This window comes from Phodopus roborovskii, unplaced genomic scaffold (assembly GCF_943737965.1).
Source record: "Phodopus roborovskii unplaced genomic scaffold, PHOROB, whole genome shotgun sequence".
Classification (NCBI taxonomy): Eukaryota; Metazoa; Chordata; class Mammalia; order Rodentia; family Cricetidae; genus Phodopus; species Phodopus roborovskii.
The window spans coordinates 4,050,894-4,153,138 of record NW_026126469.1 but is presented as its reverse complement, the minus strand read 5'-3'; the positions used below and the strand labels follow the sequence as shown (position 1 = coordinate 4,153,138).

The following is a 102,245-nucleotide window of genomic DNA, read 5'->3' as shown; positions in this document are numbered from 1 at the left end:
GCCGCTTCTCCCGCGTCCGCCATTTTGTTGCTGTGGCTATTGGGAACGGGCTGGGAGGAACGGCCGGGGAGGCGCCACTCTTGCTGGAGAAGGCTACTTCGTGTGACGGCGAGGGTCGGTGCGGGATTCTTGAGCCTGCGGAGCCGGAAGGTTCCAGGACAGAAGTCGCTCTGGGCGCCGGGCAGCTGAGAAGCCCGAGGCGGCCTCTGCTACCGCTCCGCTTCGCCCACCTCGACCCCAGGGCTTTACCCAGTATTCCCCGGCCGGCTCTTTCCGTGAGGCGGCCCGGTGCAGGCGGGCGGAGGCAGAGGATGCTGCGGGATACGGAGACGAAAGGAAGGTCCTGACCCAGCCCTCCAATTGCTCCTCGAGGTCTTCCGAGAGGCCCTTCCTCGGCCCCAAAGCCGACAGCGGGTAAAGGCTTCACGAGCAGACGCCGCCCATCCCCGGACGCAACACCATGTCGTCCGCCAGGTTTGATTCTGCAGACCGCTCTGCCTGGTACATGGGACCAGTGTCTCGCCAGGAGGCTCAGACCCGTCTCCAGGGCCAGCGTCATGGCATGTTCCTAGTCCGGGACTCCTCTACCTGCCCCGGGGACTATGTACTGTCGGTGTCCGAGAACTCGCGTGTCTCGCACTACATCATCAACTCCCTGCCCAACCGCCGCTTTAAGATCGGGGACCAGGAGTTTGATCATTTGCCGGCCTTGCTGGAGTTCTACAAGATCCATTACCTGGATACTACCACCTTAATCGAACCAGCACCCAGGTACGCGAGCTCCTGCTGCCCTGCTCGGGCTCGGAACCGGACCCGATGCGGAGGGTCGGTCAGAGATTGAAATTTGGGGGTGGGGGAGGAGTTGAACTTCTTTCCCTCATTCTAAACCAGAAGACTTTCGGATTGGAAGGCCAGTGTCAGGATCTGGGTCATTGGATGAAAGGATGCATTTTTATTTAGATATTAAGCGGTAATTGTATTGTTCAAATGCACCCACCTACACACATACACAGTTTTGTCACTTTAGCTGACTGATAATAATTATTATTATTTATTTTAATTTTTTGGATTTTCGAGATAGGGTTTCACTGTGAAACAATCTTGGCTGCTCTGGAACTTACAGCCACTGCCTCCCGAATGCTGGGATTAAAGGCATGCGCCACCACAGCCTAGCTGCAGAATTCTTTTTAACGACATTAAAAAGTATATAGACTTACTTGAGATTTTGAACATAGCCATGGCTCTCTCTCCCTCGAAAATTCATGTAGCTTGCACACCATTTAAGGTTTTGGAACCCCTGCATCTCAACAGCTAACTGCGGGTTAAGAACTGGCTTGCAGCCTTTGGGAAAATCGTTAAAATGTACCGAAAACGTAGAAATTTCAGAATCTGGTGCCGAATTTTAAGTAGCCTCTTTTTTTTTTTTTTTTAAATTAGAAGTACAAAGGAAAGAGGCTAAGATTTTATTTGAGGAAATTTATACCATCTCTCCCTAGTGGGAAGTGTATTTGCCTTAATTCTACATTAATTCGGTTTTAGATTGTGGGGGTAACTAAATTGAGTGGTTGAACATATACTTTAAGAAACTGAAGTAGAACTTCATGAGAGAGATGCACACCCCTACTGTAATCCTAAGGAAAAGAGGAACTTTTGTTCCAAGTTTAATTGGGCTGTAGCAAGACTCTATCTTAAAGGATAAGAAAGATGCTGATCACAAGTGTTTCAAGTAAAGTGCATGTTTTATAATTTGCTTTAATTTCTCTGAATGAATATTGAATTATATCAAATGATACCAAATGTGAGTTGAAAAAGTAGACTTTAAAAGGTATTTCACTGCCTGATTTATTTCTAAGCTGTTTTCTAAAAAGGACTGGGGATTGATTTAGACTTTCAGGGTGAGCTGACTTCATAGAATTGCTAATGAGGTAATTTGCTCTTAACTTTGAAGATGAAAAGGTACTATACTTAATTAGGGACACCTACTAAAAGGTAAAGGGTTTCTTTTTTATGATAGAAGAAATAAAGCTGTGATGGTACAAGGAGTATAAAGGTAATTGCCAAAATCATTGTAGTTTTAAAATACGGTAGAGAAGGGGCTAGGCTGGATGGCTTAGTGAGTGAAAGTGTTTGCAACAAAAGCTTGATGATCTGAGTTTGATTCCACCACACCCACATAAATGTGGAAGGAGAGAACTGACTCCACAAAATTGTCCTTTCTTTAGCCTCAGTATGTGCACCATGGCAAGTGAGTATCTCACACACACACAGTAATTTTTTTTTTTTTTTTTTTAGAAAAAAGTAAAACAGAGCAACTGTAAATAGTAATCTGTGTTATAGAGATGAGGATACTAAGAACTCAGTGAAATATGAAGGTCCTAGTAGATGCTGGCAGGTGCTGTCAACTTTAATAATTTCAGTATAACTTGAGCAAACTTAGGAAGTATATATTTGATAATATATTTAAGTAACTTTCTTCTCTAATTTGTGAAAGTGTTACTGACCTTGGGCCTTTATTAGAACACGCTTGTAACCATGTAACAGGTGTTGGAGAAAGTATAAGTTAATTATTAGATTCCCCTCAAGGAGGAAAAGTATGTGCTGGGAGTGGCTTCCTGTTATCTACAAAATATAATCCTACTTCATGTGTCTTCTCAGGTGCCAATTTTCTGTATTACCAATGTAATTTCCTGAAAATTTTCTTAGCTCTGCTTGACACACATTCGAATCTTTTCTGTCATGCTTAGTTTCCAAATGAAAACAGTAACCAAGTCATTATTCCTAACATAACTGTCCCATTTACAATCACAAAGGCATATTGTATAGATTTTAGAATAGATGACAGTGTGTCTTGGGTTATACTTTTAGTACCTCAAAACTTAAATATGAAAACTATTGATATTCTCTTGATGTTATATTACATAATAAATTGAGGGAAAGCCATAAACACCTGTACAAACACATACTTAACAACATATGGTAGAAAAGTTGTGTCAGTTATATCTTTGTCACTACAACTGGTCACATGGCCTTAGCCACCTTCTTCCACTACCCATTTTGTGTTTCTCCACCCTCAGCAAGCACCTCAGCAGGTCTTGACTTTTCCTGGAGGAGTGACCTATACCTTCATTCCTGAAGGGTCTGTGCCCTTTGTCATTCTGCCTGGATTAGGCTGTTTTAGTTTCCCATTGACTTTAATCACAGGACATGGTAGCACCAAGAGACACCCTAAAGGATCTCCTGCACTTCAGACATAATCTGTCTTCCTCCATTGGGAAGAAGCAATCCAGTTTCCCCTTGGTAATCTGAAGCAGTCACCCCCTCTTAATATTGTTATGTCTTTCTTAACCTGTTGGCTGAAGGGCATCATAAGCCCATAGTGGCCAGGGGGAAGCCTGACCTTCCAATCCAATGGAATGTTTGTTGTGTCTCCTGACAGGAGTTCTTCCCCATCTTAAACCAAAACTTCTAGGCCAATAGAACTTAAGGTTGCAGGAGCAGGAAGCAGAAATGTTCCTGGTGGGTCACTGTGAGGAGATAATGAATGGAACCATTTCCTCTTCCACCCCTTGATTCCTGGACTAGTGGATCCTGGCTATGGAAGAAACTGTACCATATATTGTATATACTGCTTTAAGGAGAACCTGCTTCAGCTTTCCATGCTGCTGCCACCTAATTGTTGTTGTAACTGTGTTTTCAAAAGGCCATTCCATCTTTCTGTTAGCCCAGAGGCTTCAGGATGGTAGGAAACATCGTAAGACTAGTGGATTCCATGATTGTGGGCCCACTGTTGTCCTCTGGATGTGAAGTGAGTTCTTTGGTCAGAAGCACTACCATGTGGAATACCATGTTGGTGAATCAGGCATTCTGTTAGTTCACAGATGGTGGTTTTGACTAAATCATTATGTGTAGGAAAGGGAAATCCATAACCAGAATTAGTATCTACTTCAACTTACTACAACACTTTGTCCTTTCCACAGAAGATGGCCAGTATAGTCAATCTGTCACCAGGTCACTGACTGCTCACCCCAGGGAGTGGTGCTATATCTAGGGCTCAGTATTGGTCTCTGCTGCTGGCAACAGGAACTGTAGCCAGATCGGCCTTGTTGAGTGGAAGTCCATGTTGTTGAGCCCATGCATAACCCTCCACTCTTCCACCATGCTCACTTGGATTGTGGGCCCATTGGGCAGTGTCAGGGATGACTGGGGAAAAAAGATTGTTCACAGAACAGGTCATCTTCTTGATTATTGAATTCCTTCTCAGCTGAAGTGACCTTTTGAGAAGCATTTAGATGGGAAATATCTTCACATCCTTTGCCCATTTGGAGATATCTGTACACATTTTCCCCAAATATATCTTTCTCGCCAATTTTCCAGCCACATTCTTTCCAAGCCTCTGACCATCCAGCTGATCTGTAGGCTACAGCCCATGAATTGGTAAGCAGTCACACATTTGGCCATTTCTCCTTCCGAACAAAACGTATGACCATGTGTACTGCCTACTATGAAGATTTCCCTTTGCCGGTGCCTTTCAGGGTTGTCTCAGAAAGGGCTTGTAATGCTGCAGCTTTTCATTCTGGGTGGTACTTACATCAGTAAACAGGGCCCTAGTCTCCTCGTCCTTAGACAACTGATCATAGGGCATAGCCCAGCTATGGTGCATGCTGGGTAGCAGAGGACATTGTAACAGGAGTTGAAACCATAGGCATTTGAACAACTTCATCAAGTAACTTGCTTGTGTCTTCAGGACCTGCTTGGGACCGATCATGTATATACCACTTCCATTTGACAATGGACTGCTGCTGTGCACGTCCTTCTTCATGGCTTGATGGGTCCAATAATACCCAGATCATAATGAGCAGCTCAGGTCATATGGTAACTTGGCGGTCCATTGTAAAACGTTCAGTTTCCACTAAGGACCAATAGCAGGCCAAGAGCTGTCACTCAAAGGAAGAGCAGTTGTCTGTGGGTGATGGTAGAGCCTTGCTCCAGAATCTCAAAAGTCTCTTCTGTGATCACCTATGGGGCCTGCCAAAGGCTCCAAACAGCATCCCTATCTGCCACTGACACCTCAAGTACCATAGGGTCTGCTGGATCATATGGTTCAAGTGGTAGAGAAGCCTGCATAGCATCTGCACCCATTGAAAATTCTTCTGTCCCAGCCCCATTCAAAAGCTAGCAGCTTTCTGAGTCACTTGGTATATGGACCATAGTAACAGACCCAAGTGAGGAATGTGCTGTCTCCAGAATTCAAATGGACCACTAGACATAGTGTTTCTTTCTTGGTGGTGGGAGGGGCCAGGCGCAATAAGTTATCCTTTACTTTAGAAGGAATATCCCTGCATGCCCCACACTACTTGACTCCTAAGAATTTCACCGAGGTAGAGGCCCTTGAAATTTGGTTGGATTTATTTCTCATCTGATGTGCTTGTATTAACAAGAAGTCAACCTTCTCACTTGGTCCAGTCATTGTAGTGTTATCAATATAGTGAACCAATGTGGTATTTTGTTGAAGAGATCCCTTCAAATGAAATGATGACACAAGTTTGCAGAGTTAATATATCCTAATAGAGTAAAACTGTAAATGTTTGCCAATAGCCTTGTCGACTGAAACCAAATTGCTTCTGGTGGTCCTTGTGGGGAGGTACCAAGAAAAAGGTATTTGCTAGATCGGTAGCTGCATACCATATACCAAGAAATGTGTTAATCTACTCAAGTAAGGATACCACATCTGGTACAGCAGCTCACCCCAGGGAGCTGCTTGATTGAGTCACTACTTGATTGAGTTTTCAGTAATCAACTGTTATTCTTCACAATTCATCTGTCTTCTGCACTGGTCAGATAGAAGAGTTAAAGGGAGATGTGAAAACCACCATCTCTGGACCTTTCAAGTCCTTGGCAGTGGCACTAATTTCTACAATTCCTCCAGGGATGTGATATGGATTTAATTATCTATTTATTTATTTATCTATCTATCTATCTATTTATTTATTTATTTATTTATTGATTCAGTTTTCCCTGGCAGAGGCAACTCTGGATGTTTCCATATAATCTTTCCAACCATAATAGCCCTCAGTCCACAGGTCAGGGAGCCAGTGTGAGAATTCTTTCAACAACTTCTAAGTATATCTATCCCAGTTATACATTCTGAGACTGGGTTAATAACCACAGGATGAGTTCTGTGAGTCAGACTTTAGCCAAAACTCAGTTAATCGCCTGCTCTCCATAAGCCCCTATATTATTTAATTTACTTTAAAAAATTTTTTTTTATTATTTTCTTATTTTACATATCAATTCCAGTTCCCTCTCCCTCCCATCCTCCCATCCTCCCTGGTCCCCCCTCCCATCCCATTCCCCAACTACTCCACAGGGAGGGTGAGGCCTTCCAGGAGGGATCATGAAAATCTGTCAAATCATTTGGAGTAGGGTCTAGGCTGAGGGAATATCCCTCCATGGGGAATGTGCTCCCAAAGTCCTTTCGTGCACCAGGAATATATCCTGGTTTCACTGTCAGAGGTCCCATAGACTGCCCAGACCTTCTAATTGAGACCCATGTTCAGGCAGTCTGGATCAGTCCAATGCTGATCTCCCAGCTATCAGTCTGGGAGTCCATGATCTCCCCCTTGTTAAGGCCAGCTGTCTCTGTGGGTTTATGTATCCTGGTCTTGACCCCCTTATCACTCCTCCCTCTCTGCAACTGGACTCCAGGTGTTCAACTCAGTATTTAGCTGTGGGTGTCTACTTCTGTTTCCCACAGTTACTGGATGAAGGCTCTAGGATGGTATATCGATCTCATTATCAGGGAAGGGCATTTAATGTAGCCTCTCCATTGTTGCTCAGATTGTTAGTTGTGGTCATCCTTGTAGGTCTCTGGACATTTTACTAGAGTCAGTTTTCTCTTCAAACCTCTATTATGGTATCTCCTTTCTTGCTCTCGTCTATTCCTCCCCTGACTCAATCTTCCTGGTTCCACAAATTCTCCTCTGCTCTCCTTCTCTTTCTCATAACTCCCTCCACTCACTGCCCCCCCCAATATGCTCAAGGAGTTCTTGTCCCTTTCCCCTTCTGTGGGGGTCCTTGTATGAATCTCTTAGGTTCCTCCTTGTATCCTAGTATCTCTGGCAATGTGAATTGTAGGCTGTTGATTGATCCTTTGCTCTATCTCTAAAATCCATATATGAGTGAGTACATACCATGTTCTTCTTTTTTGTGACTGGGTTACCTCGCTTAGGATGCTTTCTTCAAGTTCCATCCATTTGCCTGCGAATTTCAAGATTCCTTGTTTTATTCCGCTGAGTAGTATTCCATTGTGTAAATGTGGCACATCTTTATCCATTTTTCAGTTGAGGGGCATCTAGGTTGCTTCCAAGTTCTTGCTATTACAAATAGTGCTGCTGTTAGGAGTAGCTTTTCCCCCACTGGTCTGGACCCACTGCCATGCCAGCCCCAAATAACACACAGAGATGTTGTATGAGATATAAATGCTGTTGGCCAGTTACTTGTTTCTTATTGGCTAGATCTGCCTTAAATATTAACCCATTTCTATTAATCTAAGTATTTCCACGTGGTCTCATCTTACCGGAGAGAAGGGCTGGCATTCTACTCTCAGCCCTCCATCTTGGATCCCCTCCCTACTACTACTGGAATCCTCTTTGTCTCCTAGTCCCACATATCTTGCTTTCCTATTGGCCAACAGTGCTTTATTAATTAACCAATAAGAGAAACATGTTTATAGAACTACATCTCCCATCATGCTGCTATGAACATAGTTGTACAGATGTTTTTTTTTGCATGGATGTGGATCATTTGGGTATATGCCTAAGAGTGGAATTGCCAGGTCCTGTGGTAGACTGATTCCCATTTTCCTGAGGAACTTCCATACTGATCTCCAAAATGGCTGTACAAGTTTGCACTTCCACCAGCAGTGGAGCAGTGTTCCCCTTTTTCCACATCCTCTCCAGCATAAGCTGTCATTGGTGTTTCTGATTTTAGCCATTCTGACAGGAGTAAGATGCTATCTCAGAGTTGTTCTGACTTTCATTTCCCTGATGGCTAAGGATGTTGAGTACTTTAAGTGTCTTTCAGCCATTTTTGGATTCCTCTATTGAGAATTCTCTATTCAGTTCTGTACCCCACTTTTTAATAGGGTTATTTGGTGTTTTGATGACTAGTTTCTTGAGTTCTTTGTATATTTTGGAGATCAGCCCTCTGTCAGATGTGGGGTTGGTGAAGATCTTTTCCCAGTCTGTGGGCTGCCATTTGGTCTTGTCGACTGTGTCCTTTGCCTTACAGAAGCTTCTCAGTTTGAGGAGGTCCCATTTATTAATTGTTGATCACAGTGTCTGTGCTACTGGTAGTAAGTTCAGGAAGTAGTCTCCTGTACCAATTCATTCAAGTATATTTCCCACTTTTCTAAGAGTTCAGTGTGGCTGGATTTATGTTGAGGTCTTTGATCCATTTGGACTTGAGTTTTGTGCATGGTGATAGGCATGAGTCTATCTGCAGTCTTCTATACACATCATCCAGTTATGCCAGCACCATTTGTTGAAGATGCTTTCCTTCTTCCATTGTATATTTTTAGCTGTTTTGTCAAAAATCACGTGTTCGTAGGTGTGTGGATTAATATCAGGATTTTCAGTTTGTTTCCATTGGCTTACCTGTCTATTTTTGTGCCAATACTAAGCTGTTTTCAGAACTATAGCTCTGTAATAGAGCTTGAAGTCAGGGATGATGATGCCTCCTGAATTTCTTTTGTTTTTCCATATAAAGTTTAGTATTATCCTTTCCAAATCAGTGAAGAATTGTGCTGGGATTTTGATGGAGATTGCATTGAATCTGTAGATTGCTTTTGGCAAGTTTGCCATTTTTACTATGCGGATGCTACCTATCCAAGAGCATGGGAGATCTTTCCATTTTCTGGTATCTTCTTTAATTTCATTCTTTAAAGACACAAAGTTCTTGCTATATAGGTCTTTCACTTGTTTGGTTAGCGTTACTCCAAGATACTTTATGTTGTTTGTAGTTATTGTAAAGGGTGATGTTTCTCTGATTTCTTTCTCAGCCCCTTTGTTGTCTGTATATAGTAGGGCTATTGCCTTTTTTTTTTTTTTTTTTTTTTTTTTTTTGAGTTACTCTTGTATCCTGACACTTTGCTAAAGGTGCTTATTGGCTGTAGGAGTTCCCTGGTAGAATTTTTCGGGTCACTTATGTAAACTATCGTATCAACTGCAAATAGTGAAAGTTTGTGTCCCCTTGATCTCCTTTTATTGTCTTACTGCTTTAGCTAGAATTTCAAGTACAATATTGAAGAGATATGGAGAGAGTGGACAGCCTTGTCTTGTTCCTGATCTTAGAGGAATTCATAAGCCCCTATTTTAAATGGAGGCCACAGAATTTCTTGGGATCTCCCAGAATCAGCATCAATTCAAAACCAGTGTACAGTAGACCCTGGGAAGTCTGATTTTTCTTTCTCCTAGTGTAGGTCCTTTTGGGGAAGGACTGGGGAATGGCTAACAGTAAAACTCTTAGGTATTTTATCAAAGTCCTTCAGGGGAACTTGGCTGCCCCTTCATCTGTTTGTTCTGGGTCTGCAAACTGGATCAAGTCTGGAAATTGGTTCATGGACTGAGATTCCCTTTTCCCATAATCCAATCTAATATTCATTTGTTTGAGGACCTTTTTCTGTTTATACAGATCAAATGAACATGCAGTAGACTTCCGTCTTAGGGTTTCTGTTGCTGTGAAGAGACATCACGATCATGGCAACTCTTATAAAGGAAAACATTTAATTGGGGCAGCCTCACAGGTTCAGAAGTTTAATCCATTGTCGACATGGTAAGACATATGGTGGCATGCAGGTAGACATGGTGCTGATGAAAGAGCTGAGAGTTATACATCTGGATATGTGGGCAGCAGGAAGAGACTGAGCCACTGGGCCTGGTTTGAGCTTCTGAGACCTCAAGTCCCACCACTAGTGACACACTTCCTCCAACAAAGCCACGCCTACTCCAGCAAAGCCATGTCCTCTAGTAGTGTCACTCCCTGGCCCCTATAGGCTTATAGCCATATTATAATACAGAAATGTGTTAAGTCCAGCTTTAAAAGTCTCCATAGTCTATGCAACTCCAAAGTCTCTTTTGAGATTTATGCAATCTCTTAACTGTAATCCCATATAGAATTAAAATAAAAAAGCAAATCACATACTTCCAATATATAATGACATAGGATACACATCACTGTTCCAAAATGGAGGAAAGGAAGAATAGTGAGGAAATACTGGGTCAAAGCAAGATTGAAAAGCAATTGGGCAAACTCTAAACTCTGCATCTCCATGTCTGATGTCAAATTGTAATGTAAATATCTGATATGCTGGATATCTGATATGCAAACCCTTTGTAAAAGGGTCATTTCATACCAGAGGTCATGACTGTTAAATGGGCATATGGAGGTGGTCAATTTTATCACTGCATTCATTGTTCACTATTCTGAGATGCTAGAAGTTGGTTAATTTTATCTTGGAGCTCACTCTTCTTATTTACCAGTTTATCCAGAGGTGCTGGGAGCAACCACTTGGTGTCACCATTTTCCTTATTTTCCCACAAGTTGTCAGAAGTTTTATATAGAGAGTCACTAAGTCCATTGCCTCTTACAATTGGTGAATCAGGGTAATCAGATGGATTTGTCTCCTTCAGTTTGTAATATAATCCACACCATGGGCTTTCAATGCTCCAAGCTTCTAGGAGAGGCTTCAGTAATGTAGGTGTCAGCAAATTGGAAAGCCTATTCCAGATACTTACAACATTCATTCTTATACTTCTGTTGTTTTAGAACCACTCCGGGTACCAAAGTCTGTATCAGTTAGGAATCTCTAAAGGAACAGAGCTTACAGAATGATTTTTGTGTGTGTGTGTGTGTGTGTGTGTGTGTGTGTGTGTATGTATATACATATATATAGTATATAATACATATTATATATATGGGATTTATTAGAATGGCTTACAGACCATGGTCCAATTAGTCCAACAGTGACTAACTGTGAATGGAAGGTCCAGTAATCCAGTAGTTGTTCAATCCAGGAAACTGGATGTCTCAGCTGGTGTGTCTTTGGTATACTTGAGAATCCCCAAGTATTAGGCTCTAATGCCAGTGAAGGAATGGACTTGCCAGCAAAAATAAGAATATGCAGGCAAAGAGCAAGCTTCCTTCTTTCATGTCCTTCATACAGGCTGCTACCAGAAGGTGTGGCCAGATTAAAGATGGATCTTCCCACCTCAAAGATCTGGATTAAAGAGGGAAAGTGGGTTTTCCCACTAAATGATTTCAAATCATTTGAAAACCATTTTCACAGGTGTACCCATCTGCTTGAGTTACAAATTTCAGATGTAGTGAACAACCAAGAAGAGCCAAGTTAACCTGCTTTAAAGATTAGAATATTATACCTATTTTCAACAATTTTATACATGTAAACAATGAGTCTTGATCATGTCCACCCCCAACCCTTCCCCCATTCCCTTGAGTTACTCCCAACCTTCCCTTTATGTGCAGGTGACTATAGCTGTGTTGGTCATGCCATGCCCAGAAGACAGCCTTTCCCAGCACCCCACTCCATTGTCCAGCTCTGGTATTCTACTGTGATCACTCTTCCATGGTGTTCCCTGAGCTTTATTGGGAAGGAGGTTGATTGTATGCCCTACTTGGGGCTGAGCACTCAGTAGACACTTATTCTCTGTACTTTGACCAGTTCTGAGTCTCACTGTTAGCTATTGCAGAGAGAAGCTTCTGGCCATCGTTGAGGGCAACACTAAGCTCTCTCTGTAACCATAAAATATTTAGACATTTTAGCAAGACAGAAAATAGTAGAGTCTCCCTAGGGCCTGTGACCTCCCTAACCATAAGTGTTTGACTATGTTTATAGTACCAAGCATAAATTCCCTCCTGGGAGCAAGCTTCAAATCCAACTGAAAAGTTTTTGATTATCCCCATAACCATTGTGCCATTTTTTTCACTAGTGGGCACATTCTTCCTAAAATATAGGTGTTGTAGCTTACAGAGCTTGCTGTAGCAGCTAGGAGGGAAATTTTCAGATCAGTTTCAGCATGATTTTTCTATTTACTACAATGAAAATGAACCTGCAGCAATATGATCATATCATCTAGCTATGGAAGGTAATAGTGAATAATGACAGTAGCCTATTTTGGTGAGGAGGGGTGCTACATAGGCCTCCTAGACCAGTAACTCACAAAGAACCCACCCCTGGCACTGTGATTTTCATTTAATAACTCATGTCTTCTGGGAGCTGCATTGTCCACTCATGAATGGTATATATATATTCAGGCTCCTTTAAAAAACTTTTTACTTTGTTTTGAGGCAGGGTCTCACTATATAGCCCTGCCTGGAGTCAAACTCACTGGGATCTGTTTGCCTCTTTCTTCAAAGTGCAGGGATTAATGGCATGTGCTACTATGTCAGCCAAAACTCCCTTCTAAAAATTATATATTAATTTTTAGAATAATCTAAAATAATATTTTTATTTTAATAAAATTAAATACTTAATAAAATCTAAATTATTTTACATGTATGGGTGTTTTGTCTGCATGTTTTGCTGGTGTATCATGTTCATGCAGTGCCTTGGGCATCCAGAAAGAAGAGGGTGTTAGATACCTGGACTGGAATTACAGACATGTTAGGAGCCACCATGTGGGAGCTGGAAACTTCTGAAGAGCAGCCAGTGCGCTTAGTCCAGAACCAACTCCAGTTCTTGGGGATCTGATGCTCTCCTCTGGCCTCTGCAAACACTGCATGCACATGGTTCATGGACGTGTATGCAGGCAAAACACACATGTACATAAAATAAAAATAAATGAATCTTTTGTTATTTTTAATTATGCCCATATTTATGTGGTCATGTGCTGTGGAACTGCAAACTGAAATAAACCCTTTCTTCCCCAAGTTGCTTTTGGTCATCGTGTTTTATCACAGCAAAAGAAATCCTAAGATACATGGGAACTGAAATTACAAATGGTTTTAGTTTCTGTGTGGGTGTGAGAGCAGCCAAGTGTTTTTAAGCTGACTCATTTTCCCATCCCCTAAGAATCTATGAGAGAGAGAGAGAGAGAGAGAGAGAGAGAGAGAGAGTCTGTCTGTCTGTCTGTCTGTCTGAGTGTGTCATGGTATGTGCAGAGGTCAGAGCACAATTTTAGGGAATTGGTTCTTTTCACCATGGGATCAGAGTCCAGTGGTGAGTTTTGGGCCATTTCACCTGACCGAAAGGAACTTTATTTTTTGTTTGTTGATGCAAAGAGTGAAGTGTTGTCAGTCTTGTGGCTTTATTGAGAAGAAAAGTTGGGACTGAATAATAGATATAAGAGCCTTAAACTTAGATAGGATTGTTCAGATAATCAGACAGAGCAGGGATATACATAGCAAGACAAACTATGCAAAGAGGTAGAGTGCTATTATTATTGTCCTGAATAAAATACCAATACAGAGAAGGGAAGAGGACTTAATGAATGCCACTGAGCGGAGACTGGATGTATATCTCTCTGTACATGTGTTTAGATAAGAGAGGCCATGGGTTAAATTTTTGGCCCAGCAGCAAAAAATGATAAAGAAAATGATAAATGGACATGCATTTCAATGGTGGAGCACTTGCTGCCTACCATGAAGGAGGTCCTGGGTTCAACCCTCAGCTTAGAATTGGAAGATGAATATTACAAAGAGGTTGTTACTTAGAGCAGGCATAATAGACACATGCCTGTAATCCCAGTTCTTTGAATGCTGAACCAGGAGAATCTTCCACTGACTTGAGGCCAGACTGGACTACAGAGCAAAGATCCTGCTTCAGGGGCTGGAGACATTTATCTGCTCAGGGGTTAAGTATACTGGCTGTTTGTTTTTCCAGAGGTCCTGGACGAGTTCAATTCCCAGCAAACCACATGGTAGGCTCACAGCCATCTGTAATGAGATCTGGTGCCCTCTTCTGGTGTGCAAGCATACATGGAGGAGGAAAATTATACATAATAAATAAATCTTAAAAAAAAAAAAAAAATCCTGTCTCAAGAAAGGGGAAAACAGTGGTTACTATTGTAGTTTAAGTGAGAAATGTACCCCACAGGCTCGTGTATTTGAATACTCAGTCTGCAGTTGTTAGTGAGATTGCCCTGTAAGTATTACATAACAGAAAAGTAACTAACAGTTACTTAGGGAGTAACCTGCTTAATAAAGGAAGTAGGTCAATAGGGTTGGGCTTTGATGGTTTGTAGCCCTGCCCTGCTTCCCGATTCCTGCTTCCTGTCTCCTTCGTGTGTGCCATTGAGGTTGAGAGATAATTTCTCACCTTGCTGTGGCCACCTGGTACTATACTACTCTGTCTCTCCTGCCATTATGGACTCTCAATGCTCTGAAGCATCTCACATAAACTATAACTTGCTCTTTATTTTTCTTTTATCTATTTTATGTGTATGAAGGTTTTGCATTGTGTATGCCTGGTATGCAGAGAGGCTTGGAACTGGACTTACAGTGGTGAGCTGCCATGTGAGTGCTGGGAATTAAAGTCAAATCCTGAAAGATCAGCTTCTCTCAACCATCTTTCCAACACCTAACTTTGTTTTCTCCCCTCTCTATCTTTCTCTCCTCTGTCCCCCCCACTCTCTCTATTTCTCCAGTCTCTTTCTCCCTCCCTCTCCTTTCTTCCCTTCCTTTCCCCCCTCCCCTTTCCCCTCTCTTCCCTTTCCCCTGTCTCTCTCTCCCTCTTTCTCTATCTCCCCTCTCCTTTCCCTGTTTGAGAGTTTCTCTGTGTAACAGTCCTGGTATGCTGGAACTAACTCTATCACAGAACAGAAAGTTATTTTTACAGACACAAGGAGTTCACTGGAGCACTTGCTCTGAAAACATGAGGACTTCATTCAAATCCCTAGAATTCATATAAAAATGTAGCTATGGTCAGGCATGGTGACACTGTTATCCCAGTACTTTGGAAACAGAGGCAGGGAGATAGATCTCTTAGGAATTTCAACCCGGTCTACATATCAAGTCCCAGGGCAGCCAAAACTTCATAACAAAATAGTAAGATCTTGTCAAAAAGAAAAGAAAAAGCATGGCTGTATGATGGCTGTAACCCTAGCATTTGGGTAACAGAGGACAAGTGGATCTTTGAGAGCTTGCTGTCCTGCTAGCCTATCCCAAAAAAATAGTGAGCTTCAAGTTCACTGAGAGACCCTGTTCCAAGGAGAAATATAATGTCTTGCTTGCTCTGGCCTGTTCATGTGCACACATGGATGCATGTACCCACACATTCACATGTGTTTACCACATATAATATGACATATATATATATATACAAATAAAATAAAAAGCAGTAATTTTTAAAATAGTGAATGCCGCTATGCCTAGCATTAAAAAATAAAAACCATTTATAGTCTGCAGATCTCGATGTCTGTCTAACCCGCTGTGTCACAGAAGTTTCCTCTCTTCTGGAAGGCCTTTAGCAGAGCTTCTGTTGTTTGGGATGCTTTTGGGGCATGAGAAGCATCTGAGTCTTTGGGGCTGTAGCCAACTAAGTCCATCTAAAGCAAAATCTTGGAAGGGCTATTTTTTTGTTTGTTTGTTTGTTTTGCTTTGGCATCACATCTGTAGGCATTGTATTTCTGTTTCTGTGACTAGATACCTGACAAGAAGCAACTTAGGGGAGGATAAGTTTATTATTTCAGCTCACAGTTTAAGAAGGTAGGAGACACAGTCAGCATGGCTGGGAAAGCATGGTACCAGAGTCATGAGGCAGAGAGATGATCACATAGCCTCACCGGTCAGGAAGCAGACAGTCAGTAGACAGGATGTGGAGCCAGACAGACTACCAAAGTTTAGGATGTGCTTCTGGCAACTCTGCCTCCTGTGGGGCTTCCCCTCCCTCTTATAGGTTCCAAAGCAGTGCTGTCACCTGGGGATCAAGTGTCGAAAACACAAGAGCCTATAGGGTACATGTCACATTTAAAACACAGAATAAGGCCTTATTCTGACTTTTCAAAATTCAGTATTTCTGTAGAGTGCTCCTGAATTTCATCTGCCCCTGCCCCAACACACAATAATTGTGCTTTATGCTTAGTTTTATTCCTGCTCTGTCTCTAAATCATGGTCTTTCAAAAACAAAAGGTTGGTTTTATTCATATTCTTGGTCTCATAATTGCTTAGTATATACTAGGGTTTGTGGCTGTCTGGTACATGGGTTTTACTGTTTTGGGTCCACATTGAAGGTGTAATGGTGCCCTCATGATCTGTGGTGTTTAACTGTTTGGAGTTATGTTGTTTTGTTCATTTATTTTTGAGACAGAATCTGTGTAGCCTTGACTGTCCTATGTAGACTATGTAGACCAGTCTGACCTTGAACTCACAGATACCTGCCTGTTTTTGCCTCTCATGCTTGTCTGTTTAACTGTTTAAATCCATACAAATGCTAACACCCTTGGATGCGAGCTGAAATAGAACTTACTGTGCTGTAAAGTAAAATCAGTATGGTATACACCAACCTTGGAATAGAAGCTCTGTGCTTCTTGAAATTGGGGAGAGGATATCCTTTTAGGGTGTATGTATATACCACACAAGAGAGTTTGTCTATCAGGAACTGTTATGAATGTCCCAAATGGGAGTGGTGATGGTCTTGTTGCTGAAGCCAGCTCCTAAGGAGGTGTAGACTCAGATTAAAACAGGTTCTTTTCAATCTGGTGTAGATTCTGTGCTTCAGAAAAAATGGGAAAGATAGTGGATGAGTAAGCAGGTGACCCCCCCCCAAAAAAAAATTTGGCACATTTGCATGTTTTTAGACTATTTCCTAGGTGAGGAGAGTCTTCTGTACTAGTTTTACATAGGCTGTTACTGAAGAGCTGGTATTATGCCCTTTTTTTTTTTTTTTTTTGTTTTGTTTTGTTTTTTGTTTTGTTTTGTTTGGTTTTTTTGAGACAGGGTTTCTCTGTATTACTTTGAATTCTGTCCTGGAACTTGCTCTGTAGACCAAGCTGACCTTGAACTCAGAGATCCTCCTGCCTCTGCCTCCTGAGTGCTGGGATTAAAAGTGTGTGTCCCCAGTGCCCAGCTGGTATTATGCTTTTAAAACCCTTTTGTTTTCCTTCATTAGTTCTGGGGACAGAATCCAGAGCTTTGTGCTCCCTGTGACTGAACTATACTCCCAGCTGGGATTCTCAAGTGAATTCTCCATGGCAAATGCATAGTTTTGGAACCCAGTGAGCTAGCTGATGGTTGTGACTTTTGCAGTACAAACTTTTATTAATGATTAGGTGGTAATTCTTGTTGACAATAGAATTTAGGGACCCATTAAAAACTTGGCATGCATGTAAGCTGTTTGCTTGGGTATGTGTGTGTGTGTTTATTGATCTGCACGTGGATGGGTGCAAGTCATGTATGTGCTTGCATGTGAGGGCCAAAGGTTGATAGTGAATGTCTTCCTCAGAAATTGCTCTTCAGGGGTTGAAGAGATGGCTGATTTAATTAATTTTTTAGGACACCTTGGTGAAGGTGACATATAAAAGAAAATATTTATTGGGGCACAAAGTTTCACAGGGTTAGAGTCCTTGACCATCATGTCGGGCAGCAGCTTATATTCCGATCCACTGGTACAAGCCAGAGGGAGAGGGAGGAAGGGAAACAGAGATATAACTGGAATGGCATGGGCCTTTTGAAACATCAAAGCCTTCCCCCAGTGACAGATCTTTCCCATTGAGACCATACCTCCTAATCCTTCCCAAAGGGTTCCACCAACTGGAGACCAACTATTCTAATATATGAGCCTATGGGAGCCATTCTCATTTAAATCACTACAATGGCTCAGCAGTTCAGAACACTGGCTGCTCATCCAGAGGCCCCAGGTTTGGTTCTCTTAAAACAGGCAACTCCAGTCTAGGGGGAATCTGATATCTTCTAGCTTATGTGGCACAACAAACAAATGGTGCATAGACAAACATGCAGACAAAACGCCCATACAAATGATGAAGTAGATTTGAAAAATCATTCTCCACCTTTTGTTTTAACTTACTTATTTTGCAAGTGTTGGGGGCACATTGCCACAGAATGCATGTGAAGTCAAAGGGTAGCTTTCAGGAGTGGGTTCTTATTTTCCACCTTGATTCAATCAAGATCTCTCTGTCTCTGCTGTTTCAGAGAGTACTCCAGGCTAGCTAGCCCTCGAGCTGCTAGGTGACTCTTGTCTTGGCTCTCATCTCATTAAAGGAGTGCTGAGGTTATTAGCTGCATGCCACCACACACAAGACCTGCAGGCTTTAACAGTCAACACCTTTACCCATTGGGTAATCCCCCCTTTTCCCCCCCCCCTTTTTTTTTTTTTTTTTGAAGTATTAACTTTTTTATTGTTTTGGTATAATTTTGGATGATATTTAACTGAATATTTTGGACAATACATACAGGCAATACTACTTATGTTCTGAAATAAGCAATATAGAAAGAATAAAAATTGCTTTAAAACCAAGTTTCCCAATTTGTAATTGTGAAATACCAGACCCCCCCCCCCTTCCTTTTTGAGACTGTCTCTTACCAAGCTTGTAGCTCACTGATATGCTAGAGTAGCTGGCCATGGATCTCCCTGCCTTTGCCTTCCCCATGCCTGACCTTTCACTTAGGCCAGTGTGAACTCAGGTGTTTGTGCTTGTGTCATAACCACGTCAATGGCCATCTCTCCACCCATGTTTCTTTCTTTTTATTGTTCCTTGTTTTGTTCTTCCAGTGAAACTTCCTTAAAACAGTAAAAACAAAAGAACAGGGAGGACTGTTTGGAAAGTAGTTCAACTTGAATTTTCAAAACTTGCATTAAAATGGAATTTTATCTGGTTTGGATTTTGGTTTTATTTGTTTGTTAGAGACATCAAAAATCCAGGGCTTTGTACATACATACTAGGCAAGCCCCCCAACACACACATACTTTTTTCTTTTTGAGGCAGTGTCTCATGCAACTCTGGATGAATGGCCTGGAACTTAGACATCTGTCTGTCTTGCCTTCCTAGGGCTGAGTTAAAGCTCCCCAGTCTTACTACACACTTGACACCTTTTTCTGTGTTTTTTAGTTTTGTTTATCAGCTAGAGGAGGAGGGTACAGACATTTATGTAGTCAGAGAATAACTTTATGGACTTGGTTCTCTACCATTTACATTGATTTTGGAGATCACAGGTCATGTACTGCTGAGCCAATTAACTGGCCATGGTTTTCCCTCCCTCCCCCCCTCCCTCTTTTCTTTTCTTTCTTGGTTGTTTTTGAGACAGGGTTTCTCTGTGTAGCTTTGGAGCCTATCCTGGCATTTGCTCTGTAGACTAGGCTGACCTTGAACTCACAGAGAGATGCCTGCCTCTGCCTCCTGAGTTCTAGGATTAAAAGGGTGTACCACCCTTTTAGTTTTTGTTTGTTGCGACTAGGGAACTACACAGGATGTGAGCCATCAATGAAAAATGTGAGGAAATATGTCTGTAGTGGTCATAACAAAAGAAGGCTGCATCAGAACTTACTTAAAAGTTAAATAAATTCAGATCAGTTATCTGAAAACAAAAACTCCAAAACCATTGTGGATGGTGGCACATGTGTCCATGTATATTTAGGATATTGTTATAGACTATGGAAAGTACAACCAGAATACACAATGACAAAACATTCTTAATTATGGAGACTACAATGAAGGAATATTTCATTATAGAGGAGAGTGGTTAATAGATTTTTTTGACAGATACCAGTATAGGATCAGATAAGACTTTTCTTCAGAATAATTGTGTTTCTCTCTTAAGGTATCCAAGCCCACCAATGGGTTCTGTCTCAGCACCCAGCTTGTCTGCTGCAGAAGAAAATGTGGAATATGTACGGACTCTGTATGATTTTCCTGGGAATGATGCTGAAGACCTGCCTTTTAAGAAGGGGGAGATTCTAGTGATAATAGAGAAGCCTGAAGAACAGTGGTGGAGTGCCCGGAACAAGGATGGCCGGGTTGGGATGATTCCTGTCCCTTATGTTGAAAAGCTTGTGAGGTCTTCACCACATGGAAAGCACGGAAATAGGAATTCTAATAGTTATGGCATCCCAGAACCTGCTCACGCATATGCTCAACCTCAGACCACAACTCCTCTACCTACAGTTGCCAGTCCTCCTGGGGCAGCGATCAACCCTTTGCCATCCACACAGAATGGACCTGTCTTTGCAAAAGCAATCCAGAAGAGAGTACCTTGTGCTTATGACAAGACTGCCTTGGCATTGGAGGTAAAAATCTACCAAGACTGGCCTTTGAACATGGGTTTTAATTTTTAAGTTAGCCATCCATTTAAAGTTACTTATGTTCTTGGGAATTAGACTTCGGATTTGAAAGGATGCACTATTAATGTCTTGTCCTTTCCAAGTCACCATTTTAGTCTTGGTTTCCAGCCTGCTTGCTCTCTTTTCTGATCCCAAAGCCTCGTAGGTAGTTGATTTTCTTTCTAGCAGGGAAAATGATAATTAGGAAGACCAATTACCTAATGAACAAAATTAGCATTCAGAGATACAATACTACTGTATAAATCTGTATCTCCAGCATTGTAATTAAGGAGCAATATAAATAAAATGTTTCAAAATTTAACTAGGCAGAGAAATGAATTTAAAATATATCAATCCTTGTCTCAGATTTTGTAAATCATAATAGTATAAAATAGAACTTGAACATTATCAGTGTCATTTTGTTTTTATTTTTTTGGGGGGGGGGACACAGTTTCTCAGTGTAGTCGTGGCTGTCCTGGAATTCTATGTGTAGACTGGAAATCCTGAAGGTCAGCATTAATGAGGCTATTGAAGAGGCTATTGCCTCAAAAATTTGAGGTTTTGTTTTCTTTGTTTGTTTGTTTGTTTTGTTTTGTTTTTGAGATGTGGTTTCTCTGTGTAGCTCTGGCTGTCCTGGAACTTACTCTGTAGACCAGGCTAGCCTTGAACTCACAGAGATTCACCTGCCTCTGACTCCTGAGTGCTGGGATCAAAGATGTATGCCACCACCACCTGTCTCAAGGAACATTGCTTAGCATTTCCTTTTTGCTTAAGTGAAAACACCACCATAAAAATTTATAGTGCTGGTATTAAAGGCATGTGCCACCATGCCCAGCTTGTTCTATTTTGTTTTAAGACAGTCTTATGTAGTTGAGACTGGCCTCCATCACACTATGTAGCTGAAACTAACTAGATCCTCCCATCACTGTTTTCCAAGTGCTAGATTACACGCATGCCACCACTCTTACCAAAAAAAAAAAAAAAAAAAAAAAAAGTGGATTTAGGGATCTTTTCTTTTCACATAAGTGTGAAGGTGTACATGTATGTGTGTACACAGGTGTGAAGAAAGCATTGTGTGCTGCTCTTAACCATCTTGTTTTTTGAGAAAAAGTCTCTCATTGGCTGGTACCCACCAGTTAGGCTAGCCTCTGCCTTGTTTGTGCTGGAGTACCCAGCTTTTTTTTTTTTTAAGATTTATTTGCAGTGTTCTGCCTGCAGGCCCAGAAGAGGGCAGCTGTTCTCATTACAGATGGTTGTGAGCCACCATGTGGTTGCTGGGAATTGAACTCAGGACCTTTGGAAGAACAGCCAGTGGTGCTCTTAACCTCTGAGCCATCTCTCCAGCCCCAGTACCCAGCTTTTTCATGTGGGTTCTGGATATCAAACTCAGACCCTCATGCTTGCAAGACAAATAAGCACTTTACCGGGTGAGCTATTGTCCTAGCCCTGGCTAGCCTGGAATTATGTAGACAAGGCTCTCCTCCAATGTTAGACAGTCCTCCTTCCTCTGAGCACTAACGCCATAGTGGGTCTAGGAGAGAAAGAATGAGCAATAGGCAGATCTGAAAAATAAAGTAGGTTTTAGAATGTATTTTGGTTTTTGTCTTTTTACTGAGATATAAAGTACATACAGTGAGGTAATTTCTGAGTATTATTTAATAATGTGGAATTATGTATCACAAACCTCCACTCTTTTAGCTCTGTCCTCTGTAAAATGCAAATAGCTCTGTTAACCATCCTCAGTACATTGTTATGAAACCAAATGACAGTGTATTTGTGAAGATGCTTTGTAAACCTTAAAGTGCTATGTAACTATCACAATGACTATAGTTGGATATGCTTATCTAGTATTATTGCATGTGTTAGGAAAACTAAGATTAAGTTAGTAGGCTATTTTTCTGTGTTTACCCAGAGGTGGGAATAGGAGAAAGTTGAGAGAAAGCCCAGGTGTCCTAAAGGAAAATGAAGTAATGGAATAGAACTAATTGCTTTGAAAACAGAAAGTAACCCACAGTGTCTCTAGTTGAGGCTGGCCTTCAGTTCTTTTTGTTGTTTTCAAGACAGGGTTTCTTTGTGTAGTCTTAGCTGTCCTGGAACTGGCTGTGCAGACAGGCTGGTCTTGAACTCACAGAGATCCACCTGTCTCTACTTCCCAAGTGCTGGGATTAAAGGCTTGCACCACCACTGCCTGGGGTAGCCTTCAGTTGTTTCTCCTATATCTGTATATTCATAACACATACAGCATGAGTACAGATAAAAATTAGCTATAGTGTTATTGGAGAGATGGTTCATCACTTAAAAGGACATACTGGTCTTGTAGGAGACTGGAATGAAGTTCTCAACATCCATACTGGGCAGCTCACAGTTGTTTGTAATTCCAGCTCCAGGGGGATCCAGTGTGTCTGGCTTCTTCAGGCACTTGCATGCACATCCATAGGGAAAATAAATGTACTTTTAAAATTAACCATAATTCATTTATATATAACTTTCTGCTAATTATTCCTGGGCCAATTAACTTTGAACCAGGCCAGGAATAATATAATATCTAAGTGAGTTACACTTGAAAATTTGTTTCAGGGCCAAAAGAAGAGTGAGGACCTGTAGCTTATATCAGGAACCAGGACTGAGGAGAGGGGTCCAGTTGTGTTTAGAGCAGGAAAGAAACCAGAGTAAGAGCCAGGCAAGATGGCACTTGCCTGAAATCCTAGCACTCAAGAGGCCAAGGTAGGAGGAATGGAGGTCTTGGAGTCTAATTGGCTGATGAGACTTCCACTACCACAAAACAAGTGTGCTTTTACTCTCCCTCCCTCCCTCCCTCCCTCCCTCCCTCCCTCCCTCCCTCTCTCTCTCCCTCCCGCCATCCCTTCCACCCTCCCATCTATGTCTCTCCTCTCTGTCTCTCTCTTCGTCTTTCTCCCTCTCACACACACATACACAGAGGCATACCTCTTATTTAGAAATGGGATCTCATTATGTAGCTCTGGCCGTCCTGGAACTTGCTACATACACTCGACAAACTCAAAGATAATCCACCCCCCTTTGCTACACAAGTGCTGAGATTAAAGGCATGTGCTATCTGTCACACCTGGCTCTGTTATTTTGTTATTTTAGTGTTTTATGTGTATGGTAATTTGCCCATATGTCTCTTTTATGTATGTCTTTACATATGTACATGCAGTGCCCTCAGAAGCCAGAAGGTGTTGAGTCCCCTGGAACTAGAGTTACAGGTGATTATGAGCCTCCATATGGATGCTAAAAACTAAACCCAGGCCCTCTAGAAGAGCAGCTCTTACCATCTCTCCATCCTCCATAAAACCCATCTTGACTGGTCCACACACCTCACCCATAAATACTTTGGGCTGTTAATACCTTCCATTGTGGTTTTGGGTGTGGTAACACATACTTGCAATGCCAATACTAGAGAGATAGAGATAGCTAAACTAGTCAATAGGAGACCTTGACTCAGAGAAACAAAGCAAAGTGAAATACCATCCTGTTTGTATTGTTTACATTGCCTTTTGAGATAGTTGTTATTTCAGAATAAGACTTGTTAGGATGAAAGCTTTCATGCACTTGTTTGTTGAAGTCTGATTCTGTTTTGTTTCTAGACAGGATTTCACTGTGCATTCCAGGCTAGCCTCACACTCTGATGACTGTCCTTCTATCTCAGCATTCTTGAATACGAAGATTGTGAGAATTCACTAACCATGCCTGGCTTGATCTTTGATTTTAAGAGACTGTTTTAGATGGTGTTTGCTGTATGGCTGCACTCCTTGGCATGTGCAGAGTAGGGTTGGAGGTGTTTGTAGAGGAATGACCTAGAGGTTTGTGAGTAAGAGAGCCAGACTTAATGATGTATTTTTTAAGATAACACACATACTTGACCCCTCAAACCACATTTCTCATGATGCTGACCCAGCTGTCACCAAACCTTCATCATCACAGGCCTTATGTGGTACTTCACTCGAAGAATGTGTTAGTGTAACCCAGAAGACCTTTCTTTACTGCCCCACTGAGGCTGTTCCCTATAAACTGTTGGCTGTGACGTAAGAAAGCAATGATTCTCTACTTTTGCTGTCTTCTAAAAACAATTCTCTTGGGAATGTTGCAACTAGGTTATTAGTGAAAGTATTAAAATTAAGTTGAGGAAGACTGAAAAAAGTAGGGCAAAATGTGCCAGTCATTGGAACTTCCTTATTCCCTTAGGTAGTATCAAGCAGTAGTACCTGAATTATTTTGCAATTTGTGTTGTTTTGTTTTCCCTGTAAAAATAATTATTGAGGGTGGGAATGAAGATCAGCTATCAGTTTGATTTCCAACACTACAAAGTTTAAATAAATAAGTTGACTTTTAAAAGATTCCCTGCAAATAGAGATAGTTTAAAAGTGTTAGCTATTTTCCTCTCGCTTCTAAAGAAGTGAGTTGATTTGTAAGAGAAGTGTAGATATGTGTCCTCACTCCTTAACAGCAGAGCTAGCCAGGTCTGTATACCAACTACCTGAGGAGCTGAATCAGGATGATAAAAAGGTTAAGGCCATCCTGGGCAACTCAGTGAGACCTTGTCCCATAAAGGTAAAAACAACAACAAAAAGTTGGGATATCACTGAGTGGTAGTTTCAGTCTCCAGTGTGAAAGATAGGAAAGGAAAGAAGATAGCAGAGCTCTCCATTGGTCTCAGTGGAGCCATAAAGGGCTGCTAGAAAAGCTCATCATGCCACAGGAAAAGTTCCCAAACTAGGGCAGCAATCTAGCCTGCCCTTTCCAAAGATCTTGTATGTGGGTCTCTGTGTATGAGTGTAGTATCCCAGAAGGCCAGAAGAGGGTGTCAGATCCCCTGGCACTGGAGTTTCAAGCAGTTGTGGGCTGCCTGATGTGTGTAAGCATGCTAAAAGAGCTCTAATTAGAAGATAATAGTTGGAGCAAGAGTGCTGTTATTACAGAATACTTATAATCGAAGTTCCTTATCTGAAAAGCAAGATGGGGAAGTAGTATGGGCCTATTTTACATCCTGGCTTTTATGGGAAATTACTTAAACTCTCTAAGCAACCTGGCTGAAGAGTTGGTATTTGTCCATTAGCTATACATTCATATAACCAACTGGGGTGGTGATGTGTGCACCAAGGAGCTTCCCAGTGTGAAGAAAGGGAGAATAGGGAAGGAAGTGTAGGTAGGTGGTCTGGAAAGGCTTCCTGGAGGAGGTAACCCTTAGTTGAGTCTTGAAGGATAAATACAGCTAGCTGATAAACCAGAGAAGGCAGAGGAAAGAGGCTGCACGAAGGGCCTTGAAACACTACTGAGCAACCACCAGTAGATGAACACAGAGAGTGTGTTGGGTAAAGGGTTGGCAAAAGACAGCAGGGGGAGCAGGTTTTCATGTGTTATAAAAGAGCTAATGAGATTAACATTTTTCTTGGCATTGCTTTAATTTGAAGTATGAAACAAGCAGGCATTGTGTCTCTTTAGTAATTTTAAATTTCACAGAAAATGTTTTATTCCCTCCTAAAGATACTCTCACTCACATTCTAGTATGTATTTATTACTACAAAGAAAGGGAAGAGCCAAGTGTGGTGTAGACCTGCAGTCCCAGCACTTGGAGGTAACAACAGGAGCATCAGGAGTTGGAGTTCAAGATCATCCTGGGTTACATGAGCAGACTCCATCTTAGAAAGTGGTAGGAGATGGTGGGCAGAGAATTTCCTACCATGTGAATATTTTCTTGTTTTGGGTATACCCACTTACAGGTGTTTGCTGTGTTGAGTTTGTATCTAAATGGATCTTCAATCACAGTTTCCTATATGATAGAGGTTAAGAAACAGGGTTGAAGCCAGGCAGTGGTACAGCACACACCCTTAATTCAAGCACTTGGGAGGCAGAGGCAGGTGGATCTCTGTGAGTTTGAGGCCAGCCTGGTCTACAAAAGGGAGCTAGCTCCAGAACAGTCAAAGCAATACAGAGAAATCCTATCTCGGGGAAAAAAGAAAAGAAACAGGGTTGAGGCTAGAGTAAAATGCTTGCTTTGTGATGGGGAAGGCCTGAGTCTGATCCCTAGAATCCACATAAAAGTTGGAGTGGAGTCTGTATAGTCCCAGTGATGGGAGACAGGCAAAGACAAATGGATTCCTGGAAGCTCACAGGCCAGCTAGTCTAGTCTAGTCAGTGAAGGTCCAAGCCCACAAGAGACCCTGTCTCAAGTCAAAGGAGAAAATAAAGAATGGCACCCAAGATTGTCCACACACAACACTTTGTTATTCGTGGTGCTCTACAAGAATCGGTCAGGAGAATACATACAGTCTGTAGATGAGAGTATCCATGTCATAAACTTCAAGTAATACCCAAAGAGACTCAGATTAGCCTTGGTAAAAAACCAAGGATAAATGAAGTTGGGATTATTGCTTAGTGCCTAATCTAGCCTTCTCCCAGGTATTTTGACCTTCTACACTGTCCAACTCCACTGACCTTCCAGTCTGACTTGGATGCTACTTAACATGTTCGCTCCTCAGCAGATTAACTCTTTGATGGTGACAGGAACTTGGGATACTATAGAATTTATGGAGCAGTTTTATAGGGTGAGTTAATTCTGGGCTGTTAGTTTTATTAGTTAACAAGTTCTTGCATTCTGACTATCATAAGAAACCATCCAGTATATCTGTCCCCTTCCTGTGCTTATATAGCCTTGTTTTCTTTTATTTAGAGACAGGTCCTTCTGGTATTGCCCAGACTGGTTCTGGAATCCTGGGTTTGGGCTGGAGAGATGGCTCAGGTTATGTGCTATTCCAGAGAACCAGGGTTCAATTCCCAGCAACAACGTGGCAGCTCACAATTATCTGTAACTTAAGTTCCAGGGGATCTGACACCCTCACAAAGACAAACATGCATGCAAAACACCAATGCACATAAAGTAAAAAAAAAGGAGAAAATCCTGGGTTCAAGTCATTAGAATTATAGGTGCATACCACACCCAGCTCTAGAGACTCTTTTTTACATATGCAGATGGCTCTACTATTCCTCTGAATATTTTAGTTTTGTCTTGTTAACACTGTTTTCTGAAACCTTGGTAACTCTGAGTAGGTGTCTAGCACCTTGGTCACTCTCCTGTTTCTGGCTAACCATCTTCAAAAAGATTGGTGTGTTTTGTTAACGTAGGACCTTTATGACCTTGAACTTTACAGTTGAGGATGACTCTGAACTTGTGATCCTCCTGCTTCCACATCCCAAGCTGGGATTACAGGCAGGGACTTTTGTCTTAGTTGGGGTTTCTGTTGCTAAGATGAAACACCTTGATGAAAAGCAATGTGGGTGTTTGTTTCACTTATACTTACACATCACTGTTGATCATGGGAAGCAGTCAGGGCAGAAACCCATGGGAGAAGCCTGAGGTGGAGGGGTACAAGAGCTGATGCAGAGACAATGGAAGAGTGCTGCTTACCTATTTCTCCACATGCTTTCTTACAGAATCCAGGCCCGTTAGCCCAGGCATGGTACCACCCACAATGGACTGGGCCTTCCTACATCAATCACTAATGAAGAGAATGCCCTACAGACTGGCCCACAGTCTGATCTTTTACATCTTTTAGAGACATTTTCTTAATTGAGGCTCCTCCTTCTCTGACAACTCTAGCTTTTGTCAAGTCAACATAAAAACTAGCCAGCACATCTGGTGTATGTGGTTCTAGGAATCAAACCCAGGGATTTGTGCATGCTAAACAAACACCTTGTACCATCTCATAAAAAAGATTTCAGGAAGAAACATTTAGATCTTTTTACTGAAGTCTTCTGTACAACTTCAACTTCTCCTGATACTTTTTGGTTTTTTGAGACAGGGTTTCTCTGTATTGCTTTGGAGCCTGTCCTGGAACTTGCCCTGTAAACCAGGCTGGCCTCGAACTCACAGAGATCCACCTGCCTCTGTCTCCCAAGTGCTGGGATTAGAGTCATGTGCCACCAATCCCTGGCATTCCCAATACCTTTTGTTTGCTACTTGTTTTTGGCATTTTGTTCAGGTTTGGTTTCAAACTCACCTATAGAATTTACATCTTCCCTATTTGACACAAACTGTGTGACTTGACCTTATTTATTATTTAGTTCATATCTGGAACTGGAGTTACAGATGGTTGTGAGCTGCCATGTGTGTGCTGAGAATTGAACCTGGGTCCTCTGTAACATCAGGCAGTGGTCTCAACCGCTGATCCATGCATGTCTCCAGCTCATGTTTTTTGTTATTGCTATTTTATTTATTTTTAAGACAGGATCTCATGTAGCCCAGCTGGCCTTGAATTCATTGTATGACCATGGTGTAGACCTGGAATTATTGATCCTTGTGCCTCCTCCTACCAAGTGATGGGATTAAAGGCATCCACTGAAATTCTAGGTTTATTGTGATCTTTTTATTCTCAGTGATCTTTGAGCTCACTGGCATTCTTAAGATAAAATAAAAATTGCTTTTGAATTCCTTTTGTTGACATCACCTCCTTAAAGATTTAATTATTTATTTTATGTGTATATGTATATGCTTGAGTGTGTGTATTTGAATCACATGTGTACAGATGTCCATAGAAGACAGAAAAGAGTATCGGATCTCTAGAGGTGGAGTTCCAGGCAGTTTTGAGCAGCCCAGTGATGTAAACCAAACTGGTCTTCTAAAGAGCAGCAAGCACATGGCTCTATATCACTGAGTCATCTTGGCAACCTCTCTCTGGTTTATTTTTATATAGGCTGAGTTTTCTTGTCCCTTAGCCACTCTCAAATAATCACTCAGAGACTTATTAATAATTACAAATGCTCATCCAATAGCTCAGGCTTATTACTAACTAGCTCTTACAACTTAACGCATTTTAATTAATCAGTGATGGCCTTACCTCTATCCCATTTTGTATGTTCTCCTTCTGGCTATTGACTCCTCTGACTCCACCCTTCCTTATCCCATCATTCTCAGTTTTGCTTTTCCCACCTAATTTTATCCAGTTCTACTATTGGCCAGTCAGCTTGTTTATTAAACTAGTCACAGTGACAAATCTTCACAGTGTACAAAAGGATTTTCTACAGTATTTTGAACCCCCAGTATTTAGGTTATATCTGTTCTCTGAGTCTTTTGAAGTAGCTTTCTCAAAGCCTGTTGTGTTGTGCAAGTTCCCTTCAGTGACTGGCTAGAATTCTCAGATTTCTATTTTGTTTTCTTCATTGGCTAGAATTAAATTCACATTAACAGTGTTGTGACTTCATTTTGTTTGTTTTAGACAGGATATTGATATATAGCCAAGAAACCTTGAATTCACTAAGGATGTGTTTGTGTGTGTCCCTCCCTTTCAGGTTTGCCTTATACTTGGAAGGATTCTCCTATCCCACAGTGTCACAGCACTGTACACTGTGTGTAGCTTACAACAGCAGCTTCGTTTCTGCTTTTGCTTGCTGAGGTGAAGCAGTATGCCAAGCATAATGAAGTGTCTGTGTCTTAGAACGGTCTCAGTGTCCCACAGAGAAACACAAAGCAGAAACAGCTCAGCAAGGCAATGCTTTTTGTTGACAGAGTGGACCAGAACCAACCCAGGCTGGCTGTAGTTTATTACCCACGTTGTGTTGATTCTCCATCATGTTCATCATGAAGCCCCTGACTCAGCCCTAGAGGTCCAAACAGGGTCACAACTTCCTAATATAAGGCTGCTTTCCCTCATCTCTGTCACATTCCAGTAATGGGAAGCTTTTCCCCTAAGGCTCATCAGTACCCACAGGCTGCCTTAAGAGCCTTGGGTGTTGATGCTTTGGCGGTATGTGACTGTCCAGGGCCCATGGAATCAGCCTTTGGGTTTCAAATTCATGAGGACTGACCAGACTCTCTTACTTGATTCTGGATTAGGTCTTGCTTTATTACCCAGGCTGGTTTTGAGCCCTACTCAATAGTAGCAGTCAGCACAGGTGCCCATCTTACACTTCTGTCTTGAGTGTTATGTCAGTTCTTGCAACTAATTTTTAGAAATTTTTTACTGGCAAAGATGCTTTTTTCCATGATTACAACACTATGTCAGAAGCAAGACTGTTCCCTGGATGTTGATATAAACCTGTAGTCACTATCTACTGGAGGCTGAAGCAGGAGGATTAACAGTTCAAGGCTAACCTGGGTTACATGGTAAATTCCAGGCCACTCTGGGCTACATAAATATTGTGACCCAGCTGTCAGAAGAATAGATGTGTCTGTAGATACAGGTTCTCACTCTGGAGCCCATGATGGTTTCAAGATAAGTAGTCCTTCTGTATTAGCATCTTGGGTGCTATAATTACAGAGATGGATCATGCCCATTAGTCCTCTAAAAGATGTCTTTAGAAAATTCTTCTGATGCTAAAACCAGGGAAAAGTTCTGTGGGGAAAGCACTTGCCTCCTTTTATTACATGTGTGTGCTTAAGAGCAACTGAAGAAACTGGTGCTCTACCTTATACTGTATGGACCGTAGAGATGAGGCCTGTATCTGCTGAACCATCTTGCCACCCAGGGTCCCAACAGGGTCTCACTGTGCAGCCCTGGGTATCCTGGAACTCATGGAGATCTGCCTGCCTCTGCTTCTCACATTTTTTTTTTTGATATTTTTTTTTCTATTAGCAAATGATATTGTTGTTGGCTGATAAATCAGAATGAACTATTCTCCAGAGAATTTTGTTTGCCTGGGGAGGTAGCTCCTCAGGCCATAAAGCACTTGCCACACTAGCACAAGGACGTGGGTTTGTTCCTCGGAGACCATGTAAAGAGCCAGGAATGGTGCATGCATTTGTAATCACACTGCTAGGGAGAAGGAAATACTTGGATACCTAGGGCTCACCTACCAGTTAGCCTGGCCTAACTGGTGACCCTATGTCCCAATGAGATAGCGTGTATATATATGTGTGTGTGTGTCTGTAATACATGACATAGACATATATGCCAAAAAGGGGGGGAATGGTTTGGTTTTTTGGGGTGTGTGTGTGTGTGTGTGTGTGTAGAAATAGGGTACAAATACTCTTAAATTGATTTGGTAATTTTCAAATAGTCTACTGCCTTGGCCTCTTGTGTGCTGGGGTGTGTGTGTGTAGAAATAGGGTACAAATACTCTTAAATTGATTTGGTAATTTTCAAATAGTCTACTGCCTTGGCCTCCTGTGTGCTGGTTTGTGTGTGAGTGTGTGAGTGTGTGCACATATGCACATGAGAAGAGGTAGGCACATTTCACCATGCACATGTGTCAGTCAGGGTATAAATCTGTAGTGTCAGTTCTTCCCTCATGGGTTCTGAAGATTGAATTCAGGTTCTCAGACTTGCATGGCCAGTACCTTACCCACCAAGCCATCTTGCTAGCCCCTCATGGCTTTGCTATTTTTCTTTAAAAAAAAAAAAAGTTTTGTTTTTAATTAATTTATTTTTATGTATTTATCATGTTTACAGTGTTCTGCCTGCATGTGTGCCTGCAGGCCAGAAAAGGGAACCAGATCTCATTACAGATGGTTGTGAGCCTCCATGTAATTTTTGGGAATTGAACTCAGGACCTCTGAAAGAGCAGCCAGTGCTCTTAACCTCTGAGCCGTCTCTCCAGCCCCTTGATACTTTTTTTAATGAATATATTTTCCTTCACATACTATGTTTTCTATTGAGTAAATACCTTCAAGAGTGTATACTGCTTTTGTGGAGAACCCATGTCAGGAGCTTGTCAGCTCCGGGGGATCTGACACCCTTGTACTCTTCAGGCACCCATATTCTTGTACACATACTCACACACATGCAATGAAAACAATAAAAATAAATATTTGTAACAGTAAAGGGCAATGTGTCTGTGGTGCTGGTAGAGTGCTTGGCTTGGCATGCAGAAGGCACTGTTTATAGTCACAGGAGGGACTAGGTCAGGTGCTGCTTCCAGGCTCTGTCTAGCTTGAAGTGGCTTGTTTTTCTGTTTTATTGACTCTATGTATGTAATGTACATAATTGTTGCTATGTTGTTATCTAACATACTCAACAAGCATTGGCCACATCGCAACTACAGAATGTTTACTGTCAAACCGCAGGAGAGATAGGGAAATTACTTAAGGATATGAAGCTGCCTTAATGAAATCTCGTGGAAAGAAGTATAAAGAGTTGTTTTTCAGTGTCTTGCATACTCTATTCTTGTCTTCCTGTTATCTTTATCCTGCTGTATCCATTAGAATGTTTTATTAGACACTGATTTCACATCTCCCTCCATCTATCATTCTGTTTGCTTTTATGGATTGTTTCAAAGGGGTTGTTTGGTTAGTTGACTGTGACTTTTTGAGACATGACTTGATGGAATCAAGGCTTTGAACTCACTGTGAAGCCAAGGCTAAACCTGATTCCTTGATCCTCCTTTCTTCAGTAGATTATAGACAGACAGATGAACACACACACACAACACACACACAACACACCACAACATGTAACTCTGTGTGTGATTTTTTTTTTTTCTCCCTTTATTTCTTTTAACATCTGCCATTTCGAAATGCATTTTTCTTATGTGTCATTTCCTCTCCTGCTCTTTGTGGTGCTGAAACTCAAACACTAGGACTTGGGCATGCTAGACAAGCATTGCACCAGCAAGATATATGATATACTCCTACCTCTGGCTCCCCTTTACCAGTTTTATAGGACCCCTGTTACCGACAAAGTTGAAAAATACTAGGTAAGGGCCAGCCACATGGCTCGGTGGGTAAAGATGCTTGCTGCCTATCTTGGGGACCTGAGTTATTCCTAGGACCCACCTAGTGGAAGGAACTGACATCTCATAAACATTTTTAATATTTTATGGATATGTGTGTTTTTCCTGCATGTATATATGTACACCACTTGAATGTTTGGTGCCAAAGGTAGGCATTGCCTCCCCTTGGAAGTGGAGTGATGGACAGTTGTGACCTGCCATGTGGGTGCTGGGAATTGAACTTGGATCCTCTGGAAAAGCAGCAGGTTTTGTTAATAATGGCTGAGCTATCTCTCCAGACCCATTGTATTTTGAGACCCTATCTTTATAGAAAATTACAATAGGCAGAAGAAATTGGGAGTATCATGAACAACATACAGTCTTGGCACACATGCGGTCTTGTACCAACTCAGTGTTCAGTTATTTTGTTGCAAGTAGTGGTAGTTTTTTTTTTTTTAAAGCTAACCTTCTAAAGATCATAAAAACAAATTGTCAGAATAGTGAAGGCTAATATGTCAATGGTAGCACACCTTGGTTATACTTTTTTGTAATAATTATATAAATACAATTTTGAAAATCCTGATCAAATATTTGTTGGGCCCTGAGAGTACTTCCAGAGCTCTCTAGGTCCCCAAAATGCTTTGAAAACCTCTTTTGTTTTATTTATTATTTTTGGGCTGCTAACTATGTAGTCCAGGCTGGCCTCAAACTCAGAGATCCGCCTGCCTCTTCCTCCTAAGTGCTGGGATCAAAGGCGTGCACCACCACTGCCTAGCAAAGACCTCTTTACCAATAAAATTCCCAGCTTTTCTTAGATGCCTGTCCTCCAGCAGTGGATAGAATTCATATACCCTGCATTTTTTTCTTTCATTACATTTATTTGTTTATTTTGTGTATGTATTTGTGTAGCTCAGAGCTAAGGAAACCTCAGGTTGTGACTTACACCTGTAAGCTAGGCACTCGGGACTGAAGGGCAGACCAGCCCTCTAGTGTCCCCCACATCCACCCACTGCATCATGGATACTTAGGGGCCATGGTGAGTGAGGTGATGTTGCTGATAGAAGCCCCATTCCTGTGAATTGAGGTGAACAGATTCCCTTTTCCTGTCTTCTCCTTCCTCCCCTTCATGTTTTTGTCATTGTTTTTTGAGGTCAGAGGTCAACCTCAGATGTTGTCTTTATGTCCACATGGTGGCTCACAGCATCTGTAATAAGATCTGGTGCCCTCTTTTGGCAAGCAGGTATATGTGCAGACAAAACACTGCATACATAGTAAATAAATCTTTCAAAAAAAAAAAAAATATATATATATATATATATATGTCAAAGCAATACAGTCTCTTCTTTTGAGACAGAATCTCAGTGAAACCAGACTGTTCTGGCCTTGACCTTCTATATGCTGGGATTGTGAGCACCAGGCTTGGCTACTTCCCACCCTTCTGTGTAGCTTGACATGCACATGTATGTTCACCTATTAGTAACCACTGGGGTGATGACTGCTTTGTGCTCAGAAACTGTTTCACAGATACTTGCCAGCTGAGAGGTGTCCTAGGTACACTGGTGGCATCTTGTGTCTTTGTAGTACTTGATTTTCAGGTCCAAACAGTGAAGAAAAAAGGTTAGTCTTAGTCTTTGGATAGGTAGCATTTGTGGGTTAATGTGAACTGTCTTTCTTTTGTTTGCACAATGATGCTAATTTTGTCTTCTCTATCCCTACAGGTTGGTGACATTGTAAAAGTCACAAGGATGAATATAAATGGCCAGTGGGAAGGCGAGGTGAATGGGCGCAAAGGGCTTTTCCCTTTCACACATGTTAAAATCTTTGACCCTCAAAACCCAGATGACAACGAGTGATTGCTATTGCTGTCCCTGCTGCTGCTTTGTTCTGCCTGCCATAGTCTCCTTTGAAGTGAGAAGCATTCTCTCACATGCAAGTCACACCTAGCTGCTGGCGGACGGCTTTCCATACATTGGCGGGCTCCTGCATACTTGGAATGCTTCCAGCAGCTTCGTCTTGACATTTGTATCATAGTCATGCTGTCAAAGAGTAGCTGATTTTAGAGTTCTTGTGGATTGTAGACTGGAATGCCGGTGGAACCGCACAGGTAGAGAACTGAACACAAAAAGGGCCTCCCTTCTCATCACTGCCTTGCTTGTCACATAGAACGTGTGAGCCTGCTGGCGTCCACATGGACAGGGTTAGCCTCCGCAAGCTCTTGCCATTGCTGGGCCACAGAGCAGTGGCTTTGCCATCAACTTGTTTTCCTTGGGACAACAGAGGAAGTAAACTCCAGACAGTTCTTTCCGAACTTCTGAAATCTGGCTTTTTTCCACTTGGTTTTGTTTAGTTTTGTTTTTGGAAAACTACTTCATTAGTGTGATCTGAACAGATTTTTAAATAGTAGGTTGAATTTTTGTGATAGTCTAAGGAACAGTCCCTGAGCTTCCAAACTGAAGCTGCTGTATGTAACTAATGGAATATGAAAAGACACCCTGAAGTGGAGGCCTTTATCTTTTGGTTGCCATGACCCTGTGTACCATGTGGCAAACAGTACACACAAACCACAGTCATGGTGTGCCATGCTGTATGCAGCTGGGAAACACCAGGGTGAGCCGTGGTCTGTGGAGTCTGGTCAGAAAAGGGTGGAGCACTTGGTCAGTTCTAGCTAGCTTATCAATGAGTGCACCCTTTAAGAACAGTGGATTTACCACAAAGTCTTATCAGCCCTTCCTAACCTGACCCAGCCTGTCCCAGGCAGCTTGAAAGTGGCAGTACTGTGTGTTTTGTTCCACTAAGGCTGTGGAACAGTACACAGTGCTCCTAAGCAAAGAAAATGCAGACTCTGGGACCCTTAACCTATATACCATGACCCAATATGCAAGTCAGTTGGTACAAATGTGTGTCTAATCCCTTATCCACATGTGGCAAACCTGAGTTCTAGATTTTTTCTGTAGTATGCTGTTTCGGCTGACCTTGATGAGGACACACCTCCACATACAACACCACAGAAGACCCAGAAATGTAGCAGTGATTTAGTGAGTAGCTCCAGCATCTACACAAAAGCTGCAACTGTGAGCCTGGCTGTGCAGGCTCTTAGGCTGTAAGAACTAGTGGAGTATATTCAGGAGACAAAACTAACACAACCATTTGTCCACTATATTTATTTCTCTTAAAGTGTGTGTGTGTGTGTGTGTGTGTGTGTGTGTGTGTGTGTAATGTGTATGTTTTGGACATGGTGGCACACACCTTTAATCCCAGCATTTAGAAAGGCAGAGGCAACCAGGTCTCAGAGTTCAAGGCTAGCCTGGTCTATGTAATGTGTTACAAAACAGCCAGGCCTATAGACAGAGACTGTTTTAGAAACACACCTTCACCCCCGCCCCTCAGTGTATGGGTATTTCCCTTCATGTATGAATGTGCATCACATAGGTGCAGTGTCTAAGGAGGCCAGAAGAGGGCATGGGATCCTCTGGACCTGGATTTATTATGTGGGTGCTAAGAATTGTGCCTGGGTCTTCTGTAAGAGCAGCAAGTGCTGTTAGCCACTGAGCCACGTTTTGAGCCCCATCTGTTTTTCTTTAAATCAGTGCTCCATCAGGCTGATAACATAATAAAGAATGTTCATGTGACATAATAGTCCTTTGGGGGTGGTATCATCCATCATGTTTCCATGTCTGTGGCTTTCCAGAAAAAAGTAGTAGAGGTCAGTTCTTTTTGTCTCTGAAAGCTGCCATTTTTGGCAAGGTCTGTTGAGGGAACCCCAAACCCTGCCTAGAACAATACTTGCCTTGTGGCTAGTGACCCAGTTCAGCCCTATGCCTTTGGATACCTGCACTGAATACATGCCTTGTTCACAGAGGACACAAACCCCAAGGACTCACACCCATTGTGGGACTTGAACCTCCTGCCTTATACATGGTAGATAAACCCTCTGCCACTGAGTTCTTTTAAATTTTGTGATGGGATCTCCACCAATTGCCATGCTAGCTTCAAATTTTCCATACCAGCCTCAGCTGAAATTACAAAGGTTTGAGTCACCACACCCAGCTCTTAAGGTCTTTTGAAACTGCTTTTAACTAAAGTAGCTTGATAACTTTTGATTATAGCAGTTTGCTTGGCACAGGCAGCCAATTTTGAGAAGAGGGTTTCCCTTCTCAAGTCTGTTGACCAGCAAGAAAGACTCCATGTAAATTCAGAATCAAAATGCCCCATAAACTTGGAGTTTGGTTTCTGAAATCAGCTAATTTGGCCCATGTAAATGTTTCTATAGCTCCCTCAGATCCAAAGCTGAAAATAAGACAAGTTCAGAACTCTCAGGATATGTGCCAAAAGTAGTAATTTCCTGACTTAAATTTGTGCACTGATAGAAAGTGGCATCTTGCCTAGGTCCCACTCCTCTGGGCAAACCCTCGGCCTCAGAAGGGAATGTGATCTGGGGTTTTCCTTCTGTGACCATCATTACATGGTCTGCTCTGCTGTATTGTAGAGAGTACTGGGGTGACAACCCACTCACTGTGGCTGTTGTGTCTGAGAAGGAGACAACTAGGTAGTCTCGTCATAGATAGCTAGGCTGCAGTCCTGTTTCCTGGACAGAACCTCCTGCAGGAAGCATCCTTGTCACTTCTACGCTGCTTTGATACCACCTGTTGCAGGGTTACCAGGGTGCACTGGCTTTGGTCACCCAGACGCAGAACCCCCTGCTCACCGGAAGAGACTCTGTGCCCTCCCTTGGAGATGCACATCTCTGGCACTGCGCCAGCCTTAGCCTTCCTCTCCAGCTGTTTACAGACAAGATGGGCCAGGACTGATGGCCACTGCTCTTGTAACTTTTGTTCAGAATAATGAGTGTTTTTAAGGGATGATGTGTTCTTGTTCCAGGTGTTTATAATTTAATCTTTTAATACTATGTTCATTAACCTCTTAAAATGAGTGAATCCTTGATTGTTGTAACACAGTACCTAAGACTAATGCTCTCTGTGGACTCCTCACCATGGGACCAGAGAACCACATCCCTGGGACTGCTGCCAGTCTGGACACTGAGCTGCTTGTATATTCTCGAGGAGCAGGAGGACAGTTCTCTAAACAGGAGGAACAGTGGCCTTGCTTCTAGACAGCCTTCACTGTGTGTTTTAAAACAACATAAAACTCTTTTGACATGTGTAACTTAAAGATCATAAGTGTCAGGCAATAATATTTTCTGTGTAAGCTTTTAAAATTATTTTTGGGGATCATAGCTTGTTTTATTTTGTGCTATAAAATTAACAGTATTAAATGACTTATATTCTTAGAATACATTGAGTGTCTTTTCTTAACAGATTAGTGCCTTTTTATTTTTGTATTCCATTTTACGTTACTGGTCCCAGCATCAAAACCCTTGTTTCCATGGCCTGTTTGTACATTGTCTCAATAAAACTTGCACCAGCTGGCAGTGGCAGCAGCCTCGGTGTTTCAGTGTCTGCTCAGTCAGTCCCCACCAAACTCTCCCAACCATTAAACTGTGGCGGAGCCCATGGTAGTCACATAGACTCGATCATGCTGCTCCCTCCTGTCTTACCCAAATGGCAGCTTCTTAGTCTGGGAAGTAACTGTTCTCAGAATCTAGTGAGTGCTGTGGGAACTCCACACGTGGACTTAGCCTTCCTAGCAGGGGGCCGGGAGTTGTGCAGAAGACTGCTCTGCTCTGTTGAGTATCTGCTGAGAACGAACTAACCTGAGGACCTCAGTGGTCAGGGAAAGCAAGCCATCCTGTCTGCTGCCATTCCTGTCTGTATATAGACCTCCTTGTGAGCTTTGAGGATCTTGGGGGCTGGGGGACTTTTGTGTGGATGTCTTGCTTGAAATCCTCACAGATTGTTGGATGGTAGTGGTGGTGCATGCCTTTAGTGCCAGCACTCTTGCTTCCCAGTAGGCAGGGGCAGGTGACTCTCTCAGGTGGAGGGTAGCCAGGGTCACCTTCCCCTGCTGTGACCCTGTAAGCACATTTCATCTTTTATGTACATTTTATTCTTGTGCCTGTTTGTTTGTGTATCAAGAAATTCAAACCCTTAGACTTTGAAAATCCTCCTGCCTACAGATGCTGGAATTGTGAGCATGTGTGGGCAGGTGCATTCCAAGTCTCCACCTTAGAAAGTAATGAGAACCACTGTTCTGCAGGCCTGCACCTGAGGTACCCAGACCTCCAGCATCTGACGTTCACCCTTTAGACCTCAGCACTTTTATCCCCCACCAGCAGCTCAGATGGAGACTGGCCCTAGTTCTGACTGATAAGACGTGAGTGCTGGAGGTCGAAGTATAGTGAGGTTTTAGAACTACTGTGCCAGTGGACACCCGTCTCTGGCCCTGGCTCCAGAAATCTCTGAGCCAGGGCTGTAGTCTGTCTAATGCCACCTGTGCTGAAGAGGAGCTAGGTCCCATAGAGTTGAGACTGGCCTTGCACCCCCTTCCCCCCCCCACACACACACATACACCACCACACACACCATTTATTTCAGAGACAAACTACCAGTGAACCTTTTGACCTGGGCACCAATAGCCCAGCAGCATGCATAGAGCTGCCCTCCCCAACTTGGTACTGGAAACTGCTTGCTCCAAACCCCTCTATTGCACCCTTGGGTCACCTGAACCTGAAAGCACAAGTATTGCTGGCCAGTTCTTAAGACGTGCACATGAGGGGACACTTAGTGCTTCACATCTCCTAGACTCCAGAGAGCTACAGCTATCGATGGCTGCCCCCTATATCCTAAGTGTGGGGACAGAGGACCTCACATCCTGAAAGGGACAACCTGACCTTGGTCTGGAGTGAGGGTGAGAGGACCCCAGAAAATGTTCAACCCTTCTGGATGCTCCCTATTACTCTCGTGGGTTGGGAGTGGGGAGCTGGCAGGGTCTGGTGGTTGTGTTCGGGCAGGTAGCCCCTATTATCTGCCCAAATAGTTGCTTATGTCTCCAAAGCAAACCAGTCCCCAAGGGATGCTGCAATCTCAGTCTGAAAGCAAGTTGTTGGGACTAGTTCACTTTCCTATTGTTTTCTGTCTGTTATGTCCCTCCCACCTTTTTATGAAGCAGAGTCGCTACATAGCTAGCTCTGGCTGACCCAGAACTCACTGTGTCTTAAAGGAGTGCACCATTGCGCCTGGCTTTATCTTTTTTTGTTTGTTTTTGGTTTTGGGGTTTTTTTTTTGTTGTTGTTTTTTTTTTTTTTTTTTTGAGATAGGGTTTCTCTGTGGCTTTGGAGGCTGTCCTGGAGCTAGCACTTGTAAACCAGGCTGGCCTCGAACTCACAGAGATCCGCCTGCCTCAGATGTGGGAGCTGCAGCAGACGATGTAGGTGTAGGGTGACATGCCTCTTCCCTCCAGCTCTCACAACACCACTACACCAGCACAAGGGACTAAGCCCATCAGTTCAAGTTCCAGCCCTGTTACCTACCAGCTGTGTACTCTTGAAGGAAGGGGTCTGTCTTAGGGTCCATTGCTGGAACAAAGCACCATGACCAAAAAGCAAGTTGGGGAAGAAGGGGTTTATCTGGCTCACACTTCCACATTGCTGTTCATCACTGAAGGAAGTCAGGATAGGAACTCAAGCAGGACAGGAACCTGGAGGCAGGAGCTGATGCAGAGGCCACGGAGGGGAGCTGTTTACTGACTTGGCTCAGCCTGCTTTCTTTTCTAGGCAGGAGCACCAGCCCAAGGGTGGCACCACCCACCATGGTCACTAATCTGATTGATCACTAATTGAGAAATGCCTTACAGTTGATCTCATGGAGGCGTTTCCTCACCTGAGGTCTTTCCTCTGATGATCTAGCTTGTGTCAAGTTGACCACACCAGCCAGCACAGGGTCCCTAACCTCTTTGAACTTCTGTTTCCTCATCCCCTGACTAGTTGTGAAGAATCAGACCTGCTGGTACAAGACTGTAATAGCAGCTACTCCAGAGGCTGTGGAAATGAAAGCTCTAGGCCTCCCTGAACTACAGAGTCTGTTCAAACCAGCCTGGGCAACTTACCTTGTCTCAGAATGAAAAATGCGAAAACAAACTAGGCAGTGGTGGTGCACGCCTTTGATCCCAGCAGCCTGTGAATTTGAGGCCAGTCTTGTTTACACAGGGAGTTACAGGATACAACTCAGTTTTGAGTTTAGTATGAACAGGCCCTGGGCTCCTCCCCCAGCACCTAGTGTAGGGTGCATGCCTGAAATCCCAGCTCTAGGGAGGTAGAGGTAAGAGGATCATCCTGGTTACAGCAAGTCAAGGGCCAGATTAAGCTAAATGAGACACTGTCTCAAAAAAAAAAAAAAAAAAATTTCCCCACAGATCTTTTGTTGATCATATATATACCTCCAATTCTCAATTCCCACTCCACAGCTATCCCAAATGCCTAACATATCCCCCTGCTCCCTTCATGCACTTTCTTGGTTTTGGTTTTGGTTTTCTTTGGAAGCTACTGAATCTGCTTAGGGATTTAGCTCAGTGGTAGAGCTCTTGCCTAGGAAGGACAAGGCCCTGGCTTTGGTCCTCAGCCCTGAGGCAGACAGGGGTGGGGGGGAGCAACCTGAGTCAATTAGTGCTGCCTGTTGGAATGTTGAACGATGTGTGCAGGATTTGAGCAGGCAGCTATAGCTTCAGTGAGTTCATGACTGTCCGGAACACAGTCCTTTGTAGCGCTCCCCCATCCTCCAGTCCATACATTCTTCCTGCCCCCTCTTCCGTGCTTCTCCCTGAGCCTTGAGGAAGTAGGGACTGACAGACCTATTCATGGCCGAGCATTCAATAGTCACATATTCTCAACATTTTGGCTAGTTATGAGTCCCTTCATTAATTGTTGGCCTCTACAGAGAGCAGCTTCTCTGGCCACTAATGTGTATAAACATAAATAATTAGAAGGCGGTTTGGCACGTCCATTTAGCAATATAGCAGTAGCAGGATCTCTTAGGGCCCATGACCTCCCTGGCCATGGACTTTTAACCAGTTTATAGTACAGGCCTGAGTTCTCTCCTGGGGAGCAGACCTTAAATCCAACAGTACAGTGTTTTGTTACCCCATGATTTTTGTGCCAGTATTTCATCAGTGGCTGTGGTACTATAGCACGAAGTGTATAACACTAGGTGAGGACACTGGTGGCTTTTATTCCCAGTGGACAGCATAGTACCTCTCATCTCTGTGAAAGCTAGCTAACTCTGTTCCAGCTTTCTCTGTGCCCTGCAATGACATTGTGTTGTGTTCTCAGCAACACAGGTTTACCATCTAGTTGTGGCGGGCAACCAAGAACAGTGGCAATAGCCTATTGTTTTTATTTATTATTTATTTTGGTTTTGGTTTTGTGTTTAGAAGTGCATATGAAGTCAAATCTTTGGTTGTTTCTTGCTAGGGTAAGGCTAGAGGTACAAATGTTCAGTGTGCCTGTGAGACCAGCTGGTTTGAGGTCAAGGGCATCATGTCCCAGCAAAAGCTGCCTGTGATGGGTCTCAGCATCCATGGTAGAAACCACATTGCCTGCCAGACAAAGAAGATTGTCCTGCGCCCTCTGCTTCTGTGCCCTGGGCAAGACTCAGTCCCTAGGGTTGCCTTTCTTTCTGTAAAATGGGTTGGGACAGAGCAGGCAAGCACTGCTCATGCACTCCCGACAGACCTACGGGCTCCAAGTAACAGAAATACTTCCCTGAAATACTGCCACTGGTTTTAGTGCTAGAAGGACAATCTCTAGTAGACCTCAATGGCTCAGAAATGGAATGACAGCGGCAGGAAAGACAGTGAAAACATCCAGAAAAGTGGTGATCTGGCCTGGGCAAGCTGGCCACAGATGGACGGCTTCATGGAAGGAGAGCATCGTAACGAGTCCCTGGAAATTATCTTCAGATACTAGCAGGTTGGGAAAAGAAAATGTAATAAAACGTGTGGAAGTGGGGTGAGATGGAGTTAGGAGACTAGGGGGCTATGGTTTGGGTTTTCTTCTTCTTCCGGGACATTTCATACAGAGTTAACCTCCACCTCGCTCCCGCCGAGTAAGGATGGCTTGGCTACCCACACCGGTGCGCAGTGTCTCGGGGGTCTTGAGGGTCTCGTATGCAGCCCTGGAGCCTTCTCACACTCTGCTGCTGGCAGGTGACTGGAAGCTTAACGTTGACCCTACTTTTGCTGTGGGGCGGGGCGGACGCCTCGGGCTCGGGGCCCGCAGTGTAGCCGCAGCGGCGGCCCCGCCCCTGTCCGCTCCGCCCTGCAGGCCGGCCGCAGTCAGACGCGGATCCCTAGCGCCTGCCCTCCCGCTCGCCCACTCGCCGGCCGGATCGCCTGCGACCGCCAAGCCAGGTGAGCGCGCCTGGCACTGTCCCGCACGCGCCCCGCGCCCTCGGCCAGCACGCTCGCCGATCTCTACCCTGGCGGCCGAGTGGGGCACTCAGGAGGCTGGAGCGACCCTGGTCCTTGCTGCAGCTTCCCAGCACCCCTTTGGGCTGCCTGGAGCCCCCTACTTAGGGCTGGTCGGTTGGTTGGCCGCTGCGCCTGGCTGGAGAGGGAGCAGCAAAGAAGCCGGTAAGGGTACTGGAAAAGGCTTCCCACACTGAGGAAATTGCACGTGCCAAGGCAGGGAGAGTGGACAGGACGTTGGCGTCAGTCCCCCCTTCCCCCAAATGTGAATCACAAGATGAGGCGCTCCAAGGCAGCAGTCCACCAGGGCACCTGAAGCCACAGAGGGCTTAGACTAAGCAGGAATTAAAAAAAAAAAAAAAAAAAGCCTCCCACCCAACACACTCCAGGGACGAAGAGTGGGATCTGGATGGGGGAAAAGAAGCAGGCTTCTGGTGGCCTGAATCCAGGGGAGTCCTGGGACCCATGCAGAAGCCTGGGGAACCCTGTGAGGTGGGGTAGGTAACTCAACCTGCTTCAGGTTGCTGGAGTTCTTGGGACATGGACGCAAGCTTCTGGTGTGGAGTGTGCAGCAGGCAGTGTTAAGACTTTTCTGGGCAACAAAATGCAGAGGTCTCTCCCTGCAGGCCCAAGTAACTCTGTCTTTTGATTTGGGATGTCTGGCCCCAAGCTGGCCTAGCACATCATAGGTGGAAGGCATGGTCCCCACCAAATCTCCCACCAGGCAGGAGGCCCAAGGAGTAAACAAACCCCTGGGTACCTGGGAAGGGAGTGAACAGCCGGCTTGGACCCCAGGGTCACAAGCCAGTCTGTTTGTAGGAACTCAGGCCCAACAGGTGAGGCTGACACCAGGCAGGAAGGAGGCAGGCTGAGCTAGACACGGGAAATCAGGCCCTCTGGAAAGGCCTGTCTGGTTCCCAGGAAGAGAGCAAGGAGGGCAGCTACATCTGAGACATACCTTGGTGACCAGAGGAGAAGGTACACCTACATGGCTTTGGGTTCCTTCTCACCTGTAATTTGCAGCTACGATCAGGAGCCAGCAGTGGCTGGATCCTTCCTTTCTTCTTGGTTCCTGGCTCTTTCCTAGGGTCTGAACTAACCAAATGAGTCTCAGCACTTCTTCAGGGTAGACTTCAGAAAGAGTCTCCAGGTGAAACAAGGGCTGACTGCGGGGTAGAATGTGCAGAGGTCAGTTGTAAACAGGGTAGTTACACCTTTGTCCTGAGCCTTCCAAAGTCCACATCTTGCAGAAGGCCCACCCATGCCTGTGAGGGCACAGGGCTGCAGTGACTGCTTACCAGGTACTCTTGCAGCCTTAGAGTGATCTGGAGACCTCCATCTTAGGAGTTATTGGAGTGGGGGGTTGGGGACCACAAATAATCTACCTGCTGCTTGCCTGTGATGAGACCTTGAACCCCTGTCTTTATCCTCTGTGGGGCATGACCTCAGCAGTGCACAGCCAGCATGGGGGGTTGGAGGAACGGATGGCTGCTTGTCACAGGCAGGACTGTGTGGTTTGGTTTCCCTCTTCCCCAACCCCATCAGTCCTGGGCTGGCTGCCCGCTCTTTTCCCCACAGAGCTGGGTTTCCCTGGGGACCAGTGGCTTGGCCTAGCCCCATACCCACAGCCCCCTCCTGGCCACAACTCATGGTAGAAGGAGAGCCAGACCCTCCTGGACCCAGGCTCTCCCTGCCCTTCGGTCCAAGGCCCAGTAGTCTCTCTTCATTGCTGGGCTGGGAGCAAGGAGCAATGACTCCCTCGAAAGGAGGTAGGTGACTAGGGGTTGCAAGTCAGGTTAGTGGCCATGGCTGGAGCAAGACCTTTGTCACTCCCATTGGAGGAAGGGTTCCCTGGTTCCCAGGGTTTGGTGCAGACTTGGAGGTCTCCCCTAGGAAAATGGAGAGTCCAAAGTCCCTCCTGGGGAAGGAAGAGAATTCTGGGGACAGAGTCTCTGCAGCTCAGGTGACATAGAGAGTGGCAGACACTAACTAGGGCACTGAGGGTCTCCAACAGTGCATGCAAAGATGAGTATGAGGTTCCTATGCCTGGAAGCCTCACAGGGAGACCAGTGCTATCCAGAGTACCCACACACAAGTTCTGAGCTCCCCTAGGACTCTCCAGGAGCCCCCACCACACCTGTACCAATGTTCCATCTCCCCTGCAGGTAATGAGACTGTCCAGCTGACATGGCAGCTTCAGCATCTCTGAAGACCAAAGGGGGTCTAGTCCTGCAGGGGACATCGTAGACCTTGGACAGCTGGACAGCTTGCCATCTGTGCTTCCGCTAGCCAGGCCAGATCTCAGGCTGTTCACCATGGGTGGCTGCTTCTCCAAGCCCAAGCCAGGTACCTCCCCCTTTCTGACAACCTCCCCCTCCCTCTCTGCACTCCACCAACCTCCAAAGTAGGTCAGGCTAGGCAGGAGCACAGAATGCTAATGCACTGTGGGCAAGAGTGGTGAAGGCCTAGGAAGGCTTCCCTGAACTCTCACATAGCAGCCCCTCTTTATTCGAGGCTTTGTGTGTTAGTGGTGGGGACAACAGCGGATCCTTCTTAGAAAGTGAGGTCTAGAAGGTTGGGGGAAGGGCTACTTCCTCCACTGCAGGAGAGGAAAGGCTCCAGAGATGTTCTCAGCTTCAGGGTGACCTCTTTGAGTCTCAGTTTCCCTCTGCAAAATAGGCCTGGACATTGACCTCTCAGAGACTGGCAGGGTATGACAGGCGGTATGACAGGCAGGTCTCTTTACTTACCTCTTCTCATCACTGTATGCTCTCCCATGCCATCTCTGGGCCTCATCTCCTTTTTGTTTTTGTGTTTTGAGACAGGGTCTCACTGTGTAGACCAGGTTGGTCTGGTCTCAGACTTAAAGAGATCCTCCTGCTTGTGCCTTGCAAATGCTAGGATTAAAAGAGTCCACCATCATGCCCTTCTGTCCTTTCCATTTATATAGAAAATCCTGGCTCTGCCTAGCCCTAGAAGCTCCAGCCAGAGGTAGGCTCATTCCAAGCACTAGAGAATTTGGGATCTGCCCTGCCATCAAACTCCTGTCTTTGGGTTTGTCCCCCAGTCCACACATTCCTTCTTTCCTAGTCATAGCAGCCAAGAAGCAGGACCTGTAGCCTTGACAGGGCTCCAGAGCGCTGTTCCACCCACCTCTACCCAACTTGCCCTGGCTGGCACACTCTGCCAGCTTGTATAGCTCTCCTTACCTGATACCCATCATCTCGGTTACCTTGGGACTCAGAAGGCTTGGGGGAGGGAACAAAGCTGTGACCCACTGGTGTGGTGTTGAGGACAACCATTCCTTGCCTGAGTCTGTGCCAGGTCCCTCAGCCTCTGCCACCGGCACCCACTGTCTTTGTCTCTCTCTCCCTTCTCAGAGTAGACAGGGATGTGCCAGCTAGATTCCACGTCGGTCACATGCTGGGTACCTGTGGGACTGCTTGGTTGGCAGGAGACCAAAGAAACAAAATACCTTCTGCATTTTCCTTTAAATAACCCCAAAGAGCTGTTCTAACCACGGTACCCCTGACTCTTGCACTTCAGATCTAGAGCGAGCCATTGTCCCCTGACCTGTCACTTGTCTGTTGCTTTGTTTTGTGATTTGTTTTTTTTTAAAGACATGCTCTCATGTAGCCTAGGCTAGCCTCAAACTCATTGTGGAGTTGAGAATGATCTTGAACTTGTGATCTTCTTACCTCCATCTCCTTCCTTCTGGAATTACAGGAATGTCCCATTAACTATTAATTTTATTTAGTACTAGGTATAGAACTCAGGACTTTGGGAATGCTAAGCAAACACTCTACAAACTAAGCTATAGCTGTAGTTCCTTTTTGATTTTTTAAAAGTTATTTTTATTACTTTAAATTGTATGTGTGTGTACATGTGCGTGCACATAGAGCAGGTGTGTGTGTGCACACAGAGCAGGTATATGTATGTGCACACTGCAGGTGTGTGTGTGCGTGTGCACACAGAGCAGGTGTGTGTGTGCACATGGTACAGGTACGTGTGTGTGCACATAGAGCAGGTGTGTGTGTGCACACAGCAGGTATATGTGTGTGCATACTGTAGGTGCATGTGTGTGCGCACTGCAGGTGTGTGTGTGTGCACACAGAGCAGGTGTGTGTGTGTGCACACAGAGCAGGTGTGTGTGTGCACATGGTACAGGTGCGTGCATAGGTGTGTACACAGTTCATGTGTGTGCACATAGTCCAGGTGCATGCAGGTGTCAGAAGAGTCAGACCCCCTTGGAGGAGGGTTATAGGCTGTTGTTAGCAACCTGATTTGGGTGCTGGATCTCAAGCTGGAAGATTGGTATGTGCTCCAGCTCTGGGTTTGTTTTGTTGTGTTTTCTTTTTTTTTTTTTTTTTTTTTTTTTTAAAGATTATTTATTTAGGATTTTCAGGACAGAGTTTCTCTGTGTAGCCCTGGCTGTCCTAGAACTCACTCTGTAGACCAGGCTGGCCTCAAACCCAGAGATCTCTCTGCCTCTGCCTCCTGACACTGCCTGACTATTTCTATTTTATGTATGATTGTTTTGCCTATATGTATGTAAGTGCATAGCATGTGTGCAATGCCTGTGGAGGCCAAGACAGTGCATCTGATCTCCTGAAACTGGAGTTACTGATGATTAGTTGTAAACCATGGTGTGGGTGCTGGAATCAAACCCTGGTCCTCTGCAAAAGCAGCAAATTCTCTTGACCTCTAAGCCACACACACACACACACCCCGCAATCCCCACCCTGCACATGCACATCCCTCCCCCCACACGCCCCGCTTTCAAAAACAAAAAAACAAAAAAACAGTTCTACTATATAGCCCTAAATAACCAGGCTAGCCTTGGAAATGCTGTGAGGCTCCCACAGGCTGGGATTACAGGCCTTAGCCATCACACTCAGTTTATGTTTTTAAAACTGTATTTTAAGGAAGGAGAGGTTTATTTTGGTTTATAATTTGAGGGAACACATTGTGTCCTGGTGAAGGCCTGGCTGCAGGTGGCTTTGTGATTGATGATGGGAACCTTCAGCATCTCACTGTATCTTTATCCCTTTCTCTAGAATGTTACTGTGTTGCTCTGGCTGGTCTCATAGTGCTTGGCTATTCTCACTACTCAGAGGCAATGTTAAAACTTGGGCTTTTGCAGGCTTTGGTGGCACACGCCTTGTCTTTAATTCCAGCACTCAGGAGGCAGAGGCAGGTAGATCTCTGTGAGTTTGAAACCAGAGCTAGTTCCAGGACAGCCTCCAAAGCCACAGAGAAACCCTGCCTCAAAATAAAATAAAACTTGGCTTTGTAGCCTCCTACCTGTGTGACCAGAGCCTGATTACCCCTCTCTGGTCCTCCATGTCCTCATGTAGAAAGTGGGAGTGTGGTAGCTGTGCCTGCGTCTGACCCTGGCATGCCCACGTGCAGGTGTGACTTCTTTCTTCCTCTCTGAGGTGAATTCTGGGTTCCATCAGCAGGCTCAGGCCCCTGCTCCAGCCAGGGGTGGGGCTCAGGAAGTTTCAGGATGGGCATGAGAGTGAGACATGGACACTCAGCTGAGGTCAGCAGGGCCCTCTCTGCTGCTCTTCACAGCAGCATCTTAATGTTGTCAGCGTTTGGCCTCCTGAGTCCCACCTGTTGTGTTCTGAAGGGTCTTTGTTTTTGAGACAGGCCTCTTAGTGTAGCTCTGGCTGGCCTGGAACTCACTCTGTAGACTATGCTCATTTCGAACTTCCGGAGATCTTCCTGCCCCTGCCCCCTGAGAACTGGGATTAAGGCTACCCAGAATCATTCTGGCAGCTCTTTCTTCTTCCTAAGACTTTAAGTCAGTTGCTTACCTATGTCAGAACTGGTAGAAAGTGACCTGAGGCAGTGGCTCAGTAAATGAGGAACCCACCACACAAGCATCCGGATGTGGGTTTGGATCCCCGGGACCTACATGAAAACCAGGTGTGGTGTTGTGCACCTGTAATCCTAGTATTGGGGGTAGGAGGCATGTAGCCAAGTAACCAGTCACTGAAGTCTGGATTCAGTGGGAGAGGCTGTGTCAAAAAGAGAGAGAGGAGGAGGAGAGATGGAAAGCAATAGAAAAACACTCCTGACACAAGATGCTAGCCTTCATGTTTACACACAGATAGGCATGTGTGCATCCCTCCATATTACATACACAAATCTACCCACATCCTGAGTGCCTTCCCACATGCTATTTAAAAAAAAAACAACAAACAAACAAACAACAAGAATAGGAGCACAATTCTCTTGATCTGGCTATCTGCCTTTTATTATTAGGCTTTTGCTTTTTTACCATGGCTGCCAGGAAGCTCAGAGCTAGCTAACACATCTCTGTTACCAGGGCTCATACTTGTAGCTCAGTAGAGTGAGTGTCAAACATGTGAAAAGTCCTGGGTTCAGCGCCTAGAACAAAAACCAAACCAAGCCAAATAAAAATCCTGAGAGCAGTTTCAAAACTGGAACTCTTGTTCTGCTTAGATACATGATCAGCAAATGGGTAGGTAGTTGTTCTTCATTCTTCCTATCCCATTTTTGAAGCGGGGTCTCACATGGTAACCCAGGCTGGCCTAGAGTTCACTGTGGAGCCAGGGTAGCTCCAAGCTCACCACAGTTCTCTACCGCAGGCTCCCAAGTGCTGCAATTACAAGTGTCAGTCACTACTCCAGGCAGTTTATCCCTGAGTGATGCGAGACACAGAGCTAAGTGTGGCTCTATCAGTAGTGTCTGCTATCGCCTGGTCTCTCATTTTGTGACTCAAGTGTCTTGAGGCCCAAGAGGCGATGACAGTGTCTGGTGGGCTGATGGGATCAAGCAGTGTCCTCCACCTAGCCTTCCTTCTGCTTCTTCTCCTGACTTCATGATTCCCCAAGAGAACATCAGGGAGCAAGCTTGGGGCTCTGTGGAAGGAGGAAAGGCTAACAGCTTGACTTGGAGGCTCTCTGCGCCCCTGCCCTGCTGTTCCTATGGACCTCCCACAGCTCTCACCACTAATGTCAGCTGAGCCTGACATATTTTTCTTCTTAACTCTTCCAAAAACATTCTAACACCATTACATAAAGTGTGTTAGTCCCCACCCCCACATGACTGCCTCCACAGTATGACTGTGTCCTCTCCACCATGCCTAGTCAAGGAGCTGCTGTTTGCCTTTGTCCCCTGCAGAGCTGGGCCTGAGTAGGAAGCTGGGTTGCCTGTCTGTGGAGGGGGACTTGGCTCAGCATGGAAGGTTCAAGGACCCATTCAGGGCCTATAGAGCCAGAGGATGCAATGACTGGAACTGTACCTGAGTGTGAGCTAGCCACTGTTGGAGGGAGGAGGGTCCAGGGCAGCAACAAGTGCAGATATGGGCCAGGAGGCATGACTCAGCAGCTGGGCTGGTCCTTATAGTCTGTTTCTGTGGTGTCAGGTCTAAGGTGAAGGGGTTCAGAGGTAAAAGCTAGAGAGAGGCTTTGATGCCTGGGGGATGCAGAGGAGAGCCACCTGCTCCCCCAATACCACATGCTGTGCCAGGGGCTTAGCTTCCTCCTCCTCCCTACTGTAGCAGCCCAGGAGACCGGATTATGGCTGCTCAAAATTCTGTTTATTGTTCCCTTCTAATTAAAAAAAAAAAAAAAACCCCAAGCATGTCATGGGGATTTTGGGAAATGCAAAGAAGTTCAAAGAAGAAAATGTCAATCTACAGATACCTATCCCCTCTACCCTGGAGTAGGCCCAAGGCCCTGTACAGATTCTGTGTGGTAGCCATGGTAGCCATGGCCTGCTTCTCTGTGCTGCCCATACCTACCCGCAGTGGTTTCACTGTCAAGGCTACAGACCCTGTACACAGAGACATCAACTAGTGGGCTTTGGTAAATGCTGAATGAATCCCAAACTGATGGACACAGCTATATTAAGAAGTTGAAAGGCAGCTGGGTGTGGTGGTGCACACCTTTGAGGCAGAGGTAGGCAGATCTCTGTCAGTTCAAGGCCAACCTGGTCAGACTGAGTTCCAGGACAGCCAGAGCTGTAACACAGAGAAACCCTATCTTAAAAACAAAACAAAATTCCTGACCCTCTTGTCTCTGCCTCCCAAGTATGGGTATCACAGGTATACACGACTATGCCTTGTTCTGGCTTTTAAAACATTAATTTATTGTTATTATTGTTTATTTCTGAGGATGGAATCTTGAGCCTGTGCTTCACATGCTCTGAGCCACTGCACAATAGATGTCATTTCCTTCTAGATTTATTTTTGCTATTTTATGTGTTTGAGTGTTTTGCCTACATGTTCATCTATGCATTACATCTGTGGTTGGTGTTGAAGGAGGTGGTGAGCCTCCCTGTGGGTGCTGGGAACCGAACCGAACTATGCAACAACAAGAAGTGCTCTTAACCACTGAGCCAACTCTCCAGCCCTAGACAGTCATATTTTCTTTATTTTTAATTTTGAAAAGAAATAAACGTCTCGAGCTTGAGTAGGTAGTACCTGCTTATGAGGTCAAAGTAGGAGGTCAACTATATAAGACCATCTAAAAAAACAAACAAACCAAAACCCCCAAACAATACAACATATTCAAAGCTAATGGGAAAGTTCCAAGGACAGTGATTCTTGTCTCATTTTTTGACATAGGGTCTCACTTTGTTCTCTAGGCTGGTCTGGGACTTGTGAAAGTCCTGCTCAGCCTCTGGAGTGCTGTCATGGCAAGTGTGAGCAAGCCACTATGCCCAGGGAACTCTGTTTCCCCTTGCCCAGATACATGCTGTGAACTGAGCTGCAAGTGTGTCTCCAAGTAGGGACATCGTCTTTGTCCATCATTGTATAGATGAGTTGGGTGTGGAGGGTTTTTCCTCCAGACATTTCTAGAGAAACTGGCTCCAGTGTGAAGAGCTGTGTTCTGTGAATCCTTCTGTGACTGCCATTGGGAAAATAAAGGTTTCTGGGCTAACCATTGCTCAGTGATAGAGTACTAGCCTGGCCTGAGGCAGTCATTGAGTTCTTCAACAAGAAGAAAATATGAAAAAGTTGACCTGTGGGTGGGAACAGAGCTGGTTCAGTTACGGCTCATGGCTGCTTTGTCCACAGTGGAGCTCAAGATTGAAGTGGTACTGCCTGAGAAAGAGAGGGGCAAGGAGGAGCTGTCGGCCAGTGGGAAGGGCAGCCCCCGGGCTTACCAGGGCAACGGCACAGCACGCCACTTCCATGCTGAAGAGCGCCTGCCCACCCCACAGCCCTACCCCAGCCCTCAGGACTGCGTGGAAGCTACTGTTTGCCACGTCAAGGACCTCGAGAATGGCCAGTGGGTGCTGGGCTTCGAGGGTGGTGTTAGGGCCTGAGGTGGAGGGCATGGGTTTGGGCTGAGGCAGTGATCTAAAATGGGCTGTGGCTCTCTGGGAGTTGCTGTGTGCTTCTCAAAGACAGGACACTGGGGAGGGGGTGCTTGCAGGAGGATGAGACTAGTTTCTGGCTTGACCTCTGACTGATCACAGCCCCTCCCCAGGATGCGGGAAGTGGAGCTGGGCTGGGGAAAGGTGTTGCTGGTGAAGGATAATGGGGAATTCCATGCCCTGGGCCATAAATGTCCTCACTATGGAGCACCCCTGGTGAAAGGTGAGAAAGGGTTATACCTGGGATACAATAATCCATGCCAGTACAGGGATCCAGCAGGCCCCAGGGCCCTTATCTGTTTGTGGGGTCTCCTGGGTTGGGGAGAGGTCCAGCAGGATCCAGCCCTATAGGAGCCCTAGAGAGCAGTCTCTGTGCATGGCTCTAGCCTAGTACCCATTTGCCTCTCCAAGGTGTACTGTCCCGAGGCCGCGTGCGCTGTCCATGGCATGGTGCCTGCTTCAACATCAGTACTGGGGACCTAGAGGACTTCCCAGGCCTGGACAGTCTGCATAAGTTTCAGGTATGGTGGGAGTCTGTGGTGTGGAGACAGGACTGAAGCTTTTGAGGTTGATGCTGATGCTGTCTGTCCTTCCAGGTGAAGATTGAGAAAGAGAAAGTGACTGTCCGGGCAAGCAAGCAGGTACCAGGGTGGCTCACTAAGGCCCAGGTTTGAGTGGAAGGGTTCAGAGCAGGTTGGGAGGATATCTCAGGTAGAGAAGAGCATGTTCCAAATCCCTGTGGTAGAAGGGAGCCTGGCATAGGAAGAGATGCAGGATTGCAGGGAGGAGATGAGGCTGGGCTGGAACCTCAGGAGCCAAGCTCCCAGCTTCTCTTCCCCCTCCCACACTCCCAGGCCCTGCAGCTGCAGCGGAGGACAAAGGTGATGGCCAAGTGCATATCTCCAAGTGCTGGCCACAGCAGTAGCACCAATGTGCTCATAGTGGGTGCAGGTTGGTGTTGGGAATAATGAAGGAAAGGGGAAGCTTGGAGGGTAGGAAAGACCTTGGCCTTGGTCTATGGTCCTGTCCCTCAGGTGCTGCTGGCTTGGTATGTGCTGAGACACTGAGGCAGGAGGGCTTCTCAGACCGGATCGTCCTTTGCACACTGGATCGACATCTGCCCTATGACCGGGCCAAACTCAGCAAGGTGGGAAGAGGGCAGCACCTGGGTCCCCATTTCTCCAGGTCCCTGTCACATCCTTGTGGAGCCTTGCCTGTCACAAATTAGAGGTCTAGCTAACCGTTTTCTCCAGTCTCCCAGGCTAGTTTGTGGTGGTCCCAAGAGATCTGGGTTTGTTGAGTTCTGTCCTGTGATCCCCATGTGACCCAGAGTGGTCCCACCTTCCCTGGGTTCTGTGTCCTCTTCAGTAAAAGGGAACATACCTTTCATCTTAGCACTTGGTAGGCAGAAGCAGGTTCATCTCTGAGTTTGATCTTCATAGCTGGTTCCAGGCCAGCTAGAGCTACAAACTGAGACCCTGTCTCAAAAAAAAAAAAAAAAAAAAAGATAACCACCATCTCACCACCTGGATTTGACTCATGACCCATGTTCCTCAGTCCCTGGATGCACAAGCAGAACAGCTGGCCCTAAGGCCTAAGGAGTTCTTCCGGGCCTATGGCATCGAGATGCTCACTGAAGCCCAGGTACGAGGGGAAGGGTGGAAACAGGCAAAGAAAAAGCTTGGTGCATGCCTTTAATCCCAGCACTCGGGATGCAGAGGCAGGTGGATCTCTTTGAGTTCCTGGACAGCCTGGCCTACAGAGTGAGTTCCAGGACAGCCAGGACTACACAGAGGAACCCTGTCTTGGAAAAACAAACAAAAAAGAAGAAGAAAAAAGCTTCAAGGGACCAGAAATGACATGAGGCCATGTGTATCCCTGGGATGTGGTGGTTGCTCAGCCCTTGTGTGCTGACCTGGGACCCAGGACTGAGCCTTCTTCCTGGCAGAGTAGTAAGGGAGAAGATGGCATAATCCCAGCTTAGACAAGAGAGCCTGGTGGGACTTGGAAATGTAAATACTGCCGTGAGTTTGCTGCACAGGAGCCTAACTTCTGGGTTCTGGGGGTCTTGTGGAACTCAGAAGTGAGCAACTAGGCCTAAGCCTGTGCCAAGGGCTCACGCTGCCTACGGGGGTTCTAGGTGGTCACAGTGGATGTGAGGAACAAGAAGGCTGTGTTCAAGGATGGCTTCAAGCTGGAGTACAGCAAGCTGTTGCTGGCACCAGGAAGCAGGTAGGTGTATGTCCCCTGCCTTTACCAGACACTAGGTAGCTGGTCATCTGTCAGGATGGGAGGCCTTCACTAATAACACTGGATCTTAGCCCTAAGACCCTGAACTGCAAAGGCAAAGACGTGGAGAATGTGTTCACCATCCGTACACCTGAGGATGCCAATCATGTGCTACGGCTGGCCCGAGGCCGCAGTGCTGTTGTTGTGGGAGCAGGCTTTCTGGGTGAGTAGCTTCAGGGGATGTGTGTGGTGGTTAGCCACCATGGCCAGTCCCCAGAGTGTTCTGGCTCTGGGTGTCAGTGTCATCCTTGCCACCCCTGCCCACCACCCAGGGATGGAGGTGGCTGCCTATCTAACCGAGAAGGCCCACTCAGTGTCTGTGGTGGAGCTGGAGGAGACACCCTTCCGGAGGTTCCTGGGGGAACGTGTAGGGCGTGCCCTTATGAAGGTGAGCCTGTTCCAATGCCTGGCCTATGGACATCCTGATGGACTAGCCTAGGTAGACCATAGCACTGTGCCTGCTTGCTTGTACAGATGTTTGAAAACAACCGTGTGAAGTTCTATATGCAGACAGAGGTGCTGGAGCTGCGGGCTCAGGAGGGCAAGGTGGGCTCCTCTCTGTTTCTGCTGTCTGCATTTCCTCCTGTGATCAGGAAATGTGTGAATTTGCTCATGCATTGCCCCCCTCCCCAGCTGCAGGAGGTGGTACTGAAGAGCAGCAAGGTTCTTCGGGCAGATGTCTGTGTGGTTGGCATTGGTGAGTAGGTAGACAAGCAGGCGCTAGTGAACAGAGCTGTCCATGCATACTCTCAAGTGACCTTGGATCCTTCTTTGGGCCTCAGTTTCCATATCTGTAAAATAGAACCCCAATGGTACCCATTTCCCAGGATCATCGGAAAAGGTGTGTACTTGGCTTAGCACAGGCCTGTCACAGAGCAGGTGACTGCTACCAACTGATACATAGCCTCTGACTGGTTCCTATACCAGCTAACATAGTAGTTTGGGGAGGAGCCTCTCTGGAAGATGGCAGCAGGGGGTTGGAGAAGCATGACTTGTGGACCCCCATCAGGAGAGTTCTATAGCACACACTGGGACAGACAGCTCCTGGGGTTAAATGGGGAGCACAGCCTGCACATGGGGGCACAGAAGGTAGCATTCATGAAGACCCGAGGTGGGTAGCCTGTGGGTGATTAATCTGGGGCAGGCAGGTGCAGCAGGATGGAGAAAGATGAGGCAGGAGGAAGGTGGGGTGGGACCAGAGTGAAGATGCATGGCTTCTGTCCTGTTAGGTGCCGTGCCTGCCACAGGCTTCCTGAGGCAGAGTGGCATTGGCCTGGATTCCCGAGGTTTCATCCCAGTCAACAAGGTGGGGCTGAATGAAGTGGGCAGGATGCTGGGTGGAGCATGGCTGGAGGTCCATGCCAGCCCCCTACACCCCCCACAGAACCCTGGTCCTCTCCCAACAGATGATGCAGACCAACATCCCAGGCGTGTTTGCTGCTGGTGATGCCGTCACCTTTCCTCTTGCCTGGAGGAACAATCGGAAAGTGAACATCCCACACTGGCAGATGGCTCATGCCCAGGGTATGGTTATCCCTGAGGCAAGTTAAGGGTTGGGAAGTCATCCCAGGGTCTCAGACACCTTGCCCATTCACCACTTGCTGGTCTGGGGTCTAGGTGATGGCTTTTTCGGTGAGCCTCATCCAGTGATAATCAATGTACAGAGTGGCCCATCTCCAGAGACCCCCTTTATGCCATTAAGCTGGGCAAACCTCTTTCCAGTCCCAATTGTCATTTCACTATCCTCTCCATTCTTCCTTGACCAGAGACCACCACAGAGGGGGAGAAAGGGTTTATTTAGTAGGCTAGCTTCTTACTCAGGGCCTGTCTCTCTTCCACCACTATATCTCTGTGAGCGCAGTTGCTTTATGAAACCCTGTAGACAGCTACATAGCCCAGACTCAGTTGTGTTATTGCTTTTTGTGGAATTGTCTCCCCCAACATTTGGTAGCCACCAGGTTTCCTGAGTCTCATGGACTATGTACAACTTGTCTCAGTCCCTAAGATGCAGGTAGCAGCTTGTTAACCACTCCAGGGCCTTGTAAAGGACCTCTGCATTGCTAGTCTTGGACAAGGGACTTCCCCCATACATCTACCTTCCCTTTATTCTTCCTTCACCATTATCTGAGGGCTGATAATAATGGTATCTCCCAATTCCAGTATCTGCTGCTGGAGAGTAAGGAACCAAAGGCTACTCCTTGATCAAATATAATTAGGGCTTAGGACTGACCAGAGCTTCTTTAAATGCATCTAGCCATGGGTTCGGGTGGAGCCTTCACAAGTGGAAAGCCACCTGTGCTAACCCTGCAGGCCTGCATGGGCTGTCATCTTTCCTTGTGGCCTTTGTGCTCTAGTGCCATCCCTCTTTCTATCTGGTGTCTGATTATCTGTGTACACAATTGTGATGTAGTTCACAACCCCAGTAGACCTTTCAGATGAACAGCAGATCAAAGAGGAGCAATGTAGGTGGATCTCTGGGGCCAAGTGATTGTTCTCTCTGTACCAGTTAACGGCATCCAAAGGTGGGCTATGAGCTGAACATGATGCCTTCTGGGGGAGTCCTAAACACCAACAGTATCTGTCAGGGTCCCCAGAATGGGCTGAGGGCAGGCAGTGTTGGGGTGGTGAGGTGAAGGGATGGGTCCTAACCACCCTGGGTCTTTCAGGGCGGGTAGCAGCTCAGAATATGCTGGCACAGGAGGCAGAGATCAACACAGTACCCTATCTGTGGACTGCCATGTTTGGCAAGAGCCTCCGATATGCGGGTAACTAAAAGCCTGTCATGGGGATGGGGGATTTGGCCTACAGAAGTTAGAGGGTAGGGTTTGAAGGCACTTTGGGATTAGGTATGGGGGTTGCATCCAGTATGAACTAAGAATTGGCAAACAAGCTGGCTTGGTGCAGGTGTGGTTGTGTACCATGATCCCAGCAGTCTGAAGGCTGAAAGGGCAAGATCAGGAATTGGGGGCTAATTTGGGCTAAATGTTGAGACTTAGGGGGTGGGCTGGAAACTGTTCAGGAGAAGAGGGGTGGCTCAGTGGGTAGGGCTCTGCTGACATGCTCATGATCTGAATTTGATTCCCAGGACCTGCATAGTAGAAGGAGAGATCAATTTCTGCAAGTTGTACACACACACACACACACACACACACGCGCGCGCGCACGCGCGCGCGCGTGCACAAGTAGGAGCCAGACAATGGTGGCAAATGTCTTAGGCCAAGGCAGACAGATCTCTGAGTTTGAGGCCAACCTGGGCTACAGAGGTTCCAGGACAGCCAGGGCTGCACAGAGAAACCCTGTCTGGAAAAACGAAGGCAGAGATAGAAGGGAGGGTGTTGAGACACAGTTAGATGGGCATACTAGGGAGCCTGCGAAGACTGTCCCTCCTCCAATTCACATGGGCACCCTCCCACAGGCTATGGAGAAGGCTTCGATGATGTCATCATTCAGGGGGATCTGGAGGAGCTGAAGTTTGTGGCTTTTTACACCAAGTGAGAGAAATGGGGTGCATTGGGAATGAATGGTCAGTAGTAGCCAAGCCGGGGTGGGGGGGAGTAAAGTTAGATAAAGGAAAGTGAATGGCAAAGATGGGTAATTGGGCAGGTGGCATCGCAAAGATGAAGAGGCAGTAATGGTCTCTCCACCATCAAACAATACTTTGTCTTCTGTCTTCTGATTTCTTTCAGGTAAGTGTTGAAACCAAGGTAGATGTCTACAACTAGGAGAGGCATATTGGTAGAGGAAAGGCAATGGTGAGGCCAGGCCAATCCCTGCACCATGCCAAGGGTGGGAGCTTCTTAGGCCAGCTGGCAATGCTGGGACCATTGGAGGGCTGGGTGCTCAGGACATCCTGTTTTTCTGGACAAGAGCTTCCCAGCACCCCAGGTAGACAGAATGGTGTTGTGATCTCCAGGAAGGACCATTGCTAGTGGTCCTCAGGCTCAAGTTCCTTCTCTCTATAGAGGTGATGAAGTAATTGCTGTGGCCAGCATGAACTATGATCCCATCGTATCCAAGGTGGCTGAGGTACTGGCCTCAGGTCGAGCCATCCGGAAGCGAGAAGTGGAGTGAGTGCAGATGTGGGAGGTCTTGGGGGAGGGAGTGTCCTGGGTAGGACCTACTCAAGCTACCCTGGCAGCCTGTTGCCCCCACAGTCCTGTGGAGTTCTTCCCCTCCCTTTTAGTTCCTATAGCTCCTGGATAGGATGGGGGATGAATTTAGATTTCGAAGCTGACAAGATGTGACTACAGGAGCAGAAGGGACACAGGGGTGTGCCCCAGAGAGGAACCAGTGCTATGGGATGGAGGCAAAGCCCATTACTTGAGTGAACCCAGCTTGGGAACCTGACCAATGTGATTTGTGCTAAGCTTAGGTGAGGAAACACAGCTAGTGATGATCACAGATATGCCATACATAGATATGGTAGATATGACATCTGGGAGGCACTGGACACTAGCTATTACTGTATCCCAGCACAGTGCCAATGAGAGTCCCCTGTAGTTTGATCTATGTATAGAGAACTTCCAAGAGCTAGGGACAAGCCATAGGTGACTGAGGGGCTGAAAGCTATCTGATAGGGTAAAAACATAGGGTGGAAACAGCATGAGACTCAGAGTAGACCTGATAAAATGACATGCTTTCTTTGGCCTTCTGTTTTTCCCTCTTGCCTTCGCAAAGGCTGTTTATGCTACACAGCAAGTACGTGTGTTCTGTCTTTCCTGTTGACTGTTCTGAGCCTTTTCTTCCCCCAGCCCAATTATAGAATCCCCCTACCCTGCCCAAATGCACTCCCCTGCAGAGCACCAGGCTTTGACACATAGCAGTCCCCCGCTGCTGTTTTCAAGAGTTTGCTCATGGTGCCTGAAGATGGGAACCTACCTCTTCTGTCCTGACCCATCAATCTCTTTGTTGTCCCTGCAGGACCGGTGACATGTCTTGGCTCACAGGGAGAGGATCCTGAGCTCCCATGTAGTGAACTTGGGCAGGCCTCTGGGCACCAAGGTCAGAGACCAAGTCCTGGGGCCAAGTGCCAACCTCCTATTTCCCAGGATACCCCAGGAATCTGAGTCCTCCCAAGGCTTGCCTTCAACTGTCTGCCTCCTCTCCGGAGAAGCTCCCGCTCTCTCCAGAAGATGGTTGTCTCAAGGCTCAGCTGTCATTGACAGCTGGTTTTAGAGGCAGGGCAGGCTCTGCCTGTTCCCTCTCTTAGGACTGTCTTCGAAGCATGAGCCTGTAACATTACCTTAAAATTAAAACACATATATCTACAGATTTGTGTCCCAGTGTAATTGGGCCAGCACTCAAGGGAGAGCCAGGTATGGTGTGACATGCCTGTGATAGCAGAGCTTGAATCCATACTGAGCTACATGAGATCTTGTTTTGATTTTAAAAAACTTCAGAAGTCAGAGGTAGCTTTTGTATTTGCCCCCTTAAGAAAGATAGGAACTAGGCCCTGAGGCAGACTTCTTGCTCCTCAGCCATCTGAGCTGCTTTGTTACTGTTATTAAATCACCTCATTTTTATATTCTCAGAAATAAAAATACTCAGCTGGATTACAGTAGCCACTCAAAAACTTACTCATTCTATATATCTCAATGGTCTTTTGCACAGCTATGATAGCCATTATGAAGTCGCTCAAGACTTAACTTTTACTATTTTATAAGCACTTACCACAAAAAGAAAACAAACAAAAAAAAGTTGAAACTAGAAAACTAATTAGCTTAAGATTTCACTTCATGACTTCACATGTCCCTTTTGCCTGAACTTTCTGAATCCTTATTTCACGGGTGAAGAAATAATTCAACTGGCCTCAAAATTAAGTGTAAAAATAAGGTTTGTGGTGTAGCCTAATGCAGTGCTTGCCCATCACATCGTGGGTTCAAAGCCCACCGCAGAAATGGGGAGAAACAAATGAAGATCCTGTTCATTAACAGGAACGGGGAAACCAGTTCCAGACAATAAGGACGCCAAGGGAAGAGGGGAGCACTGAAGGCCAGGTTTGGGGGTGCAAACACAAGGTGCAAGCAGCAAGCCGGAAACCTCATTCTGGAGTTCCGGGGGTGGTGGCTTCCGGGCGATGGCAAAGCCCGACTATAAGGCAGTCTCTGGTCAGATCACGTTTCCCAGGAGGGAAAGCCTGAGCCGATTCGTGGCCAGAAATACTTTCAAATGTGAAGCACTGGACGATAATGTGAGGAGCCCCGCTGCCGGGACCCTTGACAGCCCGCCATGTGGCGGAGAGCGCAAGGCTTGTTGGGAAGGCGGGCCTAGCGTGCAAGCTGGCCATACGTGCCACATCGTAGGCGCAGGGATCTTCGGGAAATGTGGTCCCTTTGCTCGGCCCGGGCGGTGGCCGTGAGCCCTGCAACTCGGGCGGCCCATCCAGCCTGAACCAAGGATGGCTGGGCCTGGAGGCTCGGGGGGCCAGATCGGGTCCGGGGCCCTGGCAGGAGGGCTGCGCTCCAAGGTGGCTCCGAGCGTGGACTTTGACCACAGCTGCTCAGACAGTGTCGAGTATCTGACACTCAACTTTGGACCCTTCGAAACAGTGCATCGCTGGCGGCGCCTCCCGCCTTGCGACGAATTCGTGGGCGCCCGGTACGACAGTGTACAGGGGATCCTGAAGGCGATGGGGGTGGCGACGAGAGCCGAGGTGGTCCCAGGATGGGCTCTAAGGGGCGATACCCCGTGTGATGTCCTGGGGGTAGTCGATTTCCAGCCGGGTACCAGACGGTCCAGTTTGGGTCTCGGAGCTGAGGAGGTATGGATGGGGAGTCTGGAGAGTCCTCGGTGTGTCAGGCGTCCTTGCTGTCTGATTGAATTGAAGGATCTCTGTAGATCTTGACAGTGGAGAAGCTTTACTCAAACGTATGTGGCAGCCATCATGGGTGGCAGCCAGGTGAGCCCCCCAGTCTTACTGCCCATCACCTCTTCTTTCTTTCTAGGCGCAGCAAGCACACAGTCGTGGCGTATAAGGATGCCATCTATGTGTTTGGCGGAGACAACGGGTGAGTTTGCCTGTTAGTGGGAGTGGTGGCAGCGGGCGATGACAGTGAAGACAGTCTATTGCCTAAGAATGGGAGTCATTAGCTATGTCCTGTGAACCTGTTTCCCTGTCTCTTAGGTGCCTTGTACCTGGTTCCCAGGTTTTGGTGAGAAAACCCTGCCCGGAAAGCTCTCTCACCCCAGCATTCAAATGGCAGCCCATGGAAATATACTTATTTTGAATGAGGAGACACAGCCCTGTCTTTCTCTACACTTCCCTCTAGGCTTTGCCCACTTGCTTGCTTTGTAACCAAAAGTATAGAGAACATGTTTTGTTGTTGTTGCATCTGTTTATGTGTGTGTTGCTGCATACAAAGAACAGACAACAACCTACAGGAGTCATCTTTCTCCTGCCATTCGGGTACCAGGGATTGAACCCAGGTTGCAAGATTTGGTGGCAAGTGTCTTCACTTGCTGAGCCATCTCACTGCCTCCAAAATCAGTTTTACTGCTGCTGTGTATGCCTTGCTTCTGATGGAGATTTCCCTGTGTTGCTTTAACTTCCTGGAAAATAGCCTTCCTTGAAATGAACTGCAGTTCCGGTGAGCACATCTCCATACACAGACTTTAGTTAAGCTGAGGTTATGTGTTTGCCTATGACTCCCTCCTCTCAGGCCCAGAACCTTGCCTAATTCCCAGGAAGGTGACTGCAGCCTTGGTCCTGTAGACTACCTGGGGTAGCTGATCTAGGAGGTAATATTTTCAGGACTCTATTAAGAAATGCAAACTTGGTCATGGTCGTCTGGCATTGTCTCATCTCCATAGTTCCTTTCTCAAGAGCAGCTGGGGATCCATTTACAACTGCAAGTTAATAGTGTGTTCCTCCTCAGGCCATAGCCCCATAACATCCCAACACCTCTTTGTATAAAGTCTAGTCCTCACAGAAGGTCTGTACACTTGTATTTTCATGATTCTCAGCCATCCCTCTGGCTACCTTGCATTTGGATTGTTCCAAATACCCTGCTGCCCAGCCCTTTGCATTGTTCCTTCCCCACAGACTTCTCAATTCCTTTCTAATGTTCCTTATGGATGAGGCCTTTGTGCCCTCTCTCACCAGCCCCATTTTCTGTCCCCTTTGAGGGTGACCTGTTTTCCCAAGGTATCTTTCATCTCACTTCTCTGTACCAGTGTCCAGATGTCACAGTCAGTGTTTAGTGAGTTAAAGTTTGAGCCTTAGTAAGAATTCCCCACACCACAAAAGACCGCTGTCCAACACTGGGTGGTGGGTGGGAACTTAGGATCCCTGTTCTTAGTATTTTCTGGAGCAATTAGACAGCTGTGTGGTGAAAAGCAGAAGTGTTTTTGTTATACAGTTTCAAAAGAAAATTAATTATGCATCTGCTTACCTGTGACTTAAGATAGACCAGGGCAGCCTCCATCCAACAGAGTGGGAAGAAGGTTTTCTGCTGGGCAGTAGCAACTTTGCATATTGGAAGGCAGGAACAAGGAAACCCGGGTTGGGATGGGGCCTGGTTAGAGTTCTAAAGAGCCACCACAGGGGCTTCCTCATCACACAGAACCAGGTAGACTGCACTCTCTGGTTTCAGGGAAAACTGTTAGGTTTTGACCACAGTAACTGTCCTTGTTTGCCCTAGTCTTTGGGGCCCTAGTAAAAGAACTTAGTTCAAAACAGTGGCCTCCCATTATTTTAGTAAGTGCCCCTACATTTAAGTAGGGGTTTTAATGAGGAAGAGCATGATCCCAGATTCTAACCTTTGCCTTCTTGGCTGTTTGGCTATGCTTCCTCTCCCATAAAATGAAGTCAGGGAGAGTACTCACCTTGCACAGCCTGAGCAAGGCAGGGAAACCCTGCAAGGGCCTGACCTGAAGGGAGTGTCTGAGGTCCATTTCTCTTCTCCCACATGAACCAGAGTTGGTAGCATGCCAGTCATGTAATGTAAGCTGTCCCAGTAGACAGTTGTTAATGCAGTTGTTATGTCAGGTGGCAGGGAGCTTGCAAAGCATGCAGGTCTCCACTGATATTTGAGCCAGCATTTCATCACAGTGCAGCCTCAGGAGGGTTACATGTAGGTGTAGGAATTCTGGAGGCAGGGGTGAGGTGGGAGTGATGACTTCAGCTTCTGGGCTGGTTCATGCTCTCATACCAGCCTTGAGTGTGCTGGTGGTGGTGGGGATCAGGCTGGTCCTGTCAGTGTGGGAGCCCTGGTTGTCCATATCACTAGTCACTAGTTTTGTCCTTTGGACATTGATGGGTTGTCTGATTCTGGACAAGTCCAGAGGCCAAGGAACCAAGCCCTTCCTTTCTACTGCCTCCAACCCTGGATGCATGCCCTTGCCCATCTCTAAGATCCTGGTGAGGTAACATTTTCACAAAGTAGCCTGGCTACTGCCACACTCTCTCTGCCTGCTTTCCAGAAAGACGATGCTCAATGACCTGCTGCGGTTTGATGTGAAGGACTGCTCCTGGTGCAGGTGGGTGGCCCCCGGGGTCCAGGACCCCTCCTGTCTTCCTGGAGAGCAGCAGCCCCATGCTAGGTCCATTGGCTGTTAGAGTCAGCTCATCATGGAGGGCCAGAGAGAAATATAACAGAGGAGAGCCTTTGATGGCTTCCCTCCTTCTCATGGTTTTCTGTAAGAATCATCCTAAATCCTGTGAACTAAGCAGTCTGTCTGATCTAGTTGGTGGTATTTAGACTCTGACCTGGGAGGGACCTTCAATCACCAGAATTTCTCCTGGGCTAGGTGCTGATCGTCTGATCTCAGACAGGGCATGGGCAGGTCTCAGCTAGTGCCACCTGCAGGCTGGCAGCAGGGCCTCCTGTCTCACTATTGTCTCATAGGCCTAGTTGCCTGCCAGTAGATCCCACATAGGCATTAGGCATCATGCAAACCCTGTAACCACAGTCTCAGCTGTGTGGCCTTGTACAAGAGCTACCTGCTCTCTGGGTACCACATACTGTGTTTCCTACAGCAGTCCCTGTCTGGGGGGCAGCTTACAGCTGAGTGGAGACAGATCTGAGGGTCAGGGTTTACTGGACTTGCTAGCTCCATCATCTGCTCACACAGGAGTGCAGTGCTACACAGTGCTACACCACCTTGTGGTGGTCTGGAGGACATCTCCTTGGTCCCCAGCAGCCCTCTGGGATGGGGTCTGTTTTGGAAGCGGAGGATGCAGGGCTCTGGAGATTATGTGACTGCCCTGGACACTCAGCCAGGCAGGGCAGCTTCATTTGGCCTTAGGGTTTCTATTGCAGTGCTGATACACTTGAGGAAGAAGGAGTTTATCTCAGCTTACATGGCCATGTCACAGTCCACACTGAAAGAATCAGGGTAGGAACTCAAAGCAGGTTTCTGGAGGCAGGAACTGAAGCAGAAACCATGGAGGGATGCTGCTTCCTGGCTTGCTCCTCATGGCTTGCTCAGCCTGCTTTCTTATAGAACCTAGGACCACCTGCCTGGGGGTGGAACCACCAACAGTGAGCTGGGGTCCTCCATATCAATTACAAATTAAGAAAATGCCCCATAGGCTTGCCTCCAGCCTGATATTATGGAGACATCTTCTCAATTGTGTTTCCCTATTCTCAGATAATCTAGCTTGTGTCAAGTTGACAAAAACAAACAAGCAAAAACAACAACAAAACCCCACAACCAGATAGGGTGCCCGCCCTCTGTCTGGTCTCCCTGGTACACTGGCATAGCAGCAGGAATTGTTTTTCTCACACTTGATCTTAATGCAGCTGCTACCAATTCTTTTATTTCTTTTTTCTGTACTGGGTATAAAATCTAGGGACTGGTGCATGCCAGGCAAGGGCTCTACCTCTGAACTATATCCCAAACCCCCTCCCCTTTTTGAGACAGGGTCTCATGTATTTCCCAGGTTGGCCTCAAACTTGCTGTGTAGGTAAAGATGATGTGACCTCTTACCCTTTTTTTAATCTACACCTGAGTGCTAGATATATCTGAATGCTGGGGTTACAGACATTCACTTCCATGCCTGGTTTATGCAGTATTGGGCATCTAATTCAGAGCTTTGGCTGGGTAGGCTGAGGCAAGCTTAGTGCAAGCAGGGCAAGCACTCAACTAACTGAACTCCATTTCCAGATCTGGTCCTCTTAATTTGAAAGATTTCTTTGACTGGCCAGCGAATTGACTCACCAGATAAAGGCATCTGCTGTGCAAGCCTAGTGAGCTGAGTTCAATCCTTAGAATCAAGTAAAGGTGGAGGAGAGAGCTGCTCTACAAAGCTGACTCTCACCTCCTCGTGTGCACTGTGGCACACACACACACCCCTTGAAGACTTTGTGACTGTCAATCACAAGTTGCTTAAGAAAGGTGAGCATGGTGGTATAAGGCTGTGATACTAGCATTCAGAAGGTTTCGGCAGAAGGATCATAAGTTCAATGACATCCCGAGTACAGGACCCCAGCTCAAAAAAAAAAAAAAAAAAAATCTAGGAATGTAGTTCAGTGGTAACAGTGCTTGCTTAGCACATGTTCTTGGTTTATTACTCAACAATGCAAAAAATTCACAGATGGCCAGGTATGGTGGTGCACACAGTTAACATTCTAGTCTTTGGAAGGAAAGTAGGCAACTCTGAGGCCAGCCTTTGAACATAGCAAGACCCTCTCAAAAAACAAACAAAATTGCTTAAGCTGAGCATAGTGGTGCATGCCCAACCAAGTCAAAATCTGTTGCTTACTTGAAAAAGCAAATTGTAAAATATCTTCCAAATGTTCAAAAAGGCCCTCAGCCTGGCATCACTGGTGGCTCACAAATTTAATCCTAACACTGGGATAGATCTCTTTGATTTGAGACCAATCTACACAGTGACTTCTAGGCCAGCCAAGACTACTTAGTAAAACCCCATTTAAAGGGGGAAAAAAGTCAGAGCATGGTGGCTTTTTAGCCCCAGCACCGGGGAGGCAGAAGCAGGTAGATCTCTGTTAGAGGCCAGCCTGGGCTACAGTGCAAGTTTCAGGACAACCAGACCTACATAATGAAACCCCATCTCGGGGGTGGGGGGGGGGAATCCCGAGAAGCCTCTTAGAAGTGTAGGATATTGAAGAGTTTAATGCCTGTTACTTTGGTTTTCCACTGGTTACTGATGTTTTAAAGGGGGAGAACGGCACCCAGTACAGAAGTAAAGCAAAGCTGATGCCCTGGTGTACATCTCTTTTCTCATCTCTTTGGGTGGCTGAAGTGAAAGATTGCTTGAACCATAAATTAGAGGCCAGCTTGGGCACCACAGTGACAATCTGTCTGAAAGAATTAAATTACTGTAGTCATGGTGATGCCTCTTCCTAACCCAAGTACTCAGGAGACAGAGGAAGGAGGATGACAAAGTTGAGGCTAACCTGGACCACTTACCGCAACAACATAACTTGAAAAGGAAAGGAGAAGTGAGGGTAGGGTAGAAGAGAGGGAGGGAGGAATGAGAAGGGAGAGAGGAAAACAAAGTTTGGAGGTCTCAAGGGCGATGGGGCCTGGATTGCCCTCACTGACCTCACCCTGTACCTCTCCCAGAGCCTTTACCACTGGCACCCCACCAGCACCCCGTTACCACCACTCAGCTGTTGTCTACGGGAGCAGTATGTTTGTCTTTGGTAAGCAGCCTGTTGCCCTCCTGCACCCACAGACTTCTAGCCCCCACCCACCCACTCACCCTCCATGAGGCTCTCTGAGCTCTGTGGGGTCAGGGTTCTCTTACTCCATTAACTTTGTTCACTGGTTGGGGGTTACTGATTTCCCTAGTGTCCCAAGCTCATGGGACTGGGTGTGTCCTCTCTGATGGCTAGGGCAAGAAACATCAGTGTGCTTGTCTCTTTATCCCCAGAGCCCAGTGCAGAGGTAATTTGGGTGGTCTAGGGGTTGTTGCTAGGGATTTGTACATGTTAACTAGGGCACCCACATTTAAATACCAAAATAGTACCCCAGATGTAACACTTTATTTTCATTCTCTTCATCCAGGGGGCTATACTGGAGATATTTATTCCAATTCTAACTTGAAGAATAAAAATGACCTCTTTGAATACAAGTTTGCAACTGGCCAGTGGACAGAGTGGAAAGTTGAAGGACGGTAAGAGGTTTTGTCAAGAATAGAATTGAGCCTGGGATATGCTTCCCACATCATTTCAGATGGGGAGCCTGTGAATGGGAAACTTTAGTTGCATAGTTTTCATCACTGCTGAGTCCCGTGGGGGCAGGGCTGAATAGCCAGAAGCTGGGAGCTGTGCTCAGCCCTAGCCTGCTCCCAGGTGTACACTCCTTCTTGAGAAACCCAGGTGGACTGATCTGTGAGTACACCACCTCAGTACTTATAGCAGCTGGGAAGGTGCTGGACCTGTGTGGACTACAGAATTCCTTTTTTTTTTTTTTTTTTTTTTTTTAGAGGATGATGACTTTATTTTTATTATATATGCAATGTTCTGCTGGTATGTATGCCTGCATGCCAGAAGAGGGCACCAGATCTTATTATAGATGTTTGTGAGCCACCATGTGGCTGCTGGGAATTGAATGCAGGACCTCTGGAAGAGCAGCCAGTGCTCTTAACCTCTGAGCTATCTCTCCAGCTTCCTCAGAATTTCTTTTGGTTATATTTTATTTTTTATTTTTTCTCAGCACTAGGGATGGAATTCAAGGCCCTTTTCACACTAGGCAAGCTCATTGAGCTATACTTCAAGGCCTGCTCTGATTTTTCCCTTCTTTGAGAGAGATCTAATGAGGCCAGGCTGGCTTTGAGCCTGCTGTGTAGCAGAAGATGTTCTTGAACATCTTGTCCTTCGGTCTCTGGCCCCTGAGTGCTGGGGTTATAAGTATATTCACTATACCTGGTTTTGTGTGGTGCTGGGACTCAAACCCAGGGTATGTTGGGAAATCAACCTACAAACTGAGGTTTTGCCTTTGTGTGTTTTGTTGTTTGTTTTGAGTCAGGGTCTCACACAGTCCCACTGACCTCAGGCTGGTCATGAGCTTCTGACCTGCCTCTTTTCATGTCCTAGTGCCAAGATTTACAGACATGTACCATCATGCCTGATTTCAGCATCTGAATTTTACACATCTACTTTCCAGACATCTTGTGCTATTCTTTGCTTCTAGTGCTCCTAAACTAAACTGCTCCCTGAGCCCCAGGGTCAGGCAGATGTGGCCCTAGCTGCTGAACACACAGAGCCCTCACTTCAGCATATCCCAATGACCTTTCCTCATAAAAAAAAAAAAAAAAAAAAATATATATATATATATATATATATATACACACACACACACACACACACACACACACATATGTATAAGTATATATATATATGTACAGATGTATACACACACACACACATTAATGTGTTGGGGTATTTTTCTGGTGTGTATGTCTGTAACATTTGCAGGCCTGGTGCCTGAGGAGACAAGAAGGCATCAGATCCCCTGAGACTGGAGTTCCAGGAGTGGTTGTGAGTGCCATGTGGGTGCTGGGAACTGAAGCTGGGTCTTCTTTGAAGAACAGTGAGTTCTCTTCAGTTCTGAGACTTCTTTCCAGCCCCTCCTCATCATTTTCCTTATGTTCTAGGTTGCCAGTTGCCAGGTCAGCCCATGGGGCCACAGTGTACAGTGACAAGCTCTGGATCTTTGCTGGCTATGATGGCAATGCCAGGTAGGCAAGTAGCCGGCCATGTAGCCTACCTCTGCATGTCCTCAGGGGCAGAATAAGCTCTCTTGGCACCTGAGTGCTCAGGCTAGGGTAAGTTACCTTGCTGGGTTTTGCGTCTCTCAGGAGAGGGGCATGGAAGTAAGGTTTCTCAATGGAGTTATCAGCCAAGTCTATGATCCCTGAACTTCCTCAGATGAGGAGATTTGGAACTACAGGGGCCTGGAGGCTAGAAGCATCTCAGCTTAAAGCCAGCCCTGTGTTCCTCCCCTGTCCCCCTGTTTATTTATTGCTTTATGTTTTGCTTTTGTTTTAAGACAAGTTCTCAGTTGGGTGGTGGTGCCACATGGCTTTAATCCCAGAACTCAGGAGGCAGAGACAGGAAGATATATGTGAGTTCAAGGCCAGCCTACAGAGCAAATGCCAGGACAGCCTTCAAAGCTACACAGAGAAACCCTGTCTCAAAAAATCAAATCAAACCAAAACAACACACACACACAGAAAAAAGAAAAAGAAAAAGAAAAAAAAAAGACAAGATCTCTCTGTAGCCCTGGCTGTCCTGGAAGCCTCTGTGTAGATCTGGCTGGCTTGGTACTCACAGAGCTCCTCCTGCCTCTGCTTCCTGAGTGTTGGGATTAAAGGTGGGGGCCTCCACACCAGGTTTCCTCCTTGTCTTAGAATTAGTTGTATTTGTCTGATAATCAAACAGTGCATGCTCATTGTAACTGCAATGTTACAGAAACCAGTAAGGCACAGTAGAGAAATAGGCTGTTTTGGATACATCATCTTTTCCCTGCCCCAAGTGGCTAGCCCTGTCCCATAACCCCAGATGTTATGTGTAAATCTACTTCTGTTTCGGCTGGCCAGAGAGCCAGTCATAAGTGAGAGCTGCTAGAGGCTGGGTGCTGGGATTTGATGTAGACCTTCTTCCCTGGAAGTTCCTGTTTCTTTAAGAAAGATGGCACAGTTGTCTCTTGACACACATGGCAAGTGGTTCTTCCCTGGAGCTCTGCCTCCCAGCCAGGCTCAGGGCCAAAGAATCCTGACTCCTCTGTCCTGATGCAGGTTGAACGACATGTGGACAATTGGCCTCCAGGACCGAGAACTCACATGCTGGGAGGAGGTGAGGGGTGCAGGGAGCATGATGCAGGCAGGAAGGCGGGGACTGGGGACCGGGTTGCAACATCAAGAGGCGAGGGATAAAGGAAGCTGGTACCCGTATGAGAGGTGCTAGGGTGGCATATAACAGGCTGCCTTCTTACCCTCACCAAGGCCTACCTCTGTCTCTCCTTGATCCTTCAGCCAGCCCAACTCCAATATTAACTAGAAACTCCAAGTGGATGTAGTTTAGTTAGTAATGTAGCATACATGGAGCCCTGCATTTAATCCCCAGACACAAATAACCTGGGTGTGAAGGTGCATGCCTGAAATCCCAGCACTTGGGAGGTGGGTCAGAAATTCACGGTAGTCCTCAGCTACAGCATGAGCTTGGGGTCAGCCTGGGTTATGTAGAAAGTTCTAGGTTAGCCAGAGCTTCACAGAGGGATCCTGTCTCCAAAATGAATGAATGAGTGAATGAATAGTAAAGGCTTTGGAGCTGAGGCTGTGGTCCATGGTAGCATAACATGTACACATCCCTGGCTTTGATTCCTAGAAGCAAAAGTGGAGTCAGAGGAAGGAAAAAGCTCTGAGTCCAGGATGGGCAGCATGCCACATGTGACAGATGTGATTTGTTATCGTCCACTCTCATGTGAACACAGCAAAGGCAACATTTTGTTGATTTCCCTTGGAGCTTTATTTCTCTTGTAGAAATTATATTTTTAGCTCCAAATGAACCTAACAATTTTAGCCTCATCTGATCAGAACTGGGCCCGTGTGAGTAGGTGTGATGAAGCTGTAAACTATTTACATTCATTTACTTCAAAGTGTAGGATAGTGTAGCCCCAGGCCTGTGAGGCCCTGGCTGAGCTGTGCCCCTACTGCAGGTGGTCCAGAGTGGGGAGATCCCCCCATCCTGTTGCAACTTCCCTGTGGCTGTGTGCCGGGATAAGATGTTCGTATTCTCAGGGCAGAGTGGAGCCAAGATAACCAACAACCTCTTCCAGTTCGAATTCAAGGATAAGACGTGAGTTCCCTGGGTTTTGAGGGACATAGATTTAAAAGCTTAATCGTGTTTCTGGTAATTGTTGTAATCTCCCCTAGTTCTCACATATAGCAGGAACATACAGACTGGAGTATGGGTATTTGACACCCTCATAAGGCCCTTGAGGCATGGCTGTAGCTTAGCAAGGTATATAGCCTGAATCATGGTTCCACTTCTGGCCCAAGTCAGGATAACCCTTGCCCTGTGTATGCCTGTTCATTGACACCAGTAACAAATATGGCTAGCACTAACCTCATGGGATAGCACAAGACAGGGGCTGCTGGCTAGCCTTAGGACTCTATAATGGGGCTAGCCTATGGCACTGGAAGTAACAGAGACAAAGGAATAAGTCTTGGGAGGGGACTTCTGGGTGGAGGGAGTCTTGTGGAGTACTGGTGCAGGTGTGGAATCAGTCTGCATCTGTTCTGGTAATTTAGATAACTTAGCAAAAAAGGGGTTTTGTTAGAAAGTCCTAGGAACCCTTTGAGGGTAGAAATACTGAGGAGCGTTAGTGCCTGGGCAGGCATCCCCCAGGTGTGGACTCTGTTGTTCAGGCAGTGAGCAGAACAATTAGGACAACACAGGTCTGTACAGCTCCATTCCCAGAGGAGACTAGCAGAAGCTCTGCCCTGTCACTGCTGTTTGCTCTATGGTGGCAGAAGAGGGAGCTTGGGTAGAGCGCCATGGTAGGTTGCATAGAGTTGTGGAGGGCCAATACCTGACCTAAATAGGGCAAGAGATGCTGGACACACAGGCCTGTGCCTTCCCTTTAGACCATGGGCTGGTCTTCAGGGGACTTCAGGGGAACTTCAAAGGAGGGCCTTTTGTGGGGAGTGTGTGAGACAGTAAAGCCCCCACCTCAGTGTTGGTTCATGGTCATGGCTCCAGGTGGACACGCATCCCTACTGAGCATCTGCTCCGGGGCTCTCCACCACCGCCACAGCGGCGCTATGGACACACCATGGTGGCCTTTGACCGCCATCTCTATGTGTTTGGTGGTGCGGCGGACAATACACTGCCCAATGAGCTACACTGCTATGATGTGGACTTCCAGACCTGGGAGGTTGTCCAGCCCAGCTCTGACAGTGAGGTGAGTCCTGCTGGGTTCCTGTGGTTCCATATAGTCAAGAAGAGCAACTTGAGAACTTTCACAGCCCCTAGTCCTGTATCCTTCAGGCTTTCTTGTCTGCATTCCATCAATTGCATTGAGCTGCTAGCCTGCCACCTTCCCAGCCTTCCTCGATGTCTTGTACATCCTCTGAAGCCCATAGCAAGCCTTGGAACAGATGGTGGCTTGTTACCTTCTTACATGTTTTCCTTAAGGTTGGTGGGGCTGAGGTGCCTGAGCGACTTTCCTCTTCTGAGGAGGCATCAATCCTAACCTCAGAGGAGCGGAGCAGCTTTAAGAAGTCCAGAGATGTGTTTGGTTTAGACTTTGGCACTACCTTAGCCAAGCAGCCTGTCCACCTGGCGTCAGAGGTGAGTGTCCAGGACACCTATTAAAATCCCATTGCCCTCTGAAGCAAGAGTGCTCACGTGTAGAGCAGGGCTCCTAGAACAGCCACATGTGGCTCTGGGGTCCCTTTTGTCAGTGTGGCACACTGGCCCAAATATGCTGTAAACCTGCGGTTCTGCACTACCTGCCCTGCCCTCTGCCCCACCCCAGGGTCCCAGCTTCCCTCTGTATCTACAGGAGCACCCAGGGACCTCTGTCCAGGGGACTGGGGTCTTTGGCCTTTCCTCTTTCACATGGACCTGTGACACTATCTTGGCCACAGCCAGATCCATTGTTGGCATCCACCCATCCCATCATTCTGTCTCCTTGTCCTTCTTAGCTGCCCAGCGGGAGGCTCTTCCATGCTGCTGCTGTCATCTCTGACGCCATGTACATCTTCGGGGGCACTGTGGACAACAACATTCGCAGTGGGGAAATGTACAGGTTCCAGGTGTGTAGCTAGTGGTTCTGTGAGGCCTGCTGGGGTGGATGGGCTCCAGGACAACTGAGGTCAGTGGGTGGGGTTAGGGCTGTGTAAATGCCCCTATTGATAGCTAAGCCTAGGGATGACGGTATCTCTGAGAGTTTGGTGGAGAGGGCTAGAGGTACTGTAGGTCCACGCAGGCAGAGATGGAACGAGGAAGGGAGCCTTCATGCAGAGGGAGGCAGGTTTCAAAGAAGAGTATCAGGGGAGCACATGGAGCAAGCAAAGGAGTGAGCTCTACTGGGGCCTCCAGGGAAATCATAGGCTGGAGCAGACTGGTGGGAGCTTCCCTTGGAGCCCCTTCCCATATCTGAAAGAACAGGTTGTTAGGATAAGGGCCCCTGGCACAGTAGAGACATGAATAAATCTGTTTCAGTTGTAGGGAGGGGTGGGATGGGGTTGTTTGAGTACCTGGGTCCAGGTATTTACAAACGGTACAGCCTGGCTAAAGCCTGGGAGCTTTGTCAAAGAAAAAACAGTGGGGGGCTGGAGAGATGGCTCAGTGGTTAAGAACACTAGCTGCTCTTCCAGAGGTCCTGAGTTCAATTCCCAGCAACCACGATTGCTCACAACCATCTGTAATGAAATCTGATGCCCTCTTCTGGCCTGCAGTGATACATGCAGACAGAACACAGACGATAGATAGATAGATAGACAGATAGATAGATAGATAGACAGACAGACAGACAGACAGACAGACAGACAGACAGACAGACAGATGCCTTCTTAGTCATGGCCTAGGCTCGCCTGACCCTGTTCTGAGGGTTCCACGGCTGGCTGGTGTAAGGATGGCTTGTCGCTTGCTCACTGATCATCTCTTTGCAGTTTTCTTGCTACCCTAAGTGCACACTGCATGAAGACTATGGGCGCCTATGGGAGGGCCGCCAGTTCTGTGATGTGGAATTTGTGCTTGGTGAGGTAGGTGACTGACCTATGCCAGCCTCACCTACTCTATTGCTGAGTGGAGCTTTGCCCTGGCCTGTTGGCTTCTGTCTGCTGGGGCAGGGGTCTTGTGCTTTCACCCATGTACCGGTTGTTCTTTATGCAGAAGGAAGAGTGTGTGCAGGGCCATGTTGCCATTGTCACTGCACGGAGCCGCTGGCTTCGTAGGAAGATCTTGCAGGCTCGAGAATGGCTGGCCCAGGTAAGGTCTCCTTTAGCCCCCACAACTGGGAAGCTTTGCCCACTATCTACTGGGGTGCCCTGAGTTCCCTTTTCCCAACAGAAGCTGGAGGAGGAAGGGGCCCTAGCTCCCAGGGAGGCCCCTGGTTCAGCTGTGGGCAGGGCACGGCCAGCCTTGTTACGTGTAGCCATTCGTGAGGCTGAGGCCCGGCCATTCGAAGTGCTTATGCAGTTTCTCTACACAGACAAGATCAAGTACCCACGGAAAGGTCTGCCTTGGGTATGGGTGGTGTGGACCAGGGTGGGATTGGGCAACAGAGCCAGAGGTAGTGCTGCTAGGTCTGTTACAGATGTACCTGAGGTACAAGCCATAGTCCAGCTGCCATTTCGTAGCCCTGACCTTCTTGTTCATGGAGGGAACCCTGGGACCTGTTTTGGGCCTCCTTTCCTGGGGCCTTAGGCTCAGGAGCTCTTTGGTTCAGGCCATGTAGAGGACGTGCTGCTCATCATGGATGTGTACAAGTTGGCACTGAGCTTCCAGCTGTGCCGCCTTGAGCAGCTGTGTCGGCAGTACATTGAAGCCTCCGTGGATCTGCAAAATGTCCTGGTGGTGTGTGAGAGTGCTGCTAAGCTACAACTGGGTCAGCTCAAGGTACAAGCTGGGGTTAGCCTGGCGGCTGGGATTGCCTACCAGCCCAGGCCTTCCTGGGTGGGGTGCGGTTTGTTCTCTTGCTCCTCACTGCAAGCTCTGCTGCCCAACCTGGATCTGATTCCAATTGCCTCGTGTGCCTGTCTTTCCCAGGAGCATTGCCTGAACTTCATAGTGAAGGAGTCCCACTTCAATCAGGTGATCATGATGAAGGAGTTCGAGCGCCTCTCATCCCCTCTGATCGTAGAGATTGTGCGGCGGAAGCAGCAGCCACCCCCTCGAGCACCCTCGGATCAACCTGTGGACATTGGTAGGGAACCTCTCTTCATGTCCTGAATGTAGGGAACTTAAGAACCACCTACCTGCCAGGCTCTTGGGGTAAGGTGGCTCCCAGGTACAAAGGCTGGGAGGGGCAGAGGCATTCTCAAAGAATTCATAGAGGCTTTCAATAGCAAGCTGTGTGCCAGTGAGCCTGGATACCCACAAAACCCACTCCTGGGGGGGGGGTCCTGTGCCTTCTCTTGGCAAGTGAGTGAGGTAGCTGCAGCTACATATTGTCTAGTACTTCTCATCCTACCCAGTGGAGATCAATAGCACCTTCACTTCCCCTTGGGGCTTATACTAGCCCCTGCCACTAGCATGAGAGACCAAAAGATGAGCCAAGAGAGGTGTCCAGCATGTGGCTTGGGAGCTGGGCATATAGGGCACACAGTGGAAGAGCAGACATTGGTGCAGCAGCCATGAGGGCCAGAATAAGGACTGCAGTTTCCAGTCGACCTGAGGGCTGAGGGAATGAAAGACTGGGGGAAACCGAGCACAGCAGCTACATGGTCACTGTGGAGAGGCGGTGCCTCTCCATTCAGGGTGGAAGTGGGAGTCTCCTCAAGATTCTTCTATACCCCCAGGCACATCTTTGATCCAGGACATGAAGGCATACCTGGAGGGGGCAGGCTCAGAGTTCTGTGACATCACACTGCTGCTAGATGGCCACCCACGACCAGCCCACAAAGCCATCCTAGCTGCCCGTTCTAGGTGTGTTGAGGACGAATGAGGGAGGGCAGGGCAGAACCCCGATGCTTTTTCCTCCTGAGTGCTAGGATCTACCTCCTTGTTTGCAGCTACTTTGAGGCCATGTTCCGTTCATTCATGCCGGAGGATGGGCAGGTGAACATCTCTATTGGGGAGATGGTGCCCAGCAGACAGGCCTTTGAGTCCATGCTACGTTACATCTACTATGGCGAGGTCAACATGCCCCCTGAAGACTCACTGCATCCTTTTATCTGCTGGTGTTCCTGGGTCACCCTGAGAAATCCTCACATCCCTCAGACATGTTTGGTTCCTGTTGCTCTGTTGGCTAGGTGATCTTGGCTTGGTGCCTAATTCTAGAGTGTCCAGTGCTGGTGCTGGACCTACTGGTCTCCAAAGACTCAAGTGGATAGGCAGCTGGGAGGGCCACTTTGCAACTAGCACAGTTGAGTCTTGACCTTTACAAATGTTTGGGATTAAAAAAAAAAACAAAAACAGAAACAAATGTTTGGGATAAGCAGGCTAGCTATCACTGTTTAACAAACAGGTAAGTGGACAAAGGGATTCCTCATATGTTCTCTCAAAAGTGTTTGAACCTGAGGTGCAAGGATGCCTGATGGGGCCAGAGAGGCTTGGAAATTGTAAATGGGCACATGGAAAGGAGGACTAAGGTTTTCTTTGGATCATGAATGGGGCCTTTGAGCCTGAAATGGTTCAGAACCAATTTAGAGAGCAAACCAGCGGGGGTGCAAACTGGAGCTCTGGCTTCCGAGGTTTGTGTAGTTCCGGCAGTAACCTCCCCAGGAGGACTAGGGATATGGCAGGATGAGTGGACGCAAGTGAATACATGTTCTCTTACTTGGCAGCTCCTTAACTTGTGCCCAGCTACCTATTTGCAGCCCCCTACTACTATGGCTTCTACAACAACAGACTGCAGGCATACTGTAAGCAGAACCTGGAGATGAATGTAACAGTGCAGAATGTGCTACAGGTAGTAGTACCTCAGTACTTCTGGCCACACCTTCACCTGTGGGTGAGCCGAGGCAGTGCCTCACTGTCCCTGCCATTGCAGATTCTGGAGGCAGCTGACAAGACGCAGGCGCTGGACATGAAGCGGCACTGCTTGCACATCATTGTACACCAGTTTACCAAGGTCAGGCTCTGGCCCCAGGGCTCTCGGGCCCAGCCCTCCCCATCAGGCCAGGGCACCTCTTGGCCATTGCCCACTGTCCTCAGACAGCCAAGCCCTGAGCATGCTGGGCCCCAAGAGGTCTCATCTAGTTTTGGTCATCTGTACAGGTCTCTAAGCTGCCCACACTGCGGTTGCTGAGCCAGCAGCTGTTGCTGGACATCATAGACTCCCTGGCTTCCCACATCTCTGACAAGCAGTGTGCAGAGCTGGGTGCCGACATCTGAAGATCTTTGTGAGGACTCTGCCTGTTTGGAGAGTGTTAACACTCAACTGATTGGCCACATCTCCACCTACAAAGTGATCAGATCTGTGGTCCCCAGATCTTCTTCTACTGGGCACTGAGGTGTACAGGAATTCCTAAAGGCTGTGCGTCATTGAGGACACAGGCCAGTGAAGCAGACTCCCTTTCCAGCTGGCACTTCTCCCAAGGAGACCAAGGCTCATGGACACCACTCAGTGGTAGATGGGAATGTGGCTTGTGTTCCACGTGAGTGTATTGTGGATCCAGGTAGAGTCCTATTGTCAGGGGAGCAGGGCTTGGCAAATAACTCTAGCAATAGGCTGTATTCCACTCCTAACCCAGAACTTAAGAATGGGGACCAATGAAGTGTCTGATTCTAGACATGAACTTTGGAGATTATGCTCCCAGCCCACAGGGCAGCAAGTGTATCTCAGCCTCACAGAGAGGCTGCATGTTCCAGTCCATCCCGTGTGCAGAGCTAGGGAGAAGTCAGCAGAGACACACAGCTCCTGTGTCCTGTCACTGACATGCCTCCTTTAAAGCTGTGGCAATGCTAATACACACTTGGCTGGCATAATGGCCACCTCTAGTCTGCCCTCCTGAAGCACATGACAGTTCCAAGGCTTTAGGAGATTTCCCCAGATACATCTCCCCTGTTCTGCCCATGTCAACACATGGTGTCAGTCACCAAGGGAGAGAAAATTGCCTATCTCCTAGGAGACTACCCAGGCATCCATCCTTGTTACCTGACATCAGGGCATCAAAGCCTACGTCCAGTACAGCACAGTGAACCCTTTTTGAGTACAGGAGCCTACTCTGCCCTAGGAAGCCAGAACTCGTTTGAGAAATGCTTGGCTCTTTCTGACCTTAGATCACATTTCCCTCCTGTGTTGCATTTACTCCATGCTGTGGGGCTCCAAGTAGAAAGGTGCCTTGGGTGGCAGTCCCAACAGACAGCCAGGAAGTGATTTGGTTTATAAGATGAAGTACAGAGCTCAAGCAGCAATTAAGCTGAGTGGAGTGTGCCAGCCTACAGTGGGCAGCCAGGCAGGCTTGGTGTGAGTCAACTGAGCTGTCAGAGCCATTCCCCCAAGGTGGTAACCTCTTTTTTTTTGGGCGGGAGGGGGGGGGGGAGAACACCTTAAATCTTGCTTCATGCTGACCCCTGTAACTGGACCTTCAATTATGTCCTCTACACAGGATACAAATAAACATATTCACCCAGGCTTCAAAAAGAAAATTGTCAGAACCTTGTGTACAAACTCAGCCAGAAACTCAATTGTGCTTTAGCTATGTGGCCAAAGAGCAGTAGGGAGAGACCATGTACTTGGTGTTTACCATGGACACAGCTACTGTAAGAAGCCTAGATTCTCAAAATGAACTTGGTATCAAGGCCAGGATCTAAATCCTGTATCTAAAAGATTAACATTTCCCTACCTGACAAGTGTAACACCATATGTTGGTTTTGAGGCTCCATAAATGGAGCAGGAGTGGGCAGTGCAAGGGACTGGCCAAACAGATGAGGCCTGTGGGCAGAAGCTTGCTGTGCCTCTACGTAAGTACCAAGTCTGACATGGGGCACAATGACACATGCTTATCATTCTACTCAGAAGGGACAAGGAGAATTAGGAGTTCAGTGTCATCAATGATACCAGCCTGGACTCAAAGGAGCTGGCTTTCTTACTTCAAAGAGTAACTAAATAAGCAAAGGGACTGCAAACAGATTCCCCATGGCCAAGAGGTTGCATGCCAGGGCCTGATTCCTCCAAGGCTTTGGCCATTGTCTAGGAAGGAGTCTGGCAGTCCTAGCTGAGCCAGACAGCAGGGTCTTTCTAGCATCCACTTTATTGTGACTGCTGGTCAGCCTGGTGGATGTAGTTCCAATTGAGTACCTCTGAGGAAGAGACCAGAGCCTTGGGTGTGCTCATGTCATGCTATTGCTCAGCTGCATAGCAAAGTCCTGCACATGGTCCTTCAGGGTCTGGCGGGCATCTGCCTGTGCTCGCTTTTCTCGTGCCCGTTCCTGCTGCAACTTGGTCAGTCTAAGCCTAAGCCGCTGCTCCCGCCGTTTGCAGGCCTGCAGCTGGCGCTGGGCCTTGTCCAGAGCATCAAGAGCCGCTTCAGCTCTCCTCTTCCAGAGCAAGGCACTCCCCACTTGGTAGCTGTGCTCATTCTGGATGTAGGCTCCAGCAGGTGGTGGCAGCCTTAACATGTAAGCAGAAGGGGAGATAGGCCGTGGCTCAAGAGGGGAGGGGTGGCGCTCTGGTGAAGGCTGGGCACTATAGCCTGCTTCCTCTGCTTGGGCACCTAGTGGGCCCAGAAGATCTGAGAAGGGGCTGTTAAGGCCTGGTTCCAGCCTCACAGCTGGGGATGCAGGCAGAGTGGCAGGGGCTGAGGCTTCTTCCACAGGGAAGCAGATGATATCAGCAGGAGGTGGAGAAAACAGGGTTGTGGGTCCTTGACCTTCAGAGTAGCTGGAGGGGAGACAGAAAGAAACTGACTAGCCAACTAAGAGCATGCCAGGACCCTCATACACCCATTTAGACTCCCTAACAACACCTTAGCCCCTTCACTTTGTCTAGGCAACAAGAATCCTGTTCAGTGAAGATGCTGGCATTCACCCTACAGTCCAGTCCCTCAGCCCTGGGGGGAGGATGGGGCATCCCCCTCCTGCAGCACATACCGCTTCCTGCATCGCCGGAGCCGGCTGACATCAGGCAGGCCAGGTGGATAACCATGCCCCTTGGTCTTGGTTGTTCGACGTAACTTGGAGAAAGACTCAAATATGGTGGGGACTGCCCCTTCCTTCAGCCTGTGATACCCACTGTGGGGAGAAGCAGCCCAGATGAGCTGAAGACAAAGTGCTGCTACTTCCCCTAGTCCCAACATAGGTCCCCTCAGCGCTAGGGCTACGGGCTCCATGGTACACTGCCAATAATCTGAAGAATGCCAAGTCTGGTAGACTCCAACTAGTCTGCTCTGTGTCCAGAGTTGAAGTGAATGGGAACCCCACAACCCATCCCCCCACCCCCCACTGCCACAGGGCTAGGTGGACCAGTCAGAAGTCTCTTATTTGTGGGCCTGCTGGAAGAACTAGGTTCTGAATACCCCATGGAAAAGCTGTTTTCCTTTTGTGTGGAGACCAGAGGTCTTCCTCAGTTATTCTCCACCTTTAAATTTTTCTTCTCTTTAAAAACTTTTTTTTTAATGTGTATGGGTGCTATCCACCATGTGCATGCCTGGTACACACAGAGGTCAGAAAGAGCATTAGATCCCCTGGCACTAGAGTTTACTGGTTTGTGAGCCACCATGTGGATGATGGCAAATGAACCCAAATCATCTGGAAGAAGCCAGTGCTCTTTTGTTTTTCAAGACAGGGTTTCTCTGTGTAACTTTGGAGGCTGTCCTGGAACTCTCTCTACAGACCAGGTTGGTCTCAAACTAACAGATCCCCCTGCTTCGGCCTCCAGAGTGCTGGGATTAAAGGTGTGAGCCACCACCAACAGCATGAAGCCACTGCTCTTAACCTCTAAGCCACCTTGCCAGCCCTACTTATGAGTATGAATGTTTCGCCTGCATGTACCACCTGTGTGCCAGTGCCCTTAGAGGAAGGAAAAGGTGAGGGATTCCTTCGTGCTGGGAACTGAACCCTGGTCCTCTGGAAGAGTAACAACTACTCTACACTGTTAAGCCATCTCCAGCCCACCTTCTTTTTATCTGTTTATTTACTTAAGGCAGTCTCTCCTTGAACACAGGGCTCAACAACTCCTCTAGACTAGCTAGCTAGCAGCCCAAACAGGCAACTACATGGGGCTTTTTATTTGGGTACTTGAATTTGAATTCAAGTCCTCCTGCTTGCATACCAAGTCTGCCAGCGGACTATCTACCCAGTTTGGAAAGGCTGTTTTTCTCAGATGCCACTGGCATGTAATCCTGCAGCCATGCTTTATTATACAGAATTGGGAAGAGGTAACAGCACCCATGACATAGGTCTGCCTGTCTGTGAGTGTGCCAGCCAGTCGTTCATAGACTTCAGCAGGGCACAGAGCTGTCCCACTTAACCCACTGCTCTGATGCCTCACACCCTGTTCTAGTGTTGGCTGGCAGAAAGACCCACCTGATTCCCACCAGCTCAAAGCAGTTTTCCTCGAAGTGTTTGGAGCAGAAGTAGATGTACTCAGAGGCCGGGTCCCACAGGCCCTGGCCGCTGGGGTCCAGCCGCTGACAGTTGGCCAGCCACAAGCCGCGCCTGGGGTTGTCTTTCTTGGGAAGTCTGCAAAGCCACAAAACCATGAGCACCAGACTGCTGCAGCCTGCGATCGGGATGCCCAAGATACCCAGGCAAGGCGGGCAGACCTCCCCACGACCCTTTCGGATTACCACCCGCTAGGAGGAAACTGGGGACTAGAGAAGGAACGGGGCCTGGTCAGCATCACCTAGCGGGAAAGAGTCAGAGCTCCACGTCCAAGGCAAGGAAGCGTCCAGTCCTTTTTGGCTGGAATCGCGACTCCTCGACCGCCCTTAACCCTCCCGCTCACAAGTTCAAGCCTCACTTCGACCTCAGGAAGGCGCTGTCTCCTGCACGGCCTACAGTGCGGCAACACCAGCGCCTGCGCATGTGAGCCCTCGCGTGCCACTACGCACGCGCGCTGACCTGTGGAAGGAGATGCCGCGGTTGCGAGTCTCGCGCGTGTCCCGTGTGCAGCAGCCGGCGGCGGAGCAGTGTCGCGGCATCTGGGGAAGGGGTGGGAGCTGGGTCGTGGGTGGCAGTCGCTGGAGGACTGCCTTCACGCCCCTCCGCCACTCCCTCCAGAGGGCCTGAACCTGCCGGCTCCCCCACTGCCCGACCTCGTCCCAGTCCCGTCCTAACTCGTTCTACAGACTCCCGTCAGCGGTACTCACGGTCTTGCCATTGCTGCGCCGCCGAAGTCTCGCGATGGGTGAGTCAACGCGGAAGTTGGGAGCGTAGGGATTCCGTAGCCTACTGTCAATGCCCTTAAGGGGCGGGACCGGAAGAGATCCTGGAGGGCGGGCCACCGGATGTTGAGAGTGCGGAATGATCGTTGCTCCAAGAGGCGCTTGAGATTCCTGAAGCCGCTGCGCCGTCGTTCCTTAGTTTTGTTTGTGTATCCAAGGTAACTACTGAGCACTCGCCATTAGGGCGAAGCAGCCCGGGTGCGATATGCGGTCCTCCATGGATCTCGTAAGCGGACACTCTGGTTGAAAAAGATCCACCACCAAGAAAAACGTGGCCTTTTGCCTGAGAGAGCTCCGCCAATGGCCGCGGAAGGTTTGGCACTTTCTGTTAACGTGACGATCTGAGTTTGATTTCCGAACTGACATGGTTAGAAGGAGAGAACCATTGCCCAATAGTTGTTCTCTGACCCCTACGTATTTGCACATGTGCATTCATATGCACTAAATATAATGTAAAGACAAAAAAGTTCTTAGAGTAACGGAATTAACTGCATAAGCAGAGCGGCTGCAAACACGGCCAGGAGGGTCTGCGCCCACTGGGGTTTTACCACTGTCTCAGGACGACTAGGCCAGACAACAGGATCTCTTTCTAGCATCTACTTTGTGACATCTAGCAGTCCTGTTGAGTCCATTTTAGATCAAGTTCTTTAAATCAGTACTTAAAACTTTAAGCTCACATTCGCCAGCCATGGAGGAAAGCTAATGAAGAAACATGTCAGAACCCCAACTGCACTCTGCTCCTCAGCCCTCATAAGACAAGATGAAAGCCACTTCCATGCTATTCACATGTGGTGTGAGGGACTTCATTCTTCAATTTAAAATGTGTATTGCCCTAATTCCCTTATCTTGTAGAAGCTTTTACCTGAGCATACAGTCATTAATGTCTTAGAGAAAACAAATGTATTTGCCACAGAGGATTTCAGTAGTTGGCTAAATGGCCCTTCCAAGAAAGGCAGCTATCTAGACAGGGAATTTGTTGTAGTTGTTGTAGTAATGTACTGTATGAAGTAAAAATAATATTAACAGTGGGAGGATATAAAGATATGGCTGCCAGCTACATAGCTGCACTCAGTACTCTGCCCCTGGTTCTGTAGAATCCACAGCCATCTCTCTGTAACCCTTTCCCTGTGCTGCTAGGTCCTGCATAAAGGCCTCTCTGACATTCATGAGGTTGAACTTGTGATTTGGGTGAGCCAGGGTCTCTTCAATGGCAGTGGTATTGCTCAGCATGCATGTAGCTTGCTGTACCTTGGCCAGGTCTCCCCCAGAGTCCATAAATGGGGGCTGGTAGTTAATGCCCACCTATCATAAAAAGGAAAATACAGTGGAGTTTATATCGGCTTTTAAAATGACAGTTTGTTAAAAGTTGAGAACTGTAGATCCACTTTGAACTATAAAAACTAGTATTATACTTTTGAAAATGACTAAGATTTAACATTCTTTGACCCTTTAAAATTTTATGTTTCAGATTCATCCACACAGACACAAAAACCATATTAAGATTGTATGTGCTTGAATCATTAATGTCAAAATAGAAAAAGGGCCAGTGAAAGCATTACACACCCATACAGTCCAACACATGAAAAGAACAAAAACTCTATCCTAGCATATATATAAAGAAAATGGAGTAGAAATGCACTTATGTGTAGAAAACACCTATTGTAATAGTGAACTCACACAAAGGATACATTGGAAGCCAAAGAGGACAAATACTTGGGAATGTGCCCAGGCAGAGACGTTTCTCTGATGAGCAGATAGCAGCTAACAAGAGCTGGGAAAACAGCCAGGCTGGCACCCGAAAGAAACAGGGACAAAGGCACCAGGATTCCTGCCCTGTTGAAGATATGTCCTCTCCCAACCTGACCCTTCAGGAACAACACTGCCAGCTTTCTGGGTTTCCATAGCCCTTGGATACACACATGTCCAAGGTCCCTGTGCTCCCTTCTCTAGCCCTCCCATAAGACTCAGAGTAAAGCACAGCATGAAAATACTCCATTCTTAAATTCAAAATAATGTGTTTATACTGATTACCTTACTCAGAAGGAACAAGAATCTTTTCCACATGTTTGTTGGCCTCACTGTCATCCAACATTACCTGCATAACAAGAGATATGATATACCTTGACTATGCACAGAACCTACTCTCTAAGGGGGAAAAAACACAGCTGTGGGAGAGAATAGGACTTAGCTTCCTGGTCTTCCATGCAGTTTTAATATTGTGCACATTTTTATAATGTAAAATACCCCATTTTTTTTCTTTATTGAAACAGGGTTAACATTGTCCAGGTTAGCATCAAACCCACTATGTATCCAAGGGTGACCTTGAATTCCTTTAGCTCCTAGTCCTTGGGTTACAGACACGTACTACCATGTCCAGCTAAAAATCCAAATATTTTCAAACATGAAAATTAAGTCCACATTGAAACTGACAAAAAAAAAAATGTAGGAGAGATTGCTTAGTGGTTAAGGGTACTAGAACTGCTTTTGCAGAGGACCTGGGTTCTGTTCCATGCACCCATGTGGCAGCTCACAGCCATCTGAAAACTCCAGTTCCAGGAAAGCCAAACCCTCTTCTGAACTTCAAGGGGCCAGGGTGTGCACATGGTGCACAGACATACTTGTAGGCCAATACACATATACATAAAATAAACTTAAATTTTTTTTTCTAAAAAGAACTTGGTGCAAAGAGATTAGCAGGGTCAATTTGGTTTCTTTGGGGACAAGATGAGCTGCAATTAATGTTTCCTCATAAGTGATATTTTTACACGTTCACAGGACCATACACTCAGCTGAGAGAAAACCTCAGCCAGGTACCAAGGTCTAGCATTTTCTACAGCACTTGCCAACAGAGGCTGCCTTGAAGTCTTCATCTTTCCAGTGTCTCACTGAGAAAATCCATCTGCTCAAATCCACAGGCTCAGTAATTGTAAAACAGAAGGTCTCAAATGCAAGTGCTTAATGCCTCATCCCCAAATTCTGGGATTCTGTGTGTAAACTACCATATCCAACATCTTTTTATTTTGTTTTGTTTTTCCAGACAGGGTTTCTCTGTGTAGCTTTTGGAGACTATCCTGGGATTCTCTCTGTAGACCAGGCTGGCCTCAAACTCAGGGACATCCACCTGCCTTTGCTTCCCAAGTGCTGGAATTAAAGGTGTGCACCACCACCTGCCTGCGTGCAATTTTCATATGTAGAGACTTAATATATCCATTTGAGTGAAATCTGCTTGTTTTATATTTTCCTGTTAGTTAAACTGACAACTTAAAAATATGTCTTTCACCTAGCAGTGGTGATACATGCCTTTAATCGTGGCACTTGGGAGACAGAGGCAGGAGTATCTCTGAATTTAAGGCTAGCCTGGTCTACAGAGAGAGTTCAAGGACAGCCAGGGAGACACAGAAAAACCCTGTCTCAAAATACTAAAGAAACAACAATAACAAAAAAGGAAATGATAAAGCTCTCTGGTGAATAGAGAATATTTGGGAAGTGAAGCCAGAGCTGACCTCACAGCTTTCCTCATCACTTGCTTCTGCATGCCTGGGGCTGTCTCCTACCCAGTACCCTGAAGTATCAAACACTGATCATATACCCATGAACCTGAGGGTGTTTACAAGGAAAGGGTACAGGCATATTCAGAAAAGTGCAAGTTGCTTAGCAAAGTCATTAACATGTTTTCCTGTGGCTTGATGTAAAAGCTGGTGTTCTTCCTCAAACCCTTGAGCAGCTGTTTGCTGGCAGGTACAATGATGTCACAGCATCCAGTTCTACCTTAAATCTAATTGGGCACCATTTCACAAACTGGATATGCATTTGGTCTTGATAGTGACAATGGCTGTGACCACATCTCCTCTGTACAACATGCAGCGGGCCATGTTGTTAGGGTCATATTTGACCATCTGATTAGCTGGCTCAAAGTAGGACTTGGTGATCTTGGCCACTGAGAGCTGCTTATGGTATGCCTATATAACTTGGATAGAGGTGGCCAGTGGAAAATGCATACAGGGATATGGCACCAGGCTCATCTGTAATTTTGTTAACCCCACTGCTGTGGGATAATCTTTCTGTGAATATCTGTTACTTTTATTGGTTAATAAAAAAGCTGTTTGGCCTATAGCATGGCAGGATATAGTTAGGTGGGACAATCAAACTGAGGACAGGAATGAAAAAGGGTGGAGTCAAGGGAGACACTAGTGAGCCGCCCAAGAAACAAGATGCTAGAACACAGGTAAAGCCACAAGCCACACAGATTAATAGAAATGGGTTAATTTAAATGTAAGAGCTAGTTAGTAATAAGCCTGAGCTATTGGCTGAACATTTTCTAATATAAAATTTCATGTGTTTATTTGGGACCAGGCAGTCAGGACAGAAAAGCTTTGCCTCTGTTTACACTCCACATTTTGGGTCTCATCTTAACTAGAACTCCCTAGTCTACTCAGAGCCTTTCTATGAACAGAGATTTGAACCCAGAGCCAGTGCTGTCCCCAAAGCTGTGGAAGGTCAGGAAGTCCTTAGGGCCTGTGCACAGATTTGCCCAAAAGAAACCAGTACATATGTCAATGCCTGTAAAGACCTACTGTCAGCTTCCAAGCCTCAAACTTGTGTCTCTGCTTCTGCAAGCTAATGACAACTCAAGATTGTCCTGTGCACCTATCACACTTAGAAGCAACAATGGACCGTAAAAATCCACTGATACTACAGTATCAGACACTACAAGTAAGACTTTTGTAAACTCAGTCTAGTTTAGGTTTTGCTAACTCAGTCTAGTTAGCTTTCATAAAGCTGACTTTCCTGGCCACATGAAGCCACCACCATGCTTCTCTTACAAGTTTATTGATCTGGTCCAGAACCAAGATCTTAACAATTTCCTTGCCAATGGTATAATGGCCCCTGGTATCCTCACTGGCACATCTTCTTTCCAGTGATCAGTAGAAGGACCTGTCTGTATTTCATCTATAGAATTACAGAGATGTGTGCTGAGCCTTCCAGGCCTACTATAGCTACCAACATGGACATACTTAAGAACTGTTCAAGTCTACCAAGCACGTACTGTGCCGTAGGTCAAATTGTCTCCTAGAAAATGTCTCTGTGGAGGTTTGAATGAGAATGGCCCCATAGGGCCATATATTCGGATGCTAGCTTCTGCTTCCTAGTTGATGGAACTATTTGGGAAGGATTAAGAAGTGACATTGTTGGAGGATGTGTGTCTTTGGAGATGGGCTTAGAGGCTTCAAAATCCCCTAACATTCCAGTTAGCTTGTGCCCTCCACTCCTGCTACCCTGATTTCTGCTTGTGGATCAAGATATGAGCTCTCAGTTACAGCTTGCCTGATACCATACTTCTGCCATGATGACCATGGGTTCTAACCTGTTGGAACTGTGAGCCCCAAAATTAAATACTTTCTTTTTTAAGTTGTCTTGGTCATGATGTCTCTTCACACTAATAGAAAAGTTTCTAAGACAGAAGTTTGTATCAGGAAGTGGGAAATTTCTGTGACAGGTCTGACTATGCTGGGTTTTTTGGAGGAAAGTAGAAGACTTTGAACTGGGGAAGTGGTTGGACACTGTAGTAGGGCTTAATGGGCCATCCTAGCAGGATCTTGGAAGACACTGGTGCTAAGAACAAATATGGTCTATGGAGGCTCAGCTCAAGAGGTTTCATATGAGAACAATATTAGCAACTTGGCTAGAGAGCATTCTTGTGATATTTTGGCAAGGAGTGTGGCTGCTTTTTGCCCTTGTCCTAAGAATCTGCTTGAGGCAAAAGTGAAGCATTTCGGATAATTTGGTTGGCAGAGGATATTTTAATACAGACTAATATTGACTCTGTCATGCAGTTATTCATGGTCACTGTTATGCAGATACACAATAAAAAAAGAGCAATCAGGACAAAAGGAAATTTAAAATGTGCAGTTTGAGGAGCAAAGGAGCACCAGGGAATGTAATGTTGGAGCCATGGCTTGTGCTGAAAGAGAAAAGGAAAGGTCAAGTCAGAATTAGAGTAAAAGAAAAAAGAAAAAAAAAAAAAGAAAGAAAGAATTAGAGTAAAAGGAGGGGTGCCCAAAGGGTGGGACTCCACCCAGCTAAGTTTCCAATTTGTAAAAAGAAAATGTCTAAGGACTCATCTGTTTCTAAAAAGTAGCAGATCAAAGCTCATGCTAACATAATTCAAGGAGGGGGCCAGGCTCCATCCCATGATAGTAACTGAAAGTGGCAGGCTTTATTTAGTCTTAAGGGTACAAGAGTCAAAGGGTTGTAGAGCTGCCAAGGCCATGTGTGTGGCATGGAAATCCCTGCATGGAGACCTGAGACGCAACTGTGAAAGGGAAGGCTTGATTGTGCAGGAGACCCCAGAATGTTGGAGATGCCAGATCTATGGAGCATATGCTAAGGAGAGCTGCAGTCAGGGAGTGGAGCCATCCCAGGGGAGATAAATGTGTTGTAGACAGCAAAGCCAGAAGGAAAGGAACATCTAAGTCCTCTGACATCAGACATGGAACTACAGAGTTTTCTTTGCTGGTTTTCAGTCTTGCTTTGGTCTAGTATTTCCTCACTATGCCTTCTTTCCTCCCTTTTGGAATGATAATGTATATTCTGTGTCATTGACATTAGAAGTATGTAACTTGTTTTTGGTTTTGATTTTATAAGGGTTACAATTAAGGGATTACCTTGAATCTCAGAAGAGACTTTGGACTTTTAAATTGTGTTGAGTCTGTGAAATACTATGGCCACTTTTGCATTATATATGGCCACAAGCCTATGGGGTCCAGGGAGCAGAGGTGCTGCGTTTTGCCAGTGAACATGTCGGAGGAGTTACAGACAGCAATGGAACTTATGGAATACAGATCAGAGGGTAACAAAGCTACTCTGTGTGTATCCTGGAGAGGCAAAGCCCTAGGAGGATTGCTTCTGGAATGCTTCTTGCTTTTGCTATGCTTCCTTCTGTGGCTGCTGTCCTGTTCCTACTCTGTTTGGCATAGCGTGACTGTCATGATAAAGCACAAGGGGGACCTTGGCGGATTCCATGGCAGTCAAGGGTGACCGAGGAGGGAGAAACATGCCAAGCAGACAGAGCTTAAGTGAGAAGTTTTATTAGAAATGAGAGGGAAGGGGGAAAGAAAGAGAGAAAAAGGTAAAGGGATACAGAGACAGAGAGAGAACAGAAGAGAAGAGGGAGGCAGGGAAGAGAGGAGGGGGAATATTCCCCATTGACTTGGGCATTTGACCACTTGTTCTCCAGCTGGTGACACAGTCTGGGGATGTTTAAGAGGTGCAACCCTGCTGTAGAAAGTGTATCACTTGTCTTAGTGTTCTTTGCTGTGAGGAAACACCATGACCAAGGCAACTCTTATGAAAGAAAGTATTTAACTGGGGGCTTGCTTACAGTTTCAGAGGGTTGTTCCCTTCTCACTATGGCAGGGTGCATGGGAGCACACATTGCACAGAGCAGTAGCTAAAAGCTGCATCCTGATCAGTAGGCCACAGACAGAGAGAAACACTGGGCTTTGTGAGCGTTTTGAAACCCTAGAGCCCAACCTAGTGACATACTTCCTCCTAATCCTTCTAAAATAGAGCCACTCTCTGATGACTAAGTGTTCGAATATACGAGCCTATGGGGGCCACACTTATTGAAACCACAGCATCACTGTAGGTGGCTTTGAGAGTTGTAAGCCTCACCTCACTTCCAGTTTTCCTTTGTGCTGTGGCTGTGTGAGTGCTCAGTGTTCTGCTCCTGGGGCCATATCCTCCACCAGCTGCTGTGCTGTTATCCTCCTAGAATATAAACTCAAATTACCATATGTGACCTTTGGTAATGGTGTTTTATCTCAGCAAACAGAAAAGTACCTAATACAAACAGGAAACCAGGAGGTTAGATGGCAGTGGTCAGGATATTCTCTGACCAGGTTGCTGTGGGTTGCCTAAATCCTTTATCAAAATCACAATTTTTTAATTTTGTTTACCCTTATTGTGCAAATGCACCTGTGTGTGTGCGCATGCATGCATGTGTGTGTGGTGTGTGTGTATGGTGTGAATGTGTGTGTGTGAGTGTGTGTGTGTGCCTGTGTGTGTGTGTGTGTGTGTGTGTGTGCATGTGTGTGGGGGGGGTCCAAAGACAACCTGTAGGAGTTGGTTCTTTACTTCCACTATGTAGGGATTGAATTTGTTCACAGGCTTGATCGTAAGTGCCTCTACCAACTGAGCTATCTTACCAGACTTAAGACCAGTTTTTAAAGATTTTTTTATTTTATGTGCATGATGTCTACATATCACATGTATGTCTGGTGCCTTCAGGGTTCATAAGAGGGAGTCAGACACTCTGTAACTGGATGGTTGTGAGCTGCCATGTAGGTGCTGAGAATTGAACCCAGGTCCTTTGCAAGAGCAGCCAATGCCCTTAACCTTGGAACCAAATCTCTATCCCCTAAAAACCATTTTTGAGTCAACTCTTTAAAAGAAAATCCCCATAATTTAACTTTTCAGTACCACTCCTGCCCCACTCCTATGAGTGAAGAGCATAATAATGATGCCTAGACAGCATATGTATGGAGACACTTCATTGTCAGATTGTGGGGTGGGACACACACCCATTGAGTCTTTTAAGGTATGATAACTTCAGCAAAAGTCAGGAGTTGGTTACAGATTTCTGTAGCTCCATTACTGAAGAAAGTGGCTTAGGTGGGAGTGGCCCTCATAAGGCCTACCCTACTACCAACTGTCCCTCATGAGTGTTGGAATAATCACCACTAGATGCAGGTATGGTCTTCCTTTCTCTTTCTTTCTTCCTTCCATCCATCCATCCATCCATTCATCCTTCCTTCCTTCCTCCCTCCCTCTCTCTCTCTCTCTCTCTCTCTTTTTTCTTTGTTTGTTTTTTTTGAGACAGGGTTTCTCTGTGTAGCCCTGGCTGTCCTGAAACTCACTCTGTAGACAAGGTTGGCCTCGAACCTATAGAGGTCTGCCTGCCTCTGCCTCCAGAGTGCTAGGATTAAAGGTGTGAGCTAGATTATGGTCTCTTTAAACTCATCTTTATAAGGGTTTATATCTGTTGTGGGTATTCACCAGAGAAAACCGCTTGGGCATGGTTTTAAGCCAATAGAAAGTCTTAATTAGCTGGCTGGCAACCACACTGGGTGTTCAGGATCCTAGTGCAATGTTGATGATAGTTTCTTGGCCTGGCAAGGTCCCTCCACCCTTGAGCCCCAAATAAACACACAGATGCTATATTAGTTATAAACCTGTGAGCTGATTCTAGAGCTTCTTATTAGCTATCTCTGTCTTAATTATTAACCCATTTCCATTAATCTAACTATTTCCATGTGGTCTTATCTTACTGAAGAAGGGTCCGGACCTGTTACTCCTTTGGTGGCCTATATGGCAACTGTTCTAGAGTGCCCTCTCTGCCTACCTTTCCCAGAATTCGCCTTGTCCTACTCCCACCTATCTTCCTGCGTCATTGGCCGGTGTTTTATTCATCAACCAATAAGAGAAACATATATGCAGAAGGACATCCCCCCATCAGTGTAGTTGAGCCTTTTTCAGGGTGAGTTTTAAGCACAGAAACCATGTTCTGGGTTGACATATTTCATTTAACAAAAACAATTAGCTAGAAGCAGAACGACAGAGGCTAAAAAGCAAAGTTTGTACAGTTAGAGACTTTTCCAGAACTACATGGACTTTGGGAGATTAGGCCTTTGTTTTAGTTTTAGTAGGTGGTACTGTCTACATTCTGAGTTTTACAACCTTAATAGCATTTCTACCATGGAGTCAGTTGTGCTAAGGTCTCAGGGCTTTCCAAGGTCTGGGTGTTATTATAGTAACTAGTCCCCCCTTCTGTTTTACTTAGGATGAAGCACAGGATGACCTTGAACTCCTGATCCTCCTGGTGTGTGGTATTACAGGTCTGCAGCACCATGACCAGCCTGTAAACAGGATGTGCTGGTTTGAAAGAAAATGGCCCCCAAAGGAAATGACACTATTAGAAGGTGTGACCTTGTTGGAGAAAGTGTGTCACTGTGGGAGTGGGCTTTGAGGTCTCATATTTGCTCAAGCCGTGATCAATGTCTCAGGCCACTTCCTGTTGCCTGTGGATCAAGATGTAGCTCCTTGTCCAGCCCCTTGTCTGCCAGCATGCCATAATGATAAAGGACATTTATCATTATGAACTGTAAGCCACCCCAATTAAATGTTCTCCTTTATAAGAGTTGCTGTGATCATGGTATCTCTTCACAGCAATAGAAACCATAAGATGCAGGCCCTGTGTAGATTCTCCTCCAGGCAACACTTCTACATAGGGTCCATGTCTCTACCCTAGATGCACAATCACTAGTCACTTGTTCACGTTTGAACAAGTCATCCTCATAAATAGGTAGAGGAGATGCCATGAAGTCTGTATACCTTTACATATGCTACACTGGGCTGTCCACTCAGCAGCCATATGCCCCAGGATAGCTTGAAGGCAACCTAACACAAGAGGGAACTTTCTTAAACACTAAGATTTGTGATTGCTTTGTAGCTTGCACAGCTCTTGAGTGCACTTTGCTGTTTGTACACGTGTCTTCCAGGTGAGGGAGTTGAATGGCTCCGCCAGAAGCCACACATACTTGTAGTGCCTTGCTAGTTGGAATGCAGTGATGAGTAACGCTTCCCCACCACAGCAGGCGCACTGCCACCCTCTGCGGTAAATGTGGGATGGGAAGGCCCAAAGCTTGCTTTCTTATTTTCTGTCAATTATTTTCAAAATAAAGGCAAATACAGCCTCATTTTCTTTTTAATTGCAGCATGGCTTCGACAATGTCTCAGAGTAGAGCCTCTGTTGTGTGAAAAGAGGACAATGACTTTTTGGTCATCAGTCATTCTGCTTAATTCTTAGGGAATTCTTGTACATTTTTAAATATTATAATTTGAAAAGCCCTTATATGCAAAATATGCTGCAAATTCATTGCATAAAAAGACTGCATTATAAAGATAAAATAACAGAACTGAAAAAAATGCCTTCTCAACAAAAAATGTCTTTAAATTTTAACATTCTGAGTCTTGGGTAAAAGCAACACTGTAATAAGTTTAACATCACACAGTAAAAACTTACTCATGGTGAGTACCTTGAGCAATACAGAAAGAGCATAGAAGACAGAACATACCCTGAATGAGGTATTTCTAAGCCCAGTTTATCTCACTAGACTGAAGATACTGAAAAGCCTATGAGAAGGTTGGAGCAGAGAGGTTTTTGGTTTTGTTTTGTTGTTGTGTTTTGACAGGGTCTTGCATAGGCAAGGATGGCCTGGAGTTCACTATGTAGACCAGGCAGACTCACAGAGATCCACCTGCTTCTGCCTCCTAGGCTGCTAGGATTAAAGGTATACATCACCATTCCCAGTTAAGCTTTTATTTTAAAATGTTACACTTTGTGACAGGTGCGGGCATTGATGCTGCAGATCTAGCTCAACTTATCAGCTTATTAGTGGTGCTGATGATGAATATAATGTTCCCAAAGAAAGGACTTTTTCTGTGTCATTAGAAGATACAACTAGGGTTGGAGAAATGGGTCAGCAGTTAAGAGCATGAGCACTCTTATAGAGGACCCAGGTTCAATTCCCAATCTCACAACTGCCTGTAAATAAATTAGAAAAAAAAGAAAAAGAGAAGAAAGATAGAAGATGTAACTAAATCAAGACACTTACAAAACAGTGAAAGCTGTTCAGATGATTTCATTGTCGTGTTTGGCAGGGTCACTGAGGATGTGGATAAAAGACAGGGACTGCACATCAAGAAAATTTAAGGGGGGGTGGAGGTGTGGCTCAGCAGTTAACAGAATTTAACTGCTCTTGCAGAGGACCCACGTTAATTTCTCTGCTTTCCTGTGGCAGCACACTCCAATCCCATGGAGTCCAACAACCTCTTCCAGCCTCTGTGGGCATCGGGCAGGCACGATACACACACATACAAAATACTCACACACTCAAAGCAAACCTTAAACATCTGTAAGAGTCTGGGGGACAGATCAGCTGTTGAATAGCTTGGTGGGGGTGGGCTGGGGAGAATGGATCCCTGGAGCTTGGTAGTCACCTTAGCCTGTTTGATGAGCTCCAGGCCAGCGAAAGACATGGTCTTAAAAAAAAAAAAAAAAAAAAAAAAAAAAAAAGTGAATTCTGTGTACTCTCTCCCTAGTAAGACTTAAAGTAAGGGCAGTTTCTTTCTTCTCTTTTTCTTTTGAGACAGCCTTGGGGATTGTCTTGAGTCTTGGAAGGGACTTTGGATTTTTAAACTGTATTGAGACTGTGAAAGTTTATGGGGACTTTGAAATTGGACTGAAGGCATCTGAATGCCTCTGGGAGTGGGATGCGGTGCTTTGAGTGAGGAGCTTTCCCTCATTGGATTATTGGTGGGAGACCCTCCCTAAATCTGGGCTATACCTTTTGGTGGCAATCTACATATGAATCAGGAAGAAGAAAGCATTCGCTTTTTGCCTGCTTGCTCTCACCCTCACTGGCAGGCTCATCTGTCCTGTTCCTGAGGCATTCATTCACTGGTGTTAGAACCTACTTTGGGATTACAATATAGACAGAAGTTTTAGTGGGATTACCGTGGGACTATAGCACCACCCAGTCTGGTATACTAAACAACTACCTGATTCTTAAGAAATCATTAGTTCTGTTTCGTTAGAGAACCCTGACTAATGCCGATGTGGGGCCAGAAGTGCTCTGGACTGAGAATCAGAATTGTAAGGATGAATTTGTTAAGTTTATAGAACAGGTTTTGCAATCTGCCAAAAGCTACTGTTGAACCCTAATTCTGGGGTCCTGATGGGCCAGTGGGAGACCCCTGTAGTGAGGTATTTACCGCAATAGAGCCCCACGACACAAACACCAAAACCAGGAGATCCAACAAGCAAGAGGTATTTATTGAATGAGTGCACTCAGGTGTCAGCAATCTCGGGGAAAGCTGCACACCCCTCAAAGGGTTCAGGCTCTCTTTTTATAGAGAAGACCACAAATCAGCATACATGCATGGGGCACAAGGTGATTGATTACAAAGTATGATCTCATGTTTGAGAGATCACCCAGGTATGACCTGTTCTTATTCAAAGGAAAAAGGAAAAACCATAGAATGTACCTTGGAAAGACCCCAGACTGTCCGTTGGCCAGGAGTGACCCAAACAGGGCTGTTCATCTGGGACCATTTGTTCCAGGGTTGGGGGCCTATTTCCTTGTTGTGGGCCAAGACCTGTGAGAAACTTCTTTCATACTCTGACTTTCTCTTGGCTGTAACTCTGTAACTAGCCCTATTTAACAAGATCAGTCTAGCATGAACATTAGCCCTCTCACCATAGTAACTTTCCTGTTCTCATAATTTCTGTTCTCTCCTCCCATGTCAATGTTCATGCCTTATGATTTTCTATATTCCGCTTGCAAGAGTTATTCTCCTGCCCTTTTCTTACATCCTTGCTCTCCAAACTAAAATCTTTCATTACAGTTACAGAAGCCTGCCCCGGTCATATGGGGAGTACCAAAAGCCTATGGTTAGAAATATTTAAAGGGCTTGCTATAGGGAAAAGGGAATTTTGTGACTACATATACAACTTTTGACAATTGAGAAAATGAGGAAAGTAAGGATGCAGTATGTGGTGGTTTGAATGAAAATGACTCCCATAGGTCCATAGGGAGGGGCACTGCTAGGAGGTGTGGCCTTGTTGGAGGAAGTGTGTCACTGTAAGGGTGGGCTTTGAGAAATCAGATATGCTGAAGCCACACCCCATACTACAATCTACTTCCTGTTGAAAGATAAAAAAGTAAAGTTAAAGAAACCCCTCTACTTGAGATAAAGGACAGTCTGACCTGGAATTTGCTAACTTCCCCTCACAAGGCCCTGAGATGGCAGGATACCAAGAATTCACACTGCCCCTCCTTTCCTGTGAGTCAGCAGGTGGTAAATAGGGTCCTTAGAAAACAAAGAGATAGCTGCATCTCTGGTTTGCCCAGACAAGATTAATTAGCACACCCTGAGGCCCTAAGGTCTGTTGACCCTAACAGGGATCATGTACTCAATGGACTAAGAGTCACACCCCCTCCCTAAGCTTGTGGGTTTTGCACAAACATTTCTTATTCATTAAAGCCTCTTGTGTGTTGCAGCAACTGGACTGGACATTGAGTTCTTGGGGGTACCAACTGAAACTAGGAGACTCCTCATTCTGAGGGTCTTACATTTTGGAGGTTCCACCGAGATCTGGTTGACCCCCAGACTCAATTTCATTGCCAGTTGGAGGTAAGATAGAGCTCGCAACCTATATGTTTGATGCATGTCTAATGTGTCTGATGTTATGTGTTTTTGACTCTAGTATTTGAATCTGTGCCTGGCCTGCACAGGACTTATATTTGGTATAGGACCATAGGGGGAGACAGATGTGTCCTGAGACCCTTGGTCCCGCCCTGGACGAAAGTCCTGGGTTGTTTGGAGGAGGGGAGGAAACGAAGTCTCGCTTCTTCGGGGTACGGACGGCCTCTGGACTATGCTTCCCTCCTGCTTTATAACTTTGGTTTGGGTGCCGTTTATCTACAGCACGGATTTGTCCTGTTTGTCAGATTGTTCTGTTTGTCGCCTCCTTCTGTTCCTACTGTTTGTGTTCATTTCTATTCTCCCCATGGGTCAACAACTACCCCACCTAAGTTTGACTTTAGTTCACTGGCAGGATGTCTTAAGATCGGGCCCACAAAGGCAACTGTTTTTCAGAACCTGGCTCTCATCCCGACCCAACTGGAAATCACTTGTGCGGGTCCATCTTCAGGGCCGGGAGACCGAGCGAGACAATAAGCGTGCTCGTCCCCACCCCCAGGAATGTGGTGGGGGCCCAGAGCCTCTGGGGCTGAGCTGCAGCTGAAAGGCCAGATGGCTGTGGGCGGGGTGGCCGGGGCAGAGCCATGCCGGAATGGAGGGACAGGGTTATGACTTATGACCCTGCCCCGCATATGTTTGGCTCCCCAGCGCCAGCCTCCAGGGCTGACCCTTCTCCCCAGATCTTTGTAATTGGAAAACTAACCATCCCCTTTTCTCAGAGGATCCCCAACACCTTACGGGGTTGGTGGAGTTCCTTATGTTCTCTCACCCGGCTATTTGAGATGATTGTCAACAGCTTCTGCTTGAGGCTAGAAAAATAACCCTGGGGCCCAATGGGCGGCCCAGGCAGCTGAAAAACGAGATTGACTTGGGATTCCTTTTGACTCGCCCCAGTTGGGACTTCAACACTGCTGAAGGTAGGGAGAGCTTAAAAATCTATCACCAGGCTCTGGTGGCAGGACTCCGGGGTGCCACAAGATGGCCCACCACCAATTTGGCTAAGGTAAAGAGAGCACTCCTTTTGACCCTACCTCAGAAGCCCAGAGAGCTTCGGTGGCTCTGGTCTTCATGGGGAAATTGGGCCCCAGATATTAGGAAGAAACTCCAGAGATTGGAAGGGTTACAGAAAACTGAGTTATGTGATTCAGTGAAAGAGGCAGAGAAAATGTATTAAAGGGACAGAAAAGAGAAGGAGAGAAAAGACAGAAGAAAGACAATAGACAGAGAGCCCCCCCCCAAAAAAAAAAAAAAAAAGAAAAGAAAAGGAAAGGAAAAAAGAAAAAGCGTGACAGAAGACAGGAAAAGAATGTGACTAAAATATCTTGGCCACAGTGGTTAAAAGAAAAAAATAGAGAGAGAGAGAGAAAGAAGTTAGAAAATTTAAAACAGGCCCTTGACAGCTGGGAGCCTGGGCAATAGGACCCCACTCGACAAGGACCAGTGTGCATATTGTAAAGAAAAAGGACACTTAGCAAAGGACTGTCCCAAGAAGACAAACAAGGTATCAAAGGTCCTAGCCCTGAGAAAAGATAAAGATAAAGGAAGACGGGGTTTGGACCCCTTCCCCGAGCCCAAGGCGATTCATGGACTATCTGAAGAACAGTGAACCTTGGCATGGGCTGGGTATCCCACTCGTTCAAGGTTACAACCCACCAGCCAACTGCTTTTTGCCTTTGAATGGAAGGACCCTGACACGTGCAGAACTGGGCAGCTCACCTGGACCCGGCTGCCCCAAGGGTTTAAAATTCCCCAACCATGGCCAGGCAAGTAAGAGAATTTCTGGGGATATCTGGGTTTTGCAGGCTATGGATCCCAGGGTTCGAGACCTTAGCAGCTCTACCCGCTGACTAAGAAAATAATTCTCCTGGACCCCAGAGCATCAGGAGGCATTTGATGCCATTAAAAAGGCCCAGCTGAGCACACCCGCTCAAACCTCCCTGATATAACTAACCTTTTACCCTTTATGTGGACGAGTGTAAGGGGGTAGCCTGAGGAGTTTTAACAGACCAGTTGCTTATCTGTCAAAGAAGCTTGATCCTGTCGCCAGGGGATGGCCTGGCTATCTAAAAGCTATTACGGCTGACTAGTTGACTTTGGGGCATAGAGCAACTACTTTGGGGCATAGAGTAACTATAATAGCCCCCATGCATTGGAGAGCATTGTTTGGCAGTCCCTGACTGATGATGACCAAGGCCCGCATGACTCACCACCAAAGCCTGCTTCTCACTGAGAAGATTGCTTTCGCTCCACCAGCCAACCTCATCCCGCCTGAGGAGACTGATGAACCAGTGACTCATAACTGTTGGTTATGAGACTGGGGTTCTCAAAGATCTTACGGACATCCCGCTGGCTGGAGAGACATTGACCAGTTCTCTGATGGGAGCAGTTACATTGTAAAAGGTAAAGAAAGGTCTGGGGTGGTGGTACTGCTAGCTGAAGAGAAGTCCATAAACATTAACGGGCAGCAGGTATGCTTTTTCAACCGTTCATGTGCATGGGATTGTCTCAACCGTGGTGGCTAAAAAAAAAATTTACTGAAAAAAATTTTCCAAAGATGTAAAATACCTGAGATAGTAAAATCAGATAATGGTCCAGTTTTTGTTGTCCAGGTAAGTCAGTCACTGGCCAAGATATTGGGGATTGATTAAAATTACATTGTGCATGCAAACCCCAAAGCTCAGTTAGAAAGAATAAATAAAACCATTAAGGAGACCTTCACTAAATTGACCGCAGAGACTGGCGTTAATGATCGGATAGCTCTCCTACCCTTTGTGCTTTTCAGGGTTAAATACACCCCTGGACCGTTTGGGCTGAACCCCTATAAGTGGCTCTATGGGGGGGCCCTCCACTGGTGGAAATTACCTCTGTACATAGTGCTGATGTGCTGTTCTCTTAAGCCTCTGTTTACTACTAGGCTTAAAGTGCTCGAATGGGTGAGACAGCCTGGAAGCAGCTCCAGGAGGCCTACTCAGCAGGAGACTTAGAAAGTTCCACATCACTTCCAAGTTGGAGATCCAGATTACTTTAGATGTCACCTCACAGGAAACCTTGAGACTCGGTGAAAAGGCCCACTTTGCGGCCGGTCCAGAATATGTCCTCCTTCTCTGGACCCACCCCCACACCACTCGAAGTTATAGGACCCAGGAACAGCCTCCTACAACTGCTCATTTTTATTCCTCTCTTGTTACTTTTGTTAAAAATAAGTGAGTGCAGTCCAGATTATGATACTTAAATAACAGTACAGAAGCCTGCGGAGCCAAGAGGAGGCTGCCTCTTAATTTCCATAATTCTAAGATTAGAACTATTGACAAAAGAACAAGGGGGGAATGAAAGACAAAAAAGTAAAGTTTAAGAAACTCCCCTACTTGAGATAAAGGACAGTCTGACCTGGAATTTGCTAACTTCTCACAAGGCCCTGAGATGGCAGAATACCAAGAATTCACACTGCCCCTCCTTTCCTGTGAGTCAGCAGGTGGTAAATAGGGTCCTTAGAAAACAAAGAGATAGCTGCACCTCTGGTTTGCCCAGACAAGATTAATTAGCACACCCTGAGGCCCTAAGGTCTGTTGACCCTAACAGGGGTCATATACTCAATGGACTAAGAGTCACACCCCCTCCCTAAGCTTGTGGGTTTTGCCTTTAAAAACACCTGTGCCCAGGGGATGGGGCTTCTCTCTAGCCTGTGTGCTGAGGGAGCCCGTTTGCGCAAATGTTTCCTGTTCATTAAAGTCTCTTGCGTGTTGCAGCAACTGGACTGGGTATTGAGTTCTTGGGGATACCGACTGAAACTGGGAGGCTCCTCATCTGAGGGTCTTACACTGTTGCTTGAAAATCAAGATGTAGAACTCTCAGCTCCTTCTCCAGCACCATGTCTGCCTGCATACCACCATGAAGATAATGGACTAAATCTCTGAAAATGTAAGACACCCACAATCAAATGTTTTCCTTTTTAAAAAGTTGCCATGGTCATGGTGTCTCTTCACAGCAATAGAAACCCTAACTAGGACACTCCATCCTTATTTCTAGCATTTCAGGATAAATTGACAAAGAAGGATGACACAGTGCCAAGGGGAAGAAAGACCTTGGTGAAACTACTGACCAGCTGAACATGCACATATGCTCTGCAGGTTTCTAAGTGTGCTCTTGAAGAGGAGCTTCACACCAACAGCCACAGAGCTCAAGTTTTGGAAAATCAGATGGAAGCCCTCAGTAGAATTGGCTGAATTACATGAAAAGTCAAGTCCTAGCCTCAGAGGGAGTGTGTGATTAATGTGGGGCATTGGTTGCCTGGTAAGGAATGAGGTCCTGTAGCTTGGATAGAGATGTGTGTGTGTGTGTGTGGGGGGGTGTCTCCTTCTGAGAGAACATGAGTCCCCATAATCTGCAGGGTTTATCTCACTTGAGGAATCAGTTCCTCCTCCTCATCTTCACCCCTACAGTATCGTCCTTTCCTCCTCTGCCTGGGAAATTAATCCTTATCATCTTGGAACCAGCAGTGAGGTTCCCATAAAGGAGGTTCCATGAATATATACTGACATCCCTCAGGGTCCTCCAACAGGTGCCTGTAGACTATAGCCAGACTAAAGGCTAAGCAGGCTGCTAGAGGGGAGGTAGAAAGTGAAGTTCATGAGGAGGTGAGCTAAACCACTAAAGAACTTAATGAATTTGCTAATTCTTGCAAGCAGAAGTTGGGAATATGTGTAGGAATGGATTTTAAAAGTATGGAAGTGCATAAAACTAGATCTCTTAGGCGATTCTAGTTTACTATGGAAGCTCATATAGTTAAAAATGCCTCCCCCAGTTCTTCCCCAGAGAGACCTATGGCCTTTCACAGGGGTAACTGCACACTGGAGGAAAGAAGCAAGCAGACTTTCCAGGACACTGATTCTGAGAGACCTCAAGAAGCATTGTAAAATCCACATAAAGTAGGGGCTTATGGGGCCCAAGTAATGAATAGAGTTTTGATTGAAGTCTGATTCACAATAGGTCCAGGGAGTC

General features: G+C 46.2%; 4 protein-coding genes across 12 annotated transcripts; 3 read left to right on the top strand and 1 right to left on the bottom strand.

Annotated features, from left to right (window-relative positions):
- The first annotated feature begins 453 nt into the window (after window positions 1–453).
- On the top strand, window positions 454–38,387 carry Crkl (CRK like proto-oncogene, adaptor protein). The gene is made up of 3 exons (XM_051191101.1): window positions 454–771; window positions 19,789–20,254; window positions 34,669–38,387. Exons 1-3 carry the CDS (start codon window positions 461–463, stop codon window positions 34,801–34,803), a joined length of 912 nt encoding a protein of 303 aa, XP_051047058.1. The 5' UTR covers window positions 454–460; the 3' UTR covers window positions 34,804–38,387.
- Window positions 38,388–45,474: 7,087 nt separating this feature from the next.
- On the top strand, window positions 45,475–60,405 carry Aifm3 (apoptosis inducing factor mitochondria associated 3). 6 transcript variants are annotated; one of them, XM_051191091.1, is made up of 20 exons: window positions 45,475–45,652; window positions 52,362–52,575; window positions 52,777–52,886; window positions 53,075–53,184; window positions 53,260–53,304; window positions 53,518–53,614; window positions 53,698–53,810; window positions 54,221–54,307; window positions 54,804–54,895; window positions 54,985–55,115; window positions 55,225–55,340; window positions 55,427–55,498; window positions 55,586–55,649; window positions 56,182–56,258; window positions 56,359–56,476; window positions 57,619–57,717; window positions 58,368–58,443; window positions 58,915–59,019; window positions 59,630–59,650; window positions 59,873–60,405. In XM_051191091.1, the coding sequence occupies exons 1-20, from the start codon at window positions 45,622–45,624 to the stop codon at window positions 59,910–59,912; spliced, it is 1,818 nt and encodes a 605-aa protein (XP_051047048.1). In that variant the 5' UTR covers window positions 45,475–45,621; the 3' UTR covers window positions 59,913–60,405. The 6 variants fall into 6 exon arrangements, with proteins under 6 accessions (XP_051047048.1, XP_051047045.1, XP_051047049.1 ...); XM_051191088.1 differs by having other exon boundaries at window positions 53,260–53,331; XM_051191092.1 differs by lacking the exon at window positions 59,630–59,650.
- A 768-nt stretch (window positions 60,406–61,173) lies between these two features.
- Window positions 61,174–79,054, top strand: Lztr1 (leucine zipper like transcription regulator 1). Its single transcript, XM_051191104.1, has 21 exons — window positions 61,174–61,549; window positions 61,897–61,959; window positions 64,373–64,429; window positions 67,481–67,560; window positions 67,925–68,033; window positions 69,516–69,599; window positions 70,659–70,716; window positions 71,579–71,718; window positions 72,625–72,826; window positions 73,060–73,215; window positions 73,572–73,682; window positions 74,541–74,633; window positions 74,764–74,859; window positions 74,941–75,106; window positions 75,320–75,489; window positions 75,640–75,796; window positions 76,392–76,518; window positions 76,605–76,754; window positions 77,398–77,503; window positions 77,585–77,665; window positions 77,812–79,054. The coding sequence occupies exons 1-21, from the start codon at window positions 61,350–61,352 to the stop codon at window positions 77,926–77,928; spliced, it is 2,523 nt and encodes an 840-aa protein (XP_051047061.1). The 5' UTR covers window positions 61,174–61,349; the 3' UTR covers window positions 77,929–79,054.
- A 20-nt stretch (window positions 79,055–79,074) lies between these two features.
- On the bottom strand, window positions 79,075–82,991 carry Thap7 (THAP domain containing 7). Of its 4 annotated transcripts, none has more exons than XM_051191097.1 (5): window positions 82,848–82,991; window positions 82,600–82,679; window positions 82,063–82,218; window positions 80,629–80,769; window positions 79,075–80,419 (listed from the first exon to the last, which is right to left on the bottom strand). In XM_051191097.1, the coding sequence occupies exons 2-5, from the start codon at window positions 82,677–82,679 to the stop codon at window positions 79,870–79,872; spliced, it is 927 nt and encodes a 308-aa protein (XP_051047054.1). In that variant the 5' UTR covers window positions 82,848–82,991; the 3' UTR covers window positions 79,075–79,869. The 4 variants fall into 4 exon arrangements, with proteins under 4 accessions (XP_051047054.1, XP_051047057.1, XP_051047055.1 ...); XM_051191100.1 differs by having other exon boundaries at window positions 82,505–82,679; window positions 82,848–82,920; XM_051191098.1 differs by having other exon boundaries at window positions 82,499–82,679; window positions 82,848–82,919.
- Window positions 82,992–102,245: the final 19,254 nt, after the last annotated feature.

What these genes read in the sequence shown, in the direction of transcription:
- Crkl (XM_051191101.1), top strand. Translation starts at nt 461, where the DNA reads ATGTCGTCCGCCAGGTTTGATTCTGCAGACCGCTCTGCCTGGTACATG. An exon ending in TTAATCGAACCAGCACCCAG is followed by an intron (nt 772 to 19,788) that starts GTACGCGAGCTC and finishes TTCTCTCTTAAG; the next exon opens with GTATCCAAGCCCACCAATGG. An exon ending in AGACTGCCTTGGCATTGGAG is followed by an intron (nt 20,255 to 34,668) that starts GTAAAAATCTAC and finishes CTATCCCTACAG; the next exon opens with GTTGGTGACATTGTAAAAGT.
- Aifm3 (XM_051191087.1), top strand. Translation starts at nt 45,622, where the DNA reads ATGGGTGGCTGCTTCTCCAAGCCCAAGCCAG. An exon ending in ACCGGGCCAAACTCAGCAAG is followed by an intron (nt 53,811 to 54,220) that starts GTGGGAAGAGGG and finishes CATGTTCCTCAG; the next exon opens with TCCCTGGATGCACAAGCAGA. An exon ending in TTTGTGGCTTTTTACACCAA is followed by an intron (nt 58,444 to 58,914) that starts GTGAGAGAAATG and finishes TTCTCTCTATAG; the next exon opens with AGGTGATGAAGTAATTGCTG.
- Lztr1 (XM_051191104.1), top strand. Translation starts at nt 61,350, where the DNA reads ATGGCTGGGCCTGGAGGCTCGGGGGGCCAGATCGGGTCCGGGGCCCTG. An exon ending in GTGTTTGGCGGAGACAACGG is followed by an intron (nt 61,960 to 64,372) that starts GTGAGTTTGCCT and finishes CCTGCTTTCCAG; the next exon opens with AAAGACGATGCTCAATGACC. An exon ending in ATCCTAGCTGCCCGTTCTAG is followed by an intron (nt 76,519 to 76,604) that starts GTGTGTTGAGGA and finishes CCTTGTTTGCAG; the next exon opens with CTACTTTGAGGCCATGTTCC.
- Thap7 (XM_051191097.1), bottom strand. Translation starts at nt 82,679, where the DNA reads ATGCCGCGACACTGCTCCGCCGCCGGCTGCTGCACACGGGACACGCGC. An exon ending in CGCGGCATCTCCTTCCACAG is followed by an intron (nt 82,219 to 82,599) that starts GTCAGCGCGCGT and finishes GTGGCTTTGCAG; the next exon opens with ACTTCCCAAGAAAGACAACC. An exon ending in TTTGAGCTGGTGGGAATCAG is followed by an intron (nt 80,770 to 82,062) that starts GTGGGTCTTTCT and finishes TTCTCCCCACAG; the next exon opens with TGGGTATCACAGGCTGAAGG.